A 144,179-nucleotide genomic window follows, 5' to 3' on the forward strand; every position below is an offset into this window, starting at 1 on the left:
GATGGCCCGCGATTATAAGAGCAGCTTCTTCCGACATCGTACGAAAGGCGGAGCATACTCTGAGTGCGCAAATGGCTAGGTGGAAAAGAGGCCACGTCAGTAAGATTTTATCTCTAGTGCTTTTTTCTAAACTTAAGTACTATATAGAACAACATATTTTAGAACTCCGGCCAGAGGTCTTCTCCTATTTTGCTTTGGTCCACGGGTGTTTAGCATTATTCGGGTTAAAGTTAGACATAGTTTTGAAGCTTTTTCACTGGTTTGACCTAAGTGTTCCTTAAATAAAAGTCTTGCATCAATAACAATTTCTAAGTATTTCAGGATTGGTTGTCTGCACTGGTTGCTGCAACAATATCTTCTATGTGCTTAGCTATCACCACAACAGCAATGTCATCTGCAAATCCAATGATGGGAACATTTTTAGGTACTTTAAGTCGCAGTATTCCATCGTTCATATGTTCTAGAGTAACGGTTTGAGTATAGATCCTTGTGGTACATCACCGGTGAATTTATATTCCTTATATCGGTTGCTTGTGTACTAGCTCTGGATTCTTTCTTAAAGTAACTTACGTTTATGTTGTCAAGATGGAGGCACGGAGAAACTTCAATATGCTATGAAAGTATATTGAGTTAAAAGGATTTTCAACGTCGAGGGTTACAACCATACAATATTGAATTGTGCCGCCCTTCCAACGTTTTCCACTAATAGCCTTTTCGGTCAGTGCCTCTATAAGGGTCACCGCTTCCATGGTGAATCTTGTCTCCCTGAATCTAAATTGATTCTCTTTTGTCCGCGGATTCTAACATGCACAGTGGCCGGAAATGGGACGGGTCTGTCAAAGGCTTATTTGGTTTTGGCAGTAATATTAGAGCTGATTTTTCCATAGCTTAGGGAAGCAGCCTTCCTTAATGCATGTGGCATACATAATTCGGAAAGGGTATGTGTATATAATCTTCGTTTTTCAGCGCTATATTAGGGATTCCATCTGGGCCCGGAGCTTTGGATGGGTTTAACCGGTTGAATGCTTCTCGAACCTCTTTATTCGAAACAGTCGGCTACGTCTATAATCTCTTGATAAAGTTGGGGTCGCGTTGGGAAGTGTACCGATGCTACTCTTTTCAAGGTTGAGGGAAGGTTCGCATTTGCCCACGAGGCCGGAGTTGGTTCATTACCACCTTTATGCGAGCTAACAGGTATTGTCTTCAACATCGTTGCAGAGTTTTAAAAAGCAATCTCGTTTGCTTTTCTTAATGGACTTTAGCTATAGCTTCATTTTATGCTTGAAGCGCCTTTGGAAGGGAACAACTTACAAGAGTCGGTTCACTCCGTCGCTTGTGTGTGGCATTGATTTGAAGTACAATGGCATAATGATCACTTATTTCCCATTGAGATCTGTTTGCTTGGACGAAAGTCAAATCTACCACTGATTGCCGTCCACCTTTGTTGAATATGGGTTGATTGGTGTTTAACAGCTCAAGATCAAGGGAAGCAAAAGCTTCTAGTAAAGTTTTGCCCTTACTATTTGTTCTTTTGTAATAGCCCAGGCGTTAAAGTCGCCCGCTTTCTTGTATACCGCGCATCTAACGCTCCCAGTGAAGTAATCAGTTGCACTAGAATCTGCGTTCAAGCGAAGCAAACATTTTGGGTTATTGATTCTGTTCCTAGCCTGGTGTTCACATCTTCTACAAAGTTTTGATTTATCTTCGTATTGGCAGCTTTTAGCTGTGTGACCATAATCAAGATATCTGAAGCACCGTTGTGGCTGCCTGTATTTTCGGATACGGCATATTACCATCAATTTCTTGGATTGAAGTAACCTGGCCTCCTCGACAGATGATTTATGAGTGCTGTTTAGGTATTCCCGTAGGGCTTTCTTAGGCTCTTAATAGAGAAGATGGTCAGATCGTTGTTAGCCAGTGCTCTCTGTAGCGCATACAGTACTTCTTTCTTGGTTGTAATTCCATCCAAGTCTTTACACTCTACTACTCCTGGGTCAGTACTTTAATGTATGCGTGGTCACCTAGACATTTCTTCATTATTTCCAACGAGTGGGCTAACATTGCTGAACTGCTTAATTGTAGCAGCATTTCATCGCCTTTCGTTTAACGTATTCGGGTGACTTTTTTTTGAATTCGCTAAGGGTAAAGTCGGATTTAATTTTCTCTCAGCATAGGTAAGATTTCCAGTCTTGGAAATTAATATCGCCTGCGGTTTTGTTTTTGGGAGTTTTGCGGTTTGTGATTTAGCTTTTTTAGCTAAAATATGCCACGGCTCTTTTATTGGAGTTTGAGGGTCATTAGAGTCTTTACCTACACCTTTGGTTCGCTATGTTTCCAAGGGGTTGAAAGTGCTTTCAAAAGTGTCAGGCTTTACCAATCAAATTTGTGTTTGCACGGGTTCTTGGCGAATTTATGCAAGTTCCCTTGTTTTGATGATGTGTCTGTTCATTTGCTACTGGTTCATCCGTGTGTAAAGTGCGGCCTCTTTTCGGCTGGATGATGTCTCTTTAAATTCAGCTAGTGCCTGTTTTTGTAGCTGCGATATTCTATGTATGATGTTTCTCATATTCTGATTGAAGTGCCTTTGTTTTTGGCCATATATGAGATCGATTAGCTTATCAATGAGAACTCCCAGTGCAGAGAGCGCGTTCCCTCCTTTGCTAATTTTTTATTATGGCGTCAGTTTTTGTGTCGCTTTGGATCGACGGCAGATTAACTACGATCAAATTATCAGTTGATCGGATTGTTTTATCTGATGGGGTTGTATCATGCGCGGCAGGGTCAACCGCTTGATCGTTGGGTGTTATTACCCGTCGGTCAGGTGACCGAGAAGTTTTATTGATCCGTGTGAATGGGCTAATTCCATTCATTTCGCTTTTTTGTTGGTTTAGGTTATGGTATTTGCTGCTTTCGCTTTGTCTGATATTTTCGCAACCACGCATAGCAATCACCTAGCGTTAGTGGTGGGCAGAGATTCCTCAGGATATGGCTTCTGGAATTTCTCTCAAAGTGTGGGTATGAAGAAGAAATGCCAAAAAGGAGACGCCAATATAAGCAGATGCGAGTGCGCTCTTTTTGTATTCCCTTTCTTGCGGACCTTCGCCCAAAATAAAAAAATGTTTCAAATTACAAATAGCACTTACTTCTATAATTTTGCTGTCGCTTAGCTTCAGGGCAGGTCTGTTAGTTTTTTTTTTTTTTTTTCGTGGGAGGTTGAGAAAAATGCCTTTCGCATCGTCATTGTGTCGTCACAGCAATGGTATGTGCCACTTGCAGGTCACTGAAAAACTCTCCTCTAGGGAACCGTCGCCCACCCTGGAACCGCTTTCGGTTTACTTCAGGGTGGCGTTCCATATTTCTCGTCTTAAGACTTACATGTCATTACCTGCGTCCAGGTCCCGTTTTTTAATCCGTAGTACGTTTTCTATATAATTTTTCACGTTCCTCCAATTTTCCTCGTTTTGGAGCATGACAGTTATGATGTTATCCGCATTCAGGGTGCCGACCAAAGTGTAGAGCCTATTGCCAGCGTGTGCATTTGAAAAATGTATGTTCAGCGTCGTCTTCTATCGCGTCGTTGTATATACAGGACGGCTCTTCGACTTTCCCCATTTTAAATAGATACTTCCAGAAATATCCATGCCCGGATAGCATCTGAGTATTGTAGAAATCCACCTCACCATGTTCCCTGTTAGACCATTCTTTTATGTTTCGGATTAGCCTGGCCGTCCATCTACCGTGGCGTCCTTGCTCCCAGCGAGCTCTTCATTGTTCCAAGGTGTCGCTCTTTATTTCCTCTTTTGTAGCGGCAGCATCTGTTCCTTGTTTCTTCAACATCCATCTTTCGTTCAAATGCTAATAAGTCGATGGGTGTGTTTCCGCTTATAACATATACAGCTTCGCCCGAGATTGTACGGAATGCCGATGCTACTCTTAGAGCAGCTGTACGATACACTTTTTCGAGGGATTTGCGTCGAATATTTTTTCTTAATGTGTCTGCCCATAACTCTGCTCCGTAGAGCAAGACATTTAGTGTTGTCGACATCAAAAGCTTCCGTTTTTCCTGTCTCGGTCCTCCGATATTAGACATCAGCCTGCTCAGTTGGCTAGTTATTATGGATGCTTTTTTCGCAGCGTGTTGAATTTGTGCCCAGTAGGTAAGCCTGGAATCTATTCTTACCCCCAGTTAGTTGACCACCTTTTCTGTCCTTAGTGTTTCTGTCCTCATGTCTACTATAGTCGGAATATGCTTCTTTGTTAGCAGTACCAGCTCGGTTTTTTCAGTGACAAGTTTGAGACTTTTCGCATCAAGCCACATTTGTGCTCTGATCATCACCTGGTTTAACTTCCTGCGCGCATCTTCGGTGTCTCTCGCAATGATTATCGCGGCGATGTCATCTGCGTAACCAACAAGATAAGTATCGTCGGGCATATCGAGGTTTAATATGATGTCGTAACTGACGTTCCAAAGGTCTGGGCCGAGGATTGATTCCTGCGCAGCTCCGGACGTGACCTTCAAGTGTCGTGGTCCTTCAGAGCTTTTATACAGCAAAACCCTGTTTTCCAAATAGCTTCTCACCATTATGCTGAGATATGCGGGTATTTTAAATTTTTCTTCTAATTCTTCAATCATGTTTTCCCATCGAGCGCTGTTGAAGGCGTTCCGAACGTCAAAGGGTGGCGAGTAGAACAACTCGTTTGAGTTTATTGCATCCTCTGTGAGCTTCTTCTATGCTCCTCACGACATTCTCAATAGCCCCCAGTGTTGATTTACCCGGTCTGAAACCGTATTGTTTCGGTGATAAGCCGCCTGCCGTCGTGATTGCTTCTTCTATCCTCGGTTTCAGCATTCTCTCCGTTTTTTACGTCGAGACTGACGTTCTTCTGTTTAGCCATTGCCTGCTTCATTTTTTGAACGATGGCTCTGCACTTTTCGAGGGACTCTTCTTTTACCAGTCGCATTTTGTGCACGAACTCCTGTCTCGGGGACTTTTGTGGGGTAAAGGTTGTTTTTGCCGATGTTGGAGTGTTGTGTTCCGTCATTGGTCTTTCCAGGATTGCAGTTGAAATTGTCGTTGTAGACTCGGTCGGACCAAGTTTTCTTGGCGGGTATTCACGCTCTTTTGGGTCACTGGTGTTAGTTGTGACACTGGCGATCGCAGAACCCTGCTGCTTCTACGAAAAGCATTGTTGTGTTCGTCGTTCCTGTTGTTCTGTTCCTCTTGATCTGATTTCTTTTCGCTGTTGTCGTTTTTCTTGTTTTGATTGTTTTGATTTTGGTTTTGAGTGTTCATGTTCAATTGGGTCTCCGCTTCAAGCCGCTATCGCCGCACGTTGTACAGTCGCCCTGACAAAGGGCCCGTGGTTGTTTACACTTACGGTAGGTCACGCGAGGGTTGACACAAGTCCTCATGGGCGATTGTGTTCAGAGCCAGCCGGACGCTAATGTGGTAGAATATCACTCTCACCAGCCCGAAAACAATTTTGTCCTATCAGTTTTTTTCCAGTATGCCTTTATCAGGCTCTTACTGGTCTCGATCCTGATGGGCGCGAGCCCGGGGTGGTTTTTCCGTGCAGTTGTGCACGTGCATTCATTGGGGATTTTTTTTTTTTTTTTGATGTGGCGTCCAGCGTCGCTCTGTCGCCTCCCTCTCATGGGTAGGTATTCCCTCGAGGCAGCCCCTTATGGGCTGTGAATGCTTATACCGAGGCGGCATCTATTCGCCTGTGGCGTCCAGCGTCGCTCTGTCGCCTCCCTCTCATGGGTAGGTATTCCCTCGAGGCAGCCCCTTAGGGGCTGTGGATGCTTATACCGAGGCGGCATCTATTCGCCTGTGGCGTCCAGCGTCGCTCTGTCGCCTCCCTCTCATGGGTAGGTATTCCTTCGAGGCAGCCTCTTAGGGGCTGTGGATGCTTATACCGAGGCGGCATCTATTCGCCTCGTCACCGGAGACTCGTCGGATGTTTCTGGTCTTTTAAGCCGAACCCTCCTCTCCTGTCGCTCTTGGTCAGGGGCTGCTTATTGGATATTAACAGCTAACCTAAGATCATAGGCCGTCTACAGTTCGCCAAGCTGTAGCCCTTGGTAGCCTGAGCTCAGCCGAAGGCAGGTCTGTTAGTTGCGTGTACACTTTGTGTTTTCGAGCAGTTGAGGACTAAAATCACCTCAACCTTGTTATGTGTTCCATAAATTAGGACATTAGCAAAACACGTCCGTATTTATTAATTTTCACTTATGTAAGTTATTTTTTGTTTAACTTAATTTTTTTTTTCCAATATTCTTATTCAATCAACAGCCGAACTAAGAGTGAAACTTATTTCTTAGCTTATAATAATCAATAACTTATGCTAGTAGCGTCATTAAATCCCTTTAATTGTAGTTTGACATTCTTGTAGTGGGTAGCGGTAAAGGTGGCGTGGTGCATTTTGGCGAATTTTATACCTGCATTCCTGAGCATTATTAAGCATTGCACAGTATACTGTGTAACAAAGTTTTTATTTTGTAAACTCCTCCCTTCTAAGTTTTGAACGTCCGCGTTCGACAGCCAAGTGCGTGGAAAGTGTTATTTGGGAGAGTTCAACGTAAGGAGTACTATGACTAAGCTCTAGACTCTTTCGTACCGCAAGCTTTTAATCATAAAAATATTTCACTGAGCGACATAGTGTCATATTTTATATAAACATTGACGATTGGCTTCATTCTTTAGATTGATGCTAGGTGCTGTTTATTCGCCGCTGCGCAATTAAGTGATGTCGTTTTAAGTGGAGTATTTTTATTTAACTATGTACATAGGTATACATGATTAATTGCTTAAGATACAATACTTAAACTATTAGAAAAAAATTATTTTTGAATTCATTTTAATTTTTACAAGTGGTCCTTACTCTAAATGCGATACAGGTGGGACATTTATTATTGGTGGACGTATAAGGTTGCTTGGGTAAGTCATTTTGAGTATTAAACTGTTAATATTAATATTGTAATGTATTTTATTCAGTTAATTTATAAAGCTTTTATATATTATATATTTTTTTTTTGTTATACATTTCAAGATATTTTTTTAAATTTAATTTATTATAAATTTTCTTATATTTTTTTTGATATGTTTGGTATACTGATCTCTGTGGGGTCCCCCCAAAGGTGGTGAATCGCAGAAAGGTTTCATTTATTATAAGAACCGGAGGGTCGCCCTGACGGTGGTGAATCGTGGCCTGTTGATTGTTCTAAAGTCAGTAAGGGGTAAATGAACCTTGAAAAAGTTAAAATTTCTTTTAATTATATTCTAATTATATCCGTTCTCTGGAGGGGCCCCCTGAAGGTGAATCTCAGCGACATGGTATTTTTATTAAGAACCGGAGAGTAACCCCGACGGTGGTGAATAGCGGTCATTTTAAATATTTTAAGGTTATAGCTGTACAAACCTCTAAAATGGTTATTATTGTTTCAATTTCGAATTATATCGCAGAGATACTTTTTTAAATTGAGGTTCTTTTTTTATTTAAATTTGCTTTTAATTTATATTTAGTTTAAATATAATAATGTTATTTTATTTAATTAAAAGAATTATTTTACAGAATTTTACTATAGTTAGTTAGTTACGTTTGCTTCTATTTTATATAGAATTTAAATATGCATATATACAAGTAATATAATATTTTTAAACTATACGATTTAATTTTATATTTATTAACAATTGTATACTTAATTTACATTATATCATTTGAATGTTTGCTTAAGAACTCAACTAAACTCTCGATAACAACTTCTGCCGTGATTGTTTTTACTCATATCGTATGAGAGCGTATTAGAGATATTTATTATTTGAGTGAGTGTAGCAATGTCACTCCTCCCATCTAAAAATATTCCAATGTCCTCATTGCAGTTTTTTGTTTTTATTATTTACAAAATGTGTAGAATTAAAAAAAATTAACAAATTCATATAATTCTGAATAATATTACTAAATGCTTTAACCCATTGGTTTTTTTTTTTTTTTTTTACAAAATACTTAAAACTATTAATTATAAACATAAATCAATTATACATATTTTTTCTTTCTTTTAAATTGGCTTTTGTATTTTCTTACTTTCCTGTTTTTAAACTTTACTACATGATGTTCCCCATCAGATTATAAGGGTCACTAATCTTATCCAATCTTTTCCTAGAGGTTTCGGCGGTAACAAAATTCGTATCTATTTCTTTTTCTTGTCGGTTTTGATTTATGTTATTTATCCATCTTCTTTTAATTAATTGGGGATTGGTTTTAGGATGTTTTCTATTAAAAAATATATTATACGGACTTTCACCTGTAGTGGAATGAGAAATAATATGGTTGTAGGTAAATAATGCTTGTTCAATTTGAAGGTATTTCAACTCTTTATCCCCAGAACTACAAATAATTCGCAATTTTTCATTCATTGTTTTATGAAACCGCTCAATGTCACCAATACCAGTTTTCCCAGTTGTGACTTAGACTGCTACATTCAATTGTTGACACCACTGCTTTATGCTAACATTATTGATACCTTGGTCCTGGTCTATTTTTAATGTCTTCGGAGGTCCCATAAAATTCAAAATCTTTAGGAGGGCTTTCTTAGTTTCTTACCAATTTAAAGCTGATACTTTTTCAGCTATCGCAAATTTGGAAAACAAATCAATACATGGTAGATAATTTTCATCATCCCATATCCAAAAGTCTACTACAAACACAGGTGGCGTAACTTTAAATGGTAATTTGTTCGAGATGTTGTCGTTTTTGCAATGGTTGCATAACTCACATTCATTAATTATTTTAGTTATCTCTTTAAGGTAATTAGGGTAATAGTATTTTTGCTTGAAACAGTTTGCTACTTTTTCGATTCCTTGATGCAGTCCTTCGTGAATTTCTAATATTTTGGATTTGAAGGCAGAATAATCTTCAATATTTTCTAATTCCTTCATAGTTCGGTAAATTTTAAATCTGTTTGAAGTAATCAGAGTTTTATAAATGTTTTGAAATTGTACAAAGTCGTCGTCATCGGTCATAAGTATTGTTGTATTTTTGTTTAACAAATGAGTTTTAATTAAGTCCTTTATATATTCAGTTGTTAGTTCCGTATAATATATAGTAGTAAGATTGTTAAAAAATATTTTGCATGTGTTAGTACAATTTTGGTTAGATCTTATTAGCTTAATTTGGTTTTTGAATACGTTCAATGGCCTTTCGGCAATTCTAATAAACTCGCCGGAGTCTTCGTCAGCGAAATGGATTGTGGCTACATTCGAAGCAGTTTCTTCATTAACGTTACATTCTTCAATTCTAACCCGAGATAGCGCATCGGCAACATTATTTTCTTTACCTGGAATGTATTTAATATCAAACCACCGTTGCAGTTTTGCATTTGGCTCTTTTAAATTATGTAACCATTGCAGAGGGCGATGATCACTATTTATTAAGAATTTTCTGCCGTATAAAAGTATTTCGTAGCCCATACCATTGCCAAGAGCTCTTTTTCTGTTGCCGAATAATAAAATAATAACGGCTGGCCAAACAGATCTTATGCCCATTTTGGGTTAACACTGCTCCTAATGCTTAGGTCGTTAATGTAAATAACTTCTCGTAATTTGGATACGCTAGGATCGGCTCTTTTGTTATTAATAACTTAATAGTTTCTATGGCTCTGATAAATTCTTAATCTGAACTATTCACCACATTGCCTTTCTTTAAGCAATTCGTTAAAGGTTTTGTTATTTTTGAAAAATTTTGAATAAATTTACGGTAAAATCCCGCTAAACCCAAAAATTGTTTTATTTCCTTTTCCGTTTTGGGAATTGGATAATTTAAAATTTGCACGACTTTATTTGGATTTGGTTTTATGCCAGTAGGGGTAATAACATGGCCAAGAAACTCGGTTTCTTGTTTTAAAAATTCGCTTTTGTCCGACTGTACTTTTAGATTCGCTTCAGCTAATCTTTGAAACACTTTATCGAGCGATTCGATGTGCTCTTGCAGAGATGTACTGAAAACTACTATGTCATCTAAATAAACCATGCAATCTTTCCCAATTAGACCTTCCAAAACTGTATTCATGAGCCTTTGGAAAGTGGCTGGTGCATTTTTTAAACCCAATGGCATTCTCAAAAATTCGAAGTGGCCATTTTGAGTAGAAAAAGCGGTTTTTTGTCTATCTATAGGATCCATTTCTATTTGGTGGAATCCTTGCGCCAAATCAATTGTCGTGAAGTATAGACATTTACCTAACTTGTCAAGTATCTCGTCCATATTTGGAACGGGGTACTTGTCATCCACAGTGATATTATTTAACTTTCGGTAATCTACAACGATTCTCCATTTTTCTTTACCTGAAGCATATAGCTTTTTAGGCACCACCCAAATCGGTGCAGAATAAGGAGAAATACTGTGACAAATTATTTTTTGTTCTAGCATATCTTTTATCTGTTTATTTACTTCCATTTTATGTACTTCTGGGTATCTATAATATTTAACATATATTGGATCTTCATGAATAGTTTTAATTTTGTGAGTGAATGTAAGTTTCTCACCTTCTTTGTAAAATAAAATTTTGTGTTAACCCAGCAATTTATTAAATTTTTGCGATTCTTCATTATTTAAATAGTTGAGTCTAAATTTGGCAGTAAATTTGTCATCATTAACATTCAACTCGGTTAGTAAGTAAGTGTGTGTATAATTTTTAACATTGTTGAAAAATGTGTGTATATGTCCTTGTAAACTAATTGTATTATTTTTTAAATCGATTTTAGAGTTGAGCTGACGAAGTGTATTGTAACCTATTAATCCGTCGTAATTATCGGAAAAATTATAAACGTAAAACATCATTTTGTGGTTATGGCAATTGTCGAAAACTTCTTGAATCTGTTTAAGTAATACTTTTCCTGTAGCTGTTGTTAGTAATATTGGTTCAATTTCAATGATTCTACTACTAAGAACTTGGGGCTTAATTAAACTGACAGAATACCCCGTATCTATCAAGAACTTTATAAATTTACCTTCGATTTTTAATTCGATCGTGGGCAATCCTCCGAGGCTTCTAATTGAAAATTTGAGTTTGAAAATTATTTCTGTTAGGAGAATTTAAAGCTGTATTCATTTCTGGGTAATAATTCCACTCATTTGGATTTGAAAGATAAAAATGATTTAAGTTATTAGGTGATAGGGTATATCCTCGATAGTTATTGCCATGATAATAGTCAAAAAATCGATTTCCACTAGGTGGGGGAAAATGTTGAAACTCGTTACCATTTACTCTATTTGAATTTATGTAAGAAAGGGTGGAAACTCTGGGAAATAGGATGTTTCTTTGGTTATAATTTTGTTTGCTTTTGTTTAGTCTTCTATCATCTTCAAATACATTATTTTCTTTCAAAATTTGTATTGCTGACTGAAGGTCCGTTACTAAATTTGCATTTATTAATGCAGTTAAATAATTTGGCAATTCCCTTTTTAATGTCTTTAAACTAATTTCATCTAGCTCTTTATACAAAAATGTTTTGGTGGAAATATTTTCATTTTTTAATTTGAAACAATCTTTTACTCTACTTCTATGTTAATTTCTTCGCACAATAATTTTACGCTATTCTTAAATTTTATATTACTTATTTCCAAAATAAGGGTAGACACAGGTGTATGTTCGCCAAATTTATCAATGAGCAATTGTCGTAGTGTTGTCCAATCACATGGTTGCTCCCGTCTTACAATATCCAGAGCAGAATCTCTTAGAGTGCAGGTAACGCAGTTGAAATAAAATGCAGCCTCTTCTAAAGAGATTGTTGTGTACCGAGGTACGCTGCCGTCGATGCTGTCGATGTACAACGCTAAGTAGTTTATGTTGCCGTCAAACGGTTGAATCAGCCTAATGGTTTGCATGACGAGATCGCGCTTATCTTTTCCTTCAGTCATTATTGTTTCTTTATTTATACTAAGAGAGCTCAATTTTTTGTCTTCAACTTCTAACTCTTCTTCGACGCTGCTCATTTATAAGAGGAGTGTATAGGTTAAGTTAAATTATTGATTTAAACCGTTTTTTTTTTTGTTTATATCAAATTATCTTAACAAAGTTAAGTAATAGATATCGGCAAAATTGTTATTTAATTTAGTAGTATTTGTTTTAAAACTCTATTTTTATTTATTTGATTTCAAACACTAAGAGGAATGATTGAGCATGTTCTCTTATTTAGTTAATCTTTGTGTAAATCACTGGAACCGTTTTTATTTAATTTCTGTTTTGTTTTGTGGGTCTCTTCCTTTTACATTAATCTGTTCTTTACTTACATTGACATTCGCATGATATTAAACACAATAAGCTGACCTTTACATGACATTGATCGGCCTTACAATGACATTGAACATTATATTGTATTTTATTCAGCGTGAGTTTTTTTTTTTTTTATTAACTTTCCTTTAATTAATATCCTTATTATTAATTTTCAATAGTAGATTCGTTTAAAGGATCTTTTTCGTAAATCCTACCGACTGCGCCAGTAATATTTTTAAACTATACGGTTTAATTTTATATTTATTATCAATTGTATGCTTAATTTACATTATATCATTTGAATGTTTGCTTAAGAACTCAACTAAACTCTCGATAACAACTTCTACCTTGATTGTTTTTACTCATATCGTATGAGAGCGTATTAGAGATATTTATTATTTGAGTGAGTGTAGCAATGTCACTTACAAGTATGTATACTTCTTTGCATGTGTTAGTTTTATCAAAGATAGGAATTCAGTTACAATAGTTCTTTGTGGGTAATTCCCAAAAAAGCAGATACATCCGGAAATAAGAAATTCCTTATTGTTCAATTACAGAAGGTTAAACGAAATTACCTTTAGTGATAAAATTCCGATAACCAACATCGATGATATCATGGATAAATTAGAAAGAGCTCCATATTTTTAATCTATTGACTTCGCTAAAGGTTTTCATAAAATACTGGTGGATGAAAATAACAAGAAGAAAACTGAATTTCCACTCCGTTAGAGCATTATAAATTCGTGACAATGCCATTTGGCTTCAAAAATGCTCCATCGACATTCCAATGCCACAGTAATCCAGTTCTTCGAAATTTTATAAATAAAATATGAGTTGCTTATTTGGATAATATCCTGACCTTTAGTACCTTTTTGTCAGAAAACATAGAAAACATGAATCAAACTTAAAAAGTTAAAACAAGCGAAATTGAAAATAAGACTAGATAAATGCACTTCTCCAAAAAGAAACAGTCTTTCTAGGATTATCCCAACTTACGCGGGAAGGAAACATAACAACCACAACTAAAAACAAGTAAGGAAGTTCTAAGTTGGGGTGTAACCGAAATTTTATACTCTCGCAACCTGCAAGGGAAATTACGTCAGGTGTTGGCAATATTGTATATTACAGGAAGAATTGATTCGATTCAACCCACTTTTGACACAAAAACATACTATTATCGAGAGTTTCATTTATTTATTTTATTATGAATTTAAATTATATAGGTATCTTACACATTGACCGAGATTTTCCGTAAAAAGTCAACTATAGGCATTGGGGTCCACATATTCAATAAATAGGTTCTTTTAGACTCGGCTCGATTTAGACAATTTTTGGTCACAAGGTGGCATACTTTAAACACATTATCACTCAAAGTTTTACCCCGATACAAACATTGTTGCTTGATTTCCATAGTTAAAAGTAAAAGAATCAGATGGAATTTTAAATTGTTATATGGGAAATAAGAGTGGTTGTAAATCGTCCATTTTTGCACTGTAACATAGAAATTTGAGAAGAATGTCACCGAATTTGGTTGAAATCGGTTAAGCAGATCCCAAGATATGGGTTTTTACCTAAAAGTGGGCGGTGCCACTCCCACTGTATAATTTTGAACGCGCTTACTATAAAGTCATCTCATACCATCCCAGAGATAAAATTTAATGTCTCTGGCGTGTTTAGTGGTTGATTTATCGCGCTTTTAGTAGTTTTTAACAGTATCGAACAGTCAAAAACAGTTCCAATTTTAATTTCCATATAATTGGATTTACAGAAACTTGGTTGAAACCTCACATTTTTGATAATGAGATTTTAAACAGCGAATTTCAAATTTTTAGATGTGATCGACTGAACAGAATCGGTGGAGGTGTTCTATTTGCCGTGCATTCCTCTATCCCATCTGAAAATATTCTTGTTCCAGGGACCGACTCATTTGAATTTAAATGTATTAGAGTATACGTTAATAGTTGCTTTATTTATTTAACCCTATCTTATATACCACCCCATTCGGACTTATCTGTATACATGCAGCATGCTTCTTTAATAAATAGTGCTACCTCGATGGCAAATAATGCAGATTCAATAATTGTATTAGGTGATTTCAATTTACCGTGTGCTTCGTGGAAACCTTTCGATGACTATATCGTGCCGATTTGCAATCGGTCATGTTTTAATGAGTTTTTCTAAAAATTTTCGGGTTGGGTCTGAACCAAATTAATTTGATTCCGAATAAATTTGGTAAATGGTTAGATTTAGTATACGTTGATACCTCTGCAAAGTGTTCCGTTATTCAGAGTAATCCTCTTGTTCTACCAGAGGACTCATATCATCCTGCTTTGGAAATATCTGTCGAAATCTCAGGCATTGTACGGGATAATAATCATCAAACTTCGTGCTTCTGTACTCGGTTTAACTTTGCAAAAGCTAATTTTAAAAAGTTAAATACAGAACTTTCTACAATAACATGGCCTAATTATAATAGTGACATTGAATTGAGTGTCTCTCATTTTAATAACATTATTATGAAACTATTTGAAAAGTATGTTCCAATAGTAATTGTTAATAAAAGCAAAAGTATAAGTCCATGGTTTTCGAAAGAGTTGTATAAATTGAAAAACAGAAAAACTCGAGCCTTTAAACATTTTAAAAAAACCGGTTCACTTGTCGACTATTCTAAATATTCTCTATTGTGTCGACAATATTTTGACCTAAACAAAAAATGTTATAATAATTACTTAAATAAAGTAAAAAAAAATATTGTAAGTAATCCAAAATCGTTTTATGATTTCGTCAACTCCAAACGCAGGATTTCCAAATTTCCGTCCGCAATGAAATACAAATCTATCATTTCAAGTGACAATGATATTATATCCAATATGTTTGCAGAATTTTTCAAGTCAAACTACTGTAATAATTCTTCCAAAACTTTTTCTTATCAGCAAGTGCTGTGTTCGAATACTTTAATTAACGCTCCAATTATTTCTGAAGAAGACGTCCTATTTAATTTAAATAAGTTAAAACCATCTTTTAGTTATGGCCCAGACATGATACCCTCATGCTTCCTAAAAAATAGTGCCAAATATATTTACTTGCCTTTGACAAGGATATTTAATTCCTCTCTTAAACACGGTATATTTCCTTCAATATGGAAACAGTCATTTATAATCCCTTTGCATAAAAGTGGATTTAGATCCAACATTGAAAACTATAGAGGTATCGCAAAACTATCAGTTATACCTAAACTTTTTGAAGCTATCATCACTGACCATATATAATTTCGATTTCTCCGATAATTTCCTCATCTCAGCATGGATTTCGTAAAGGGAATTCGACTATAACAAACTTACTTGAATTTGTAAACCATGTATCATTGTGTTTTAGGGAACATAAGCATACGGATGTTATATACACAGACTTTAGCAAAGCTTTCGATAAAGTAAATATCTCGATTCTCATACATAAACTTGATCTGCTGGGCTTTCAGCCAAGATTCCTTCAATGTGTATCTTCCTATCTTTATAATAGAACACAACGAGTGATATTTGAGGATACACCTTCAGATACAATTAATGTTTCTTCAGGTGTTCCGCAGGGTAGTCATCTTGGCCCGATTCTGTTCTTGTTGTTTATTAACGATATCTCTTCAGTAATAGAATTCTCAAAAATTTTATTTACCGCTGACGACGTAAAGCTTTTTAAATCATACACTTCAACTGAGGAAAGGTGTCTGTTGCAAACAGACTTAAACAATTTGGTTGCATGGTGTGATAGAAATGATTTGCCATTGAATCTCAATAAATGTAAGACGATGTGCTTTTCCCGTAGATCTGTGCACCCCTCTTCTTATGTAATAAAACACCATATTCTAGAGCAAGTTTTTAACTATGTTGATTTGGGAGTTAATATGGACCCTAAGCTTAATTTCAGTCTTCATATTGATACCATGGTATTGAAACCAAAAGCTGTCCTCAGTTTTGTTAAACGTTGGTCTAAAGAATTTAGAGATCCGTATATTACTAACACACTTTATACAACTTTGGTTAGACCTATACTGGAATATGGCTCTGTGGTATGGAACCCTAGCAAACAAATCCATTCTGACAAGTTAGAGTCGGTTCAAAAACAATTTTTATTTTTCGCCTTAGCGCATTTCCGATGGGCTGCTAAGGTAAGTCTACCTCCATACACTAGTCGTTTAAAACTTATTAATCTACCTACACTTTCTAGTCGTAGGGAAATGCTTGGCATAATATTTTTAGTGAAACTTTTGAATGGAACTGTTTGCAGTTCTTTTCTCCTGTCTGAAATTAAATTTAATTTAATTTTGGTTTGCCTTTCGAGGCAGTTTAGACCTTTACTGCTAAAATCCTGTAGATCAAATTTTGAACTAAACGAGCCATTCCGCCGTATATGTCATGATTTTAATTCTCATTCCAGCACATTTGACTTATCTGACTCACTTTTCAAAATTAAAAAGACTTTATTGTTTTCTCTTAATAAATGAAAATGTAACAATTTATTATATTGTAACTTTAGATCTTAGCTGTTGAAATTTTTGTTTCTGTAGCTGAGCAGTTTTAGATCTCAACACTTAAAAAACTCTCTTGCCTTTTCTGACTCGGCTAATTCCGCACGTATGCGGATTGCGTCGCTCGCGTCGGTTGGGCGGGAGGAGGGTAATCGTTGGGTTATTATTATTATTATCGTTATATGAGGAGTGGGCGGGGTTTACACCCGATTTCACACTGTCGATAGAGGTACTAAAAAAATTCGTTCTCTGTGAATTTTGTTATTATTTCATAATGATATCCCAATTTATGTTCAAGTTACAGCTTGCACAGACGGACAGACAGACAGTCACCCAGTTTTCAACTCGTCTCTTCATTCTGATCATTTGTGTATAATATATATAACCCTATATCTAACACGATTAGTTTTAGGTGATACCACCATTAGGTGAACAAAACTATTATACTCTGTAGCAACATGTTGCCAAAGAAGGGTTAGAATTTCATACCACAAAACTAAATAGTCATACGGGAAATTATGAAGTAGAAAGAGCAAATAATATACTTACAGAACGAACAAGAATAATAAATTTGGAAGAAAAGCTCCAATCATTACCCAAGTATGTAAAGCCGTAAAGCTCTATAATATCTCGTATCATACTACAACAAAAGCTACACCTTTAGATATCAAGAATAATAAAATCGAGCATAAAATAATTTAAAAACGATTAAAGAAGCAAAGTTAAGGATTATTTCAAAACACAACTTAAAAAGGGAAACCTATTTAAAAACCAGAGGCGAAGGTTTAATTAGGAATTATAGGAGAGTAAAACATAAGGAAGTGCCAAAAGCTTTAAAAACATTCACACATCAAATATATATGTCCTTTAAAATGTGAAAACGCTAATATTAACACTTATACTTGCAATGTCGATTATGACAACAGAAGTCCTAATGACGGTTAACTTAATATCAGAGGAACTTGAACTTTCAACAATAGTACATCTCAAAGTAGTAAAAAAAAACAAAAAAAAAAAGCAATTACCACAGAACTAACATCACTAATAAGTTTATGTTAGTTCTGTGGTAATTGCTTTTTCAATTATTTCCATTACTCCAATTTAAAATCCATTACTCCAAAGAAATTTCATAGAAGTAAAAGAGAATGTGTTTGGCTCGGAGAAAACTCCAATAAAGAATTGGTTATCAATAGTAACTTTAACAAGTCCATAACCACCATAAAAAGATAGTAGAAGACGATACGAAATATAAACATACTGTTTCCAAATATTCTAAATGAAAAATATATAGACTATTTTGCAATTGTTTTTTATACTCTTGCAACATGTTGCTACAGAGTACATATAATAGTTTCGTTCACATAACGGGTGTTTTTATCACCTAAAAATACTCGAGTTAGACATGGTTATATGTATACAAATGATCATGATGACGAGACCAGTTGCAATCCGAGTGATTGTTTGTCTGTCCGTCCGTCCGCGCAAGCGATAATTTGTGAAATTGAGATATCTTGAAGAAACTTAATACACATGCTACCTGTCATCCAAGGAGGGTTGGTATTGCAGATGGGCGGCATCGACCCACAAATCGCCATTAATCGAAATCCTGCTTAATGATAAATAATAATAACCCAACGATTACCCTCCGAACGATTACCGAGAAAAGACAAGAGAGTTTTTTAAGCGTTGAGATTTAAAACTGCTCAGCTACAGAAATAAAAATTTCTACAGTTAAGATTTATAGTTACGATTTTATTTACTAAGAGAAAGCAATATAGTATTATTAAGTTTTAAAAGTTAGTCAGATAAATCAAATGTGCAGGAATGAGAATTAAAAGCATGACACATACGGCGGAATGGTTCGTGTGGTATTTGCTCTACAAGATCTCAACAGTAAGTGTCTAAAGTGCTTCGAAGAGCGAATCGGGATATTAAATTTAATTTCAGACAGGAGAAAAGAACTGTAATCTGTTCCATTCACAATATTATGCCAAGCATTTCCCTACGACTAGTAAATTTAGGTAGATTTTTTAAACTTCCATATTTCAATATAGGTCTACCAAACTTGAAAAAAGTGTTTTAGTAATATACGGATCGCTAAATTCTTTGGACCAACGTCCAACAAAACTGATCACACCTTTTACTTTCAAGACCATAGTTACAATATGAAGACTAAAATTAAGCTTAGGGGCCATACTTGTAGTAACTCCCAAATCAACAAAGTTAAAAACTAGATCTAGACTATTATTTTTTATTACATAAGAAGGGGGGTGCACAGATGTACGGGAAAAGCACATCGTCTTATAATAAAATCGGCGAATAATAAAATGTTTGAGGATTCTATTGCAGAAGAGTTATTGTAATAAAAAACATCACTCGTGGTGTTCTATTATAAAGATAAAATGTTTAAGGTTTCTATTGCAGAAGAGTTATTGTAATAAACAACAAGAATATCACTCGTTGTGTTTTGGAAGAAATCTTGGCTGAAAGCTCAGAAGATCAAGTTTATTTAATAGAGGAAAGAGATTTACTCTATCGAAAGCTTTGCTTAAGTCTGTGTATACAGAGAACGTACAGAGAACGTATATCATAGAGAAGGTTCATGGTGTGCCGATTGTCAAAATGTTCCTCTTGACGGAGGGTTACTCGCCAACATTAGTGCATTTCACCACAAACAAATTATAAGCTGATTTCACCAGAATTTTACCCCTGCGGAGCGCAAAATAGCAGAATTGAGCATTCTGAATGTTAAATGAGAAAAATAAGCTAAATTCAATGTTAAGAAGTGTACGATTACAGATTCGTATATTTACAATGCGCAAACGAATTTACATATAATTTTAAGATATTCTGCATATACAGGGCGGCTCACGAATCGTGCTACAAAAATAAACCGTAATAAGTTTCTTTTTAATCAATGCATTACATTAAGTTTTTTTGTATTGTATAGAAAATCTTATTTTATTTTATACAATTAATTATTCCTCCATGCTCAGCCACGTATATGCGTCTGGGTTTGAATTTGTACTCCTCTTGCTTGACATAACCCAATAAGAAAAGACCAAGCGAAACAAATATGAAAATACCCATTATAATTGTTAATTTGTCTATATGCAACGTATGTATGTAAATATGTACACTCATTGTTTCATGGGATACCAGAACCATACACACTCTTACAAACATACATCTCATATGGCAAGTGCAAAATCAACCCTTATTCATATACAACATGGCATGCGTAAATGGAAACAAAGTCAACAAGTCATGTGCATATATACGGGCAGATGTGTGTACAAAAAATTCGCATATTTACATACGCACATTCTTTGACAAATACAGTCAAACCCGGTTAAGTGCCAAAACCAAAGTTGCAGATTTTTTATGCTTTGTAGTACATAAGCTATTGTGGTACTTAAGAGACTGGTACCAAAGAAATAATTTCTATGTATTTAAAAAAAATTACCGTTTTCCTTAAAAAATTAAGAAAAAAAAACGTGAGATGCAACAAGACACCATCAGATAAGAGGGATTGGAGGAGTGATACTTAACCGGGGCTTACTGTATACATAAATCAGAGGAATATTGAATATTTTCTTTAAAAAGTTTCTTGAATTGTAAATCGACAAATATACTATGTTGTCACTTTTATTCTAAAATATTTTAATACTCATATTTGAGGAGTTGTCACTTTTCCCTTCTAGAGGGAATATCAGAAATTTGTTCGATTTATGATTTTTAGCTTTTGCCATCGTCGTGAAAAGACGCTTGTAGACAAAAGCATGCTCGGGGAGATGTGAGGGTATCTGTTTTTTTGAATGAAGCGAGGTTGCTTGTTAAAACTACGCCTGCGTTCATGAATGAAAATGTTGTTGTTGTGTGATTTACTATAAATTTGGGCTTCGCCTATTTGGCTGACATATTGACTTGTGACGATTGTTGTTTTTGTAGAACAATGTTTGTAGTTTTTGCGAGTGACATATTTACGAATATATGAATGTAGGTTTGTGCATCCATTATTTGTGTAGCAATGTCATAAGCACATAAGTATGTATGTATGTACATATAGAGCAGTGCGCGCAAATGTTATTACTGATAAATGATTTAAGATATTATGTTAGTATGTTATATACTTATGTATGTATGTATATAGTAAAACATAGCAGATACATATACATACATATGTACTTATATGAAAGCATTTCATATTATCAAATGTTATGTGTGTACATATAAATCAATGCGCGCACATATATTGTGTTGATATATAATATGATAAAATTATGATTTGATTTTCTGAATCCGCACATTCAAATGTGCTTGTGCAGATATACATATGATTATATATAAGATTAATATGATAAAAGATGTACATATGTACATATACATATATTGTAATAAATTAAATCTCTATTAGGAAAGTACATATATCATTTAAAAACTAAATAAAATCATTAAATTCCCAAATTGACTATATACATATAATATTTTTAAAATTACATAATTTAATTAGAATGTTATCAGTTTTGCATGTTTTCATAAAAATTCGCAAAATGATATTCATATCAATAAATATGATTGCATATAAACGTATAAAAATATAAGCCAAAAGGCTAACATGCAGCTGTAATATCAAAGCAAGTCTCTGAGAATAATTTTCATTGAATTCTCAGCTCTGTTCACTCGCCACTGTTAAAATTTCTCCTTCCGAGCCGACTGTGGTGAAACACTCTCATCGCATTTTGTTAGGTTTTGACAATTCACACGCTGGTCCGTAGTTGGACCTTCTCTGTATTTTACGTTCTCTGGTGAGTGAACAGAGCTGAGCATTCAATGAAAATTATGCTCAGAGACTTGCTTTGATATTACAGCCACATGTTACTCTTTTGGCTTATATTCTTATACGTTTATATGCAATCATATTTATTCATATGAATATCATTTTGCGAATTTTTATGAATGCTTGCAAAACTGATAAGACTCTAATTAATTAATTAAATCTAAGTAATTTTAAAAATATTATATATAATCAATTTGGGAATTTAATGATTTTATTTAGTTTTAACATAATATACTTTCCTAATAGAGATTAAATTTATTACAATATATGTATATCTACATATCTGTTATCATATTAATCTTATATATAATCATATGTATATCTACACAAGCGCATTTGAATGTGCGGATTCAGAAATTGAAATCATAATTTTATCATATATCAACACAATATATGTGCGCGCATTGATTTATATGTACACGCATATATGTATGTAGACATAAAATTGCCGAACAAATAATGCATACAGAAACAAACATACATACATACGTATATGCGTACACATGTAAATATGTCACCCGCAAAAACTACAAACATTGTTTTACAAAAACAACAATCGTCACAAGTCAATATGTCAGCCAAATAGGCGAAGCCCAAATTTATAGTAAATTGCACAACAATAACATTTTCATTCATGAACGCAGGCGTAGTTTTAACAAGCAACCTCGCTTCATTCAAAAAAACAGATACCCTCACATCTCCCCGAGCATGCTTTTGTCTACAAGCGTCTTTTCACGACGATGGCAAAAGCTAAAAATCATAAATCGAACAAATTTCTGATATTCCCTCTAGAAGGGAAAAGTGACAACTCCTCAAATATGAGTATTAAAATATTTTAGAATAAAAGTGACAACATAGTATATTTGTCGATTTACAATTCAAGAAACTTTTTAAAGAAAATATTCAATATTCCTCTGATTTATGTATACAGTAAGCCCCGGTTAAGTATCACTCCTCCAATCCCTCTTATCTGATGGTGTCTTGTTGCATCTCACGTTTTTTTTTCTTAATTTTTTAAGGAAAACGGTAATTTTTTTTAAATACATAGAAATTATTTCTTTGGTACCAGTCTCTTAAGTACCACAATAGCTTATGTACTACAAAGCATAAAAAATCTGCAACTTTGGTTTTGGCACTTAACCGGGTTTGACTGTATTTGTCAAAGAATGTGCGTATGTAAATATGCGAATTTTTTGTACACACATCTGCCCGTATATATGCACATGACTTGTTGACTTTGTTTCCATTTACGCATGCCATGTTGTATATGAATAAGGGTTGATTTTGCACTTGCCATATGAGATGTATGTTTGTAAGAGTGTGTATGGTTCTGGTATCCCATGAAACAATGAGTGTACATATTTACATACATACGTTGCATATAGACAAATTAACAATTATAATGGGTATTTTCATATTTGTTTCGCTTGGTCTTTTCTTATTGGGTTATGTCAAGCAAGAGGAGTACAAATTCAAACCCAGACGCATATACGTGGCTGAGCATGGAGGAATAATTAATTGTATAAAATAAAATAAGATTTTCTATACAATACAAAAAAACTTAATGTAATGCATTGATTAAAAAGAAACTTATTACGGTTTATTTTTGTAGCACGATTCGTGAGCCGCCCTGTATATGCAGAATATCTTAAAATTATATGTAAATTCGTTTGCGCATTGTAAATATACGAATCTGTAATCGTACACTTCTTAACATTGAATTTAGCTTATTTTTCTCATTTAACATTCAGAATGCTCAATTCTGCTATTTTGCGCTCCGCAGGGGTAAAATTCTGGTGAAATCAGCTTATAATTTGTTTGTGGTGAAATGCACTAATGTTGGCGAGTAACCCTCCGTCAAGAGGAACATTTTGACAATCGGCACACCATGAACCTTCTCTATGATATTCGTTCTCTGATATAACATCCCTATGCTTATGTTCCTTAAAACCCAATGATACATGGTTTACAAAGTCAAGTAAATTTGTTAGCGTCGATTTCCCTTTACGAAATTCATGCTGATATGAGAAAATTAACGGCAAAGGCAAGTAAATATATTTGGCACTATTTTTTAGGAAGCATGGGGGTATCATATCATAAATAAAGTACGACGTCTTCTTCAGAAATAATTGGAGCATTAATTAAAGTATTCGGACACAGCACGTGCTGATAAGAAAAAGTCTGAGGAGAATTATTAGAGTAGTTTGACTTGAAAAATTCTGCAAACATATTGGATATAATGTGATTGTCACATGACATGATATATTTGTATTTCATCGCGGAAATTTGGAAATCCTGTTTGGAGTTAACGAAATCATAAAACGATTTTAAAGTACGTACAATATTCTTTTTTACTTAAGTAAATATTAAAACATTTTTTGATAAGGTCTAAATACTGCTGACTCAATACACAATATTTAGAATACAAGTGAACCAGTTTTTTTTAAATTTAATGTTAAATACTCGAGTTTTTCTGTTTTTCAATTTATATAACTCTTTCGAAAACCACGGACTTATACTTTTGCTTTTATTAACAATTACTATTGGAACATACTTTTCAAATAATTTCGTAATAATAACGGGTCTTCCAAGTAGAGGTACTTTTTTCAATAGTATTTTTTGACAAATCACGCGGGATTCGTGGCAAGCTGTCATTTTTGTTCAGTATTGTTTGGCATTTCATCATCGAAAGACGTTTACAAATCGTTTAACTTTGTTACGAAAATTAACGTTCTGTAAAGGATGTGTTTCGCGCGCTTCGTTCAACTTATGGTCAATATAATCGGCCTACTGAGCGTATTATTCGCAACATCAACACCCATCTTGAGACCCAGCATTAATTATTGGAAAATATTCGACCGAATAGACCACATTCAGCACTCGTATCGTAATGAAACTTTGTACACGTATTTCTTGGCAAAAAAGAATCGACCCCACAAAACGCCATTAATTGAAAACCTACGAAATATCATAGCTGAGCACTAAATGAAGATATAAAACTGTAATTTGCTATAGGGGATTGTAGTAGCAAGATCCACCCGTGGTAAACTTTTTTTTTTGTAAAAATGGGCGTGGTCCGCCTTTTAATAGGTTTAATGAACATATCTCCTGAAGAGCCCCTACCGACAGAGCGAAAATTTATGGAATCTGATTATGACCCTGTCCTCTTCCCACATAACGGTGTTGTTAAAAACAACTAAAAGCGCAATAAATCAATAACTAAATGCTTCAGAGACATACAACTTTACACCCGAGATGGTACACAAGGACTTTGTAGGAGACGGTGTCGAATTTCGGCAAAGGGCGTGGCTAAGCCCACAATTAAGTGAAAATCCATATTTCGGGACTTATTCGACCGATTTCAACCGAATCCGGTGTGTAATATTACCCTGACACTCCTGCAGAGTGAAAATGGGCGAAATCAGACAAAAACCACGCCTACTTCCGGATAAAACTTTGCACAAATAGTGCCTTTAAGGTATGTACTCTTACACACATAATTTTTTAAGAATTCAGAGTTATAACGATGTTCGAACTTCCTGTTGGCTTTATACCACATATCGGCCAACGTGGGAGCGTGAAATTGAGAGGGCGTTGGGAGAAAATGGCCGTAGCTCCATATAACTGATATTCACGATTTTGAAACGTCTGTCTGACTTTAGTATATGTTTATATTTGTATATTTTTAAATTTGCTTGAAAATAAGTTCTCAATGATTTTAGTATAATTTACGCTGACGGAAGTAAAATATAGTAATAAAACTAAAAATACCAAAAAGCTATGTTATTGCAGAATTGAACTTAATAACTGCAGTACCAAACAAAACATAAATATGTAGTATTTGACAAACCAAATTAACTCATAGTTAATATACCTTAATAATAAATACTAAGGAATTATAATTAAACAATAATTGTGTCTTTTCTAACTCATGTCGATACAGAATAACGAATAAAACTGAAATCGTAGCAATAAAAGATGATTATCTACTCATTCATATAGTTATAAATGAACACGTCTATGAAAACTGCTCAGAAAGAAATATTACACTCACTTAGGGACTGGCGCTGTAAAGCTATTGCATAGCATTTTTTTTTATCAAATATGCAATTATAATTATTTACTTAGTATTTATGCAGTATTAAGCTATTGCATAGCTTCTCTTGCGGGCTTTGAGCGAGCCGACGGAATCAAGAAATTCCGTAACGGAAATAAACCTAACACGATCACAAAGAATGCGCAAAATGTTTGCATACTTTTAAGCGTATTTTCGCCTATCTCAAGCTGAACAAATCAATTGAAAAGCAGGGTGATAAAAAAATAATATACAATTACAATTTTTTTAATAGCAAATAAAAATATGGAATTTAATAAAAATTTAATTAATAAACAATAAATTATTCAATATTCGGAGCCATAATATTAGTAACATTATTAATATCTTGGTAAATGGCTATCCCACCTTTTGGAACAGTATCTCGTTTGAATTGAACAATATAATTGAAAATAGTTTTTCAATCGGATTATCATTGGTAATAAATTTCCACTTATCTTGTCTGGCGATTTCAACTTCGCTGATAAAAAATAAGAGCGGTTGACAACTTTTCGTTAGGAAAAATTTAATTTGAAAATGAATAATGATCCATAAGAACTCACAAAAAAATATGGGACCACCCTCGACGCGGTATTTTCCAGATATTTAGAGAATATCAAGTCTCAAACTTATGTTTCTTATTTCAGTTACCATAAACCTATAGTTTCAATCAAAGATAAAGAGATGCCGAGCTCATCTCTCACTATATAGTGTTGTGGATTCTTGTGGATCATTATTCATTTTCAAATTCAATTTTTCCGACAGAAAAGTTGAAATCGCCATCCAAGATAAGTGGAAATTTATTACCATTGATAATCCGATTGAAATACCTAATTTCAATTGTGTTGTTCAATTCAAACGAGATACTTCCAAAAGGTGGGATAGCTATTTACCAAAATAATAATAGTGTTACTAACATTATGGTTCCAAATATTGTATAAAATATTTTTTATTAAATCAATTTTTATTTAATTCCATTGTATTATTTGCCATTAAAAAATTGTATCTTAAATATTATTAATTTTGATTCACCCTGCTCTTCGATTGATTTGTTCAGCTTGAGACATGCGAAAATACGCGTAAAAGTATGCAAACATCTTGCACATTCTTTGTCATCGTATTAGGTTTATTTCCGTTACGGAATTTCTTGAATTTCGCTCAAAGCCCGCGATGAAAGCTATGCAATAGCTTTATAAAAAATAGTCCCAGGAAATATTTCAAATCAGGTGGACTACAAATTGGAACAGAAAGAACTAAAATTAAATGAGAAAAGTTTGAAAATATAAAAGAGAAGGAAAGGAAAAACTTTAATTTCAAAATAAGTTTCTTATAGCAGTATAAGCATTATACTTAGTATAATAAAGCTACAGTAATTAGTTATATATTTTTATTTTTTATTCTTCTATTTAAGAAAATAAGAAAATATATTAAAATTCTTAATAAAGATACAATACATTAAAAAGTAAGGAAGCACTAAGTTCGTGTATAAATAAACATTTTATACTCTTGCAACTTGCAAGGATCAAAGCCGGCGAAATACTCATAAGTGTTGGCAAAACTTTATATAATATTAAGATATGTTGCGAAAGAATTCAACTTCAATCCTCGACAAGATCGTGAATGGATAACAATCAAATTTGGCTTATTATCTTATGTATATTGAAGGTCGTGTACTCACTTAGTTTTATGAATATATTTTAATGGCGTCAACGAAAGTTATATTAAAATCATCCTTAAATGAAAAATGTATAATATAAACTTAAACGAAGAGGCTAAATTTAGTATATTGAGTTGACTTGAGAACATATTTTCAAGCAATTTTATAAATATATAACTCACACACTGAACTACATAATCATTATATTTAAGGGACTGGGGTAATTCGTATATGCGGGTCTAAAGGTTGTATAAACGGGTTTATAAATTTTTGGCAATACCAAATATTACTAACATGCCACGTACTAATAATATACTCCCTTAGTTTCATTAAGGTACTCTTACCATCTCCCAATATATTATATATGGAGTAAAGGCAGTCAGATGTTCAAAAATCACGATATTAATTATATAAGGGCGCAAAGATACATTGTTATTAGTAAAACATGCTCTCTGATTTTCACTAAGATAACTCACATATTGGCCGATATATGGGGTATAAAGTAAACTGGAAATTCGCAAATCTTTCTATTAGCAAAATGACGGCTGAGAGAAAGCTTCATCCGATTAAACCCTTTTTGCCATACCGTTATGATGAAAGGATTTGCTCCGAATTTCAATAACATATCTCACAGATTGACCGATATTTTCGATAAATTGTTCGCTTTAGGAACTGCGGTCCACATATTCGGTATCTGGAGGCTTAAACAGTTCTAGTCCAATTTTGACAATTTTCGGCCATAAGGTGGCCTACTTTAAGCGCACTATTCAGGCAAAGTTTCATCCTGATACATTCATTGTTGCTTGATTTGCATAATTGAAAGGTGAAAAAATCAGTTGGAATTTAAAATTGTGTTATATTGGAAGTAGGCGTGCTTGCAGTCCGATTTCGCTAAATTTTGCACTGAACATATATATATATTTTTATTTATATATATATTATAATATATTATAAATATATATATATTTTTTTCTTTTAGTGAAAAAAGTGGACTCGCGAAAAAAAGCTCCTGCTCCTGGAAGAAAATATGTTCTCATCCCTTGACGACTCTATTAATAACTGTGGCATGACCGACGAAGCGTCTGTATCAAGTGCGGAAACGGTAGCATTCCAATCAGAAAGTCCAATACCACAACCAAAACGCGCTAACTCTACGTCGTGAGGTATTGAAAAGTGAATCTGCAGAAGATAGGCTACTAGTGAAAGAATTAGTTGAGGTAGAAAAGAAAGTAGAGTTGAAGTGGAAAGGCAAAAGGTTGAGGAGATTCAAAAATTGAGATTATTTCTTTTGTCAAACTTCCAAGACCATTGATAATTTCCTGAAACCAAATAAATAAATACTACTTTGTTTTTAATGCAGTTTAACAAATAAACAGAGTTTTATATATTTTAAGCTGGAAAATAAGTCGGAAAGTCTGTCGCTTACACTTTACTTCATTGATTTCAATTGACACAGAATGACGTGAAGCATTTGCTTCTGGATTATTACTGAAGACATATTGTAATATTTCTTAATCATCACTATGTATTCCATAATTATTTATAATTATTTATCACCATGCAAGACATTATTATATATTTAGCTAGATGAAGCCTTTGAATTTCTATATAATTTAGTATGCGAAAATCTTTTTTAAGGATACCGAAAGCTTGGTTTATCTTAACCCTCGTTGAACGCAAAATTGTGTTGAATTTTTTCTGCTTTAATGTTGCCGTTGTCCTTGTAGGGCACCATAAGAAATGATTCGAATGCATAGGCTCCATCTCCAAGCAAATTAAAGTCTAATGGTAGTCTAATATTGTTGTTACCTATTGCTTTCCTCAAAGGACTGTTTCGCCAAACATCAGCATCGTGACATAGTCCCGGATATTTAATAAAAGCATTATTGAAACGGATTTTACTATCAGCTACTGCCTTTAAGACAAAACCAAATTTTATTATAGACACAATATTTTACGTTAGAATAAACTTACCTGCACATTAACAGAGTAAAATCCTTTTCGATTATAATAACTAATGGAATCGCTTGTAGGTTGGGAAATGCATTCCATAAATGCATTCTAATACAAATGGGAATGGATGAGAGCAGCTTTTTTCTTAAAGTGAAAAGTTCATGGTTTTCCTTTGAGTATTTCCGTCGGATGACAATTTTGGGTTGGTGTTTCAATGATGCGATATATTTTATAGTTTTCAGAAATATTCGACATCCAGTAGATTGTCCAATGTTAAATCTGCCACAGATTTCCGAAAGCTGTTCACATTACATAACGTCCAAAGATTTCTTTAAAGACACTGTGTTAGGCAATAAGCTGGCCAGTAATTTTTAAAATCCCAACGACTCTAACATTTGATATAATTTCTAAACTTGGAAATGTAACTTTAAGCATAAGCTTGAAAACAAATTACTCGAATCGTTAGAAAGTGACTATAAAACACATCGTCAGGATAGTTATAAATGATTTTGAAAAAATTCAAGTTCTTGGGAATCTTCTTTCGCGAGAAAATGCTTTTTGGTTCGCACAAAACCAAAGCCCACATTGTTTTTTGCCTCTTTCAACAAGTATTTTGTTGTTTGGATCACGGCGTCGCTATTTATTTCTACACCTTCTGCGATTAATTCCAGCCATTGGTTCAATGAAGTTTGTCTGATTGTATTAGCTTCCATTTCAACTTTAGCGTGCTTCAAAATGTAACAAGTAAGGAAGTTCTAAGTTCGGGTGTAAGCGAACATTTTATACTCTCGCAACTTGCAAGGATCAATGCCCGGGAAATGACTTCAGGTGTTGGCAAAGTTTTATATTAAAGGAAGTATTGATCTGATTCAACTCATTTTTGACGCAAAAACATACTATTATCAAGAGTTTCATTTATTTATTTTATTATACAAGTATGAATTTTAATTATATATCTTCCACATTGACCGATATTTTCGGTAAAAAGTCAACTATAGGCACTGGGGTCCACATATTCAGTACATATTGGCTTAAACAGTTTTGGTTCGATTAAGATAATTTTTGGTCACAAGCTGGCATACTTTAAATGCATTATTCCCGCGAAGGCTTACCCCGATACAATCCTTGTTTCTTAAATTGCATAGTGGAAAGTGAAAGAATCAGGTGGGAATAAAATGGTGTTATATGGGAAATAGAAGTGGTTGTAATTATTATTTACTGAGTTTTGTTGAAATCGGTTAAGCAGATCCCAAGATATGGGCTTTCACCTGAAAGTCGGCGGGGCCACACCCGCTATCTAATTTTGAAGGCGGTTTCTATAAAGTCATCTGATACCATGTCAGAGATGAAATTAAATGTCTCTGGCGTGTTTAGTGCTTGATTTATGACGCTTTTAGTAGTTTTTAACAGTACCGTTATATGGGGAGTGGGCAGCCTTGTCAAACTATTTCACCCATCTTCACACTGTCAATAGAGGTGCTAAAAACATTTGTGCTTAGGAGATATGCACATTAAACCTTTAAGGAAGCCGGACCACGCCCACTTTAAACAAAATTTAAACTGCAAATCCCCCTCCCTAATGTCATCCTGTATACCAAATAACAGTCTTGTATCTTATTGTGGAGCTTATGGCAATTTATTTGTTTTTGATTAATGGCGTTTTGTGGGTGTGGCAGTGGTCCGATTACGCCCATCTGCAATATCAACCATCTTACGGTACCAAGAAATATGTTTTCTAAGATTTATAAAGATATCTCAATTTTTACTCAAGTTACAGCTTGCACTAACGGACGGACAGACAGTCAACCAGATTTCAACTCGTCTCTTCATCCTGATCATTTATATATACATATATAACCCTATATCTAACTTGATTAGTTTTACGTGATACAAACAACCGTTAGGCACAGGAAAGTTCCGCAAACCGAGCCAAAGGTAATAACGGCGAAAATAAAAAAATGATTAAAAATAGAAAATATATTAAAAATAAGGAAGAGGGAGTTTCCACAAATCGAGCTGAAGGTAATAACGGAAAAAAATTAAAAAATATATATTTAAATAAATAAAATAAAAAAATCTTATGTAAAAAACTTTGACAAAAATGACGGATGCTATACCAACTGAGTCACACAACAATAGATCAGATAAAATTATTAAAAATCTTAAAATGTTGTAGTAGAAACATGACAAGATAAGGATCATATAGAAAGAAAAAGCCACAATTGAAGATTATCAAAAAAGGAATAAAATTTAAAACATACGAAAACTAAAATATTAAAAATGGCTCTAAATATATAGTGAAAACGAGAATCTTGTTGCAACAAATGCTTCTCTTAGATTAGAAGTAGAATAGTTGCGAAGACAACTACAGGATTTAACACAGTCAACTACAGTCGTTGATTATAAAATAGAAGTGATCGATCCACCTATCAATTGTGATAAGTCACTTGAGGTGGTCAAGTCACTACCAGAATTTAATGGAAAACAAACTAAATGCGTTAGCTGGAGGGAATCAGCCAATAACGCAATGAGCTCATATGTAAGAGGCAGCCGTAGATATTTTGCTGCATTAACTATCCTAAGAAATAAAATTACAAACGATGCTAACGACATTTTATCCAATCACGGAACGGTTCTTAATTTCGATGCCATTTTGGCACGACTCGATTTTGCTTACGCGGACAAGCGACCAGCTCATATTATCGAACAGGAGATGAGCATTTTTCGACAGGGCACTTATTCAATTATTGAATACTATAATAAGGTTAATGAAAAATTAGCTTTACTAATTAATAAAGCGATAATTACTTACGGATCGGATAGTACCGTAACTAAAAATAAAAAATATATTGTTGGAAAAAAAAGTTCGACAACGCCAGCCGATGTAATACCGGCACGAAAAATAAGAAATATAATATATTGTGGAATGAAAAAGTTCTACAACGTCAGTCGATGTACTTACCGACAATAAAGAAAATTATCTTAACGAAATTACTTTGGAGAAAGAGTTCTCTGCATAAATAGTTCATTCATTCATAAATGAAAAAATAATTGAATATTTGAGGAAAAAAAATATGAAATAAAATAAATCATATACCTACATTCTCCGATAAACGAGAATTTACCGATTCGAACGCATATAAAGACAAAAATCAGGACAATTGTTGAAACTCCTATATGGAATAAACAATACCCATATTCGTTTCGCTAGATGAGTACCACAAAGTAATATTTTTAAAAGAAAGTAATAGGGGAGAAATATAAATTAAAGCCTAAATGCAAGAAACAAGTAATATAAGAAGATTTAGGGAATAAGGTTAGAATTAACCACAGAAATAGAATAGTACATAAAGACAAGTAAGGAAGGGCTAAGTTCGGATGTAACCGAACATTTTATACTCTCGCAAAGTCAAATGGTATACTCGTTTTAGATTTCTTTGTGGATCTTGCCGCCTTGATCTACAAGTATGTTGACCGATATTTTCGGTAAAAAGTCAACTATAGGCACTGGGGTTCACATATTCAGTACCTAGGGGCTGGAACAGTTTTGATTCAATTTAGATAATTTTTGGTCACAAGGTGACATACTTTAAACGTATTATTTACGCTTAGTTTTACGCCGATATAATCATTGTTGCTTGATTTGCATACTGGAAAGTGAAAAAATCAGATGGAATTTAAAATGATGTTATATGGGAAATAGGCGTGGTTGTAATCCGATCCGTAGAAAGTATCTTCACAGGCGATCTGGCTAGACGCGAAGCTTAAGAAGGCGGCCTACTTCTGAGAAAGCGCTCGTGCTTGCAGTTCTATCTGCGCCATTTATCAGCTGCTCCAGAGGAGGATCATTCGGTATCAATGTTTTTCGAAAAGAGCTGCTAAGGATACCACTGCTTTTGTTACTGCTATTGCTGTTTTTATTGTTTGTTTTTTCTATTATTGTGTCCATTAATCAGTTTTACCAGCACATCGTGTACAGGGGAGCGGGCTTCTAACAGGAACGGGTATACCCTAGGGGACGATGCCTCAACCCCAGTTCCCTGCGGCCTGTCCTTCACTTTACCAGTTTCGAACTACACGAACGAACTGGCGCTCGCCCGGAGCAACACAGTCTACTAGTTCTGCGCCCAATGTACACTTCAGAGCAAGCTAACATCACCCCTCAGCGAGATACAGCTGATGATATTGAGTGGGACTCCCAGTCCCCGGTATGGACCGGTTGTAGATATAGCCGCACATTACATGGTGAACAGACGCTGACCAGGAAGCCGCTCATTGTTAGTCTGTCGCGCGTGAATTTTTGTATTATTCACCATGCCCGTGCATGGGTCAAGACCAACGGGAATGCATGTAGGCAATGTCATACGCACATATGTATATATAGAGCAGTAAGCCCATATGTTATTACTGATATGTGATAATTTAGTGATTTGAATGCGTGAATATAGGTATACATACATAGATATGTGCATGATACATGCGTATATAAGTTTTAAATATATATATTATGATAGTATGTTATGCATACAAGTATATTTAATACATAGTACATATGGTATACATATTTATACTTATATGAAAGTATATTATAATATCAAACATAATAAAGTGATATTCATATCAATAAATATGTTTACATATAAGCGTATAAAAATATAAGCCAAAAGACTAATATGCTAGTCTCTAAGCAAATTTTTTATTCAACGTTCAGCTCATGTTCACACGCTACTGTTAAAATTTCTCTTTTCGAGCTAAATGTGGTGAAGCACACTCATCGCATTTTGTTATATGTCCATAATTTACATTCTCTGGTAAAACTATCAATAGTCGGAGCACTCGATAGTTTCATTAGTTTTAAAAAATACTGTTGATAATATCGATAGTTTTTCCCCTTGAAATCTACCTTGTTTTCACTAATAAAAAAAATATAATAAACTTTGGATTTATTTATAAAACAATACATGAACAATAACGGAAAAACAAAAAAATTAATAAAGTTACATATACAAGTTTTCATGTTACTATATAAACTAATCTGCTCTCAGACAAGTTATAAAAAGGTAAATTTTTTTATACACTTACTCAATGTAATACGAGATCAAGAAGTTTATACTTATAACACGTTTCGGTAAAGTATTTTATTCTTCAATAATTCACTACTTTAATTCCTATTAAAATACAGGACGTCAAAAATTCTGATTCAGTATGAATAGGTGGGGTTATGTGAAGCTGGCATTTCAGAATATTAGAAATTCTTATCTAATTGTAAATATTTCCGTAACATTTCTTCCAACTCATCCAACACCTAATTAAACTGTAAAAAATAGTTAAATTTAATAATTTATATATTATTTTAAAAATTTAAAACCACATGCGCGCAACCAAGCTAACAAGTAAGGAAGGATTAAGTTCGGCTTTAACGGAACAAGTCATACTCTTGCAACTTACAAGGATAAAAGACGTGGATATACCTTCAGGTGTTGGCAAAACTTCATATTAAAAAATGTTGCGAAAGAATTCAACATTCATTGTTCAACAAAGTCGAAGGTGAATTACAATCAAATTTGGCATTTTATTAAGTTATATTATAGGTCATAGACTCAATTAGTTTATAACTATATTTTACTTCCCGTCAGCGAAAATTTTATAAAAATCATCCTAAAAAGAGATATATCTGACATAAAGTTAATCGAAGGGGCTAAATTTAAGATATTGAAATGTTGTGAAAAACGTCAACCAGAAGATCGGATATGATGATATTAGGTATATGAGCCTAAGACCAACTCCAGTCATGTACAGCGCTAAACCAATAATATACGATTTTTAGAATATCGGAAATTATATGAAGTGGAATAATTTCTCGGCATAATACATCGGCATTAAACTAAAGTATATCCAATATTATACGTTCAGTTAATTTTGCTAAGATATTTTACATATTGATCGATGTACATACATATATGGTATAAGGTCAACCGAAGTCCGATTTGGAACATTTGGCACTGTAACATGAGAATTTCAAAATAATCCTATATACCAAATTTGGTTGAATTTGGTCGAGTAGGCCCGGAGATATATATTTCACCTAAATGTGGGCGAGGCTATACCCATTGTCCAATATTGACATTGGCTCCTATAAAGCCCTTTATTGATTTATCGCACTTTTAGTAGTTTTTAACAAAACCGTTGTATGGGGAGTGGGCTTGGTTTTCATCCAATTTCACCTATTTTCACGATGTCGCAGGAGGTGTCGAATGATTTGTGCTGTGCAAGTGTGGGTCATATGGCTTGAATGGTTTGGGAGATATATAGAGTAAAACTATTAGGGTGCGAGTCCACGCCCACTTTTTAATATTTTCAAGCCACAGGTGCTCCTCGTTAATCCGATTCGTTGACAACCCTGCTTTGTAAGAGAGCAATCAGCTGACTCGTTTCCACGGGAAAAATCCAATTCTGGAGGAGATCCATGTTAGGGATGCTAGAAGCGGTGGTGAGTATTTATTTACATTGCGTTCTCACAATATAGGTTGTTGTTGTAGCGGAAGAATTTTGTCGAGTTGAAAGGAATTTTTTTTTTAAAGACAAAAACCGCTGCGGCAGTGACATACCTCCATCCATGATATGGGACGATCGGTCGGCTGACTCCGGGCCTGAAATTGGCAACCTTTTTGTTTAATTTTTCCACAGCACTTATGTACCAAACAACTGCTACCTACGTCGCAGATGCAGCTATCTTCAACCCGGGATCGCAATGCACGCATATAAACGATCTGATAGTATCTATTGACGAAGTACTTAAACAGCTTCTTGCACTCGACCCCAGAAAGGGTGCTGAATCTAATGGTCTACCCAATATATATTCAGTGAATCCCTTAGCCGTGGTATCTTTCCATCATACTGGAAATTATCATACATAACCCCAATACACAAGGACGGATCAAAAGCGATGGTCACCAATTATCGTCGTATCTATTTGAGAAATTGGTGCTATCACAGCTTCTACAATCTTTTAAACACATCATAACCACCAAACCACATGGAAATTGGTGCTATCACAGCTTCTACAATCTTTTAAACACATCATAACCACCAAACCACATGGGTTCACTGGGGGCAGATCCACTACAACAAATTTGTTTCTATAAATTAACAAAATGCTTAATACTAAGGACCCCGGCATGTGTATTCATAGCATTTACACTGATTTTAGCAAGGCGTTTGGTCGTTTTGACCACGAAATTCTTATGCGCAAGTTGAGTAGCTACATAGTCCTAGTAGCTAGGAGGTAGTGCATTGCCCTGGATACATTCATACCTTATAGCAAGACGTCTTCAAGTCAGAGCCGATAGCTATCTATCTTATAAATATGAAGTGATATCTGGTGAACCACAAGGGTCTCATTTAGGCAAGGTACTCTTCAATATTTTCATCAACGACATTGGTAATAATATTGTCGCAGACCATCTGCTGTATGCAGATGATCTCAAAATGTTCAGACCCATTGCCTGTATGACTGACCTCTTAACGCTACAGCAAGATATTGATACTGAACAAATGCGCTGCTATATCTTTCACTCGCTCGCACTCACCAATCCATGCAAACTGCAAGATCAACGGCCTGTAGATTATGGATGTTCTCTACACATACACCCTGACTAGACTTTTCCAATCTTTGGTTCAATCTGTCCATGAATATGGGCAGTTATCTGGTGCCCTTTCTCAAATGTAATGATAGACAAAGTAGAGAAGGTCCAACGCAAATGTTGCAAGTCACTGGCCTATAATTTGTCATCATCAAGTCACACCTACTCCAGACTTAATGGTGCCTATGTTTACTTCTTCTTACACTAAAATCCCGTTATCACAAAAAATTAAAATAGGAGTATACATTTTTGTTTTTGCATTTTGAACTTAAAAATATAAAGAAGAAATACATGTAGAAAATTTGAACTGAATTACCTATTTACATTGTGTTTTTACTTCACTTGAAAAATAGTGTCGGGTGAACGCAGACTTTATTGACTATGTGTATATTCAGCTAGGGTGGAACTAAGATACTTAAATTAAATGAACACTTTTGTTCTTGTGTTTATGGCACATCGTTCGTTTAAATTTTAGTACTTAATATGCTTGACCTTAGCTTTAAAATTTAGATTCATTATTTGAGGAAAATTTACAAATCAATTATTTAAAATTTGTGAGCTTTAATTTAAACAATCTTCAGTGACGGCCGCAACATTTTCAAGGACTAAGTTTCGAACTATTCTTTTCCTTAATATATTCTACAAATTTTCCAATTTATGTCAGGTGACTGCCCCAGCCAATCCATACATATGGATTTCCTGTTCTGAGCCATTTCAGTGTTATTTTTGACTTGTGTTTAGGGTCATTATTTGGCATAAATAGAGTGACCCCTGGTTCACAGACAATTTGTTTTTTGACTTACTTGTAATACCCCCATAGCACAAGATAACCACCACCAAATTTTACCGTTTATTGAATATGGTATGAAGTTATACCAACCATTAGATCTCAAATAATTTTTTTTTGTTCTGATCAGACCATTAAACCAGTTACATATCTTAGCTCTAAGCAATCGTTTATTTATATATTATTTAGTTTTCGCTTTCATCCCGGTTTCTTTGAGGCTTCTTCGAATATTTTCGTCACATACAGTAATATTTAATGTCTTCAAAATAACTTTATTGGCTTCTACCGCATTTTATACGGCTTAACGGATAAATTTTTTAGTCCCATATTCTTATTTTACTTACCTAAGCTACAATTTCGGTGCAAACAATTTTCGGCATTTTGTTCTATCAAAAATTTCATTAATAATTCATTTAAAAGCGAATATGTGTGATATAAATTACTTAATCTGACTCCGCAACACAGGTGCTTAAGAAACTCGAACTTTCAAGTACCGTTAATTATTACTGCGAGACAGTATAATGCAAGCCAAACCAGCAGGCGTACCTGCTATACAAAATTTGAACAGAATCGCAAATTTCTCATTAAAAGCATATAATGTAAATCAAGTAAGGAAGTTTTAAGTTCGGGTGTAACCAAACATTTTATACTCTCGCAACTTGCAATCCATTTTTGACACAAAAATATACTATTATCGAGAGTATCATTTATTTTTTTTATTATGTGAATTTTAATTACATATATTACACATTGACCTATATTTTCGGTAAAAAGTCAACTATACGCACTGGGGTCCACATATTCAGTACCTAGGAGCTTAAACAGTTTTGGTTCGATTTAGACAATTTTTAGTCACAAGGTGGTATACTTTAAGCGCACTATTCAGGCAAAGTTTTATCCTGATACATTCATTGTTGCTTGATTTTCATAGTGGAAAGTGAAAAAATCCGATAGAATCTGAAATTGGTGGTCACCTGATTTCACTCATTTTCACATAGTTGTTGTTGTTGTTGTTGTAACGATTATCTAATCCCCGTTTGGGTGATAAATTCTAGATTCGTTGTCGTCGAGGTCATCTAACGGAAGGCCCAGGAAACGAGCTGTTTCGACGGGGTCGGACCATAGGGAGAGGGGTGTTAGATGAGTGGGGTTTGTTGGGCATGCAAAGAGGTGGTTAGTGTCATGCGGAGACTCATTGCATGCAGGACATGTGTTTGGTATGTCAGGGTCTACTCTGGATAGGTAGGAGTTTAACCTGCTACAATATCCAGAACTAAGTTGCGCGAGGGTCACTCTAGATTCGCGAGGCAACTCGAGCTCTGTGTCTGCAATGGGTGCTGGTTTGACTCGTATTACGCCATTCACTGAGAGGGAGTCGGTGAAGGTGTTAATGGCTCCACTGTGAATGGCGGTCAGTGCCTGTCTGAAGTTAGTTGCGTCCGAAGTCTGGTCGGCGTACTGTCTAATGTCGTCGACGTAGTCAAGGAAGGACCTCTTGATGTTCCTAGGAGGCTGTCCAAAGCTTACTCACACCGGTGGAGAGGTTGCAGGACTTCAGGTGCTCTATCCATTTTGTCCGCTTATGATGATTTACCATTTGCCGAATCTTCAAATTGAGATCCCTTATTCGGGGATCACAGGGATCGGCATGGCGTAAGGTGTCGCGCTCATTTGCTAATACAGCTGCTTCGGCTGGGAAATTGGGGCGGAGTTCCGCGATTCTTCCAGCCGGTATGAAGCGAGCAGTAGCAGCAGCGATCACCTTGCGGAATTGACGCTCGCCAACGATGACGTCCGTAGGAATGGATAGTCTCAGTAAATTCTGTGAAGCCGACCCAGTTAGCTTTGTTAAAGTTAACATAAGTAAGGTTGTCCACAGAAATAAAGTCGGGAGGTTTCTCGATCGAGATAATTATGGGCAGATGGTCTGAAGCAAGAGTTAGCATAGGTCGCCCGGTTATACCATTTATCAGACCACCGCTAGCGATGGTAATATCTGGCGAACTATTACAGGTGTTCCGGTAGCTCCACCCCCCTACGATCGTTTGACAGGCAGGAATGCCAAAGATCGTGATGCGCGTTAAAGTCGCCTAGCACCAGACGGTTTTCACCACGAAGTAGCGCATCTATATTCGGGTGATATCCTGTTGGGCAACATGTAACTGGGGGGATGTATATATTAAATATTTCAAGCTCGACATCGCCTGACCGGACAGCTATACCCTGACATTCTAGGGTGGTGTCCCTGCGGTCGATGTCAACATCGATTAGACGATATTGCACGGTGTTGTGCAATATGAAGGCTAGGCCTCCACCATTATCCCGCTCGCGATCCTTACGTAAAACGTTGAAACCTGCACAACTCAGAAGATCTGAGCGGCTGTTTAACTTGGTTTCTTGGACCGCAGCTATCGTTACGCGCTCCCGGCTCATAAGTGCAACTATCTCCTCGATCTTGCTCTGGAGTCCGTTGCAGTTAAATTGTAAGAGTCGCGTTTGTCGCGGGTGTCCAGTCGTGATCCTAGGGGTGAGTGGGGTGCGCGTAGGTGGTGGTTGTTGCAGCTGTGCTATCCGCATGGGCGGTTGTCGCACTGTGGTGTTAGTTGGCGACGCCACTGTATGTGATTGCGGGGGCAGACTCCTACAGCATGGGGCAACATACGACGCACTCCACTCTCGTGTGGTGCGCAGGCCAGAACACGACAGAAAGTGACACCAGCCAGTACAAGAATTGCACTTGACTGATGTGACATTCCGGCGTATTATGGTCTGACACACGGAACAGACTGTGCGAGGAACCAGGAGTTGCTGTGTGGTTCTCGCACGAGGATTGGAGCTGGATGAAGGTTGGGGGGGGGAGGTTGGTCAGATTGTGAGTTATGCTGTCTGTGTGAGCTCCTTGGGACCGTGGAGGTCCTATCTTGGCCACTCGACTGGAGTGGCAGCGCAGTGCGCGAACATGGTGCAGGTTGCACAGCTGTTGAGGCAGATGTCGCATTATTGCGTTGACAGCATGGGGCCACGTAACTCGTGGTCCACTCCCTGTGTGTCTTAAGGCCCGAGCAGGTCTTAAGATGGCTCCATCCATTGCATGTATTGCACCTAAGCGAGGTGGAATTTGGATGGAGCCTTTTTGCGCATACGCAGCAGTTGAATACCTCGGGGCCCGGGTTGGACTCGATGCCAGCACGGGTCAGGAGGATACGGAGCAACCCTGCTGCTAGGCGTTGCTCCAATGACGACAAACTTAATCTAGAACTTACCGATCCAAACAGGGTTAGATCGTCGAAATAACAGCCCTTGGCCGGATAAAATCCGGGTCAATTCCGGTATCGCAGAACCGGCTGTTGTGGGAATCGACATAGTCGATAGGGGTGCTAAAAGTATTTGTTCCGAGTGAATTTTCTTAGTATAGCTTTAACGGTGTAGGAGATATGCACATTAAACCTATTAGGGGGCGGGACCACGCCCACCTTTAAAAAATATTTTTAACTGCAGATGGCCCTCCCTAATGTGATCTTGTATACCAAATAACAAACTTGTATCTTATTGTGGAGCTTAGTTATTGCAATTAATTTGTTTTTTTTAATGGCGCTTTGTGGGCGTGGCAGTACCAACCGTTTTACGGTACCAAAAAACATGTATACCAAGTTTCATAAAGATATCTCAATTTTTACTCAAGTTTCAGCTTGCACGGACGGACGGCCGGACAGACAGTCACCCGGATTTTAACTCGTCTCTTCAACCTGATCATTTATATATATAATCCTATATCCAACTCGATTAGTTTCAGGTGGTACGAACAACCGTTAGGTGAACAAAACTATTATACTTTGTAGCAACAGGTTGCGAGAGTAGAAAAGGTAAACATTATACAAAGCATCAGACTTGTGTTGTGGTTGTGTGTTCGATTCAACCCAAAACCATTCAGAGCTGTCACAACCGCTTCTGCCAAGACGTTGATGAATGCCACCTCAATATGTTGGAAGCTCCCAACTGCGGAATTCTTTAAACCTTATAGCTTTACGTATTTACAATAGCGCGAATATAGCTGCCGTTTGACATAAGTATACCAAAAATTTACATATTTGGGGATATCGACTACGTACTGGAGGCAATTGAGCCTTCTCTTAACATATTGTAAGTAATTCCAATTATTACTATTAACCCATGTTATAGTGTGTAGAAATTCAAAATCAGGAAACTGTTCGTGAGCAATTTTTTACAATATTTTCGGAATTTTGGAGTTTGAATGCATTGAATATCTGAAGGAAGACATTACTCGTATACAATATTTTTTATTTATTTATAACTACTATAACTTAATAATTTACCAAATATGATCTTCTAAATATTCGTTGCTCTTTATATGCTTTATGAATTTCTCAAGTAATATTTTTGTAGGAATTTATATTTTCTATAGATGCATTATAAGCAAACTATATAAATATAATAATCAAACTAATATAATAATTAAACATTATTATAAATTGATAACTAGTAAATAAATTTTCCGATCTTTTAAAAATGCCAGTATTAACTTGAACAACTGAGTCAACGCACATAAATTTAGTAATGTAAGTATTATTTACAAAGTTCATAAAGCACTTAAAAATTAAGGATTTTCTTAGATAAATTTTGGTAATTTATTAAATTGGAAAAAATGCGTTCAATTTCCAAAATTCATAAAATACTGGACAAAATAATTGATCAGGAGCTTATACTCTATTTTCACGTTTTTGTATATAGTGTATGCAATTTTTATCATGATACATGTGTAAAATTGGCACATTGATTTCATTATTGCTATTTTTATTTTTCTTCTTCTGAATTAATATGTAGATCTTGTTTTATATTTTATTATAATTTTTTATTAAATAAGTTATGTATAATTTCATGGTTTATTAAAAATTTTTTATATTCCTCTTCTGTTTTGGAGTCGATTCGTACTAAACTAATTTTTTCGTGGTATTCATTAAGTTACTCATCCATGAAGTTACTTTAATTCTCCATTCGGACAACGTATTACTCCGATGTTTACAATTGTATATTCTTTTATTGCTGACTGGTAGATTTTATTTGCCCGTTCACAATTGGTAAAAAGTAGGGATGAGCCATTGCTTCACGTGCAGTCAACCTTTCAACGTGATCATAACGCAAAAGCTTATCAAGAAAATCGAGGGCCTCTGGTGAAACAAGATGTTGATTATCCGAGTGGACAAATCTTTCCCATCTCTTTCGAGAATGCCTTTGCAAAATGTCATGGAAACGAGGATCTAGCTCAATATTGTATTTATCTAAATATGCATACAATTCTTCAGTGCCAAGCACTTTGGCAATACGGACGAGTTGGTCATAATTATCATGCCCATGAAAAAAGGGTTCTTTCCGAAAAATCATTGAAGCTAACATACAGCCCAAGGACCACATGTCTAACGAGTAATCATACATTTGGTAATCAACAAGCAACTCCGGTCCTTTGAAATATCGAGACGCTACTCGAACATTGTACTCCTGGCCAGGATGATAAAATTCTGCCAAACCCCAATCAATCAGGCGTAGTTTACGATTTTCGTGGTCAATCATAACGTTATGAGGTTTTACATCCCTGTGCATAATACCCATACTATGACAATAGTCCAGAGCCTTTAGTAATTCAAATAAGTAATAACGGATCTCATAGTCCGTTAAAGTTTGATATAATTGTTTAAAATCGGTGTTATTGACGTGCTCAAATATTAATGCGGGGGTACGTGAAACGGGATCTTTTACAACCGCTAATAGAGTAATTATATTAGTTCCACCACGCAAATTTTCTAAAATTTTTATTTCACGCTTAATTTTCTTCTTCTTTACTGGTTTGAGGATTTTAACCACACACTTCTCCGTCGTTGTAATATTTATAGCTTCAAATACTTCCGAGTATTTTCCACGGCCCAATTTGCGAACCAACTGGTAATCATCCTGATTAGCCCATTCAACTACATAATTCTCGTAGTCCCAATATTCATCCGGTTTGTGTGCGTTCACATCTGTATAAACTCGGGCAGCACTTGGGAGTGTCATCTTTCCAAAACAGATTCTACTTTTTCTCAAAAAGTTTGTTATGACAGAAAAATCCTGATTTCGAACGACCCCTCTTACATTTATTAATGAGTCGCTAGAATCTGTAGGACAGCTTCACCGAAGACGGTTTTGACACAGACCACTGAAAAATTAAAAAAAATATAGACAACATAACATTAAATTACTTGTTTTTTTTAAATTTGGTTAGAGTCAGTAGGGTAAAGTAAAGTAACTTAAGTTCAAACGGAAACCGCATTTTAATCCTTAAAAAATCCTTAATACGATATAAACTACTTATCTAATCTTCTTTTTTAACGTCCCTGGCACTGTTTACAATTTAAGATAGTAGTTAAGCATATAGTAGTAGTTATAGAAATCGGAAAGTGGCTGAATGAATTCTTAGTGAAATGTAAAAAAAAAAATTAACTAACCATTTTGTACAAATCAAGGTTACAACAAAACAGTTTAAAAGCCTTTTGCAATCATGGAACCGGGATCTGAATGAGGCATGTCGAAATTTGGAAGCAACTATATTTCAAAATAAAAGGAACAGCATCTCCTAGTACATTTTTGCAGAATTGACCCTTTCTGTGTCACGTTTAATAAGAAGCAAAAACGACTCTTTATTGAAACGAAAATTACTTTCGAATATGCTTCAAAAAATATTAAAAGGCCATTTAATCCATGGAATATTCAATGAATTTAAAGTGATGCTTTTTCGTATATAAATCAATATAATATAATTATTGTTTTATAAAATAATTTAGATAAACTACTTGCAACTTATTTATTTAGTGCCAGCCTTGGTACTAACAACGAGTTTGACTAATTTATATCAGTCTGCATTTCGCAATTAGTGTGAGTTGAAAGTTTACTGTGGTAAAGCTTAAGCAGCGATACCGCTCAAAAGTATCACTTACAAAAACCCAAAATGTCAACATAAGTTTGCAATCAGTATTATTTTATGTTCTAGAATATATAAGGCGTGTTTTATTTGACCGTCATAAGCTAATAGCTAAATCGCTGAGAACTAAAACGCACTTATCTTATTTCATATTTTCGCTAAAAAACGAATTTTGTTGGTAATGTGGACAAGAACAGTCAGCTGGTATTCAGATTATTTCATAGTGTTTGACATGGAAAAAAAGTTTTTTTTTTTTTAAATTTGTAAACGGAATATTGCAACAGCTTTATCGATAAATCGTCTATCTTGTAACTAAATCTCGAGTTCGAGCACTAGATTGTTAAATAAAAGTCGCAATTTAATGGCTAGACACTTATTTTTATTTATACTCACTACCGAATTTACAACTTCTTTCTTATATCTCAATTGCTAATTACACAACAGCACTCTAACTAGAACTGTGTCTCCTACACAATCCGGCAGCCCTTATATAATATTCGCTAACAAAATTTCGCCACTTGAATTCTGGCAACTACGAATTTAGCTGCTTGGTTAATTTACAAATACATTTATTTTGTTCATCTAAGGTCTAGAATACAAAAAACTGAAAACAAATGTTTCTATTTTGTCTTACTTTAAATTCAATACCCATCCACAAAAATATGTAATTTTGGTTTGTTTATATAAAATTTTTAGCTGTCAAAATAAGGTTTATCGTTATTACTCAATACTTTTTTCTGCAAAAATTTAACAATTGTGAATGAAATAAAATACGATAAACGTCCAATGCCTTCAGTTCAATATTCAAGCTAAGATAGGTTTTGAAATGCTAATATAAATGTTAGTTAAATTTTCAATACAAAATAAGCTAATAGCAGATCAATCGAAAAACGCCTACAAAACAGAGAAGCGCAAACAGATGAAATATTCTCTAAACTGCAACGGTCTACTAGTTATTTCAACTATAACATATATATTTTGTTTTGAGTAGGAATACTAATCTTAGTATATATGGAAGCGCAAATAACAAGCTTGATCCCCATTTTTGAGAAGCGTACTTTAAAGTAATTGACAGTTTTGTTCCAATTCAAATGTGTCCAAAAATTCGTAATATGAAATCGCAAGAAATAGAAAACAATGACGTTTTTTGAAATTTATAATCAGTTTGTTTAGTAGATTAATTAAGACGTATGTGCGTCGCGAAATTATTAGATATCTGCGTATTAATGTAATCAGTTGTTTACTCAAACCAGCTTTTTAATAACATTTTTTGCATATTCTATAATTTTTTTTTTTAATTAGGTATTTTGAATTTCATTAAACGAGAAGAATGAATGTCAACAACATTCACTCCGATTGGGAGAAGCTCAATTGCGTACTTGTCTCAGCAAAACATGACTCCATAATTTCTCTCTGAAGTTAAAGTGGAACTAAAGCGAGTAGATGGATCGATACTACCGCCTTCTTCCGGATATACCCCTTTTGATTAAATGCTATTTATGAGACATGTTGTTCTACTTCAGTCATTCGAGGTGTAATCTACTTCACAGAAACATGTTGTTTCATAATATTTAAAACCCCATTAACAGCTACAGATATTGAAGGTTTTTTTTCAGAAAGGAATCGAAGAGCTGCGCATTACTTAAATATAGAAGTTCATCCTAGGGAGCGGCCTGCCACCAATACACCGCAATACGGACTATCACACGATGTTCCTCCATAGTGATCCCAAATTTTTCCGGAGCGGAACCACATCTTTGGAACAACAAAAGAACATTCGATTAACTTCAGATGTGTATTGAAAGCTATTCACAGCGGAATTATTAACACCTTCATCGTCTCCCTCCCAGCGAATGTCGTCCTTGGAGTCGAAGAACCACCCATTGCAGACCGTGAGCTTGAGTTGTCTCGTGAGAAACTTGAGCAACTTTGTTCTGGATACTGTTGCAGTTAAGCTCCTACCAATTCAGAGTAGACCCCAAAATAAGAAATATCCTGCGTGCAAAGACATGACACTAACCACATTTTTGCATACACCGCTAAACCCACCCACTTAACAACTCTCTCCCATTGGTCAGACCACGCCGAGCCAGCCTGTTTCCCGGATCTATCGCTAAGTGATTTTGATGACAATTAACTTTTGCACTTTTCGCTAAACAGGGCTTAGGTACTCGTTACAACAACAACAACAGCAAGGAAATCACTCAGATGACCATCAGACTCGACATATCAGCAACTGTTTTATCTACAGTATGGTATATTCCTGAAAAGTAACCAAACGAAAATGGGTAGCGGCACATAGACTGGGCAAAGCTATTCGGTTTTTCCTTAGCACTCCTTAGACGGACTGCAAGAGGTCATGTTTGCGCGATGACCAAAAATCCTCCTAATCTATAGTGATATGCAACGCCCGGACCAATTGAATGATTTGTAGGCAGAAGCAAATTCTTCTTTTTACCAAACGGAGGCTTCCTAGCATCGGGCCGCCCTTGGATTAACGGTAGCCTAACAGCGCCAAGGTGCTCTGGCGCAAGAGATCTTGTCGTTCCCTTAGAACACATAGACCTGACCTGAACTGTTTAAGCCAAAAACCGTACAACTACACGCTAAGAGTTGTTGGAGGAGGATGTTAAGGACGATGACATGCCTTCAGGAAGTGGCACCCTCAAGATGGCAACCAGTGGTGCATGCTCAAAATTGTACCTTAGACACATTATAAACCAATTAAAAAAAAAAAAAAGCCTCGGTCTGGCGGGTGATGGACGTCGGCATCGGGGATTGATAATGAGTCTTACAGCACATCCGGAAAGTAGGTTTCCGTCTAAACTATAGGTTTAGTGAAATAGTAATGAGGCGTAGGAAACCAAAAACTATGGCAAAGAAAACAGGAACAGATGACAAGATGGTGGTTCCGACCTACTCCGGAACTGGTACAACCATGGTTGCTGGCAACGAGGGAGATCTGTTCCTCATGGAGCCAATACTGTGACAGTCGTCCACATAAGATAGCTAGAAGTTACCCAGATGATCTTGCACCGCGCGTCTGTGTACCGAGGAGAAGTCAGGGAGCTCATGACAAAAACACACAAGGTAATCTTTGATCTCTCTGGCAGAACGATTGCAGTGCAGGCCAATGAAAATGAAGGTTCTGACTCTGTCCATGCGGCGGCTAATTTTCCGGGAGATATGTCCCCGACGCCTCCTGCCAACCTGGTGGACTACTGCAAACGAAATAAACCAAACTACTGCAAATATATACTGCACTGAAAGTACTGAAATCGGTTGGTAGGCTATTAAACAAAGCCAAGCATAACGCTTCGTTCAAGTTAACCGCCGAAATCCAAGGTTCGTTCAATAGAGCAGAAGTGGCAATCTACGCCTTCTAATATATCGAATGTGTTTTTGCATAACGTCGGCAAGTGTAATAAAAGTACTAGAGACGATAAACGTGGCACCTCTAGTACCAGATGGATACAAACTGTACTGTGCATTATAAAAGCTGAGACCACTGTAGGTAATCAAAAGATTCGCGTAGGTACGACGACCTCTTTAGGGCGTAGTACTGACCCACTTGTTATGGAGCTGCTAACCAACAAGGGGATTCGACAACGTTCTCTGCGATATTGTGCAAAGAGATGGTGCAGTACGGTTGGGGTAAACATCAACGAAACCGATTATTGTCCCTTCACCAGTAGGTCAATTTCGGACCCAAGGGTGCTAATGCTTCGCGACAGAGAGTTAGAAATTACTAATGTGGTCAAATAGACCTTCACACTAGATTCCACCCATCTGTGGAACTAACTCCAGATAAATCGTTAGGCCGATAGTTACATATGGAGCGGTTGCACCGATTGCATCGAAGACTTTGGTAGTACTTAAATTGTTAAAACAGCAACGACTCACTTGTGTCTGCCCATCGGAGGCAATACGTAGGTGTCTAACGGCATGACTTGAAGTTATGCTAAAGCTCATAACGCTTCACATTGAAATCAATCAAATAACAAAACATACCATACTACACATGACAATGTAGGGGTATGATAGAGGTAAGACAATTCCGACGCTAAAAAAGAATTCCATGGTTAAAAGCCACCATTGGCTCTTCTCCCGAGACGACATTACCAAATGTGAAAGTTTCACAAAGAAATTTAAAATTGTCCAATAGAATTCCGTCGGCTCGAAATAGTCGAAAAGCATCAGTACAGAAATCCTAGGTCCGCGCACTAAACTTTCCGTACCCATGGAATGCTTTCAGAGAAGTCATTGTTATAATTCGCTGTGTAGAAATAAACGTCCCACGCAACGAATTTCTATAATCAGAGATAGTTAAGCAGCCCTCGAAGCGATCTTACAAGATTAAATCGCTAATGGCGCGGGTGAACATCCCATAAGTCTGCAAACGAGTTCACCTTATCTGTGTGCCGGGTCACTAAGAAGTCGCTGGGAACAAAATGGCTGACGAACTTGCCCATTCTGCAGCTGTTTATAGAATGGTTCGACCGGAACATCGCGAAGCTTGCGGTGGGTGCTATCACCATAAAGGAGTTATTCCACAAGGAGAAGAAAGTGGACAGGTAAAGACATTAGAGGGTGGATTTTGGTAACAATCTGCAAACATGTACCAGGCGTAGCTATCAATAAGAGGTTACAACTTCCCCAGGCTCAAACATATAATAACTCTCCCCAGAGACAAATGCCGGTTACAAGTGGCATTCTACACTCGTCATTGCAGACTCAAAAAATATGTCAAATCCTATGATCAACATACATATATTCGAAGATAGCACATTGCCTCAATAACTCCCATGAGGATCCTGGAATTCATCAGTGTTGGCTGTTTTTGAGAACAATAGACCTCAGGTCGCAGTGGAAGTCTTATGGAAAATCTCATTCATTTAATTCAATTCCATTCCCACAAAGAAACAAGACTTCAAAAATTGTCAGAAATAATCTCAATCAAACTTAGAACATTTTATGACAGAATTAAGCACGATATGTGAAAGTAAATATTACTTCAAAAATTACAATGTTCAAACATTCTTTAACTTCACTAATCCATGTCCAAACGGCTAATATACTAATTGTTTGCTAAAAATTTGAGGTAATGCATATTTTGTTTGTTTGTTTTTTCGTTTATATTTTGAATTTATTTTTTGTGTTTGGTTAAGTTAATACATTCACCTATATTATGAAAAAAAACATTTTCCTAAAAATGAATTGACAAACTGGGGATGAGACAGTGTAAACTACTTTTTAAATGTTTAAGCAAATGATTGATCTCTCCATTCTATTAATTATATCTCTCTCCAGATCAAAGAAGAAACATACAAGCTACTGCAGAATTAGGACCCATCTGTACAACACGAGCATATATTCAACAGACTGCTGTCGTTACTGAGACTGGAGAAGCAGAGCAATATCCTTCTTGAATGCCCAGCACTAAATACAAATAGTAAAATTACCGAATTAAATAATTCGACACGCAAACACATTGCTTCTCCAGCATGAGTGTGGGATTTAGAATTGCAACCGGGGGTCTGGTTTTCCAGGATATATACATACACTTGCGGTCAATAAAAACGCACCACCAAATATAATTGAAATAAGATGGATCGGAAATGTTTTTTATAAGGTATAAAAAATAACAAAAATGTGCATTCCATGATATTCAGAATTATTAAAAAAAAAAACAATGTGAGTGAATTTAAAGCGATTAAATCACTTTCCCCACGAACTATAGACTACACAATACAAGTAAGATAATAGGCTCTTCTAATAACAAGTCGTTCCTCAATTGATTTTCTTATAACGGGACCATACCAAACCAGTTCTTAAATCTTTATCAATTGACTTTTATTTATTGGCTTCTGTTTAGTAACTTCACATTCACTTCATTATGTGCCATAAGTCCTCAATAGGGAATAAATCGGGCCAATTCAAGCGTTGTATCCCTAGATCGTTAAATGTATTAGCTAACTAAATAGAATAAATGTTTTATACACTATATGTTTCCAATCAAGTAAGCCATTATGCCGATGGCATGGCGCTGAGACCCCAAAACATGGTATGAAAAGCAGCGCCAAATCATTTAACTTTAAGGAAACTTAACCTTCTTTACTTCAGAATTATCCTGGAACCTCTCACCACCTGAAAGGCGCGCGTAAAGCAAATTTTGTGAACTTAGCTAATTAAGTTTCCTTTCGTCAGACCAAATAATCCGTTGCCAATAATTTTGATCCCAACTTTGGTAGTTTTTAGCCCAATAAAGTCGTGCCGTCTTCATTTTTTGTGTGCTTTTTTGACAGGGCGTCTTCCATATAAACCCACATCTCTAAGACGTCGGCTTTTAGTTTCGACACTTAAATCCATTTGGTGAAAATTTTGCACCTCCACCCTTAAAGAAAGTGAACATTTGAAGCGTTCGCTTAAGCTTATCTGCCGCAGTACGTTGTCTGTTCTCTCAGTTAACTTTCGAGGTCGTTCTGATCCCTATTTACGCTCCAACACATCACTATTCTCCTTTTTTTTTGTAAAGAAGAACAATAGTTGTATGGCTACAACCAATACTAGCTGATATTTGCCGAGAAGATAACTTTTCTTCGTCTAATGCCAATATGCGAATTTTTTGGTCACGCATTAGTTTCTTCTGAAATGCCACATTTTGCAACTGCTCAAATACACAACCAAACACGACCATAACTGAACAGTGTGCAACCTAATTTCATTAAAAATAATTTATTTCTTAGTAGCTACCAGATCTAGGAGCAATATGTTAAATTTACAGTTATATAGCTGTCGTATGCATAGTGAAGGAGGACCAGCTGTCAAGTGTAACGCGTAAAATTTTAGCGTGTTTGACAGTCTGAATATTAATGCCATCGATGGTGATATTAAAGTCTATACTCCTTCGTCCAGTTTGTTGTTGTTGTTTTAACGGTTACCTAGTCCTTACTAGGGTGATAAGTTATAAATAGTTTGATTGTCGTCGAGGTCATCTAACGGGAGCCCCAGGAAACGAGCTGTTTCGACGGGGTCGGACCATAGGGAAATGGGTGTTAGATGAGTGGGGTTCGTTGGGCATAGAAAGAGGTGGTTAGTGTCATGCGGAGACTTATTGCACGCAGGCCATATATTTGTTATGTCGGGGTCTATTATGGATAACCTGAAGTTGCGCGATGGTCCATTCACGAGGCAACTCGAACTCTACGTCTGCTATGGGTGGCGGTTTGACTACTAGTACGCCATTCACTGAGAGGGAGTCAGTGAAGGTTTTGATGGCTCCACAGTGAATGGCGATCAGCACTTGTCTAAAGTTGGTTGCGTCCGAAGTCAAATGGTATACTCGTTTTAGATTTCTTTGTGGATCTTGCCGCCTTGATCTACAAGTATGTTGACCGATATTTTCGGTAAAAAGTCAACTATAGGCACTGGGGTTCACATATTCAGTACCTAGGGGCTGGAACAGTTTTGATTCAATTTAGATAATTTTTGGTCACAAGGTGACATACTTTAAACGTATTATTTACGCTTAGTTTTACGCCGATATAATCATTGTTGCTTGATTTGCATACTGGAAAGTGAAAAAATCAGATGGAATTTAAAATGATGTTATATGGGAAATAGGCGTGGTTGTAATCCGATCCGTAGAAAGTATCTTCACAGGCGATCTGGCTAGACGCGAAGCTTAAGAAGGCGGCCTACTTCTGAGAAAGCGCTCGTGCTTGCAGTTCTATCTGCGCCATTTATCAGCTGCTCCAGAGGAGGATCATTCGGTATCAATGTTTTTCGAAAAGAGCTGCTAAGGATACCACTGCTTTTGTTACTGCTATTGCTGTTTTTATTGTTTGTTTTTTCTATTATTGTGTCCATTAATCAGTTTTACCAGCACATCGTGTACAGGGGAGCGGGCTTCTAACAGGAACGGGTATACCCTAGGGGACGATGCCTCAACCCCAGTTCCCTGCGGCCTGTCCTTCGCTTTACCAGTTTCGAACTACACGAACGAACTGGCGCTCGCCCGGAGCAACACAGTCTACTAGTTCTGCGCCCAATGTACACTTCAGAGCAAGCTAACATCACCCCTCAGCGAGATACAGCTGATGATATTGAGTGGGACTCCCAGTCCCCGGTATGGACCGGTTGTAGATATAGCCGCACATTACATGGTGAACAGACGCTGACCAGGAAGCCGCTCATTGTTAGTCTGTCGCGCGTGAATTTTTGTATTATTCACCATGCCCGTGCATGGGTCAAGACCAACGGGAATGCATGTAGGCAATGTCATACGCACATATGTATATATAGAGCAGTAAGCCCATATGTTATTACTGATATGTGATAATTTAGTGATTTGAATGCGTGAATATAGGTATACATACATAGATATGTGCATGATACATGCGTATATAAGTTTTAAATATATATATTATGATAGTATGTTATGCATACAAGTATATTTAATACATAGTACATATGGTATACATATTTATACTTATATGAAAGTATATTATAATATCAAACATAATAAAGTGATATTCATATCAATAAATATGTTTACATATAAGCGTATAAAAATATAAGCCAAAAGACTAATATGCTAGTCTCTAAGCAAATTTTTTATTCAACGTTCAGCTCATGTTCACACGCTACTGTTAAAATTTCTCTTTTCGAGCTAAATGTGGTGAAGCACACTCATCGCATTTTGTTATATGTCCATAATTTACATTCTCTGGTAAAACTATCAATAGTCGGAGCACTCGATAGTTTCATTAGTTTTAAAAAATACTGTTGATAATATCGATAGTTTTTCCCCTTGAAATCTACCTTGTTTTCACTAATAAAAAAAATATAATAAACTTTGGATTTATTTATAAAACAATACATGAACAATAACGGAAAAACAAAAAAATTAATAAAGTTACATATACAAGTTTTCATGTTACTATATAAACTAATCTGCTCTCAGACAAGTTATAAAAAGGTAAATTTTTTTATACACTTACTCAATGTAATACGAGATCAAGAAGTTTATACTTATAACACGTTTCGGTAAAGTATTTTATTCTTCAATAATTCACTACTTTAATTCCTATTAAAATACAGGACGTCAAAAATTCTGATTCAGTATGAATAGGTGGGGTTATGTGAAGCTGGCATTTCAGAATATTAGAAATTCTTATCTAATTGTAAATATTTCCGTAACATTTCTTCCAACTCATCCAACACCTAATTAAACTGTAAAAAATAGTTAAATTTAATAATTTATATATTATTTTAAAAATTTAAAACCACATGCGCGCAACCAAGCTAACAAGTAAGGAAGGATTAAGTTCGGCTTTAACGGAACAAGTCATACTCTTGCAACTTACAAGGATAAAAGACGTGGATATACCTTCAGGTGTTGGCAAAACTTCATATTAAAAAATGTTGCGAAAGAATTCAACATTCATTGTTCAACAAAGTCGAAGGTGAATTACAATCAAATTTGGCATTTTATTAAGTTATATTATAGGTCATAGACTCAATTAGTTTATAACTATATTTTACTTCCCGTCAGCGAAAATTTTATAAAAATCATCCTAAAAAGAGATATATCTGACATAAAGTTAATCGAAGGGGCTAAATTTAAGATATTGAAATGTTGTGAAAAACGTCAACCAGAAGATCGGATATGATGATATTAGGTATATGAGCCTAAGACCAACTCCAGTCATGTACAGCGCTAAACCAATAATATACGATTTTTAGAATATCGGAAATTATATGAAGTGGAATAATTTCTCGGCATAATACATCGGCATTAAACTAAAGTATATCCAATATTATACGTTCAGTTAATTTTGCTAAGATATTTTACATATTGATCGATGTACATACATATATGGTATAAGGTCAACCGAAGTCCGATTTGGAACATTTGGCACTGTAACATGAGAATTTCAAAATAATCCTATATACCAAATTTGGTTGAATTTGGTCGAGTAGGCCCGGAGATATATATTTCACCTAAATGTGGGCGAGGCTATACCCATTGTCCAATATTGACATTGGCTCCTATAAAGCCCTTTATTGATTTATCGCACTTTTAGTAGTTTTTAACAAAACCGTTGTATGGGGAGTGGGCTTGGTTTTCATCCAATTTCACCTATTTTCACGATGTCGCAGGAGGTGTCGAATGATTTGTGCTGTGCAAGTGTGGGTCATATGGCTTGAATGGTTTGGGAGATATATAGAGTAAAACTATTAGGGTGCGAGTCCACGCCCACTTTTTAATATTTTCAAGCCACAGGTGCTCCTCGTTAATCCGATTCGTTGACAACCCTGCTTTGTAAGAGAGCAATCAGCTGACTCGTTTCCACGGGAAAAATCCAATTCTGGAGGAGATCCATGTTAGGGATGCTAGAAGCGGTGGTGAGTATTTATTTACATTGCGTTCTCACAATATAGGTTGTTGTTGTAGCGGAAGAATTTTGTCGAGTTGAAAGGAATTTTTTTTTTAAAGACAAAAACCGCTGCGGCAGTGACATACCTCCATCCATGATATGGGACGATCGGTCGGCTGACTCCGGGCCTGAAATTGGCAACCTTTTTGTTTAATTTTTCCACAGCACTTATGTACCAAACAACTGCTACCTACGTCGCAGATGCAGCTATCTTCAACCCGGGATCGCAATGCACGCATATAAACGATCTGATAGTATCTATTGACGAAGTACTTAAACAGCTTCTTGCACTCGACCCCAGAAAGGGTGCTGAATCTAATGGTCTACCCAATATATATTCAGTGAATCCCTTAGCCGTGGTATCTTTCCATCATACTGGAAATTATCATACATAACCCCAATACACAAGGACGGATCAAAAGCGATGGTCACCAATTATCGTCGTATCTATTTGAGAAATTGGTGCTATCACAGCTTCTACAATCTTTTAAACACATCATAACCACCAAACCACATGGAAATTGGTGCTATCACAGCTTCTACAATCTTTTAAACACATCATAACCACCAAACCACATGGGTTCACTGGGGGCAGATCCACTACAACAAATTTGTTTCTATAAATTAACAAAATGCTTAATACTAAGGACCCCGGCATGTGTATTCATAGCATTTACACTGATTTTAGCAAGGCGTTTGGTCGTTTTGACCACGAAATTCTTATGCGCAAGTTGAGTAGCTACATAGTCCTAGTAGCTAGGAGGTAGTGCATTGTCCTGGATACATTCATACCTTACAGGAAGACGTCTTCAAGTCAGAGCCGATGGCTATCTATCTTATAAATATGAAGTGATATCTGGTGTACCACAAGGATTTCATTTAGGCAAGGTACTCTTCAATATTTTCATGTTGTTGTTGTTGTTGTTGTTGTAACGGTTACCTAGTCCCCATTTGGGTGATAAGTTCCAGATTCGTTGTCGTCGAGGTCATCTAACGGGAGCCCCAGGAAACGAGCTGTTTCGACGGGGTCGGACCATAGGGAAATGGGTGTTAGATGAGTGGGGTTCGTTGGGCATAGAAAGAGGTGGTTAGTGTCATGCGGAGACTTATTGCACGCAGGCCATATATTTGTTATGTCGGGGTCTATTATGGATAACCTGAAGTTGCGCGATGGTCCATTCACGAGGCAACTCGAACTCTACGTCTGCTATGGGTGGCGGTTTGACTACTAGTACGCCATTCACTGAGAGGGAGTCAGTGAAGGTTTTGATGGCTCCACAGTGAATGGCGATCAGCACTTGTCTAAAGTTGGTTGCGTCCGAAGTCCGGTCGGCGTACTGTCTAATGTCGGGATGTAGAGCAGGTTCGCCTCCGCGTGGTGCATCCTGGGTAACGCCAAATGACCTGCGGCCTTTACGGCCTTTTTCTTGAACTCCTGATCTGACCTTTGCTCGACCTGGACATAGCATGGACAATTAGATGGATTCGGTTGAACCCTGGGCTGGTGGTCTTGGTATTCTGTCACCTGAGTATGCAGGGGTGATACCCTGCAGAAATGGCTGATAGGCTAATACCAAGGTCGCCTCCGTCCCGTTAAAACCATGGCAGGCCTCGGAGTACGTTCCCCTCCCGTCATCATTAAGTTGGTGTGGTAGGTGTTTGTTGAGATGACTCCTTCTTTGCGCTGGTCGGCTCTGAACGCATTGCCTCATAAGGGCGTGCGTCAACCCTCGCCTTGGCCTCGTAACTGAGACAACCTTGGGACCATAAAAGGCGACTACCTTTCCGGGAGACGGATATAGAAACCGACCTCCGCTGTAGTGGACGGTTCCCTGGGGGGGGACACTTTCACCGAGGGGGACGAAAACGTCCCCGGTTAAGGGTGAGAAAGGTAATCCAGGGGGTGCCTGGCGTACCGTCACGGGGGGCGGTAAGGCAGGGTGGGTCGGCAGGAGTCTGCCGACGGCAACCTTGGGTAGGGCGGAAGTGCGAGGCGGAAACGCCAGCACTAGCAGAGGAACCTCTGCTAAGTTCATGGGGGTCACGGGGTCCTCGGCGAAAGCTAAGGGCCCGGTGGGGAAGTGAGTGACTTCAGCTAAAAAGCTGAAGTCTGATCGTCGACTGGCTGCCAAGATTTTGGAGCGCTACGGTGGCAAGCAGGCTGATCAGAAATCTGACCAGCATGCTAGCACACTGGAGTGGGCCAAAAAGGTGCTGAGCGACGTGGGCGACGGGAAAGTGGGGCCGAGCGGCCCCCATACCTCAATAAAGCGGCAGAGATCGCAGGAGGGGGAATCCTCCCTCGGCAAAAAACCTCGGGTCGGACCCGCACCTATGTTTAGCGAAATCGCTAAACTCGCAAGCTCAGTGAAGCTTGGGGTGTACGACCAAAGCAGGGGAGATGGAGCCATCTCTCATGACGAGTGGAAGCGGGTAGCAGCTGCTATCTCCGCTGTTTTTATGAAGGTGGTCAGGGGAAGCCCTGGACCACCCCTAGATGTGAAAGTGCCGGGTGGAACCTCGGCATTCACAAACTGATTAGGTGTGCCGACGAACGGTCGGCTCTCCTTTATAAAGAGGCGGTAGCCAGGGTAGGGGAGGTGTGGAAAGGAACAAGGCTCGAGGCGGTGGCCAAATCGGATCTCCCGATGCGGCCTCGGGCTCGGGTCTGGCTTCCGGCCGAACCTTCCACCCCGGCCGAAATTGAAGATTGCGGTACTGCAACCCATCTCTCCCCACCCAAGACTGGAGGGTGATCAGGCTGGAGAGGACCGAGGCACCATATCGGCAAGCGCTGATACTCCTAAACAAGGAGTCCCTCGCTCCTCTCAGTGTCACAAAGGGGGCCATAAGCTATGGCTTCGAGAGGGTCGTTCTCAAGACGCTCCCAACAGAAGCCAGGGCGGATGGCCCGCTGCCTCCTGCGGGGGCGGAAGAGAGTGACGATCCGCCCCCTCTCGAAAATGGATGTCGACCCTGTCCTCTCGGACGCGGTGAGCACGGGGGGCGGATCGTCAGGTGATGATGGATCCGTCTTCAGTCTCGAGCATCTGTTCGAGGAGGCTGGCGTCGATGTTATGGACGATGGTGCGGAACTCGCACTGCTGGAGAGGAGTTTGGAGGATGAAGATCCTCCAAATTAACCTCCAGCACTCAAAGGCGGCCTCCGCCGATCTAGTGCTTCGTCTAGGAAGGGACGAAGCCGACGTTGTCCTTATCCAGGAACCGCTAGCTATGGGATATCTGGACTAAGGACAAATAGCCATAAGCTCCTGGCGGCAAGCAGCACAGGTAGAACCAGAGCCTGCCTGTTGGTCAGAAATGAACTTAACGTTTTTCTTTTACCTAATTTCAGCAACGAGGACGTCGTCACCGCTAGGCTGGAGGACAGGGAAATCTGGCTTGTCTCAGCCTACATGCCGCACGACGACGAGGTGGAACCACCTCCGAACTTGCTGAGGATGGCTCTGGCAGAGGCCAGGCGCAAAGGAGCCGAGGTTATAATAGGCTCGGATGCCAACTCAAGGCACACCGTCTGGGGGAGCTCGGACACAAACGCAAGAGGTGAGTCACTTTTTGATTTTATTTGTGATGTAGACCTTTTTATCTGTAATTGGGGAAACTGCCCTACTTTTGTGACAGCTAGCAGGGCGGAAGTCCTTGATGTCACGCTAGCCTCTAGGGAAATTGCTGCCTTGATCTCGAAATGGAGAGTTCTAGACGACCACTCGTTTTCTGATCATAAATATATTGGGTTCAGCCTCGCGCCCGAAGCATAGAACCTACAGAAACTTCAGGAATACCAATTGGGTCCTGTATTGCAGGAAGCTTCGATCAGCTCTTCCAACCGCGCCTGACAGGGATTCGATCCTATATGCGGACGCGATTGAGGAGCTCGTCGAGGTTTTCAGCTCTGTTAGCAGATCTACTCTTGAAAGCTCCTGTCCTCTGAAAACTCAGAAAAGTAAAGGGAAACCCCCTTGGTGGACTTCGGAGCTAACAGAGATCAGATCTTCGAGTAGAAGACTCTTCAACAAAGCCCGTAAAAGTGGCTCTGCGACGACTGGGCGTTGTACAAGGCCGGATTGGCCATTTACAAGTCCGACTTGAAGAAAGCCAAGAGGGCTTCGTGGAAAGCCTTCTGCGGCAGTGTAGAGGGCTGTCACGAGTCCTCAAGGTTTAGACGCATTCTTGCAAAAAATCCTAGTCCGGTGGGGTATCTAAGAAATGCAGATAGCGGGTGGACTACGAGTAGCGAGGAGTCGCTGAGGCTACTCCTAGATGCTCATTTTCCACTGAATCGCTTTGCTGAAGAAGTGCCACTGGGGAAGCTTCAGGAAGGCTGTACAGCCTTCTTGGACCTTCTGGATGAGCGTCACCTTACCTGGGCGCTGAAATCTTTTAAGCCCTTCAAGTCCCCGGGTCCTGATGGCATCATACCGGCGCAACTACAGCGAACGGTTAAGATGTCATGTAGCTGGCTGGCCCCTATCTACGCGAACTGTGTTAGATTAGGCCACGTCCCGAAGGCCTGGAGACAGGTTAAGGTTGCATGCATTCCGAAGGCCGGTAAAAGCTGTCATGTCGGTGCAAAAGATTTCAGACCCATCAGCCTATCCTCGTTTCTGTTGAATACCGAGGGGTAAACTGTTACGGGCGCAGCATGCCTATATCAAGGGCAGGTCGGTCGACACTGTTTTGCATGATGTAGTGTCGTGGCTAGAGATAGCGCTGATGCACAAGGAATTTGCAGTGGGCACCTTTCTCGACATCGAGGGGGCCTTCAATAACGTGCGGCCAGAGGCAGTGGTTAAAGCCCTCGAAAAGTTTGAGGTGGAATCGAACCTTAAACACATCATTTTCAGTCTTCTTTGCGACAGAACTGTCGTAGCGGAGTGGGGTAGTGCCAAGTCAACCAGAAATGTTAATAGGGGAACTCCGCAGGGTGGAGTACTCTCACCACTGCTCTGGATCTTGGTGGTAAACGACCTACTTATAGAACTCGAGGAGCAAGGCTGTCGAGTGATAGCCTATGCTGATGATGTGGTTCTTATGGTTAAAGGTAAATTCCTGAATACCGTCTATGAGCTCACCGAAGGGTACCTAAACGTGGTATCCAACTGGGCAAACAGAAGCGGCCTAGCCGTCAACCCAAGTAAACCCGAAATGGTTTTATTCACTAAGAGGTATAAGATCCCAAATGTGCCTCTCCCCTCTTTCGGGGGTTCACGTCTTCAACCTGTTGATAAGGTGAAATACCTAGGGCTCATCCTGGATAGAAAGCTTTCTTGGAGGCCGAACATCGAGGAGAGAGTCAAGAAGGCATCGGTCGCCTTATACTGCTGCAGGGGAGCTATAGGGAAAAGGTGGGGACTCTCTGGGGTTCTGGCTCTACGAAACCGTAGTCAAGCCAATACTGTTCCAGGTTAAGGTTGCATGCATTCCGAAGGCCGGTAAAAGCTCTCATGTCGGTGCAAAAGATTTCAGACCCATCAGCCTATCCTCGTTTCTGTTGAATACCGAGGGGTAAACTGTTACGGGCGCAGCATGCCTATATCAAGGGCAGGTCGGTCGACACTGTTTTGCATGATGTAGTGTCGTGGCTAGAGATAGCGCTGATGCACAAGGAATTTGCAGTGGGCACCTTTCTCGACATCGAGGGGGCCTTCAATAACGTGCGGCCAGAGGCAGTGGTTAAAGCCCTCGAAAAGTTTGAGGTGGAATCGAACCTTAAACACATCATTTTCAGTCTTCTTTGCGACAGAACTGTCGTAGCGGAGTGGGGTAGTGCCAAGTCAACCAGAAAGGTTAATAGGGGAACTCCGCAGGGTGGAGTACTCTCACCACTGCTCTGGATCTTGGTGGTAAACGACCTACTTATAGAACTCGAGGAGCAAGGCTGTCGAGTGATAGCCTATGCTGATGATGTGGTTCTTATGGTTAAAGGTAAATTCCTGAATACCGTCTATGAGCTCACCGAAGGGTACCTAAACGTGGTATCCAACTGGGCAAACAGAAGCGGCCTAGCCGTCAACCCAAGTAAACCCGAAATGGTTTTATTCACTAAGAGGTATAAGATCCCAAATGTGCCTCTCCCCTCTTTCGGGGGTTCACGTCTTCAACCTGTTGATAAGGTGAAATACCTAGGGCTCATCCTGGATAGAAAGCTTTCTTGGAGGCCGAACATCGAGGAGAGAGTCAAGAAGGCATCGGTCGCCTTATACTGCTGCAGGGGAGCTATAGGGAAAAGGTGGGGACTCTCTGGGGTTCTGGCTCTACGAAACCGTAGTCAAGCCAATACTGTTCTATGGTGTGTTCGTCTGGTGGAAGGCGCTCGAAAAGACTACCTTGGCTAAAAAGCTTGAGCGAGTTCAAAGAGCGGCGCTCATCGGAATCTCCGGTGCACTGCGAACCACACCAACGATAGCTCTCAACGCTATATTAAATATAGCACCTGTGGACATTGCCGGTAGGTGCATTGCTGCGAGGTGTGCTATTAGGCTCAGAGAAGCTGGGCTTGTGAAGAGGTCCGAACAAGGACACGCCGCAATTCTCTACTCCTTCACCTGCATTCCTGAAAATTTGGATCACTGCGTCACAGCGGCCACTCGAGGCGGCTTTTTCTCTGCTCATATCCCGACGAGGGAGATGTGGAGGGGAAGAAGCCGCTGGAGAAGAGGCGCGGTGAGTTTTTTCACGGATGGATCGAAGCTAGGAGGGAAAGTTGGAGGGGCGGTTTTCTGTAAAGAGCTCTCCGTCAATCTTTACTTCAGGCTACCGGACCACTGTAGCTTTTTTCAGGCGGAAGTGGCCGCGATCAAGGTGGCAGTAGAAGTACTGTTACGTAGTGTAGCTTCGTTTAGAGAGGTGAGCATTCACTCCGACAGCAGAGCGGCAATACAAGCCCTGAGTGCGCGAACCGTGCATTCAAAGCTAGTCAAGGAGTGTCTGTCCTCGCTAGAATTAGCATCAGGCTACTTCAATATCAGGCTCGTTTGGGTGCCTGGTCACAGCGGAATCGCTGGGAATTGCAAGGCCGATGAGCTGGCCAGGGGGGGTACCCTTGCCCCGCTCACATCGGAATGGGATCGAGTTGGTTCTCCACTAACGTCTTGCATTCTGGCTCTGGACCAATGGACCTCGCATGCGCTCAGCAGACGCTGGTCGACGACCAGCTCCTGCGCGACTGCGCAATCCTTCTGGCCGAGAGTGGATCGCAGGAGGTCGGGGGATCTTCTCGCCTTGAACAAAGTTCATTTCGCCGCCATGGAAGGAGTTCTCACTGGGCACTGTCCAATGGGAACTCATGCGGTGCGGCTCAGAATACTACCTGATGGAAGTTGTCAAAGCTGTATGGAGGAGGGTGAAGTGAAAACATCCCGGCACTTTCTCCTCCATTGTCCGGCTTTTGCTAGGTTGAGATTGAAACATCTCGGCAATCACACTTTTGGCGGACCAGAAGATTTGGCCGAAACAGATATTGGCCGTTTTAACAAGTTTGTCATAGGCACAAAGCGCTTTGTCGACATGTAAGGGTCTATTGATCCGGCTCATAGGAGTTTTGGGTACCAGAACGGACCGGCGTTTAAGCTGTCCAAGTGTGATCCTTCTTAGGATCGACCCTCTAACCTAACCTAACTGTCTAATGTCGTCAACGTAATCAAAGAAGGACCACTGGATGTTCCTAAGGAGGCGGTTCCGCTTCAAGCAGACGACTGCAGAAGAGAGGTCTACGAAAACATCATAGCAGAAACTGCTTGGAGAGGAGCTCGTTGTGTTCCTTAACCGGAAGCCTCACTATGCAGGTGTTCTATTGGGAACATCAAGAAGGATCCCGTGATAGTTCGGAGTGCAGTGTTCTGACAAGTCTGAAGCTTCTTCGTCTGCGTTGCACTACATCCAGGCGAACATATTGGAGCAGCATAGTTGAGGACCGGCCGGTCCATTGCCTTGTATGTTGCCAACAACGTTTATTTGTCTTTTCCCCAAGAGCTGCCGGCAAGCGACTTGAGGATTTTGTTGCGGCTCTGTACTTTGGAAGTTATCGCGATCGTGTGCACAGACTGTTCAATGTGACGCGTAAAATTTTTGGGTTATTTACTGTCGTAATTTTTGTGCCATCGACTGAAATGTTCAGGTCCAGTCTGTACTCCTTCGTCCAATTTGTGAACATGGTCGCTGTGGATTTAGTGGGGGAGAGTGTCAGACACCTTGCAGAGAAGAAGCGGGAAAGGCCGGAGAGGTAGCTGTATACTTTTGAGCACATGCCATCGATTCCATTGCCCGACGTCAATATCGTACAGTCATCAGCGTACGAGGTCACGGAAATTCCCACTGGTGGTTGGGGGAGTTTCGAAATGAAGAAATTAAACAGTAGTAGGGAGAGGACACCGCCCTGCGGAACCCCCTGTTTATTTCTTCCAAGTTTGGAGTTTTGACCTCGAAACAGTACGGATGAATGCCGACCGCTCAGGTAGTTCATAGTCCACCGCTTCAGCCCTGGAGGGAGCGTTGATTGTTCTAGGTCCTCAAGTAGCATTGTGTGATTGACTGTGTCAAAAGCTTTTGACAAGTCCAACGCGACGAGCATCGTCTTCTCGCAGGGTAGCTTCTGGTTTAGGCTATGAACTATCTGGGCGTTTATGACGCTAAGTGCTGTGGTGGTGCTGTGCACTCTTCGGACGCTATGTCGGGAGTAGCAAGGCCTGAAGTGTCTTCACTACTGGGGAAAGGAGAGTTATCGGACGATAAGACTCCCCTTTGTTGGAGGGTTTCCCAGGTTTCAGTTGTGGGTTCACTCTTCTGACTTTCCATACATCGGGTATTTGAAGAGTGGTCATCGACAAGTTGAGGACCTTGGTGAGGTAGCTTACTCTCATCGAGCCTAGGTGTTTTAGCATCAGCATGCTTATTTCATCAGGGCCAATAAATTTGGACGATTTCGCCTTGTTGATGGCACTCTGAACTTCCCCATCGGTGAAAGTAAGTGGCGCGCGGTCTTTAGGCATTTTTTCGCAGCCGTCGGGTAACACGTCGTTTGGCCTTGTCAACCAAAGGGTGCAGTGTAAATTGCCGGCTAAAATAGCTCGCGAACTTCTTCGGGTCCGAGGAGCCATGGCCATCGAATTGAATTTCAACCCGGTCGTCATGTTTCCTCGGATTAGACAAGGCCTTGACAGTAGTCCAAAGCGTACTCACACCGGTGGAGAGGTTGCAGGACTTCAGATGCTCTATACATGCGGGTGTCCACAGAAAGTCGGGAGGTTTTTCGATCGAAATAATTATGGGCAGATGGTCCGATGCGAGAGTTAGCATAGAACGCCAAGTTATGTTATTTATCAGACCACCGCTAGCGATGGTAATATCTGGCGAGCTATTACAGGCGTCCATAATTCTGGTGGTGGCTTCGTCATTCATTGTGCAGAATGTCGAATCGTCTATCTGTTCCGCCAGCTCCATCCCCCTACGATCGTTTGACAGGCAGGAGCGCCAAAGATCGTGATGCGCGTTAAAGTCGCCTAGCACCAAACTGTTTTCACCACGAAGTAGCGCACCTATATTCTTGTGATATCCTGTTGGGCAACATGTAACTGGGGGGGATGTCAACATCGATAAGACGATATTGCACGGTTCTCGCTCGCGATCCTTACGTAAAACGTTGAAACCTGCATAGCTCAGAAGATCTGAGCGGCGGTTCTTGAACCGCAGCCATCGGTACGCGTTCCCGGCTCATAAATGAAACTAGCTCCTCGATCTTACTCTGTAATCCGTCGCCGGTAAATTATAGAAGTCGCGTTTGTCTCGGCTGTCCGGTGGTGAAAATTTCTCGAGGTCCGGGTTGGACTCGATGCCAGCACGGGTCAGAAGGATACGGAGCAACCCTGCTGCTAGGTGTTGCTCTAATGACGACAAACTTAAACTAAAACTTACCGATCCAAACAGGGTTAGATCGCCGAATAATCCGGGTCAATTCCGGGCTGTTGTGGAAATTGTTCTTCCAGTTCGTCAATATGATCGCTGTGGCTTTAGTAGGGGACAGTGTCAGGCTCGTGCAGAGAACCAGCGAGAAAGATCGATGAGATAGCAGTTTATTTTTGAATGCATGTCATCGATTCCATTGTCTGATCACAATATTGTACAATCATCTGCGTATGAGGTGATGAAAACTTCTCTGGTGGTTGATGGAGTTTCAAAATATATAAGTTAAACAGTATCGAAGGGAGGACACCACCCTGCGCACCCCTTGTTTAATTATTCTTAGCTTTGAATTCTGTCATCGAAATACTTGTAGTACGGATGATTGCCGACCGTTCAAATAATTCATGGTCCACCTCTTTAGCCCTGGGGGGGAGCGTAGATAGTTCGATTTCCTCTAATAAAGTTGAGTGATTGACTGTGTAAAAAGCTTTTGACAAATCCAACATTTACTAGGGTAGTCCTCTCACAGGGTGGTTTCACGTTTTAGGTTTGATATCAGAGATCATATGTGTTATCTATCTAAGAGGTTGTAAGTCTGCAGTTTTTTTAATGAACAATTTATATTTGAATACTGAATTGAGGTTTCGGTAATGTGGTTTCAACCTGTATTCAGTTGCTTGCAGCCAATTGGAACTTTAGAAACAGCCAGAAGCTACGAAATCAGTCGATGTATGTGTTAAATATTAAAACTAGCTTGACAAAGTTGCAATCAATACCTTCTTACAGTGCAACGCATTATCTGAGTTAACCCACTCGTGAAGCTTGTAAAGAGCCTAGCCAGAGAAAGTTTTTCGAAACCTGGTACGAGGGCGTCCAATTGACATTTTATTTCATCGATTATGTTTTACTGTCGATTCCTTCACTCTGAACAGACCTTTTTAAAATTAACAGAACACAAGAGACTATTAAACTAATTGATATAAATATAGTTATATACATATATCAATTTAATAATCATCATTAAGAGTCGGGGCGAATTCCGGATGCCTGTCTGTCCGTACATATACGTATAGATAGGTGGAATTAGACCATTGCCACGTCCAAAAATACCATTAATTTTATTTTAATTGTGAGCTCGGCGCCCCCCTGTAAAAGGTTTAGTGTATGGTACATATCTCACAAGCCACTAAAGATACATCAACCAATCTTGCTGAGGAAAAATATTTCCAGAACCTTATATTGTGTGAAAATAAAGCATGAAATATGAACAATTCGGATTATAACCAACCCAAGCCCCTAGCTAAAGGTACAATTACCCACTAGAAAAAACTGGCAGCAACATTGAATTTTACAGTAAAGATAGTACACAACGGTTTCATAGAAGCCAGATCCAGTGTAATATTAGGAAATGGGCGTGGTTTAAAAAAACTTACTCCAGCCGATAAACCTATTATAATGATTTTTAAACCTCCTCAATCAGTCAAGACCTCCACTAGATGCAATTAAATTGTTTATGTTGTCATATTTTAATGAACTTGAGTGGAAATGTTTTTACAAACATTTGTGGTAAATGAAATCGTTCTCATATATCTCCAAATATAATTAAAAAGATACCAAATACGATTGTAATTTATTCGTAGGTTCGGCGAATAATTAATGCATTGGCAACAATGTTTGACGTAAAGATTAGTTAACTGAATATGTTTACTCCGCTCTTAAGACTAATAAATATAGAAAGTGAGCTTTAGAATATCATCCCCCGAATTCGGTTTTAAAACGGGTATCAACGGATAGAGAAGGTTCTTCAGATTAAGAATATATACTTATAAATAGTGTTAACATACTTATGGTTTTTGATATGTTCGCATTTAAAGTCCAAAAATGTATCAAATAAAGTATACAATTTTTCGAATTATACGGAATTTTTTACTTATTTTGTTCACTTTTATATTTAGTAACACTTCACTAAATCGTTACTACAAGTTAAATTTATATTAAGTAATGCACAACTAACTTTAAACATAATTAGAGTATTTCTTAAACTTGACAAAGGTTTTGGGACAGCGGGTTTTGGTATTTGATTTCTCTGTAGGTCCGTTAATATAAAAGATAGGTTCAAATAATGTTCTAGTCATATACTCTCCTGTGTTCTATCACTATGCTTAATTTTATTTATGTAATGTCTGTGGTTGTTTTGTTATAATAATTTAAATAAAAAACGAATATATTTCAGTGGACAAAAGTTTTGGCACAGTTAGAATTTATATTTAAAAAGAAAATGTTAATTTAATAACCGGTATATAAACCTTTCATTTTAATAGCGTCATTTAAACGATTTGGCATGGAATGCACCAATTTACTTGTCACCTCAGATCCAATATAGGCCCATTCATGCTGCAGTACCTCTTTTAATTGGCTTTTACTTGTTACATTGTGCTTTTCAACCCTTCGTCCAAGTTCATCCCACAAGTGCTCAATCCGATTTAAGTCCGGTGATGGAGGAGGAGTTGCAAAAACGTTGGGAACGTGATGAATGATCCACATACGAACGTCATAAGCCGTTATGTTTGGATCATTACCTTGCTGAAAATAGAACTGATTCCCAAGATTCAGCTTTTCTTTCAATATGTTCATATATAAAGTTTTGTCCATTATAAATACTAAGTTCCCAACGCCTGACGCCGCCATACATTCCCAAACCATGACTCCACCACCTCCATGCTTTACGGTATTACTAACATTGTTTTTGTCAAATTCAGTAATTGCCTTTCTCCAGACCAGTATTCGACCGTCGCTTTGGTAAATGTTAAATTTGCTTTCGTCTGTGAACAATACTTTGTCCCAGAAATTCATAGCTTTATTTTTATACTCTTCTTAGGAAATTCAAAACACTTTTTTCGTTGGCCTGGCTGATAAGAGGTTTTTTTCGAGCTATTCTGGAATTGTACCCGTTACGAACAAGCACACGCCGCACTGTTTTTGAATGCACATGTTTATTTAATTCTTCCTTAAGGTCCGCAGCAATCTTTGTTAAAGTCAGCTTTGGACTTTTTTTTATTTTACTTACCACGTACGCCTCCTCTCTAGAACTAAATTTACGCGAACGGCCCGAACGTTCGCAACTCTGGAGACAACGCACATCTTTAAAACGCTTGATTATGCTTCGAATGGTAAAACGACTTAACGTCATTATTTCACTAATTTCCGCATAACATTTGTTGACGGAATGTAGACTTAAAACAATTTTTCGCTCCTTTGCTGTCGTTTCCGCTCTCCTTCGACCCATTTTACTGAATTGTAGTAATTAATGCACGCTGTGCAAGACTATATTTCGCTTTAAAAGTTAATGGTGTTCTATTATGTGGTACAGTATCATGCAGTTACTTGTCATTGTTAGTTTTTTCATTTTTAAGCAGAATCAAAGGAATTATTTCAGATAATTTTAACTGTGCCAAAACTTTTGCCCACCCAAATATATACATTTTTTTTATTTAAACCCTTGAAATGAAATACCCAAAGACCTTACATAAATGAAATTAAATACACTGGAACATTATTTGAACCTATCTTTTATACTAACCGATCTACAGAGAACTCAAGGAACCAAAACCTTCTGTGCCAAAACTTTTGTACGTCAGTGTATGTATAATAAAGTGTTCAATAAAAGTGATATTTATACTCTCGCTAAATGTTGCTACAGAGTATAATAGTTTTGTTCACCTAACGGTTGTTCGTATTACCTGAAACTAATCGAGTTAGATATAGGGTTATATATATATAAATGATCAGGATGAAGAGATGAGTTAAAATCCGGGTGACTGTCTGTCCGTCTGTTGTCCGTGCAAGCTGCAACTTGAGTAAAAATTGAGATATCTTTATGAAACTTGGTACCGTAAGACGGCTGGTACTGCCACGCCCACAAAGCGCCATTAAAAAAACACAAATAAATTGCCATAACTAAGCTACAAGTCTGTTATTTGGTATACAAGATCACATTAGGGAGAGGCATCTGCAGTTTAAAATATTTTTTAAAGGTGAGCGTGGTCCCTCCCCCTAATAGGTTTAATGTGCATATCTCCTACACCGTTAAAGCTATACTAAGAAAATTCACTGGGAACAAATGTTTTTAGCACCCCTATCGACTATGTGAAAATGGGTGAAATCAGGTGACCACCCCGACCACTCCCCATATAACGGTACTGTTAAAAACTACTAAAAGCGCGATAAATCAAGCACTAAACACGCCAGAGACATTAGTACACCAGTGTTGTGGAGTCAGATTAAGTAATTTATATCACAAATATTCGCTTTTAAATGAATTATTAATGAAATTTTTGATAGAACAAAATGCCGAAAATTGTTTGCACCGAAATTGTAGCTTAGGTAAGTAAAAAAAGAATATTGGACTGAAAAAGTTATCCGTTAAGCCGTATAAAATGCGGTAGAAGCCAATAAAGTTATTTTGAAGACATTAAATATTACTGTATGTGACGAAAATATTCGAAGAAGCCTCAAAGAAACCGGGATGAAAGCGAAAACTAAATAATATATAAATAAACGATTGCTTAGAGCTAAGATATGTAACTGGTTTAATGGTCTGATCAGAACAAAAAAAAATTATTTGAGATCTAATGGTTGGTATAACTTCATACCATATTCAATAAACGGTAAAATTTGGTGGTGGTTATCTTGTGCTATGGGGGTATTACAAGTAAGTCAAAAAACAAATTGTCTGTGAACCAGGGGTCACTCTATTTATGCCAAATAATGACCCTAAACACAAGTCAAAAATAACACTGAAATGGCTCAGAACAGGAAATCCATATGTATGGATTGGCTGGGGCAGTCACCTGACATAAATTGGAAAGTTTGTAGAATATATTAAGGAAAAGAATAGTTCGAAACTTAGTCCTTGAAAATGTTGCGGCCGTCACTGAAGATTGTTTAAATTAAAGCTCACAAATTTTAAATAATTGATTTGTAAATTTTCCTCAAATAATGAATCTAAATTTTAAAGCTAAGGTCAAGCATATTAAGTACTAAAATTTAAACGAACGATGTGCCATAAACACAAGAACAAAAGTGTTCATTTAATTTAAGTATCATAGTTCCACCCTAGCTGAATATACACATAGTCAATAAAGTCTGCGTTCACCCGACACTATTTTTCAAGTGAAGTAAAAACACAATGTAAATAGGTAATTCAGTTCAAATTTTCTACATGTATTTCTTCTTTATATTTTTAAGTTCAAAATGCAAAAACAAAAATGTATACTCCTATTTTAATTTTTTGTGATAACGGGATTTTAGTGTAAGAAGAAGTAAACATAGGCACCATTAAGTCTGGAGTAGGTGTGACTTGATGATGACAAATTATAGGCCAGTGACTTGCAACATTTGCGTTGGACCTTCTCTACTTTGTCTATCATTACATTTGAGAAAGGGCAACAGATAACTGCCCATATTCATGGACAGATAGAACCAAAGATTGGAAAAGTCTAGTCAGGGTGTATGTGTAGAGAACCTCCATAATCTACAGGCCGTTGATCTTGCAGTTTGCATGGATTGGTGAGTGCGAGCGAGTGAAAGATATAGCAGCGCATTTGTTCAGTATCAATATCTTGCTGTAGCGTTAAGAGGTCAGTCATACAGGCAATGGGTCTGAACATTTTGAGATGATCTGCATACAGCAGATGGTCTGCGACAATATTATTACCAATGTCGTTGATGAAAATATTGACGCGCAACTTCGTTCCGGATACTGTAGCAGGTTAAACTCCTACTTATCCAGAATTGACCCCGACATACTAAACACATGTCCTGCGTGCAATGAGTCTCCGCATGACACTAACCACCTCTTTGCATGCCCAACAAACCCCACCCATCTAACACCCTTCTCCCTATGGTCCGACCCCGTCGAAACAGCTCGTTTCCTGGGCCTCCCGTTAGATGACCTCGACGACAACGAATCTGGAACTTATCACCCAAATGGGGACTAGGTAACCGTTACAACAACAACAACAACAACAACATGAAAATATTGAAGAGTACCTTGCCTAAATGAAATCCTTGTGGTACACCAGATATCACTTCATATTTATAAGATAGATAGCCATCGGCTCTGACTTGAAGACGTCTTCCTGTAAGGTATGAATGTATCCAGGACAATGCACTACCTCTTAGCTACTAGGACTATGTAGCTACTCAACTTGTGCAGAAGAATTTAGTGGTCAAAACGACCAAACGCCTTGCTAAAATCAGTGTAAATGCTATGAATACACATGCCGGGGTCCTTAGTATTAAGCATTTTGTTAATTTATAGAAACAAATTTGTTGTAGTGGATCTGCCCCCAGTGAACCCATGTGGTTTGGTGGTTATGATGTGTTTAAAAGATTGTAGAACCTGTGATAGCACCAATTTCTCAAATAGATACGACGATAATTGGTGACCATCGCTTTTGATCCGTCCTTGTGTATTGGGGTTATGTATGATAATTTCCAGTATGATGGAAAGATACCACGGCTAAGGGATTCACTGAATATATATTGGGTAGACCATTAGGTTCAGCACACTTTCTGGGGTCGAGTGCAAGAAGCTGTTTAAGTACTTCGTCAATAGATACTATCAGATCGTTTATATGCGTGCATTGCGATCCCGGGTTGAAGATAGCTGCATCTGCGACGTAGGTAGCAGTTGTTTGGTACATAAATGCTGTGGAAAAATTAAACAAAAAGGTTGCAAATTTCAGGCCCGGCCACTGTAACTGCCGCAGCGGTTTTTGTCTTTAAAAAAAATTCCATCTAATATGCGATTTAAGTTTACTTTCAACATTGTCTACGTAGCTCTTGTAGCACTCAGAACGCAGCCTTTTACAATCAAGTCTCAGTTTGCTGAACCGAGAATAATTTGACTAAGTTTTTCTTATCTTATACAACACGTGCCCCGATTTCTTCATGGAAGTTGAGCGTGCTATCCAGGGCAGGATGATATTTATCTTTTGGGACCAGAGCAATTGAGTGCTCTAGAGTTGAATCAATATCATTGAAACATAAGTCGTTCTCACAACAGTCTGGTCTATGTAACCGGAACGGACCCGGATTTTATCCGGTCTAGGACTGTTAACTCGGCAGAATTCTGCCGCTACAACAACAACTAAAACATAAGTCAAGGGAAGAGTTACGAGTGTTGTGAATATAATTGCGTTGAGCACAGTTGAGGAAGTCGTATCCATCGTAAAGTGGCTTTTTACAGTTCACAGGAGGTGAGTTGCTTGGGAGGTTAAAATCATCGATTATTAGAATGTTGGATGCCTTGTATTTGTCCATAATGAATGAAATGGTGGCTAGGGGTATATCAAAGATCTCGTAAGGTGATTGACAGCCGATGTTTATGTTACGTGAGGCACCCTTGCCACGCATAACAATTTGCTCTAAGTCATTGTTTGCAATTGAGATCGGCTCAGTATGGAGATAACGTTTACAGGCAATGAAAACACCACCACCACGCATTTGTTCGCTAGCTTGAGATATACGGTCTTTACGGTAAATGTTATAAGTTAAATCAATGACCTCACCATCACTTATAAATGAGTGAAGCCAAGACTTAGAGATGCAAACAATGTCGAACTGGTTAGCTGCCGTAGCGGTCTGAAAGGCCCAGACCTCGTGTGTTCTGATAGTACAGCTGGACGTAGGATACTTTCTTCTTGCTCGTTGAACGAGCGAAATTCTTTTTCACGAGTTTGGGCACACCATGAATATATTTAATTGTCATGCTGTGAATTGAATAATGCAACACGTAGTCCGCCAGGAGTTCTATATTACCCGACTTAAGCCCCAAATAATAAAATACATTTTCAAGTGCTTGATCTGCACTATGCATAAGCAGAAGTTGCGAATGCAGATTGTGGCAGCACTTTCACCCGAACGCAGCACTACCCCTTCGCTCTGCCTTTCACAATTACAGGTGTCGATTTTGCTGGCCCTTTCAGATAAATGTGTCCATGCTAAGATCTCCCACCATAATTGAAGGATATGTGTCTGTCTTTCTCTGTTTTACGACGAAAGCAGTGCACCTCGAGCTATATACGAATCTGACAAAGGAGGCTTTTTTTGTTTCATTTGCTCGCTTCGTCGGACAACGCGGTTTTCCATCAAAACCCATGAGCGATGATGGCAAAACATTTATCCGAGGTCAAAGAGGCACGGAAAATCTGTTTGGCGATTTTATTAAATAAGTCTCACCTGAGATTGTACAAAATACGCTTCCCAAGGCATTATTCGGCAGTTTATCCCTCCAAGCGCTACTCATATAGGTGGTTTATGGGGATCAGCTGTAAAAAACCTTCAAATCCCACTTAAAAAAGTAGCTGGAAATTAAAAATTTAATTATGAAGAATTCACGACATTGTTAATTCGAATTGGAGCCGTTCTCAATTCCCTCCGATTTCACCGCCCTAACTCCTGGGCATTTTCTCCAAGGAGCACCTATTCTGGCCATACCTGAGCCAGGAGTCGCTATCCTTATTTAACCGATGGTCATCGTATTTTGTTAGGTTTTGACAATTCCCACGCTCTTCCGTAATTGGACCTTCTCTATAATTTACATTCTCTGTATAATGTGGTCCTCTTTTTTGCAGGAACGTTACTACGTACCAATATTTATTAAAATTTGGTAACATAAATTACAATAGGACTTAGAATTTAAACTTAAATTATCTCGTTGTTTTTGTTAATTGAGAAGCTTTTAAGCTACGACTAGCCAACGAACAGTCCTTGGCCGGATAAAAATCCGCGTCCGTTCCGGTTACGTTGACCCAACTGTCGTGGAAACGGACGCAAAACGGTATATTTATCTGATTGCTTTCTTACAACGCAAGGTTGCCAGTTTCGATATTTTGTAGTAATTAAAAACTAAACTTGAATATATTTAAAATATTCCTAAACTAACTCAACATCACAGTCGAATACAATTATTTATAAATTGGTATTAGTTGGATTTTAGTTTTGATATTTTACAGTATATAAATTATAACTGAAAAGCTAGATGTATGCAAAACCACAATACAAATTAAGCAATGGGCACATTCCACTAAAACAAAATACATTATTGATTAGATTATTGAACGTAAACCGTACGCCGTATCAGTTGAAACGACCGTTCCCATAACAGTCGGGTCTACGTAACTGGAATGGACCCGGATTTTTTCCGACCAAGGACTGTCAACTCGACAAAATTCTTCCGCTACAACAACAACCGATCTTGTGAGAACGCAATGTAAATGAATACTCACCACCGCTTCTAGCATCCCTAACATGGATCTCTTCCAGAATTGGATTTTTCCCGTGGAAACGAGTCAACTGATTGCTCTCTTACAAAGCAGGGTTGTCAACGAATCGGATTAACGAGGAGCACCTGTGGCTTGAAAATATTAAAAAGTGGGCGTGGACTCGCACCCTAATAGTTTTACTCTATATATCTCCCAAACCATTCAAGCCATATAACCCACATTTGCACAGCAGAAATCATTCGACATCTCCTGCGACATCGAGAAAATAGGTTAAATTGGATGAAAACCAAGCCCACTCCCCATTCAACGGTTTTGTTAAAAACTACTAAAAGTGCGATAAATCAATAAAGGGCTTTATAGGAGCCAATGTCAATATTAGACAATGGGTATAGCCTCGCAGACATTTAGGTGAAATATATATCTCCGGGCCTACTCGACCAAATTCAACCAAATTTGGTATATTGGATTATTTTGAAATTCTCATGTTATAATGCCAAATGTTCCAAAACGGTTGACCTTATACCATTAATGTATGTACATCGATCAATATGTAAAATATCTTAGCAAAATTAACTGAACGTATAATATTGGATATACTTTAGTTTAATGCCGATGTATGAGAAATTATTCTACTTCATATAATTTCCGATATTCTAAAAATCGTATATTAATGGTTTAGCGCTGAACATGAATGGAGTTGGTCTTAGGCTCATATCCCTAATATCATCATATCCGATCTTCTGGTTGACGTTTTTCACAACAATATCTTAATATCTCAATATCTTAAAAATAGCCCCTTCGCTTAAATTTATGTCAGATATATCTCATTTTAGGATGATTTTTATAAAATTTTCGCTGACGGGAAGTAAAATATAGTTATAAAACTAATTGAGTCTATGACCTATAATATAACTTAATAAAATACCAAATTTGATTGTAATTCACCTTCGACTTTGTTGAACAATGAATGTTAAATTCTTTCGCAACATTTTTAATATGAAGTTTTGCCAACACCTGAAGGTATTATATGTAACCATATTTATTGATATGATTGGTTGTTGGTTCTGATCCATGCACGGGCATGGTGAGTAATACAAAAATTCACGCGCGACAGACTCACAATGAGCGGCTTCCTGGTCAGCGTCTGTTCACCATGTAATGTGCGGCTATATCTACAACCGGTCCATATCGGGGACTGGGAGTCCCACTCAATATCATCAGCTGTATCTCGCTGAGGGGTGATGTTAGCTTGCTCTGAAGTGTACATTGGGCGCAGAACTAGTAGACTGCGTTGCTCCGGGCGAGCGCCGGTTCGTTCGTGTAGTTCGAAACTGGTAAAGCGAAGGACAGGCCGCAGGGAACTGGGGTAGAGGCATCGTCCCCTAGGGTATACCCGTTCCTGTCAGAAGCCCGCTCCCCTGCACACGATGTGCTGGTAAAACTGATTAATGGACACAATAATAGAAAAAACAAACAATAAAAACAACAATAGCAGTAACAAAAGCAGTGGTTTCCTTAGCAGCTCTTTTCGAAATACATTGATACCGAATGATCCTCCTGTGGAGCAGCTGATAAATGGCGCAGATAGAACTGCAAGCACGAGCGCTTTGTCAGAAGTAGACCGCCTTCTTAAGCTTCGCGTCTAGCCAGATCGCCTGTGAAGATACTTTCTACGGATAGACCCGCGCGACATAGGTCGAATGTACCGGCGGGAACAAAAAAAAACAATTATTCGTTTGTTGCTAATGGTTATACTTTATTTTACATTCTCCCGTTTTGTTATAACATCAATTCGTTTATATTCTACAATAATGCTTACTTAGCTAAATATGCGATTGGTAATGCAAATGAATTTGAAAGTTGAGAATACATATATTGAGGTTGTGTCAGCGACATTAAGATTAAGGGTCGCTGACACTTTGTGTTTACGTTGCCAAAAATGCATTTGTAGTCATTCTGACGAAAACGAAATTATTGGTGCAATTGGGTCATTGGCTTTATGATGCCAAACAAACTTGTGTCATCATTACTCGTTTTGGTTTTGGAACGTTGCGGTGACGTAACCCCTCCCCCTCTTGATTGGAGACTCCCCTGAGTTTCCACAAGTATATTAATGTCTGAAACTTTGCAATTTTTAAAAATGTAAAAGTAAATTATTACGGAAAGAATTATTGCAACGATGATGATAGTATTCTATTTATTTTACTTATATTTTCAATTTGTTGCACCATTAATTCTTCGAATGTCAGTTTGGTTTTTACGTATTTACTTTGAAATTAGTAAGTATTATAAAATGTTCTTCTAATTGAATTCTCGTATTTTCAAAACTATTTTCATTAATTTTTACATTGCAATTGTTAAATATCATTAAATTGTGGCCTGATATATGTAGTTCTTTAGTCACATGTACTAATAATAAATGTTTTTCCATAATTTTTTAATAACAATAATCCTTATTTTATTACAATTAACTCTGTTTTATTATTTCTTATACTTTCACAATTGTTCCTTAGCATACATAGGTTTGTTTCTTTTGATTTCTTTACGTTTTCTTGAAATGAATAGTATGTATTATTTATTTTTACCACTTCTTCTGTACTGAACACTTTTATTATTAGGAAGTGGTGTAAACATTGATTTAACATTTCATTAGTTATTTGAATAACAAAAATTATTTTACTATTTTTATACTGCGCTGTATATAACTTTATATTAGGTCAAGTAAAAAGTTCGTTCGGTTTTTATCATAGTACCAGTGTTACGTGTCGCATCATGTCATACTATTCGGCGCTGAAAACGTGTTTATTCGCGCTAAAAGTTTGTCTTTGACAGTTTTTCGATTGATTGTGAGCGCTCGTCAAAGATGGACACCAGCAAAGAGAAAATTTGCTATATTTTACAATTTTTCTTCGGTCAAGGCGAAAAAGAAGCCAAAGCGGTTGAAAAAATTAATTTAGTTTATGGGCCCGGTACTGTAAACGAACGTGTAGCACAAAAGTGATTTGCTAGGTTCCGTTCCGGTAATTTCGATGTCAAAGATGCACCACGCATCGGGAGGCCTGTCGTCGAAAATTGCGATAAAATCATGGAAATAGTGGAAACAGACCGTCACGTGAGCACTTATTTAATTGCTGAGGAACTAAAGATAAGCCATAAAACCGTTTGGAACCATTTGTATAACCTTGGATTCAAAAAGGAGCTCGATGTTTGGGTGTCACACGAATTAACGCAAAACACATGATGGACCGAATTTCCATCTGCAAATCGCTGCAGAATCGCAACAAAATCGACCTGTTTCTGATGCGGATTTTGACTGGCGATGAAAAATGGGTCACTTATGACAACATCGAGCGCAAACGGTCGTGGTCAAAGCTCGGGGAAGCGGCCCAGATGGTGGCCAGGAAGGTTTTGCTGTGTGTTTGGTGGGATGGGCAAGGAATCATCTACTACGAGCTGCTCCCCTATGGCCAAACGCTCAATTCGGCCCTCTACTGCCAACAACTGGACCGCTTGAAGGCAGCACTCATCCAGAAGAGGCCATCTTTGATCAATAGAGGCCGAATTGTGTTCCATCAGGACAACGCCAGGCCACACACGTCTTTGGTGACTCGCCAGAAGCTCCTGGAGCTCGGATGGGAGGTTCTAATGCACCCACCTTATAGTCCGGACCTGGCACCAAGTGATTGATCTTTTCCTGTCCATGGCAAACGCGCTTAATGGTGAGAAGTTGGCCTCAAGAGAAGCCTGTGAAAATTGGCTCTCCGAGTTTTTTGGCAATAGGGACGCAGTCTTCTACGAGAGGGGTATAATGAAGTTGGCATCTCATTGGCAACAAGTTTACGAACAAAACGGCGGATATTTGACTTAAATCGGACAAATGTACACAAAGTTATCATCTTTTGAAAAATCAATAAAAAACCGAACGAACTTTTTACTTTACCTAATATTTTGTAATTTGAACATGTCTATATCGTATTTTATAATTTCTTCTTTTGTTAGAATATTTTCGTTGATTATATGGAGCCGGGATGATGCAATATTATTTTGCAATTGATCAATTACTTACTTACGCTTACTTTTAACAGTAAATCGAAATAAATGAGTTGTTTCTCCAAGCGTCTATTTTCTACGCCTAGTATGTATATCCTTCGTTGTTTTCGATTTTTTCTACGATGAGAGTAGCCTTAATTGTCTGTGGTGATGTCGTTAGTATGAAGAGCATTAGTGTCCAGAGTGCCTGAAAATTTAGTTGGTCTTTTTATATTTGTTGGATGTATATTATCTATCTATCTATCTGTAGTTCTTAACATATCCTTCTTCATTTGTTCGATTGTAGTGTTCTCTTTTTTTGTTTCTATTATCAATTATACGTTTTTTTTGTTTTCTATAAGTTTTGAATTTTTTATTTGCTTACTTTTCAATCTGCATTCTGGTTTGCATTTTATAGTTGAATGAAAGGAATTGTTGTACCATTATAAGCTTTTGTCAAGTCTGGGTTCTTCCATTTCTAAAAGTCTCATCTTTTCGCCTAAAGAACTGTGAAACCTTTCAATATCGACGTGCCCTGTATGGCTGTTTGGTTCTGTGTAGTGTACCTCGACTGATTGTTCGTTTAAAAAATCTTTAATGTTTACTGAATTGAATTCGTTGTCCATTATAAACTTTCACGGCTTTCCCTTTAGTGAAAAGTATAGAAGTAGTTTTTCTATTATGGTGATATGACTTCGATCATCCAAGTACAGTATTACAGCGTGTTTAAAAAATTTGTCAATGAACGTTAGGAAACTGTGTTTTTTGTTAATATAAATGTCTACGTGAACTATCTGATTACATCACTTTTGGTTTAATCGGCGTTCTGTCATATTTTGCCCTACTACACATGTCACAGTTGTTAATATATTTTTGAATCAGTTTCTCCAGATCCTTATAGTATATTGCTATCTTCAGCCCTGCATAGTTTTCTACTATTCCGACGTGTCCTGTTTCTTTCTTGTGGTAGTGCGCTATCCACTTATAGGTTTCCTTTTCGGTTTCTAAGTATAAAGCGTGATACGAACTTTTGTAAAATTTTATACTTGCTGGGAAGAGTTCTAGTCATTTCCGCTGAACCTTGTTGTACTCGCTATCCTGTAGTTCTGAAGAAATGCCTACTTTTACATTTTTTAGAAATCTTCTAAATATGTTTGCCATATTATTTCCATATATAATATATCTTCTTGATTTAAGAAAATTTTGCGTTTTAAATTTATGATTATTTCCTGACTTTTGTGTTGCTTAAGTATTATTTGTGCGTGGAAACGGTTTACTACTGTGCTAGGATGGGAAAATGGTCGTTTTGTTCCTCGGCTTGCGAATGTATAGTGGCATTGGTACTGATGTTGTCTTCTTCTATTGAGACACCCTGATTGGTATTGTTATGAGTTGTGTTATAAGATATTGTATTGATTTCGCCAGTACTTACATCTATTGTACTCAAAAAGTCTGCTACTTTATTATTTTTTCTGTTGACATAACTTATATTAGTCATACTCCCCCAATTTTAGAATCCATCTCTGGAGTCTCGGATTTATGTCTTTGCCATTGTATTTGAACTTAAGCCAAACTAGCGGCTGATGATCTGTTTCCAATTCGAATTTTCTGCTATAAACGAATGGCCTAAAGTAATTTAATGCCAGAACTATTGCTAGGAGTTCTTTTTCTATGGTGGCATATCTTTCTTCATGCTCATTCTGCGTTCTACAGCAACTTCTGCAGACAGCTCCGATAGCACGATTAGTTGCGTCCGAAGTGTTTTTCATTTTTCAAATGAGTCAATGTTTTGTGGATCTTTCAAATTTATTCTGATGTCTTTCTTTAGATATCTAGTCAAGCCGTAGGCAATTTTTGAATAGTTCTTCACGAATTTCCTAAAATATCCCGTGATACCTGGAAAAGATTTTATTTGCCTCTGTTGTTTTGGTAATTGGAGTTTTTGAATGGTCTGTATTTTTGCTGTACCTAGTTTAACTCCCTCTGTAGTCAATACGTGCCCTAATACTCTGTTGTTTTAACGAAGAAGTTACATTTATCTATTTGTAATTTTAAATTATGTTTTCTCAACCTTTCGAAAATTTTATTTATGCTTGTTACATGCTCTTCTATAGAAGTGTTAAATATTAGGACATTGTCTAGGTATACGACGCATATTAAATCTCTTCGCATCCTTTTGAATTCATAATGCCGAAATGTGTGGAAAATGTTTTCTTTCGGTCATTTATATTTATTATAATTTGGTGAACCCCTTTTGCTAAGTCGAAAGTCGTGAAGTACTGAGCTCTGCCCAAATTTTCAAGAATACTTTCTTTGTTTGGCATTGAAAATTTATCGTCTACTGTAACTTCGTTCAGTTTCCTGTAATCAATAACGATGCGCCATTTTTTTTGTGCTGAATTATCTAATTTTTTGGGCACAATCCACAAGTGTGAATTGTAAGGTGAGTTACTCTCTGTAATTATACCGCGATCAAGCATTTCGGCTATTTGCCTTTTTATTTCCTGGTCGTGTATTTGGGGGTACCTGTATATTTTGAAATATATGGATTTATCGATTGTTGTAACAATTTCGTGCTGTATTGTGTGGGCATGGGATAGGTTTTGCCCTTCCTGAAAGAATAAATCGCTTTTTTTTGATACGATAATTTCTGCTTCCTCGGAATTCGTATCCTCTCTAATTATCTTTTTATAAAGTTTTTCATCGGTATTAGTTGTTTCTAGTGCATGTACTTCGTTAATATTAAATGGGCATGTACCAACGATTTCGTTCGTACGTTATTAATTTCGAGGTATTCGTCCTCAAGGTTTATATGTGCCTTTAAGGGTGTAAGGATATTATTACCTCCCTTCAAAATTTTTTTGTTTTGAGATCTGCGAGCTTCCAGCTCATTTGGTTTTCGTCATTAAATTCTTTCGGTAATTTCGTATTTAACTTGAGTTTACCCGCTTAAGGTATTAAATGTAAAAATATTTTCTAGCATTATTCGCATATATTGTGGTAAACAGAATTTGTTTAATAATGATGTCGTTGCACCAGTGTTTAGTAAACACCTGATTTTATCTTTGCCTATAGTGAGTTCTACTATCGGTAAACACGTCGATGGGTGGCTAAGTGAAAATTTGTCTACCTCCATCTGCTCTGGTGCGGTGTAATTGTGTCCCATTTGTCTGGATAAACGATCGGGTTGCCTATATTGCCTGGAGAAGCGATCATGTTGTCCCGATTTATGATAATTTTGCCTGTATTGTCCCGAGAAACGGTCCTGTTGTCCTGAATTATAGTAGTGTTTGCTGTTTTGCCTTTGGGATTGATCTGATGGCCTGAAGTTCTAAAATTCTGTCTAAATTGTATTGAGTTACGTGACTGTCCATCGTAATTATTATCGTATCGTGAAAGTAAACCTGTTTCTTCGAGTGTATATTAGGTTTCCCTCCGACTATTTATATTCCTACTATGAATGATGCTACTCAATGTGGAGTCTATACCGTTCAGAAATGTTTTTAAAAATAATGATTCATTGACGCTAGGAGAACTCTACAGGTCTTGTTTGATTGAATTCATACTTGTTATTTAATTTATCTAAAATACTTGTAGACTTTAAAGTATTGTAGTAATTTCTTACGTTGGTATATTTTATACGAGTGGATTGGTTATAAAGGCTGTCTCCTCAACTCCGAAGTGTTTTATTAATTCCGCTTTGATTTCGTTCCATGTTTCAGAGCGACCCAGTGTCCTAATAACTTGAAACGCTGCTCCCTGAATTTTGGTCCAGATGTGTCTCTCGAAGATGAACTGCTTAAGTGCCGAGTTATCGTCGAATAGAGGAAGAATAATTTCGACTTCTCTCAAGAAGGATGAGAGGTCATATTCCTTATTGATGCCATAATAAGGTTTAATTCTTGCGGCTTCCTTTATAAGCTCTATAAGGATATGTTATACTTCACTTATTTGGTTTTATCTAAATTTTATTTTTATTTTTTTTTGGCACTAGGACGTAATTTTGGTTATTGTCCTTTCTTATGTTTTTTTCACTCGGACTAAATTTTGATTGTAGTCCTTTTGTATATCTTAGGATATATTTACCGCACTAAGACATAACTTTGGTTATTGTCCTTTCTTATGTTTTTTCACTCGGACTAAATTTTGATTGTAGTCCTTTTGTATATCTTAAGATATATAAAGAAAGGGCAAGCCTAACGGGGAGAAATTATCCAATACAATACCATGAGAGAATTGCTGAGCTCTATCTCAAAGTTCCACGCATGTGTATTAGACAAAGGGAGTCTAATCGAAGCGTAACAAGCCAGCAAACGGTTGTTGAAGTAACGTCTAAAAAGCCACGTGATACCAACCAAATGAGTAGAAAGACGTCAAAATATCTATTGCAGGCGCAAAACATAGAGAACGGCTGGGCATAATGCAGAATAAGAGAGAAGACACAACTGAGGAAATGTTTTAGATGCTTGGAATATGGACACGTGACGAAAGCATGCAACAATACGGAAGACAGGAGTCAGTGCTGTATTAAATGCGCAGAAGCGGGCCACCTTGCAAAAACTTGTACTAATAAACCGTTTTGCACTGTTCGCTATATGGGCATGTGGAGTTAAAGTTAAAAAAATGCAAAATGCCTATTTCACACGAGGTAATGTCGGATTTATTTTTACAGCTAGATACCGCCAATTATATCGCAGGCTGATTATGAAAAAAAAGCTGGACGGAGTTGTGAAAGAAGCAATAACAATCACACCTAACATAATTACTGGGGACTTTAATGTCTGAGCTCTAGAATGGGGAAGGAAAGCCACCAACCAGAAAAGCAGTACGCTGCTTAATGCCTTCGCTGTGCTTGACGTTGTACTGTTGAACACAGTGACACAAAATAGTTTTGAGAATAATGGGCGTGGCTACATTACTAATATATATTTTGCCAGCATAGCCTTATTTCGATTAACAGACTGGCGGGTGTGCGATACATATACCCAGAGTGATAACCTGGATATAATTATAAATATCAATAGGGACATGGAACGACCAAGAAGAAGCGTCTGCCACCAAAAAGTGCAGGCCAAAGAGTGGAAGATCGAAACACTGAACGAGGAGCTCCATTTTATGCTTGACGAAAACCTCAACGAATCGAATGATGTAGACCAGCCAAACTTTTGGTTCATCACATTACTAAAGCCTGCGATGCCGATATAATCAAAAAGGAACATACTGCTCGGAGAAAGCCAGCATATTGGTGGAACAGTGAAATCGAAATACTGAAAAGCGATTGTCACAAAGCACGGCGCCTATTTCAACGGGCATAAGAAATGGGGAATTTACGGTACTTCATGATATTTGCAAGGAAAAACGAAGCGAGCTCAAAAAGTGGATAAAACAAAGTAAAAATTTCTGCTTCAAAACTTTATGTGACAAAGTAGGCGAGAGTCCCTAGGGTGAAGCATATGAGATCGTAATGTCATTGGAGGATGGCAAAGGAGAAGCACCTATCTGTCCCTCATTACTCCAAAAGGTAGTTGAAACGCTGTTTCCTAAACAAAGCCAAGAATGTGGAATTCTACGCCTTGAAGAGCTAGAAGCCACAGATGCACCAGAGGTCAATGATATGGAAGTATTACAAGCTGTGGAGCGGTTCGGAAATTTTAAAGCACCAGGATTGGATGGTATTCCGAACTGGGCTTTGAAACTCGCAATAAAACTGAACACAAAGCCATTCGCGGTGTTATATTCACGATGCTAGCGAGAAGATGTGTTTCCAAATGAACGGCTCGTACTACTGCAGAAGGCGAACAAACCGGATTAGGACATAAAAAGTAGAAAGTGGCCTTTGCCTAAAAAAGTACAGTGGATAAAGCAGTGGCTTGCAAGCTCGAAACTTCAACTTGCTGAACAAAAAACTGAAGCAGTGCTTATTTCAAGCAGGAAAAAACTGGAGACGATTTCTCTTAGCATAGATGGGCATAACATCACGACACAAACATCGTTGAAGTACCTGGGTGTAATAATAGACGCGAGACTAAGTTTCAAAGTACATATCGAGAAAGTTTGCGAAAAAGCCGCCCGTGTGAATGCGGCCTTAAACAGAATAATGGCCTATCCAAAAATCATACGCCAGAATGGCAAAATCAGTATACCGGCTGAATGCCATCAGAATCGTCAACATTATATCTGGAATAATGCCACCAGATATATTGGCTCATTAACTGAAGCGAATTTACGAAAAAGCAACAGTGCGGGCAGGAAGTTCACATTGGCAGAACGCATCAGTCAAGGGGAAATAGACACACCGGTTAATTGGCAATGTGCAAACACGGGTGGAAAGAAAACACGGAGAAACTGACTTCTATATGACGCAGTTCTTGACGGGGCTGTTTCCGAGAATACTTGCATAAGTACGAACAAGACGATAGAAAGCTACAAATTATAAATTGCACAAGTTTCTGATGTTCCCTCTAGAATGGGAGTGGCAACTCCGCAAAACACAGAAAAAAGTGACAAGAGTGGCCACATAACTTTTGTTGATTTAAAATATTTGTCAATTCTAAAATACTTTTCCGTGGCTCGCAAAAATCTACGTCGATATGATGACAAGCAGATTATCTATAAATTAAATACATATATGCAGAGTCGTTTGCGCATTATAAATTAACGAATCTGCAAGCGTACATTTTTAACATTGGAATGAGCATTTTGTTTTCAATTAACACTGAAAATGCTCAATTCTGCTATTTTTAAGTCCCCTAATAATAAAACTGAGAACAAAATAGTGGACAGTTGTGTTAAAATAGCAAAAAGTGATTGTTGGCTTTGAATTTGCAATTTACTTTCGTGCCAAGATTATTGAATCTGTGCAAGCGTCACAATCCTACAATGGAAATATTGTAGTACAGCGAAATTCACGCAATGTGAAATGTTTTCCCTTCTACAGTATCTAGGCGACTTAACAGTCTTTAAGTTTCATCTACACGACTGTTGGAGCACTACGTATAGCAAATTGATTGTGTTGGTATATGAGTATTATTTGCTAAAATTCCCTCTTTTCATTTAATTTTTGTTCATTGACTTTCAGGAAAGCACACCACATCTGATGCAAATCATGCAATTAATGTTGCTTTTGCTGCCGCTGGTTAGTTCTGTAATTGAATCTTCTCTGATATGCTGGAGTTTTCAAAGAATATCTTGGATATACGACTTTTATATACACGAATGAATATGCAACTTATTTCAAGGATAGAGTAATACTCCTATTTTAAGTTTATAAACTTACTAAATTATTGTTAAGCTTGCAGAAATATGTGTAACATAAATGTACATACATAAGTATGTATTAACTTAGATATAGTGCAATGAATGCTCGCAACCTGTTGCTACAGAGTATAATAGTTTATTTCACCTAACGGTTGTTTGTATCACCTAAAACTAATAGAGTTAGATATAGGGTTATATATAATATATATAAATGATCAGGATGAAGAGACAAGTTGAAATCCGGGTGACTGTCTGTCCGTCCGTCCGTACAAGCTCTAACTTGAGTAAAAATTGAGATATCTTTATGAAACTTGGTAGACATGTTTCTTGGTACCGGGAGATGGGCGTAATCAAAACACTGTCAAGCCCACAAAACGCCATTACTCAAAAACAAATAAATTGCCATAACTAAGCTCCGCAATAAGATACAAGACTGTTATTTGGTACACGATCATATTAGGGAGGGGCATCTGCAGTTAAATTTTTTTTTTAAGTGGGTGTGGTCCCGCCCCTAATAGGTTTAATGTGCATATCTCCTAAACCGCTAAAGCTATAATAACAAAATTCACTGGAAGCAAATGTTTTTAGAACCTCTACCTACAGTGTGAAAATAGTTGAAATCGGGTGGCAACTCCGCCCACTCCCCATATAACGGTACTGTTAAAAACTACTAAAAGCGCGATAAATCAAGCACGAAACACGCCAGAGACATTAAATTTTATCTCTGGGATGGTATGAGATAACTTTATAGGAACCGCGTTCAAAATTAGGCAGTGGGTGTGGCACTTTAGGTGAAAACCCATATCTTGGGATTTCAATCAAATTCGGTGTATAACGTGTTTTTATATTTCTATGTCATAGTGCGAAAATGGGCGAAATCGGACTACAATCACGCCTATTTCCCGTATAACACCATTTTCAATTCCATCTGATTCTTTCACTTTCCACCATGCATATCAAGCAACAATGATTATATCGGAGTAAAATAAAGTAAAATACGTTTAAAGTATTCCACCTTCTGACTAAAAATTGTCTAAATCGAACCAAAACTGTTCAAGCCCCTAAGTACTAAATATGTGAACCCCAGTGCCTATAGTTGACCTTCTACCGAAAATATCAGTCAAGGTCAAAATTGTGGTAATTGCTGCGAAGCTAAACTGAAAGTGTACACGTAATTTTGTTTTCGTCTAACCGATTTATACGGTAGCTGTCTCAGTTATTTAACCGGTGAATTCACCAAGAGTATTACCCTTATTGATGCATATACAGGTACTGAAAATAAAATTTAATCAATTTTTATTCACAACTATTTGCAATAAATAGCAAATAATACCATACTTAATGGTAACCAAATTTCAAGTTTTAACAAATATCATAAAGATTATATACTTGCAACATAATTTTCTAAAACCTTTGATTCTATTTTTTTGTCACGACAACAAATACACACTTCAGTTTAATTTGAACACAAAGATAACAGTAAAATGAGATAAATATTTAATAAATAATAATATATAAAAAAAAATAATTTAAGAGATAAATATTGTAGGAATCGATTACAGGCAAAACGCATCCGAATTTTGTCGGACAAATAATATAGATTGTTAATTGTTTCGGAACCATCTATTTGATTCTATTTTATTGTCACTAACTGTAAACATTGCCAAATCCTGAAAGCTATGCGTAAGATGAGCGATCACACGTATACAAGAATTTCGATCAAAATTGTCAATTGTGACTTTAGAAACTCATAGAAGCTTTAACGGAAATGCCTGGCAGCGCAGTTAGGTAATAACCAGTAGGATGCTTGTAGGGAGTTCAGAAAAAGTATAATTATGATTTAAAGCTATTTTGGGCCAATCTGCGTTTCCCGTCAGATGGGCGTGTGGAGGAGAGAGAATACAGCTATAAATGAAAAAGCATATTCAGACAACTGTTACGCATGGTGATGGTGTAGGGTTGTATGTCGTCTGCTGTAGTCGGGGAACTCATGTTTATAGAAAGTACAATGGACAAATATGTGTATCGGGACATATTGAAAGAAGTTTTGTGCACAGAAACTGCGTATAAAATCCGATGATTACTTTCAGCGGAATAACGATGTTAAACATACTACCGAAATTTTTCGCTATTTAGATTTTAGATCTAAACCCCACATCTTTAAAACACAATTTCCGAATGTCAACCCAAAAAATCGATAAAAGGTTTTAATGGAAGAATAGAAAAAAAAAATTGGGGCCGATGTTACAAAAAAAAGTTAGTATACTCAATGCCAAACATGTTGAAAGAAATATTAAAGGCAAAAGGGAAACAAACTGTATATTGACAAGTGATAAATTATGTTAGTTGTGTTGGAAAAACTTTAGTATAGCATCCCCTAAATTCGGAGATGGGTATGTGGGAATAGAGGAGGTTTTCCGAATACATAATATCCGCAGGAGATTTATCGTTTTCAAGCAATCTACGTTTGAAGTCCAAAAATTCACAAATTAAAGAATACGATTTTTTTTTGTAAAGGGTGTTTTTTTAAACATGTGGTTTTCAAGAAGTAATAAAACGCATATATTTTATTGTTATGGCCAAAAATTCTTATTAAGATAAGCAAATTTGCCATTATGTTTTAAAGAGGATTTTGCCCCGACTGGCTCTAATAAATTCCAGCCGAGTGTCCTAAGTTTCGAGCACTTTTTGCAGCAATAGGGACCATATGTCAGCAATAACGCGCGGAATATCCTCGTCCAAGGCGTAAATCGTCTCGAGCTTATATGTGTAGAAAAACGACTTCACTTACCCATATCACACAAAAAATAGTACAACGATTGGGCCACAGGACCACGACGCGAGATATAATGCGTTCACTACAAGTTTCCTTCAATAAATTGGACCGCCTTCATTTTTTTCTTTTAAATATGGATCAACAATTCCCTCTGCCTATAGATCACACCAAACAGTGACGGTTTGAGGATGTAACGGTGTCTTAACAATGGCTTGTGGATAATCATCACTCCAAAAACGACATTTTTGTTTATTAACGTATCCGTTCTACCAAAAGTGAGCTTCATCGCTGAAAATTGTTTTTTTCTGACCCATTATTACATTCATTCAGTATCAAATGTCTACGTATATATGTATGCATATTTTAATTAAAATTCCTCACAAATGTTTTTTAAACGTTTACTTCCGAATAAGGTTCTTGTTTAGGTTGTTTTAAATATGCAAATGTTTTGAAATATTACATAAGTTTGTTATATTAGCTTCTAAAACTAATGTATTTTTCGGTTTCCATTATGAATATGATTATGCATATTTTTCTGTGGTATGGAAACCGAAAATAACCCAAGAAATACAATAGAAGTCTCAAAACTTATTCCTTCACACAGTGGCACTACTATTAAATGTTATAACTCTTCTCTCTCACTCTTTTTTTGGTTAGGTAGCTGTAAACATGTGCAGTGTGCATAGTGAAACGTGCTCCGTAATATCTGAAAATATTACATCAATCGTATATATAAAAGTGAAATAATATTAAATAAATGCCTCATATAAGTTTCCTTTTAAAGGAAATAATAATTCTTATAAGAAAATATAAAGGATGTACAAAGAAAAGTTCGATTAAATTTTGATATTGAACCATAATTGAATTTCGTACAACAAAGAAAGGTGTGTGCGACGTAATATTGTGAGGTGTAATAATAAAAAGCATAACAAACATTATATCTTTTTTTCCTGTATCGTGTACTTACAAACGATGAGTTTAAATCCATCGCCAACAGCATTAAGAAAAAAGAAACAGTTTGGAACTGTGACTCATGTGCAAGTCCCTCCCTCTTAACAACTTCATCTGAAAAATTTGCGTCAAGAGCTTGATTCAATCGTGAAGAGTGGTGATGACAGTAACACAATTAAATATATCCATGGTGTCCCAAGAATCAATAAAAGAAATTTTCGTTCGCTCAACGAGCAAGAAGAAAGTATCTTACGTCCACCTGTGCTACTAGAACGTCAGAGGTCTGCGTACAAAACTCTCAACATTTCAAATAGCATTAGCGGCTAACCAGTACGACGTTGTATGTATTTCGGAATCCTGGCTTCACTCCCTACACTAACACGACAATCGATAAAGTTGAAAAGGTGCAGCGTAAATTCTGTCGCTGACCTCTGCTTTTTCTACAAATTAGTCAATAACATCACTGATGCTCATGAGATCCTAAACAGTTTTGAACTCGCCCCTGCTGGTCTTACCCTGAGGCGAAATAGATTACTAAAAACATCGAAATCCAAGAAAAATTATGTTATCCATGGTCCTCAGAATAGACTGGCTAAATTAGTAAATTCACTTCAAGGTGAAATTGATTTCTATGGAGGAACATACGCTGCTTTTACCGAAACACCAAGAGACACCTGCTCGTCTGAAACACATCTAAATCAAGTCTGAATTACATATTAACTTACAATTATGTGAATATTTTCCAGATATTACACTAATATACTCTAGCTACTTTTGTATAATACTTGAATTCTTTATTATATCTATGTATATTGCCGATTGGCGTTTAAATAAATAAATAAATAAATAATAAAATACGGATTTTAGCCCCGCTCTCTCGAATCAAAGCGATCGGACCAAAATTGGTATTTCATTTCTTTGGTAGCAGATATGAAGAGATGCCCAACTCTGCTGTCATTGGAAATGAGAGAGCAACTCACCCACCCGACTTTGACAGTTGACTGGATCGGGTAGGTGTTGACGTTTAAATACCACAATGTGTACTAGAATAAAAGCTCAGGAAACCATGTACCAGAATAAGGACGCTACCATGTATGTGTTTAACCCATAACAGCGATGAGTTGAACACTCAGCAGCTGATGCAAAAAAACTTAAATCAGCTAAAAGATAATAAATATAAAGTAGGAAAATGAAGTCAAGTTTCTTATTACAGCAAAGAATCTAAAAATATTTTATTACCTATGGAGGGAAAGAAAAAATTTTAGTCTATCTCTACGGACATTAAAGACCAAGAACCAAGTAATATAAAATATCGATTTCCAGAAATGGGCTTAGCAACATTTCAATTGTTTTGTTTACTTTAAATCTTAATTTTTTTACTTGGCGCTATTGTAGTACAGAGCTCCGTTTGATTTTGAACAAAAATTTAAAATACGGTCGACACACACAGAGGTCCGAGTGTTTTAATCGCATCATCGGGATTAAAAATTAAATTTTCATTTTTTAATCCAAGGTGTTTGGGATTAAAAATTTAAATTTGAAAGTATTACTTATAATAATAATAATAAATAAATTCATAAAAAAATATCTTAATGTGTTTCTATATATTAAACGAACAATTATTAATAATTTTAACCGTAATAAATGTTAGGTGTTTCAATTTAAATGCCTAAAAATTATTATTTTGTCCGATCTGTCTACAATGGAAAATGTTATAAAAATACTAATTTTGAGGCGCTCTCACACTGGAATAAGTTAGATTTTAGATTTGCAAAACTATCGATAGTCGAACCACTCGATAGTTTAAAAAAAAATTATATAATAAATAAAATGGTATTGATATCCCTGAAATCTACTTCACTTCGCTGGTTTAAATTAAGAGGCCTGGTTTTGTACACTTCATTTTTATGAAATATTCTTTGGATTTATTTAGAAAAAAAAAACATGAACAATAACGGAAAACCAAATATGAATTAAAATGATATTTGATTATATGCACTGTGGGCATTAGGTCTCTGTGTGTATGTATGAGTATATGCCATATATGCATACATACATACCACCTGGAAAATTCAATCACATCAGAATGTATGTTTCAATTGCATAACTTTATTCTTCAAAATCATTAGTATTAAATACAAGTAAGGAAGGGCTAAGTTCGGATGTAACCCAACATTTTATACTGTATTGTAAAATTCAATCACATCAGAATGTATGTTTCAATTTCATAACTTTATTCTTCAAAATCATTAGTATTAAATACAAGTAAGGAAGGGCTAAGTTCGGATGTAACCCAACATCCCATCCCATTCGGATGTATACTCTCGCAAAGTCAAATGATATACTCGTTTGAGATTTCTTTGTGGATTGGCTGATATTTTCGCTAGAAGGTCAACTATAGGCACTGGGGTCCACATATTTAGTACTTAGGGGCTTGAACAGTTTTGGTTCGATTTAGACAATTTTTGGTCACAAGGTGGCATACATTAAACGTATTATTCACGCAAAGTTTTACCCCGATATAATCATTGTTGCTTGATATGCATAGTGGAAAGTGAAAGAATCAGATGGAATTGAAAATGGTGTTATATGGAAAATAGGTTGTAGTCCGATTTAGCCCATTTTCGCAATATAACATAGAAATATGAAAAGAACGTTATGCACCGAATTTGGTTGAAATCGGTTAGGCAGATCCCAAGATATGGGTTTTCACCTAAAAGTGAGCTGTGCCCGCCCTCTCTGGCGTGTTTAGTGCTTGATTTATCGCGCTTTTAGTAGTTTTTAACAGTACCGTTATATGGGAAGTAGGCGGAGTTGCCACCCGATTTCAACTATTTTTCCACTGTAGGTAGAGGTTCTAAAAACATTTGCTTCCAGTGAATTTTGTTATTATAGCTTTAGCGGTTTAGGAGATATGCACATTAAACCTACTAGGGGCGGAACCACGCCCACTTAGAAAAAAAATTTAACTGCAGATGCCCCTCCCTAATGTGATCCTGTGTACCAAATAACAGTCTTGTATGTTATTGCGGAGCTTAGTTATGGCAATTTATTTGATTAATGGCGTTTTGTGGGCGTGGCAGTATTCCGATTACGCCCATCTGCAATACCGTCTCACGGTACCAGGAAACAAGCCTACCAAGTTTCATAAAGATATCTCAATTTTTACTCAAGTTACAGCTTGCACGGACGGACAGACGGACAGACAGTCACCCGGATTTCAACTCGTCTCTTCATCCTGATCATTTATATATATATAACCCTATATCTAACTCGATTAGTTTTAGGTGATACAAACAACCGTTAGGTGAACAAAACTATTATATTCTGTAGCAACAGGTTGCGAGTATAAAAATGTAGGATTCTTTCTTTTCAATTTTTGCTCTTCCACGGTTCTGAGTTCTTATTAAAATATTGGAAAACCGTGGCGACAAAAATTCTGAATTGCCGCTGCATGAATAAGTGCAGAAATAAAACTTCGATTGTTTTGCAACTCTATTGGACTTTCTTTTTTTCCCTTTTTGGTTGGTAGGCAAAAAGTTTTGGTAGAAAACATTTTTTATCAGTATTTACAATAAAAGTGAATCTTAAGATTTATTTCAGTATAACAATAAACCTTCGCAGTAAACGAACAGAATGATATTGATGTCACGGTGGACGTTACCGGAATTGACCCGGATTTTATTCGGCCAAGGGCTGTTATTTTTGCGATCTAACCCTGTTTGGATCGGTAACTGTCAAATTAAGTTTGTCGTCATTAGAGCAACACCTAGCAGCAGGATTGCTCCGTATCCTCTTGACCCTTTCTGGCATCGATTCCAACCCGGGCCTCGAGGAATTTTTTTGCTGCATATGCGCCAAAAGGCTCTACCCAAACTCCACCTCGGTTATGTGCAATACATGCAATGGATGAATCCATCTTAAGACCTGATCCGACCTTAAAACCCATAGGGCGTGGGCCACGCGTTACGTGGCCCCATGCTGCTAACGCAATACTGCTACACCAGCCTTAACGGCTGTGCAAACTGCACCATGTTCGCGCACTGCGCCGCCACTCCAGTCGAGTGGCCAAGAAAGGACCTATACGGATTTAAGGAGCTCTAGGCAGCATGACTCCAAGTCTGACCAACCCGATCAGATGTCGAGCTCGAGATATTTAATATATACATCGCCCCCGTTACATGTTGCCCAACAGTCGACTTTAACGCGCACCACGATCTTTGCCACCCCTGCCTATAAAACGATCGCAGGGGGATGGAGCTGGCGGAACAGATTGACGATTTGACATTCTGCACAATGAATGGCGAAGCCCTAGAGCCAGAGCATCTGAAGTCCTGCAACCTCTCCACCGGTGTGAGCTTAGGAATGCTGTCAAGGCCTTGTCTAATCCGAGGAAACATGACGACCGGGTTGAAATTCAATTCGATGACCATGCCTCCTCGGACCCGAAGAAGTGCGCGAGCTATTTTAGCCGGCAATTTACGCTGCACCCTTCGGCTGACAAGGCCAAACGCTGTGCTACCCGACGGTCGCGTAAAATGCCTAAAGACTGCGCACCACTTACTTTCACCGATGGGGAGGTTCAGAGTGTCATCAAAAAGGCGAAATCGTCTAAATCCATTGGCTCTGACGGAATAAGCATGCTGATGCTAAAACACATAGGCTCGATGAGAGTAAGCTACCTCACCAAGGTCCTCAACTTGTCGATGACCACTCTTCAAATGCCCGATGTATGGAAAGTCAGAAGAGTGAACACACAACTGAAACCTGGGAAACCCGCCAACAAAGGGGAGTCTTATCGTCCGATAACTCTCCTTTCCCCAGTAGTGAAGACACTTCATGCCTTGCTACTCCCGACATAGCGTCCGAAGAGTGCACAGCACCACCACAGCACTTAGCGTCATAACCGCCCGGATAGTTCATAGCCTAAACCAGAAGCTACCCTGCGAGAAGACGACCCTCGTCGCGTTGGACTTGTCAAAAGCTTTTGACACAATCAACCACACAACGCTACTTGAGGACATAGAAAAATCCACGCTCTCTCGAAGGATGAAGCGACGGACTATGAACGACCTGAGCGGTCGGCATTCATCCGTACTGTTCCGAGGTCAAAACTCCAAACTTAAAAGAATTAAACAGGGGGTTCCGCAGGGCGGTGTCCTCTCCCCACTACTGTTTAATTTTTATATTTCGAAACTCCCCCAGCCACCAGCGGGAATTTCAGTGACCTCGTACGCTGATGACTGTACGATATTGACGTCGGGAAATGGAATCGATGGCATGTGTTCAAAAGTAAACAGCTACCTCTCCGATCTTTCCCGCTTCTTCTCTGCAAGGAGCCTAACACTCTCTCCCACTAAATCCACAGCGGCCATCTTCACAAATTAGACGAAGGAGTACAGACTGGACCTGAATATTTCAGTCGATGGCACGAAAATTCCGACAGTAAATAATCCTAAAATTTTAGGCGTTACTTTGGACAGTCTGTGCTCTTTCACTCCTGACACGACCGCGATAACTGCCAAAGTACAGAGCCGCAACAAAATCCTCAAGTCGCTTGCCGGCAGCTCTTGGGGAAAAGACAAAGAAACGTTGTTGGCAACATACAAGGCAATCGGCCGGCCGGTCCTAAATTACGCAGCCCCAATATGGTCGCCTGGATGCAGTGACACGCAGAAAAAGAAGCCACAGACCTGTCAGAACACTGCACTCCGAACTATCACGGGATGCCTCTTGATGTCTCCAATCGAACACCTACATAGTGAGGCCCATATGCTTCCGGTTAAGGAATACAACGAACTCCTCTCCAAGCTGTTTCTACTGGGGTGTTTTCGTAGAAACCACCCCTGTAGTCGCCTGACTGTAGCGGAGCCGCCTCCTAGGAACATCAATCAATCAAGAGGTCTTTCCTTGACTACGTCGTCGACATTAGACAGTACGACGACCGGACTTCGAACGCAACGAACTTCAGACAGGCACTGACCGCCATTCACAGTGGTGCCATCAACACCTTCACAGACTCCCTTTCAGTGAATAGCGTAATAGGAGTCAAACCACCACCCATAGCATACATAGAGCTCGAGTTGCTCGCGAAACCAGAGTGACCCTCGCGCAACTTCGTTCCGGATACTGTAGCAGGTTAAACTCCTAGTTATCCAGAATTGACCCCGACATACTAAACACATGTCCTGCGTGCAATGAGTCTCCGCATGACACTAACCACCTTTTTGCATGCCCAACAAACCCCACCCATCTAACACCCTTCTCCCTATGGTCCGACCCCGTCGAAACAGCTCGTTTCCTGGGCCTCCCGTTAGATGACCTCGACGACAACGAATCTGGAACTTATCACCCAAACGGGGACTAGGTAACCGTTACAACAACAACAACAGGAACTAGAGGCAAACCATCCAAATAAGGCTAAACAACTCCTTCTCAGATACTTATCCATATTTGATAAAGACGATGCCAAACCAGAAAGAACTTAAGTTGTGTAACATTTAATTAATACAGGTGATGTAAGACTAATCCGCGAGGCTCCTCGAAGCGTTATTTAAGCAAAACGCGAAGTTGTAAGCCAGGCCATACGTGAAATGAGCGAAAGCGGCGTAATTGAACCATCAGCAGGTCCATGAAGTTCACCTATAGTACTTGTGAAGAAGAATTCTGGAAACATGAAGTTCTGTGTGGCCAATAAAAGTTGAATGTTGCAACGAACAAAGACAGTTATCCCCTACCTAGAATCAGTGACACGCTGGGCTCGTTATCAGGCACAAAATGGTTCTTACCACTTGATTTGAAATGTGGTTATTTGCAAGGAGAGGTAAACGAAGAAGACAAAGAAAAGACGGCTTACTGTGTTGGAGATGGTCTATGGCAATTTAATGTAATGCTCCTTGAATTATGTAACGTTCCTGCTACCTTTGAGAGATTTATGGAGCACTCCCAAAAATTTACATGAATTGTGGGGTTTCCTTGGACTGTGCACTTATTATCGATGATTCGTTCCAAATATTGCCATCGTAGCCTCCATGAACTCACGAAAAAGAACAGAGTTTTTTAATAGGCTAAAGAACAGGAAGTGGCTTTCCAAACTCTGAAAGGGTTGAAGGGCTCGGCTTTAGTATAACGTCCAAGGCTTTCGGGGATAAAATGGGTATGGGCGGATAGAGGAGATCCTCCAGATCAAGAATATATATAGATATAGCCGCGGGAAACTTATAGTTTTCGGGATATTTACGTTTAAAATTTCAACTATTTAAAGTATGTATTATTGCGGTTTAAATTGAGTTATACACTTATATTTTTCACTTTTACATCCACTAACACTTGACTAATTCGTTTTTAGAATTTTTTTTTATATTAGATGCTGCAAAAATAGCTTTATTTCAATATTTAAATCATTCTTGAATTTTACTAATTTTGACAATAACATAATGGGTGTGAATGTCAAAACACTAGTGTTGCCAATCATATATATTTTGTAAACGAAGAAAAATAAAATAAACAGAGATTATACCCTAGATACAGGAAACAACTCAAAAAGAGGTTCTGCGCGAAAAATATTTTAATACACCTCGGTTTTGGACCGACCAGGGCTATTTTTTTTGAAGCGCGGCCGAAGCCCGCCTACGCAAAAAGAAGTTCTGCGCAAAAAAACCTTGATACACCCCGGTGTTGGATAGAGCAGGGTTATTTTTTTGAAGCGCGGCCGAAGCCCGCCAACGCCAAGAAGAGTTCTACGCGAAAAGACTTGTTACATCCCGATGTTAGACCGACCAGGATTATTATTTTTGAAGCGCGGCCGAAGGCCGCCAACGCAAAAAGAAGTTCTAAAAGAAAAAGTAATATTGTCATAGAGGGTATAACGTAATACTTAACATCAATGCTCTGTAATAGTTTATTTCTCTAGGTTTCGAATTCCTGTATTTGGGGTATTATCTGTTTTAATTTCTTTCAGTTCAATTACAAAAGATGTCGATAAGGTAACACTGGTTATTTGACATTTTGCAACCCTTTTGTTATTGCTAGAATTTAAAGCATTTAGCAATAATTTAATTATTGAATTAAACTATTTTTGCACTATATAATATGAAATAAATGTGTACAAACGAATTAGTGAAGTGTTAGTGGATATAAAAGTGGAAAATATAAGTGTATAATTCATTTGAAATCAAAAAAATGCGTACTTTAAATAGTTGAAATTTTCAACTTTAAACGTAAATATCTCGAAGAATATGAAATTCCCGCGGCTATATCTATATATATTCTTGATCTGGAGGATCTCCTCTATCCGCCCATACCCATTTTATCCCCGGTAGCCTGGGACGTTATACTAAAGTTTTCCCGGTCCCAGAATCAACGATTATTTTGGATACGGATGCTAATTTGTTTGCAGTAGGAGGCGTTCTATCACAAGTCACCAGTGCGCAGATGGATTGAAGCCGTACTGCGCACTAGGGTGGCGGAAGCCGCAGTAGGCGAAACTAAAATTCGTCTGGGTACAACAAGAGGTTGCCCACAGGGCGGAGTGCTATCCCCCCTACTTTGGAGCCTAGTTGTAGACTTGTAGACGACCTCCTTGAGCGGCTGACTAGCAATGGAATCCGCTGTCAGGGATATGCGGATGACATTGTTATCTTAGCTAGGGGAAAATTTGAAGACACACTCTGCGATATCGTTCAGAGGGGATTGGGACTGGCAAAGGGGTGGTGTAGGGGGGTTGGCTTAAACATCAACCCCGCTAAAACTACAATCATTCCCTTCACCAGACGGAGGTCACTGTCGGGCCTCAGGAATATATCCCTGGACGGCAGAGTGGTTGAGATGTCCAGCACGGTCAAGTATCTGGGACTCACGCTGGATTCCACACTGCGATGGAATCAGCACGTGGACCAGACCCTAACCAAAGCTACAAAAGCACTCATGGTGTGCAACCGACTTGCTGGAAAATCCTGGGGGTGCTCCCCAAGGACTATCAGGTGGATGTACACCATGATTGTGAGACCGATTATGTAGGACTTAAACTGTCGAAGCTGCAAAGACTTGCCTGCATCTGCGCGTCGGGAGCAATGCGAACGTGTCCGACCGCAGCACTAGAGGTCATGCTAGAACTTTCACCGCTACACCTGGTAATAAAACAGACAGCCAAACGAACTCTGCTCCAAATGACAGCAGAGGGAGCTGGCAAAGGGAAGGTAATCTCATCCCAGCAGATGAAAGAGCTAAGTGAGGAAATACCACTAGCCCTTCTCCCAAGGGATAGCATTACCAAAGTAGTAAACTTCAGCAGGAAGTTCCAAGTAACCCTTGGCAGCAAATCTGAGTGGAAGGACTCTGCACTAGACCTGCTGCTAAAGGGTTGCACCATCAAGTGGTACACCGACGGGTCGAAAACGGAGGAGGGGATTGGTGCAGGGGTCGCTGGGCCACCAAACTCTCCATTCCCATGGGAAGTTTCCCTAGCATATTCCAAGCCGAGGTCTATGCTATAAGTCGGTGTGTAGGAATAAATCTCCAGCGCAACTATCGCAATAAAAGTATCGCTATACTCAGCGATAGTCAGTCGGCACTAAGAGCGATCAATGCCTATGAGGTCAGATCTCTCCTAGTGATGGAGTGTATAGAACGGCTGAACAGCCTATCTGAGCACAACCGAGTGCACCTTATTTGGGTGCCTGGCCATAGGGGTATAGCTGGGAACGAACTAGCCGACGAGTTAGCTCGCTCTGCAGCCTCTACAAGAATGGTAGGGCCGGAACCATACTTAGCGGTTGGTCCACATACCATCAAAGAGTTCCTCCGCAGGGAGGAAAGATCAGACAGGGAGATACACTGGCAACAACTCCAGGGCATGCACCATGCCAGACTGCTAATGGGGGGTTACGACCTCAAGCGGTTCAATGCCATAATTAATCTCCCAAGAAACAAATTCCGGCTACTGGTAGCGTTCTACACCGGCCACTGCAGGCTCAAGAAGCATCTCTTTAACATGGGCATAGCCTCTTCTGCAAACTGCCGGTTCTGCGACATAGAGCCGGAAACCCCCGAACATCCGCTGATGAACTGCACAGCAGTCTGCAGACGCAGAATCAAGGCCCTGGGATCCATGTTTCCACACAGGGATTGTATCGCCTTTTTGGAATTTGGAATTTATCAATATGCTGGGCCTAGATGACACGATATGACTTAGGGGAGGGCACAATAGACCGTAGGTCGCGGTGCATACCTCAAAACTAATCAATCAATCAATCAATCATCACAAGTCATTGGTGGGCATGAGAAAGTGGTTGCGTATTACAGACAGATGATAAGCAAAGGACAAGAAAGAACTTTTATTTTTCTTCCAACAAACCTTTTGTTATTGTCAAATTTGAAGAATGATATAAATATTGAAATAAAGCTATTTTTGCATCATATAATATAAAATAAATGTCTAAAAACGAATTAGTGTAGTTTTAGTGGATATGAAAGAAACAAATATAAGTGTATAATTCATTCTAAAAAGCAAAAATAAATACCTTAAATAAGTGACACTTTCAACTTTAAACGTAAATATCTCGAAAACTATAAGTTTCCCTCGGCTATATCTATATAGATTCTTGATTTTGATCCGCCCATACCCATTTTATTCCCGAAAGCCTGGGACGGTATACTAAAGTATTCCCTACATAAGTATGTAAAACAGCGCAAGTATCTATTTTCACATATTTACTGAAACATACACGAATATATTCGGAAATGCATCGGATATTTCTTTAAACTCGGATTACTTTAGATAGGCATTCTTACTTTCTCACTATAATGATATAAAGGATAATATACCTTAAAAGTATTTGTTTACTTTGAATTATATATACATAATTTTTTTATTAGCAAGTGTATAAAAACGTTTACATACCTTACGCTTATTCGAATAAGTCTACCGATACAGTTTATTTTTCTTGATAAGTATGATAGTAAACGAAGCTAATTGGACTCAAATAACAGCACTTTTTCCACCTTAACACAAACGAAAATAAGAGCGATTCCTTTTATACGATTTGTATTAATTATTGCTTCCAAAAGTAAAACTTCCGATTTCAAAAGGACTGAGTTTGTATATGCATGTAAGGTTTTTTAGAAAATACTGCGATTTCTGAAAAGAATACATTCATTCTCTATATACAATTGTTTTGTCACTCACTCTACTGAATTAATATAAGTAGAAGTATAGGTCTCTGTTACACTTTTTACAAAGTTAATATGATTCCAGCACATGGAAAACAAAATAGGTTATACACTGAATGACTTCTTACAAACTGTTTCCAACACCTCCAAAACTTTTAACCCAGTTTAGTGTACTTAGTTATATAAAACATATTTTAATATCCTTAACCTTATAAATTTTGAAACACGCAAATGCATTTAGATCAGGCAAGATTAAAATGAACGCGTCATCATTAATGTATTCTATTTAGTGTGTGTATGCACTATGCAATTTTTATTTTCAATATCAAAATCGCCAATATGTCGCGATTTTTAAAACATGTAACTAGCAATGGAGATTCTATACCCACTTGCCAGTACGACTGATCAATCAGATCCCATGTCATCTGGTTTTACTATACCGGTATAGAACCCATTCATGGTCTGTCATCTCGACGATATAACCCAAAAAGGGATCGGTGGTAAATTTTAGAATGGCATTCCTCATATTCGGGTTGAAAGGGGTATGGACGGCTCGAGGAGGTTCGCAGATTAAAAATGGGAAAACTTTAGTATACCGTCCCAGGCTACCGGGGATAAAATTGGTATGGGCGAATAGAGGAGATCCTCCAGATCAAGAAGATATATAGATATAGCCGCGGGAAACTTATAGTTTTCTAGATATTTACGTTTAATGTGGAAAATTTCAACTATTTAAAGTACGTATTTTTTCGATTTCAAATAAATTATACACTTATATTTTCCACTTTTATATCCACTAACACTTCACTAATTCGTTTGTACACATTTATTTTACATTATATAGTGCAAAGATAGTTTAATTGAATAATTAAATTATTGTTAAATTCTATTAATTCTGACAATAACAAAACCGTTGCAAAATGTCATATAACCAGTTATACCTTATCGACATCTTTTGTAATTGAACTGAAAGAAATGAAAACAGATAATACCCCAAATACAGGAATCCAAAACCTAGAGAAATAAACTGTTAGCATTGATGTTAAGTATTATGTTATACCCTCTATGACGATATTACTTTTTCTTGTAGAACTTCTTTTGGCGTTGGCGGCTTTCGGCCGCGCTTCAAAAAAATAACCCTGGTCGATCCAACACCAGAGTGTATCAAGTTTTTTTGCGCAGAACTTCTTTTCGCGTAGGCGGCCTTCGGCCGCGCTTAAAAAAAAATAACCCTGGTCGGTCCAACACCGGGGTGTATCAAGGTTTTTTTGCGCAGAACTTCTTTTTGCGTTGTCGGCCTTCGGCCGCATTTCAAAAAAATAACCCTGGTCGGTCCAGCACCGGGGTGTACCAAGGTTTTTTGCGCAGAAATTATTTTTGTGTTTGTTCCTGTATCTAGGGTATAATCTCTGTGTTTATTTTATTTTTCTTCGTTTACAAAATATATTAGTATGGCAACACTGGTGTTTTGACCTTCACAACCATTTTGTGATTGTCAAAATTAATAAAATTAAAGAATGATTTAAATATTGAAATAAAGCTATTTTGCAGCTTCTAATATAAAAAAAAAAATGTCTAAAAACGAGTTAGTCAAGTGTTAGTGGATATAAAAGTGAAAAATATAAGTGTATAATTCATTTCAAATCGCAAAAATACGTACTTTAAATACTTGAAATTTTCAACTCTCGAAAACTATAAGTTTCCCGCGGCTATATCTATATATATTCTTGATCTGGAGGATCTCCTCCCATACCCACTCGACTGCCTCTATGGGGTTATTTGTTTGGTACATTTGTTACCACTGCCTAAGATATCTGTTATCTTTTTCCGTATAAATAAACCAATTGAAATTCTCACATAGTATTGTATTTTTAATAATTTACAATTTTATACATTACAGTTAAATTTTTTCTTTCTATTTGTACAAACTTATATATGTATATACGTCACAAACAAAATTTGCTTTCTAACAATAATTAAAAAAAAAAATTAGTAATTATTTCAGAATAGAGTTCTAATATCTGAACTTTATACATTAATACATTACAAACTTAATTTTACATTATCATTCTTTTTTGTTAAAAGCATCATATATATGATTTATAGATAGTTAATTTTGATTGTTAAACTTTCATAGTTTACAATAATAGTTACATTAATTTACTTATTACAAACAAAGAATTAAAAATTATTTTCTTTTGTATTTGTTAAAGTATCTACTTATCTTATCTTATTTTAAAAATAAATGCATGTACGTTTGTACACAAATCATATAAAAAGGTGAGAGCTACAATATTTAACATAGTGATTAACATAGATATGTTATTTACGGTGGTTACCTTGATTACACGTTAAGAAAAATCTAAAATTGTACTGAAATTTTAACGTTGTCTTCTAACCGTAACATTTTGTCTGGTTATCTTAACATTGTTTTGGTAACCAAGCAGACGATGAATAGGGGTTACCTATATTAAGGTAACCAAACAAAATGTTAAATTCTCAGCTGATGACATTTTCTACCAAACACAAGATTTAAGCTATATATGAAGAAATCATCCACTCTCAGTTTTGTGTTAAAATGAATCAAACAAAACAATTTTTAATAACAATTAAAATAAATAGAGTATATACGTATTCAACAGAGAAATATACAATATTGGCAAGTTATTATTAAATTATTCATACTTGTATATTACAATATTATAATATATAATATATATGGCCTCAATTATATATAATATAACAACTAGAATAGTTATATAATTTAATTGTAACATTACCTCACACAAGGACAAAGCGCAGCAAACATGGCGAGATACGTATGGGATGGAAACCGGGCATCTCATAGTAGACATTTACGAATTCTTGATCGTCCCCTCTTACTAGACATTTACGTATTCTAGATCTTCCTCTGCGTTTAAATGGCAGCGTTGACTGTTACCTTCCGAAAGGTGGTATGCTCCAAACGACACAGCATATTTTTAACCTGCGTACCTCCCGCGCCGAACCACCAGTTGAATTAGAATTAGAATTTGTATGAGGTTTACACCGCGATCTAGGATCTATTTTGCCCCCTCCTCTATCACATGTATTCCCAAAGGCCCAGCCCTCTGATGAATTCCAGAAACTTGCTTGACGCCACTGAGGTAATGTGATCCCTGTCCAGATAAACGTAACCGAGGTCCTTAAGTCTGCGTCTACAATCTGCTGTGCAATCTAGAATTAGCTGTCTTGGTGTTTCCGGCTCATTGTCGCAGAACCGGCAGTTTCCAAAGAAGCTATGCCAATGTTTGACCGGTGTTTCTTGAGCCGGAATTTGTCTCTGGAGAGGATGATCATAGCCTAAATTTTAGCTAGGTTGTACCCTCGCAACAACAGCTTAGCATGGCGCATACCTGTTGCTTGCTGCCAGGGAATTTCCCTACTCATGCTCTCCTCCGTGCGGAGCAGCTCCTTTATTGTATGGGACTCCACCACGATGCATGGTTCTGGCCCTATCAACTTAGAAGTCGCAGCAGTGCCGGCTACCTACCTCCAATGCCCTCCGGTTTTTCGAGCCGTCAGTGTACCACTTAATAGGGCTGCCTCTAAACAGTAGATCGAGTGTGCAATAACTCCAGTCCACGTTGCTGCCGAGAGTAACTTTAAACTTCTTTGGTTAAGTTTACCCTTTTTGTAACGCCGTTTTTTGGAAGAAGGGCCAGTGGTGCATTTTCTTCTAAAGCCTGTTGAGACGAGATTAACTTCCTTTCTCATACCCCTCTGCTGACATGAGCAGCATAGTATGCTTCGCAATCTGTTTAATCAATAGGTGGAGCGGTGTGAGCTCCAGCATGACTTCAAGTGCTGCGGTGGGGCAAGTGCGCCTTTCCCCAGAGGCGCAGACGTAGTCAAGTTTTTATAGCTGCGATAGTCAAAGAACTATCGAAGTCTGCGACGCTTACGATGCCCAGACCACCGCTCCATATATAATGATAGCCCTCACGATTATGGTAAACAGCCACCTGATGATACTTGGCTTGCAGCACCAAGATCAGTCGGCCAGGCGTCTGCACACCATAAGTGCCTTTGTGGCATTAGACAGTGGTATCTCTAATGTGAGACCTAAGTACCCTTGACACCGAACCTCATTGTTCGTAAGCATCTCCAGGAGTTCATTTACTACGAGGCTCCATAGAAGGGAGGAAAGTACGAGGCCCTGAGGGCAACCCACTCGTAGTACCAAGACGTATCGTGCTCTCTCCCACAGTGGTGGGGTTCGAAACTCACATTGTCAATGCTAAAATTACTACTTATAATAAATACAAAAAAAGACTTACTTCTCGCGTTGCAGTCCGGGCTGCCCCACTCTGTGTGCGTTGGCGTCGCAGCCCAGTATAAGGGGGGCTTATTGCTCCTGCAGTATACCAATAGATGGTGAATCGATAGGGGGGTTGTATGCTGTAATTGTCTCCCCTGAGAAGTAGGCCGCTGCAATGACGAAGTCTAAACAGGGGGGCTTATTGCTCCTGCAGTATTCCAATAGATGGTGAATCGATAGGGGGGTTGTATGCTGTAATTGTCTCCCCTGAGAAGTAGGCCGCTGCAATGACGAAGTCTAAACATTCCTTGTCCTTACCCGCACCGCGACCAGATCCTGCGTTAGAAACTCTGAAATACAAAAGAAATCAAGATCATTCCTAACCACTATATAAGAGATCGCAGATTATCTTGCTTGTTCTTGTATTGAGATCCATGACGTCTCCTAAGAGGAACCTATTCGCGATAACAGCCGAGGCTGCCCTCGAGTGGTGTTGGTTCACCTAGGCAACTTCTATAAGGGCATTGGCGGTCACAGGATTGGTTCCAAGAAGGACACGCCCGATCGAAGCTCCACAAATTGTTCTTCGCAATGTCCACAAATTTGCTTATTTGGCAACGGAGATATGGGGGTGAGGCAAAAGTTTTCCAATTTGATCAATCAAAATGCTTGTATCGTCTTGATACCTGCAACAGAATTGTGTGGGAATTGCTCTATTAGTTGTTTTTATATTAAAATTATAATATATATTAATATTATCAGTTATGATTATTCATAATTGTATATAATAATATTGCCGATTTATGGACTCAATTACATATAACATCTAGATGAGTTACACAATTTACTTACTTGTATTCATTAAGCTGTCATTACCTCACATAACAACCATGGCGAACGGCGTGTAGGATTGAAATCGGCCTTCTCATAGTAGACATTTACGAATTCTTGATCCTCACCTCATAGTTGATATTTACCTATTCTTGATCTTCAGAGATGACAGTCCTCTGTGTATAAATAACAGTGTTGGCCGTTAAATTCCGCAAGACGGTGTGCTTCTACCGACACAGCACATTCTTGGCCTTCTCGACGGCACACCCAATGTTGCGTTATTCGACGGTACACCAACAAAATGGGAAGTGTTGAGTGTCATCCAAAAACACTTAACGGGTAAATTTTAGAATAGCATCCCCCGAATTTTGGGTTAAAATAGGTATGTGCGGAAAGAGGAGGTTATCCAGAATAAGAAAATTACAATATATATCTATAGTTGCCGCTAACTTATTGTTTTTAAGATATTTGCATGTAAAGTTTAAAAATTCAACAATTTAAAGCGCGTTTCTCTGATTTATAATGATTTTACACATATATTTTTAACTTTTATATTTACCAACACGTCACTAATTCGTTTCCACACATTTATTTTATATTAAATAGTATAAAAATAACTTTAATTCAATATTTAAATTTTGCTCCATTCTACTTATTTATTTACATTATAAAAAAAGGGTTACATTCTAACAAATAATCAGTGTTACCTTATAGGTATAATACCCCAATGGCAGGAAATAAATACACGTTAGTAGTTTTTCGTGGATAATTCCTTCCTTCAAAATAACCCTCGGCCGTCCAACACAATGGGGTGTCTTCAGTTAATTCGCGTAGAACTTCTTTTTGCGTTAGCCGTTTGTTATTGTTCACTTTTGCATACATTAAACTATTTGTTACTTTTGTTCAGTGGGAAAACAGTAACACTTCGCCTTTTGATGTTCAATGGGTTTCTTGCTCTATCCAATTGTAATTATGGCATGCTTCTCGTTCTAAGTTACCTCTTATATCCGTACCTTTTTTTTTTTTTTTTTTAGGCCGTAAGGAGGGTTTAAAATGCCTTCCCAGCATATAGGGATCGTCATCCTACGTGAGTGGTCTACCCACTAACACACTCCCCCCTTCTCTCATGAATTTTTCCCTTGCCCCAGGACCGCTTTCGCATTATTTTAGAGCAAGGTTTACAAGATGGACCCATTGCGGGTTGGTGCATGCTGGGTTTTGTATCCAGCACCAGGCTGTCTATCTTCTATTGAGTGGAATTGGTCGAAAGGTCCGCGTCCATGTCCCTTTTCCCAACTTTCGCCGCTAACTATCATTTTAGCTATAAGGTTTTTCGTATTTAGTTCTCTAAAGTTCTCCGAGCTTCATTCCAACGATGGCACTTAATGAAGTTAGTTCACCCGGGGAGTTTCTACCGTGCCATATCTCTATATGGCGGTTCATCTTTCTTTGTGCTCCCTTGGCCACCGTGTTTGCTTCCTTGCTTGTTGTCTTGTTTGCATGTGTATTTCCGTTCCATTTTTCTTCCATAACCAGAGTTGTCTTCTTTCCGTTGCGAGTAGACCTATTGGGATGACACCGCTTATCACTAGCACTGCGGATTCGGATACAGTGCGGTAAGCCGAGACGACTCTCTGGGCTGCTGTCCTCTGCACCTTAGAAAGCACTTTCCGTCTATTTAATGTATCGGCCCACAGTTCACTACCATATAAAAGCACTGACTGTGTTGTGTCCATGAGCAGTTTCCTTCTGCTTGCAAGCGGACCTTCGATGTTTGCCATAAGTCTTGAAAGCGACATGGTTATATTGGCTGACTTTTTATCAGTGTGGTTTGGGAGTCGAGGTCTTGGATCTCTATGCGGCTTCTTGCTACAGCTCGCTTACAGAAGCTATACCACGTAGGTTGTTCTTTTTCTCCTGTTTCTCCTTGATGTTGGTTTTTCTGCTTTCTTCAGTTGGAGGCGCAGGGCGCCTGATTTTGTTTTCCTGTAGGTTTAATTAGCACTGCTTCTGGCCGTACTCTGGTTTCATTTGTCCGTTTTTGCTTCTGAAGCTGTATGTACGTATACTTGTTTACATGCACACATATTTGCTACATTACCGATTGAAACAATATGATTCTCGGAGTTGCCTTCGCTGCTTTTGTTAGCAGATCGTCGCATACTCAGCATAAGTCACCGTTGCGCAGTGTCGTGCTGCTTTGCCCACATTACTCCGCCTACACTGTACCGCTCAGTTGAACATTCATAGCCGGCAATTTGAAATGTTACGCGCTAGACTGCTACACCGTCGTTGCTGTTCTGCCAACGCTACGCCACTATTGCTAAACTGCACTGCTGCTAGCAGTTATTGGCGCTCACCTTATTAGTTATATGTATTCTCTAAATTTTTTTTTGCATAAGCTGCCTGTACTAATTATTAGTGGGCTGTATACAACATCGTTTTTGCCGTCGCTATCGCTGACCGCTGGTAATTATTCTCTTTGTTTTACATTAGGCGTATCCCAAAAAAGGTGAAAAGGATCTTCAACACTCCAAACGCAAACGCGCTAATATAAAACGCAATATATCACGAATTAAATCTATAGTTGAGGTATCAAAGGACTCTGATAAAAACGTTCACATGCGGCGTTACAATATCGACTGGGAATATTAGTGTTATACTTTAAGCAAACACTCTCAGTTCAAGCTGACAATGAAGATTTGGATCCATCAGACACAGGTTGCGCAGATTTAGAGGATAGCTATGTCGCAGCCAAACTTTGCATTCAAGCACAACTTGGGGAGGAAGGGAACCTAACAGTTAGCTATGCCGAGACAACAGTTCCAACTCCTGTTTCCAAGCTATCACCCTTAGCGGGAATTATTCAGAATACAAAAACTTTTTTGCATCTTTCTAAATCTGTATAAATTGTCGAGCAATGGTCACAGAGTAGCTCAGCGTGCGTCGAAACATCGCTGTCGCACCTGTAACAGAACGCATCATACGCTCTTGCATCATGACAACGTAACTCTGCCTACACTTGCGACTCCAACACCTTCTCCCATTTCGCAATCGTTTCAGTAAACTTCATGACTGTTGAATTCGCACAAAGGTTTCACCTTCGTCGAGAAAAGTATCACATTGGCATTTGCAGTATACTACTGGACGCATAATTGCACTTATTGCCTTATTCGACATCGCTCGTTGCCGATTCCTTGAAATCGGACCCCGTCATTTGCATTCGCCAGACACTTATTCCCAGTACGTCGAGTTCATGGAAGAGTACGAACAGCTTGGTCACATGCGCGTAGTAAAGACGCCGAACTTAGATGAACCACACTATTACATTCCACATGCGTACTGAAACCTACAAGCCCATCAACAAAGTGACGATAGTGTTCGACGCCTCTTGCCGAACTCCGACACAAACATCGCTAAACGACTTACTTTTGGTTGGACCAAGATAGCTGTACATAGCGTCTGTATCGTAACGCTATCACCTCAGATGTTACTAAAATCTATAAGTAAGTATCCTTGAATATAAATGATCGTAAATTTCATTATATTCTCTGGCGAGCTTCTCCAGATGCAGATCTTCTCACATACCAGCTCAACACTGTGACATATGACACTGCCTCAGCTCCATATATAGGAGTACGAAGCCTTCACTACTTAACGGATAAGCATATTAATGAATATCCAACGAGCGCTACGTCTGTAAAGACTTCGTTTTATATTGATGATCTTCTGTGTGGTGCGGATGATACTGATGCCTTCACACATTAAGTGCAGAAGTTATTGATATACTTAGATTCGATCAGTCTCCTCTATCGAAATGGCATTCCAATAACCTAGATTTCATAGAAAGCCAAACTATAAAAGAGCTAAGTATTACCGATGATTCTATAACAAGTGCACTTGGCGTGACATCGAATCAACGCTGCGACACGTTGTTGTTCACTTTCACATCGAAACAAGTTCACAAGTCTGTTACAAAGCGCGCACACACTGTCCGTCGCTTCATCACTTTTTGATCCACTTGGAATGCTCTTACCACTCGTGATAACCATTATAATTATAATAGAATATAATTATGCAAGAATTGTGGCTGCTAAAACTACGATGGGACGAGTCGGTGCCTCAACATATACATCAAGCCTGTTATAGTTCTTAGCATCTCTTATCTCGCTTCCATCATGCAATCTGCCGCGATTTTGTCTGCTACCAAATGCTTGCGACGTACAGTTACATGGGTTTTGCGACGCATCAATTCGTGCATACGGATCGGCGATTTACATACGCACAGAAGATTCCGACGGACAGGTTGCAGTACATTTACTCACGTCGAAATCAAGGGTCGCATCAGTAAAAAGACAGTCTCTTTCAAACCTCGAACTTTACGGTGCCTACCTTCTCGCTCGCCTGTTTGCTAACAGTCGTAATTAGTTCTCATTGGTTAAAACAACACTCTGTTACACTGTCAACATTCGTGCCTTCCACGGGGAATCCAGCCGACCTAGTATCAAGAGGCTGCGCTGCATCTGAGCTGAAATTTTCGATATGGTTTTCTGGCCCTGAGTTTTTACTGGAAAATACTGAAATAGCCGAAGCACACATGCGATATTGAGCTTGACATGGACATTGATGGCATAAGCTCTTATCTCCATTGTTTGCGCCTCATCGCATGGCTTTTTCGGTTCAGTGGTAAATGCAACCACTATATCGCCATCTCTTGACGAATTACGACGCGCATCAGGTTGCATTAACTTTAATATTCACCAAAAATATTATTCAAACGACGTTCAATGGCTTGGCAAAAACCAAGCTATAAATAGGAACTTGAAGTTTCTCACTCCATTCCTTGATAACGTTAACGGTTTTGAACTCATGAAGGTTGGTGGACGCCTGGATTATGCAGACTTACCTCACTCTTAGAAGCACCCGATTCTATTTCACAGCGATTATCATTTTGTACTTAAGTACGTTCGATACCTATGCCTTTATCAGATTAGACACAGAACTTAAAACAACGAGAAGGTGCAGGTTCGACAGCGAACAATTTGTAGGATTTTATCAAGGAGTTCACCCAGAGAACTTAAACAACTTTTAAGTTCTCTGGTTCACCTCACCTCACCTCACATGCACGATAAACAAATAACATTTCTCGCTTATAAAACAGCCGTGAATCTGTAAACATACGCTCTCTTTACATAACCAACCGACGAATATTGAAGAGAATATAATACTATTTTTGCACCGACACAAAATTCGTGCTTTCATAGACAAAAGAGGTTTTCACGCGAAAACTTGTGTTTTCATCCATACAAAATCTGTCAAACGAAAACACAGTTTTCGCTAAAAACCCCTTGAAAACTTACATTGCACTCATTATAATCGGTGCCTGCTCTAGTTTAATCGATATTATTAGAAGACATATTTTGCCAACCCTAAATGTCAGTTGGCAATTTGTTTACATTTCATAATTGGGCTAAACGTACCCTACAAGAAACTGCTGATGGGTTCTCCAATACACTCACATTTGATATGTCAGTACTGTGAATTTCCATTTGCATTTTTAAATTCAGAACTATCCACTGATTGGAGAAAGACGTACGCAGAGCTATTGAGAGGAGGAGATGGCATTAAGTGAAAATTTATTTTTATATTTTCATATTTTATTATATTTTTTGTTGCATTCCTTTTTATATATAAGTATATTATTATAACTAATTTTGATTAAAAGTTTGAAATTTATTAAAGAAATAAAAATTATATTATCTACTGCGCAACAGAATTTTTCACTTCTGATAGCGTTTCAGTCATAACTGACAATTTTCAGCTATCACGGATTTGTGGTCAGCAATGACTCAGAAAAAGACATGAGAGTGAGCAGTATAGATATATAGTGAATTAATTCCGAATGCCCATGTGTTAAAGAGAGATGCAAACTCATACACATACGTTTGTTACATCAGTTTTTGCACAAGGCTCTTAAGAAAACGATAAAAGCTTTTTCTGCACGCTGACACAATTTTTTCAGCTATGACTATCATATTACCCATCAGATGACCGTCACTGTTCTGGTAGGGTACATAACAAATGTAAACAAATAGCTGTGTGAACTGTCAATGAAAACTCATCGAAAACACACAATGTCGGTCAGAAAGACTTTGGTTCTACAATCCACAAATTGTGTTTTCAAGAGGATTTCAATTCGGTGCGAACATAGTATAATATGTAAGCAAAACTTGGAATATTGATATGCAATTTGAAATACATTCCCTTTTACTGAACTATTATTTATTATTTCTTAAATTATTTTATGTTAATTCATTTTTACTTTATTGTGAGTTATTAATAATAATTTTAACATATTTTGATATATTGATATATTTTATATTTTTACTTTATTGTGAGTTATTAATAATAATTTAAACATATTTTGATATATTTCTTACAATAATTCATTTACTTGACACCATTATGGAGTCACAAAAGTACAGAATTGTGTTTTGCCGTCGGCATTTCACATTCATGCTTCAATTTTTTTTTTCAAATGCATGTGTGAAAGTAATTATGTACGTAAATATGTATTTATTTTTCGTTTTGGCCCATTTTACATATTTATTAAAGAAAGTGTAAATAATTTCGCCAAAATCAAAGAAATACACATTTACATATCACATACGTACCAGAGAGAGCTTGTAACAATTTTCTTCTCGTATGTTCTATGTAAATATGTATTGTAAGTGTCTAGCTTTCTTTGTTCTGCATAGGTAAAATTGTCAAGTGTCGATAATTGCGCCAAAATCAACATTATGTGTTCATTTACATATGTTTTAAGCTTATATAAAATTGAGAAGTTTCTTTTTATTTTTAATTCCAGATTTTTTATAAATTTAAATTAATTAAAAAAGCTCAAAAAGGTATTTTATTTCAATATTAATTTCAGTTGATTTTCCTATAGAAATTTGACTGGCGTAGAAGCAAATGTGCAACAGGACATACATATATTACGTCGTTTGCACATTTGTATGTATATATGTACACTCATGACTTCATGTGAAATATCCGTTGACACGTTTTTTGCTTTTATGTCAAAGAGTCAATCTGTCGAAGGACTGACGCGACGACAAAGCGTCACAACATTGTGTTGTTGGTAGAAAATCCGAGATGTGCCGAAAAATAAACGAACGCTCGCCGATTGTCACCGCTTCCCTTGCCGCTCTAACAGCTTTGCCTACAAATCATTGTAGGTATGTATGTTTTTATATGAACATGCATACATTTGCAGGGTTGTCACTTTTCCCTTCTAGAGGAAACACAGCCCACTTTTAGGTGAAAACCCATATCTTGGGATCTGCTTAACCGATTTCAACCAAATTGCATAATATTCTTTTCATATTTCTATGTTATAGTGCGAAAATGGGCGAAACCGGACTACAACCACGCCTATTTCTCATATAACACCATTTTCAATTCCATCTGATTCTTTCACTTTCCACTATGCATATCAAGCAACAATGATTATATCGGGGTAAAACTTTGCGTGAATAATACGTTTAAAGCATGCCACCTTGTGACCAAAAATTGTTTAAATCGAACCAAAACTGTTCAAGCCCCCAAGTACTAAATATGTGGACCCCAGTGCCTATAGTTGACCTTCTACCGAAAATATCAGCTAATCCACAAAGAAATCTCAAACAAGTATACCATTTGACTTTGCGAGAGTATAAAATGTTCGGTTACATCCGAACTTAGTCCTTCCTTACTTGTTTAATTTGGGGTGGTTCTGGAAAATTTTCAAAAGGTTTATATGTCAGGTTTTTTCTTTTGGGGTTGGGGCTAGAGACAAGCAAAGCAAAGTTATTTTCCCCGAGGTTAGGAGGCCCTGTTGCCATAATAAATCAAAAGTACGTGCACTTATATGCAAGGTGAATTACGAAAACAAAGCGAAAGACACAAAAGGAAACCGTAGTCAAGAAAACACGTCCGCTAAATAAGAGAGATAGTCGAAGACTGAGGTACGCAATAAAATAGCAGTATATCTAGATGTTCTTATCATTGCCAGTTGATGTAAGTCCGAACTATTATATATCAAAGCGAATATTTCAAAGAAGGTCCGAGTAGTTGATGTTGGTCAACCAACGCATTTACTTGGTATGGAGATAGAACGGCACGGTAAAACAGGCTCTGCAACATACAGTAAACCGACGTGTAAGAAAGTCGATAAGACAGTGATACTCCATCGTTAGAGTGTTAATTTACCTGGCAATATCAACACGTCCTGATATATTACATTCCGTATGTGAATTATCACAGCGCAATACGGATCCACATGCAGAACATGAAGCAACAGTTAAGCATGTACTCCGTTACTTAAAGAAGACATCAGACTACAAGTTACATTTTTATAGCACTAGTAAGCCAGTTGAGTGTTTCGTCGATGCTGATTGGGCTGGCGACGTCAATGATCGTAAGTCATATTCCGAAGATGCAGAGTGTGGTAGCACTTAGCAGCACAGGAGCTTAGTATATAGCGCTGTCTACAGCAGCGAAAGAAGCAGACTACATCAAAAAATACTGAGCAACGATAACTTGAGCGCTCAACAGCGCGTAGAAAACATATTGATATCAGATATAATTTTATTCGACAAATGTATAGTAACAATGAAATCGATGTCAACTAAGTATCCCCAAATAATATGATGTGAGATATTTTAACAAAGAATTTAACTAAGAAATTAATTTATTTTGAATGTATATCAAAATGTATAGTTTGAGGAGTGTTAGAAATATGAATTATTAATCGTGTAGCAACAATTTCCTTCGTCATTGTGAATCATTTTGTTACCTCTCTTCTTTTGTGTCTTTATCCTTTATCATTTATTTTGATTTAAAATTTCAATAAAGACGGTGTAAAACCCATAAATCGATTTTTGATATTTCATTATTTTTCTAGATGATGATAAATTTTGACTAAATGATGTTTTCAAACTTTTTTTTGAAAATTCCAATGTTAAAATAATACAATATATTATATATCAATGCATAAGCTTCAAAAGACTTTTATTTAAATTTAGAGCACAGAAGAGAGAGAGAAGTTTCACATGAAACAAAATACACAATACTTTCGAATATAATAGGTTTTATATCTTGCTATGCTTTTATGCAATTTCATATCCTATATTGTACATAAACAGTATCCTCAAGACATTTTATATAGAAAATATGTGAAGTTGGATTTTTTAGCTCCTCGCCCCATCTCTTTCCATTCGATACAGCGCGGCAGGTGTGGCAGCACTGAAGCAAAAGCTTGTTTGCATAGTGACAGTTGAAAGATGAACAAGTCGTGGACAAAAAAAAATTATTATAATAATACTCTATAAATCTTTATATTACAAATCGAACAAATACGTAATTTAAATATTTTAGTTTTCAAATTTTAAATTTAAATTTCTTAAAACAGCGGCAGCTACATATATATACATATATATTAGAGCGGGTTGATTTTTTTCTATAAAATCTCATATGCGACAAATGTTCTACGGATAGTTCTGAACAACTTTGCCCAAGAAACAGTGAATCAAAACTGGTTTCGAGCCAGCAATTTTTAAAGCAAAGTTCAGTCAAAGTATCCGAATACAGCAAGAATAACAAACAGAAGAGTGATTAGTGCTGTTATTTGTGCCTTATGAGATCTATTAGGTTATGTTAAGAAGTCGATCATAACAGGGATCTAACTTGGACAGATTAGAATGCCGGTTCGTGTTACCCAAAACTCTTTTCTTATAGATCATAAGATGCTTAACAAACGACCAAGTACTATGAGCTTATCCCAAAACTGTTGACACGGCTAATGTCAGTTTCTGCTACGTCTCCTGGTTCGCCGAAGGTAAGACTGCCGAGATGTTTCAACTTCAGTCTTGCAAATTCTGGAAAATGGAAGAGATAGTGCATGTATGTTTCCACCTCACCATCCTTCATACGTCCTTGACAACTAGCGTCCGTCAAGATTTGAAACCTTACCGCATGAATGTTTATTAGACAATGTCCTGTAAGAACCCCTACGATTTCGGCAAGATGAAATTTGCTAAGGGAAAGTAGTTCAGAAGATCTTCTGCGGATATTGCAGTCGAACAGATACGGGTCGTCGACCAACACCTGCTAAGCGCACGCGAGGTCCATTGATCCAGTGATAGAACGCAAGATGTCAAAGGAGATTCAACTCGGTCCAATTCCAATGAGGGCGGGGGTAGGGTACCAGCTCGGGATAGCTCGTCTTCTTTGCAGTTGTCAGCGATTCCGGTATGACCAGGCACCCAATAGTGTTTGAAGATGAAGTAGCTTGATGCTATTTCTAGTGAGGACAGATACTTTTTTTGACTAGCTTTGAGCGCACACTAAGAGAGCTCAGCGCTAGTATTGCCTCTCTGCTGTGGGAGTAAATGCTCACCTACCTGAAAGAGGCTGCACTTCGTAGCAGTATTTGTGAAAAAACTCACTGTGCTTCTTCTCCAGCGACTCTTTTCTATCCAAAGCCGCCACGTGTAGCCTCTGCGATGCAATGATCCAAGTTTTCAGAAATGCAGTTGAAGGAGAAAATTTTTGTGTGTCCTTGTTCGGATCTACATCGCACTGTCCACGAATGCTAGGCAACCGTTGGATACCACGTTGAGGTACCCTAGTGTTAGAAAATTTTCTTTAACTATGAGAACAACTCATCAACGCAGGCAGTCACCCGACAGCCTCGTTCCACAACATCTTTGAGAAGCTCGTTAACCACCAATATCCAAAATAGAGGAAAAGTATCCTGTTAACCTTACAGGATGACTTTACACTACCCCACTCCACCATAATAGTTCTGTCGCAGAGAAGACTATTTCGAGCGCGTATTGCAGAAGGCCCCTCGATGCCGAGAAAAGTGCCTACAGCAAATCGCTTGGCTGTAAGTGCTGCACTCCGCTAAACTCCGTCTAACCAGTCTTCAGGTCTTCGGAACATGGCTTTATCTCACTCAGCTCACCTATATGGTGTCCAGCCACCCTCTTTTGTGTTTCCGTTCCCACCACAGTCGGGTCTAAGTAACCGGAACGGATCCGGATTTTTATCCGGCTAAGGACTGTCAATTCAACACCAATCTTAGAAATTATTACAGGAATGTTTTCTGTTGCTACAACAACCAAAACCCCATTTGCGACACTGAGAGGAGCGAGGACTCCTTGTTTAAGAGTACCAGCGCTTACCGATATGGCTCCTCGGTCCTCTCCAGTCAAATCACCTTCCAGTTTTGGGTGGGAACAGAAGTCCTGCAATAACGCAACTTCTCTTTTTGATTTCTTCCGGGGTGAATGGTTGGGCTGGAAGCCAGACACGAGCCCGGGGCCGCCTAATTATAAAAGGATGCCGACCGTTTGTCGATACATCTTTTTAGTTTGTGCCTACCGAGGTGCCACCCTGCACTCTCGCTCCTAGGCGGTGGCTCGGAATTTTCTTTGACCACTTTCATAAAAACAACGGAAACCGCAGCCGCTACTCGCTTCCATTCTTCCACTGAGCTGGCAAACTAAGCGATAAGCGAGTTAAGCGATTTCACTAAACATTGGTGCCGCATCCACTCGTCGCTTCTTTCCGAGGGAGAATTCCCTCTCTGGCGACCTCTGCCGCTTGATCGAGGATTGGGGCTCGTTTGATCCCACTTTTCCACGCGTCGCTTAGCACCGTTGTGGCCCACTCAAGTGTGCTAGCGTACTGCTCCAAAATCTTGACTGCCAACCGACGACCTCACTTCAGCTTTCTAGCTGATGACACATGCTTTCTAACGGGGCTCTTAGCATTCGCTGGGATCCCGTGAATCTATGAATTTAGCAGAGAGAAGTAGTAGGTGGTTCTGGCGATTTCGCTTCGCACTTCAGCCTTACTTTTATTTTCTGTCAGCAGATTCCTACCGACTTCCACCTCTAGGAGAGGTAAGCCTTGTTCCCCCGGTTTTGCCATCATCCGGGGACGGTTTCTTCGCCCTGGGTGATGAAGTCCCTGCCGCCAGACTGTCCATTGGGATCGGACCTTTCCGCTCCCTCGTGCTTTTTTTAATTTACTTGGTCATTACTATTCATGTTGCAAAGGTCCTCACCCATAGCTGCTGTTCACATCCCGAAAAGAGACCTTATATAACCTTATGGGGCTTAAGTTACAAGGTTTTTTCGGTACATCTCAAACGATAAAGGGGTTACGCTTGGCACTCCTTAAGTTGGTTGCTTTAGGCCGCATGTGTGTGAAAACTAAGAGCTACAACCTCCTAATTCTGGGTGATATGCGACTCACGTGCCCATTGGATGATTTGCCGCCAGGAGGTTAATTTAGCTGTACTCGAACGGAGCCTTCCCCCGCCTTGGGAAGTAACGGTGGCCTTACCGCGTCATGGGGCTCTGGCATGGCGGACCATTGTGTTCCCTTTACAAGCATATACCCAAGCCAAGGGTCATAAGACACAGATGGACAAATCAACAACAACAACATAAAACCGACAACAATTCCGGTGCATGAAAAGGCGGCCCAGGAACCAAACGTAAGTTTAACTTTCTGGACGCTCTATCGCCAGACGAGCGAGCGCTGTTTGGGGAACATGCCAGAGATGATTTTTGATTGCCACCTCAACCTGCAGATGGTTGACATATCGGCCCAGCCGAATCGCGTAGGATATGTATGAGTGGTGCCAGTCTAAAATAGTATTTGAGCCTCCAAAAGAAGAGACAGTGCCCCTGACAAAGCAAGCAGGACAAACCGTGAAGCGCGTGAGTGGACAAACAACGCATCAGGAGCCACCGAGCTCCAAACAGCAGAGAAGTAACCAATCGCCGGTGACCGGAGAAGTGCTGCACCAAATAATATATAATACCCTAAAAACCTTCATTTTATTGTAAGTAACGTAAAACACAAACTGTTATTCATAATAGCAAAAAATTTTCGAAGGGCACATTTCCCTTAGCTACACGACCACGCGACATGTTGTTTCGTCGCTGACTCTACAACGACTGAATGATAGAGCGTAAGCGTACTTGTGAAGTCAGCTAGCACAATTGTTCCATGAAATGACGACAATTTTTTTAGAGCAACTTAGGGTCATGGAGGATTACAACGGGGGAGACGGTGAGGATGGGACCAGTTCCTCATGGAACCCATCCTATAATGGTTGCTAACATAGAAGTTGTACAGGTGAACCTGCACCACACGTCATTGGCCTCGGTTGTCATCGCGTGCAGGTTCATATCGGATAACCTGGACAACTTATCGATACAGGAACTATGGATTTACAGAGAGCCTCAAGATGGATGCAAACAAGATAATCTGAGATCTCTAGTAAACACTGGACCTGGTTGCGATATAGGCCAAGGATAGAGGAGGGTCTGACTTCATCCTCGTAGCGGCCTATTTACCCGAGCAGCCGTCCACAGCGCCATAAATAGCCTAGTGTAGTACACCAGGGAGCGATGCGTATGCACACCACATGGAATAGAGTAGAACGGAGTGCAACATGAGGGATGAGTCTTTCCTTGAATACATTATTAATAGCAACCTAAGTATAAAGAATGTGGGCTGTGAATGCTCCTTGGTTACGAGAAATAGGAGGGATGTTCTTGATATCAGTTTGAGTAACGAACGTATAATTGGGCTGGTCTCAGAGTGGAAGATGTCTTCAGAGCCCTTCATGCCATGTCACAGAAGCGTAAGATTCGGACTAAAGGTAGAGCTTAAACAGCTCCCTTCCAAACGTATTCCAAGCAACAAAAACTGGGATCTCTTTTGGGATATGCTAGCGCTGAATATAAGTAGAGTTGGTCAGCTAGACAGCAAAGCTACGGCTTCAGGACTGGAGAGAAGACTATCTGCATTGAACTACTTCATCACGGATGTGTGTCATTGCGACTGCATCCTAAAGGCAATCACCAAAAAGCGTAGCTGTTTTAGATGGTTCAGCAAACTCTCAGTATAATCTAGCTATCTACAACAATAATCTCTTTGCCTGCGAAACAGCACAGCTAAAGGAAATTCTGTGAAAACGCCTCATCAGCGCCGGAAGCAGCCAGGTTGTCAGAGATAAGACTGAAACAGTGTAAGCTATCAAGAGATGTGATGGAATCTATACTACCCATGGTCGTACAAATATCAGATCGGTCGGATTGGGTAGGCGCAAGACAATTATTTACTGCGGACTCAATCAAGTGCGCCATGGTTCCTGAACCATGGTGGACTGCAAAGGTAATCTTCATATCTAAAGAAGGAAGGAAGTGAAACTAAAACATTTTCCCAGTGAATAGTCCTTCCTTCCTGAAGAGTATGGAAGAGATCATAGATAAGCAAACAAGATCGAATGCAATGAAGGTAGCTCCGCTACATGCGAATCAGAAAGCTTACAGAGCAGGTACGTTAATTAATACTGCTTTGCACCAGTTAACCGCAGAAATACAAAGTTCACTGGACAATAGGATGATGATATGCCTCTTCTTAGACATCGAAGGTGTAACGAAAGCAATAGAGAATAGGAATGTAATACCACCAGTACGCAGATGTATAGAAGCCGTACTGCACACAAGGATATCTGAGACCACTGCTGGGGACACTAAGATTCGTTTCGGCACGACAAGAGGCTGTCCGCAAGGTGAAGCATTGTCCCCTTTAGCATGGAGCATAGTCGTGGACGAGGTTCTTGATTTGCTAACCAATAATGGAATCCCTTGTCAAGACTACGCGGACGACATTGTCATGTTATATTAGAAAAAGGCCAATTTGAGAACACTCTCTGGGATATCGTGCAAAGGAGATTAGGCCTGGCAAAGGGTTGATATAGTACGGTTAGACTGAACATACCAGGAGAAGGTCCTTGCCGGGCCTTAGAAGCTCAACCCTTGGCGGCAGGGAGTAAGAGATAACTAATGAGGTCGAATATCTGTGTGAATCATGGTCAAAGCCACAAGAGACCTCATGGTGTGCAAACAGATAAACATACAATGCTTCAAATTACAGCAGAAGCGAAACTATTGAGGAGGAAAGGTAATCTCGTCCCAGCAAATGAAGGACTTATGTGATGAAACACCACTAGCTCTTCTCCCGAGGGCAGCATTACCAAAAGTGTAAGGTTGATTGAAGTAGCTCCACGCTTGACCTACTGCTAAGCGACAGCACTAATAAGTGGTAGGCATTGGTGCAGGCGTAGCAGGACTGCGTACGAAACTTTCTCTACCTATGAGACGTTTTCCGAGCATTTTTCAAGCAGAAGTCTTTGCTATTTGTCGGTGTGTAGAGATAAACTTCCGTCGCAAATATCGCAATGAAAGTATCACCATACTCAGCAATAGTCAAGCGGCATTTAAGGCGATCTCAGCTTACGAGATTAAATCGCTTTTGGTGCAGGAGTGTAAAACACGGATGAATAGCCTATCAGTTCTCAACCAAGTGCACCTCATCTGGGTGCCTGGTCATAAGGGTACAGCCGGAAATGTACTGGTTGACGAACTTGCCCGCTCCGCAGCTGCCTCCAGGATAGTAGGACTGGAAAACTGTGTTGCAGTTGGTCTCCATACCATAAAGGAGATACTTTGCAAAGCAAAGTTGGCAACAACTCATAGGCATGCGCAAGGCAGAGATGCCAATGAGTGGCTGCAACCTCACTAGGATTAAAAGTGTAATCAACCTCCCGATTGACGATTTCCGGTTATTTGTTGCATTTTACATTGGGCACTGTAGTCTCAAGAAGCACCTATTCCACATTGGTATATCCTTTGGTGTTAACTGCCGATTCTCCAGAGCACCTGTTGCTAGACTAAAGAACTTAGAAGAACGAAAAGGTGCAAATTGAATTTTGCATGATGCCCGATTGGACGGCTAACAGAGCCGAAAAATTGAGATCAAGGAGTTCATCAACTGCAAACAGTTTCATTCAAAAGTTTCACTAAGAATATTATGCCAATCATTTCCCTACGACTAGAAAGTGTAGGTAGATTAATAAGTTTTAAACGACTAGTGTATGGAGTTAGACTTACCCTAGCATCCCATCGGAAAGGCGAAAAGTAAAAATTGTTTTTGAACCAACTCTAACTTGTCAGAATGGATTTGGTAGCTAGGGTTCCATACCACAGAGCCATATTCCAATATAGGTCTAACCAAAGTTGTATAAAGTGTTTTAGTAATATACGGATCTCTAAATTCTTTAGACCAACGTTTAACAAAACTGAGGACAGCTTTTGCTTTCAAGACCATGGTATCAATATGAAGACTGAAATTAAGCTTAGGGTCAATATTAACTCCCAAATCAACATAGTTTAAAACTTGCTCTAGCATATGGTGTTTTATTACATAAGAATAGGGGTGCACAGATCTACGGGAAAAGCACATCGTCTTACATTTATTGAGATTCAATGGCAAATCATTTCTATCACACCATGCAACCAAATTGTTTAAGTCTGTTTGCAACAGACACCTTTCCTCAGTTGAAGTGCATGATTTAAAAAACTTTACGTCGTCAGCGCATAATACAATTTTTGAGAATTCAATTACTGAAGAGATATCGTTAATAAACAACAAGAACAGAATCGGGCCAAGATGACTACCTTGCGGGACACCTGAAGAAACATTAATTGTATCTGAAGGTGTATCCTCAAATACAAAATACACTCGTTGTGTTCTATTATAAAGATAGGAAGCTACCCATTGAAAAAATCTTGGCTGAAAGCCCAGCAGATCAAGTTTATGTATGAGAATCGAGATATTTACTTTATCGAAAGCTTTGCTAAAGTCTGTGTATAACATCCGTATGCTTAGTTCCCTAAAACCCAATGATACATGGTTTACAAATTCAAGTAAGTTTGTTATAGTCGAATTCCCTTTACGAAATCCATGCTGAGATGAGGAAATTAACGGAGAAATCGAAAAGGTTATATGGTCAGTGATGATAGCTTCAAAAAGTTTAGGTATAACTGATAGTTTTGCGATACCTCTATAGTTTTCAATGTTGGATCTAAATCCACTTTTATGCAAAGGGATTTTAAATGACTGTTTCCATATTGCAGGAAATATACCGTGTTTAAGAGAGGAATTAAATATCCTTGTCAAAGGCAGGTAAATATATTTGGCATTAGCTTTTAGGAAGCATGAGGGTATCATGTCTATCCCATAACTAAAAGATGGTTTTAACTTATTTAAATTAAATAGGACGTCTTCTTCAGAAATAATTGGAGCGTTAATTAAAGTATTCGAACACAGCACTTGCTGATAAGAAAAAGTTTTGGAAGAATTATTACAGTAGTTTGACTTGAAAAATTCTGCAAACATATTGGATATAACATCATTGTCACTTGAAATGATAGATTTGTATTTCATTGCGGACGGAAATTTGGAAATCCTGCGTTTGGAGTTGACGAAATCATAAAACGATTTTGGATTACTTACAATATTTTTTTTAACTTTATTTAAGTAATTATTATAACATTTTTTGTTTAGGTCAAAATATTGTCGACGCAATAGAGAATATTTAGAATAGTCGACAAGTGAACCGGTTTTTTTAAAATGTTTAAAGGCTCGAGTTTTTCTGTTTTTCAATTTATATAACTCTTTCGAAAACCACGGACTTATACTTTTGCTTTTATTAACAATTACTATTGGAACATACTTTTCAAAGTCTCACTTTATTAAAATGAGAGACACTCAATTCAATGTCACCATTATAATTAGGCCATGTTATTGTAGAAAGTTCTGTATTTAACTTTTTAAAATTAGCTTTTGCAAAGTTAAACCGAGTACAGAAGCACGAAGTTTGATGATTATTATCCCGTACAATGCCTGAGATTTCGACAGATATTTCCAAAGCAGGATGATATGAGTCCTCTGGTAGAACAAGAGGATTACTCTGAATAACGGAACACTTTGCAGAGGTATCAACGTATACTAAATCTAACCATTTACTAAATTTATTCGGAATCAAATTAATTTGGTTCAGACCCAACCCGAAAATTTTTAGAAAAACTCATTAAAACATGACCGATTGCAAATCGGCACGATATAGTCATCGAAAGGTTTCCACGAAGCACACGGTAAATTGAAATCACCTAATACAACTATTGAATCTGCATTATTTGCCATCGAGGTAGCACTATTTATTAAAGAAGCATGCTGCATGTATACAGATAAGACCGAATGGGGTGGTATATAAGATAGGGTTAAATAAATAAAGCAATTATTAAAGTATACTCTAATACATTTAAATTCAAATGAGTCGGTCCCTGGAACAAGAATATTTTCAGATGGGATAGAGGAATGCACGGCAAATAGAACACCTCCACCTAATCTGTTCAGTCGATCACATCTAAAAATTTGAAATTCGCTGTTTAAAATCTCATTATCAAAAATGTGAGGTTTTAACCAAGTTTCTGTAAATCCAATTATATGAAAATTAAAATTGGAACTGTTCAAATAAAAGTCGGCTAATTTTGTATTAAGACCTCTAACATTTTGATAATAAATGCTTAGCGAATTTCTACCAATCAGTTTTTTTTATCGGTGGTTGCATTTGGTAATTTAATTTTTCTAAGTTTAGGTTTAAATTCGCGTACAAAAGCCCCAGGTGGCCAGAATGAACTATCTAGGATCTTTTTGAATGTTTCAAGAGATACGTCAATTTTAAACGATGATATACTTTTATCCACCAAGGTGTCTTTGGCAAGTCTCGAAATAAATATAGACTTTTTAGGTGGAATAACTATCAAATTATTAACTGATGCTACTATGTTATTAGGGGGTGCCTCTGGAATTGTGAGACACTTATTATTATTAGATAGAGCTTCGAGGGAATTGAGCTCTTTGGAAGTTGACAGCTTATCACCTTGAGGGCAAGGAAAGAGAGATTTATTAGATCATTGGGAGAAGACGTTTTTTTCTGTACAGAAGAACTAAGTGTTACTTCATCGGAAGTACGTTTACGCTTAGGAGCAGGTTTAGAGGATTCGTGAGAATCATTCAGGCACTTAAAAGATTTGAACAATTTTTCATAGTGCTTAAAGATCAGGACCGATATCGTTAAAGCCATTGCGTGTCTCCCTATAAACTTTAAATAGATCGATTTCAATAGATCTACAATTTAAACAGGACCAACGCAATCCCTTATAGTCGGGAATAGAATCTAAGATTCTACCAGTCAGTCCAGCGCATTTAATATGGGCAAGCCCATCACAAAGCCAGCATGAAACGTAGCGATCTGACTCGCCTTTAATGTTACAATTGGGGAAGTTACAAGTCATAATAAATAACAAGAATAAAGATCAAATAAGAGAGTAAGTAGAACAAAATTTACTAGATATATAATAAATTAGCGCAAAAATAATAGCAATTTTTTTTTTATTTTTTTTTTTTTATCAAAGTTTAAAACCAGTTTGACAGTTTGAGAAAGCAATATAGCGAGCAGTTTTAGAAGCACTGTAACAAATAAAAAGCTAAACGCAACACAGCTGTGAATAAAGACGTAAATGAGATAAATAAAGAAAGACAATAGAATGAAATAAAACAAAATGAAACAAAAAGCTTACTCGGCACCAAAAATTCGTAAGTTTAAACTTTTTAATGCTGCCCAAAACTGAAGAACATTTAATACTTATCTTGCAGCTCCGAGTTAAAATCACTAAATATTGAACTGAATCACTAAAAAATCAATTAAAGTTTAAGAAATTTTGCAAAATTACACATAATAGCTCAGAGCAAAAAAAGTACAGCTTTACAGCTTGAAGTGTTGCCAAATTGGAACCAGATGTTGCAAAGATCAGCTTCATTTCGAAAGAAGCACGGTCCGATGAATCCACCAGACCAAAAACCACACCACACTGTCAATTTAAGTGAATGTAATGGTTATACATGAATAATTTGTGGATTTCCTGCGCACCCGAATCGACAGTTTTATTTATTTACCGCAATACTCAGATGAAATTGAGCCTCATGGGAGAAGATGATTTTTTTAAAAAATCGTTATCGCTTTTTAGTTGTTTGTTCCAAGGCATAATCACGACGTTTACGGTAGTCCCATGACTTCGGTGCTTGAGTGAGAGCAATTTTATACGGATGGAAGTCCAAATCCTTTCTCAAAATCCGCCAGGTTGTGGTTTGAGGCAGACCCAATTCTTGAGAACGTCTTGGAACCGACAAATTGCGGTCGTCAGCAACACTTGCTTGAACGGTAGCAATATTTTCATTACTTCGAGCGGTTCTTTGCCTTATTGGCACTTGAACATTATTATTAAACAAAATGTATGCTCGAAATTTTCAACAATTCGACGAATACCGAGCACACGACGATTACTACTACCATAAAATGGAAAAAACGCATGAAAAGTTGCAATTGGAGAACAATAATTTTAATAACAAAATTGAATATTTTAAACGTTGTTCTTGCGTATATCTTTCCATGGTGAAATTGTTAATATTACAATGAAAAAAAATTACAGATCATGACATATTAATAATATTAACAAGTAAGGAAGGGCTAAGTTCGGATGTAACCGAACATTTTATACTCTCGCAAAGTCAAATGGTATACTCGTTTGAGATTTCTTTGTGGATTGGCTGATGTTTTCGGTAGAAGGTCAACTATAGGCACTGGGGTCCACATATTTAGTACTTAGCGGCTTGAACAGTTTTGGTTCGATTTAGACAATTTTTGGTCACAAGGTGGCATACTTTAAACGTATTATTCACGCAAAGTTTTACCCCGAAATAATCATTGTTGCTTGATATGCATAGTGGAAAGTGAAAGAATCAGATGGAATTGAAAATGGTATTATATAGGAAATAGGCGTGGTTGTAGTCCGATTTCGCCCATTTTCGCACTATAACATTATGCACTGAAAAGAACGTTATGCACTGAATTTGGTTGAAATCGGTTAAGTAGATCCCAAGATATCTGTTTTCACCTAAAAGTGGGCTGTGCCACGCCCACTGTGTAATTTTGAACGCGGTTCCGATAAAGTAATATCATACCATACCAGAGATAAAATTTAATGTCTCTGGCGTGTTTAGTGCTTGATTTATCGCGCTTTTAGTAGTTTTTAACAGTACCGTTATATGGGGAGTGGGCGGAGTTGCCACCCGATTTGAACTATTTTCACACCGTCAATAGAAGTGCTAAAAACATTTGCTTCCAGTGAATTTTGTTATTATAACATTAGCGGGACCACTTCTAAAAAAAAAGCGATGCTGTGGTGTGTTGGGTTGTCCCGTGTGCTGTTGTATGAGAGTTGTATTGTAGTGGGTTATACAAGCAGAGAACGTAAAATACAGAGAAGGTCCAACTACGGACCAGCGTGTGAATTGTCAAAACCTAACAAAATGCGATGAGAGTGTTTCACCACAGTCGGCTCGGAAGGAGAAATTTTGACAGTGGCGAGTGAACAGAGCTGAGAATTCAATGAAAATTATTCTCAGAGACTTGCTTTGATATTACAGCTGCATGTTAGCCTTTTGGCTTATATTTTTATACGTTTATATGCAATCATATTTATTGATATGAATATCATTTTGCGAATTTTTATGAAAACATGCAAAACTGATAACATTCTAATTAAATTATGTAATTTTAAAAATATTATATGTATATAGTCAATTTGGGAATTTAATGATTTTATTTAGTTTTTAAATGATATATGTACTTTCCTAATAGAGATTTAATTTATTACAATATATGTATATGTACATATGTACATCTTTTATCATATTAATCTTATATATAATCATATGTATATCTGCACAAGCACATATGAATGTGCGGATTCAGAAAATCAAATCATAATTTTATCATATTATATATCAACACAACATATGTGCGCGCATTGATTTATATGTACACACATAACATTTGATAATATGAAATGCTTTCATATAAGTACATATGTATGTATATGTATCTGCTATGTTTTACTATATACATACATACATAAGTATATAACATACTAACATAATATCTTAAATCATTTATCAGTAAAAACATTTGCGCGCACTGCTCTATATGTACATACATACATACTTATGTGCTTATGACATTGCTACACAAATAATGGATGCACAAACCTACATTCATATATTCGTAAATATGTCACTCGCAAAAACTACAAACATTGTTCTACAAAAACAACAATCGTCACAAGTCAATATGTCAGCCAAATAGGCGAAGCCCAAATTTATAGTAAATTACACAACAACAATATTTTCATTCATGAACGCAGGCGTACTTTCAACAAGCAACCTCGCTTCATTCATAAAAACAGATACCCTCTCATCTCCCCGAGCATGCGCTTGCCAACAAGCATCTTTTCGCGACGATGGCAAAAGCTAAAAATCATAAATTGAACAAATTTCTGATATTCCCTCTAGCAGGGAAAAGTTGCAACCACGCACGCCCACAAAACACAGAAAAAATTGACAAAACTGGCAACAAAGCTTTTGTCGATTTAAAACATTTTACAACTTAAATTTACAATTTTAAAATATTTTTCCGTGTCTCACAAAAATCTGCGTCAATATATATGCATGCTCATATATAAACACACATATTTACGATGATTTGTGGGCAAAGCTGTTAGAGCGGCAAGGGAAGCGGTAACAATCGGCGGCCGTTCGTTAATATTTTTTCGGCACAGCTCGGATTTTCTACCAACAAAACAATGTTGTGACGCTTTGTCGTCGCGTCAGTCCTTCGACACAGTGACTCTTTGACAAGAAAACAAAAAACGTGAGCTTCGGCCATTGGTTGTCCAGGGCAACGGAGATTTCCCATGAAACAATGAGTGTACATATTTACATACATATGTTGCATGTAGACAAATTAATAATTATAATGGGTACTTTCATATTTGTTTACATGCACACATAATTATACATATATAATGTATACGAATATTTGCGACCGCTTGGTCTTTTCTTATGGGGTTATATCAAGCAAGAGGTGTACAAAATCAAACCCAGAAATCTGACTGAACTGAAGCAGTCCATTAAATAGATAATTGAGGCAATCCCGAATTATGTGTCGCATATGCGTGGTTGAGTACGGAAGAATAATTAATTGTTTAAATAAAATAAAATTTTCTATACAATAACAGAATTGAATGTAATGCATTGACTAAAAAGAAACTTATTACGGTTTAATTTTTTAGCACGATTCGTTAGCCACCCTGTATAGGAAGAATATCTTCAAATTATATCCAATGTCGTTTGCGCATTGAAGATATACGAATCTGTAAGCGTACATTTCTTAACATTGAAATTAGCATTATTTTTCTAAATTAACATTGAAAATGCTCAATTCTGCTATTTTTCAGTCCCCTGATGTTAATTGTGGACATTTGGTGAAACACGCTCATCGTTTTCAGTACCCCTTCCAAATGTGGTGAAACACGCTCATCTTTTTCAGTTCCCCTGCGAAACGTGAAATATTTTAATAATGGCCGCACTGTGAACCTTCTCTATGATATACGTTCTCTGATACAAGGGTGCGCCAGTTTTTAACGAGTAGAGTGGTATGTATGGGTAGGGGAAGCTTATCTCATTTAAACAAATATTAACAACTTAAATTGCATTTATTGAAAAAAAAACAAAAAAACATGTGCAGTGACAAAGTGAACAAAAAGAAAAAAAATATATATATATACATATGCTTTTGGTGCAGTGACCACAACAACAAAAAAAATATATAATATATAATATATACACATTTTGGTGCATAAAAAAGTGCAGTGACCACAATAACAAAAAAATATATATACATATGCTTTTGGGGCATAATTAACAGTGCAGTGACCCAAAAAACAAAAAAAAAACGGGCGCGGAAAAACAAAATACAATCAAATGAAAACGGGCGCGAATTAAAACCCACATATATGTATATATACATATTACCATATAAAACGGGCGCGAAAGTAATACAACAAAAAAACCTCAAGGAACATCCCAGGAAAGGATTGGATACACCTACAGGCAAATACAGGCTATAGTCCCCAAAATCCCTTGACGGATATTCAAGTGAGTTGTATCGATTCCGTTTTGTACCTCATTACTGCAAGGTATATGTATATTTATTACGGTTTTCAAAAACGGTTTCTAAACTATTGTATTTGCGGTATTACGGGTTTTACCGAAAAAATTTATACACATAATATACATATATATATTATATATATATATATACATATAATTTATATATATATATATCTAAATATATATATATTTTTATTGCCTAGGAAAGCTTACCTTCGTGTTTAACACAAATATATGATATATACATATATATGAAATTCAAGTACTCTACTTCCAAAAATATCCGGCAATACCCCTTATGCTTGATCAAGTAATAAGCAGGATTGCCTAAAACAAGTAAGCAAAGGCAGATAAAAAAAAACACATATACATATACCCACATAGCAACATATACGAATAAAAAGATATATAAGAACAATATTCTCAAAAAACAAAAAAAATTAAAGAATTTCTTACCTATATGCCAAATCTCTCATTACATACATATTTACATATTTTGCACAATATATACCAAAATTTTTAACAACTTATATTCTGAGCGCATGCAAATATATATTCGTAATATTATTAACATATTTTACCTACAAAAATAAGAGAAGAGAGAGAAAGGTAAAGAAAATAAAAAATGTTTAAACATATCAACTATACGTACATTATTTTACTCTTATACATACGTACATATTTACATTCATTTAAAGAGAGTGCATATTTACGAATCGTAGTGCACATACGATTACTTTGTTGCTAATAACGTTTATGCGCTCTTTCTTAACTGAGAAACAACGTCCGCTCGTTTACATACGTACTTAAACAAGTACGGGACATATTATTATACCCTACTAGGGTATCACTGAAAGTTAAAGAACTTCAACAAGCGCAAACGAAAAAAAAAACATTTTAAACGGTTCGGTAAAGAAAAAACCAATTCTTAACAAAAAAACAAAAGAAAAATTATTATTTATATTCCTATAAATAAATAAATAACAATAATAAACAAGTAAGGAAGCAATAAGTTCGGATGTAACCGAACCTTTTATACTCTCGCAAAGTCAAATGGTATATTCGTTTGAGATTTCTTTGTGGATTGGCTGATATTTTCGGTACAAGGTCAACTATAGGCACTGGGGTCCACATATTTAGTTCTTAGGGGCTTGGGTTTTGGTTCGATTAAGACAATTTTTGGTCACAAGGTGGCATACTTTAAACGTATTATTCACGCAAAGTTTTACCCCGATATAATCATTGTTGCTTGATATGCATAGTGGAAAGTGAAAGAATCAGATGGAATTGAAAATGGTGTTATATGGGAAATAGGCGTGGTTGTAGTCCCATTTCGCCCATTTTCGCACTATAACATAGAAATATGAAAAGAACGTTATGCACCGAATTTGGTTGAAATCGGTTAAGCAGCTCCCAAGATATGTGTTTTCACCTAAAAGTGGGCTGTGCCACGCCTACTGTCTAATTTTAAACGCGGTGTGTATAAAGTCATCTCATACCATCCCAGAATTAAAATTTAATGTCTCTGGCGTGTTTAGTGCTTGCTTTATCGCGCTTTTAGTAGTTTTTAACAATACCGTTATATGGGGAGTGGGCGGAGTTGCCACCCGATTTCAACTTTTTTACACTATCAATAGAAGTGCTAAAAACATTTGCTTCTAGTGAATTTTGTTATTATAGCATTAGCGGTTTAGGAGTTATGCACATGAAACCTATTAGAGGTGGGGCCACGTCCACTTTAAATTTTAACTGCAGATGCCTCTCCCTAATGTGAACCTGTGTACCAAGTAACAGTCTTGTATCTTATTGCGGAGCTTAGTTATGGCAATTTATTTTTTTTTGATTAATGGCGTTTTGTGGGCGTGGCAGTGGTCCGATTACGCCCATCTGCAATACCAACCGTCTCACGGTACCAAGAAACAACACTACCAAGTTTTATAAAGATATCTCAATTTTTACTCAAGTTACAGCTTGCACGGACGGACAGACGGACAGACGGACGGACGGACAGACAGTCACCCGGATTTCAACTCGTCTCTTCATCCTGATCATTTATATATATATAACCCTATATCTAACTCGATTAGTTTAAGGAGATACAAACAATGATGAACAAAACTATTATAGTCTGTAGCAACAGGTTGCGAGAGTATAATTAAAAAAATTGGTAACGTAAGGTGAAAATTCTTGTATGTTCTCTAGTTTGTGTGTGTGTTTTTTTCTATGCTTGTGGGGGTCCATGTAATTTTGTGTGCATGTTTATACTTTGCTTGTGGGTGCCCATTTAATTGTGTTTATCAGACATTAGGGATGAAATAAAATTAAATAAAGTTCGGGTGTAACCGAGCATTTTATACTCTCACAAATTTTTAATACTTTTTTATATAGTTATGTATGTATATTATTGCTATATATTTTTATGTGATTAATTAATCTTTTTTAGATGAGGCCCCTACCCATTTATTTCAACCGGCACCTGTGTCAAAAAGTTGCTGTGCTGGTTGGGAGAGCAGGAAGCTCTTCCGTTTTCCTCAAACGGAAGTTGCTCGAAATAATTGGGCAAGGGCCTGTAATCTACAGTTGCCCATTGTAAAAAATTTATATATATGTGAAAGACACTTTCACAAAGATGACGTTTCATCTAATAGAATTCTAAATGAAGCTCTTCCGGTTTTGCATATAAAAACCGAGGATGACGGAGACAGTGTGTCATCGCAGTGGAGTTTGCTGGCGGTTAAAAAAACTTATGGTGGGCAGATAGAAAATGCGCCACTTAATGATATCTCATTGGAAGAGTTTGAAAGATATTCACGCCTTCATGAGATAGAAATGAAATGCAAAAACAGTGAAGAGATCACTGTTAGTGGTCATAAGCATTACGCTCGGGTAGCTAAAGGGTACCAAAGGAATGCTTTGAAGCAATCGAAAAATATTAAAGAGCTGAAAGGAAAATTTTCCGATTGACCAAGAAGTGTCAAGCTCTAGAAAAAAATGTCATAATAACAGGCGATGCAAGCGCACATGCGATAACATTCGCAAGAATGATTTTAAATAAAAAAACTCCTATACTGAAGAGGAGAAAGTAATGGCTCTAAACATAAATTATATGTCGACTAAAGCCTATAATTTTATGCGTGAGGATCTTGAATTCGCATTGCCTCACAAAAAAACGCTTTTGCTTTGGCGTCCGATCTGGTATGTCTAGAACAGCCGTATTTTTTTCATAATGAAAAAAAAATATATTTTATGTTCGATTATTGCCATTTGATTAAATGCATACGCAATACGATAATAAAAAATGACATAGAAACACGTGATGGCATAACAACTTTTGAAGTTGTTAGAAAAATATATACCATCGACCAAGCGAATGTTAATTTTAAAATGTGCCCAAAATTCACTTATTCGCATGTGTACCCGGGGCTTTTGATAAAATGTCTGTCTCGAAAGCTACCCAACTGCTCAGTAATTCGGTCGCCGCAGCAATCGGAATGGCGATTAAGGAAAACATGTAAAACACTTTACAATCCAAATCCGTTAAGGCGGCCAATACCGAGAAATTGTATTGCTAAAATCAATCGATTGAGAGATCACATCGATTTTATTAAAGCCATAAAAAAGCCAAATAATCTGATATCATGCATCGATTCATCTGTGCAAACAATAAATGCAATGATTGCTTTGAGCCGCGATATATTTAATGAATATTTGAATATATCATTTATACTCTTAGGGAAGATGAACCAGGATGCCTTAGAAAACTTTTTTTATAAAATACGGGCAAACTTGGGATGCAATAATCATCCCTACGCACTTGAAATGCAATATATTGTTGCAAGGCTAATTTCTATGCACATATTGCGTCGAAAATTCTCACAAACTGGCAGCAATTGTGAAGAACACGACGATATTAACCTGGAATAGAATATTGGCCAAGAAGACGACCTGGGAGATAATTTAAAGCCAGCTGAGCAACTTGCCGTGGAACAAATAGATATTACAGATGAGCACTTTGCGAATACTGAGAAAACAGCTGAGATACAGGTACGTCAATACTATACTGGATATGCCATACACCAGAAGGTCTTGTGTAGATTGAAGTGCCCAAAAAGGTGTGAGTATAATGAAGAATAGTGATAACTCTCTAGAAGACTCATCGGAAGCCCTAATACGATTTAAAAATTATAAAAGTCCCGATGATCTAAGGCTGGTCAATCCCGAGGATAGAGTATTTGAAATAAGCCGCCTTCAAATGAGCTATTACAGAGAGCTCTTCTTGAAGAATGCATGCAGAGTGGGTATAAAAAGATTTATAATAACCCTGCAAAACCACAGGAAGAATACCCAGAGTGGTACAACGAAGCAGGTGATTACCTAGGGCACAGGCATCAATTTTTAGATTTTTTGATAACAGTTTTGTTATACAAAAATTCAAAGTGGCTGGCTCAGCACACGGAAAAGCTTCATCAAAGAATAATAAAGACGCGATATTTTAAAAATAAAGAAAAACAAGTAAGGAAGGGTTAAGTTCGGTTGTAACCGAACATTTTATACTCTCGCAAAGTCAAATGGTATACTCGTTTGAGATTTCATTGTGGATTGGCTGATATTTTCGGTACAAGGTCAACTATAGGCACTGGGGTCCACATATTTAGTACTTAGGGGCTTGAATAGTTTTGGTTCGATTTATACAATTTTTGGTCACAAGGTGGCATACTTTAAACGTATTATTCACGCAAAATTTTAGCCAGTATATTATCATTGTTGCTTGATATGCATAGTGGAAAGTGAAAGAATCAGATAGAATTGAAAATGATGTTCTATGGGAAATAGGCGTGGTTGTAGTCTGATTTCGCCAATTTTCGCACTATAACATAGAAATATGAAAAGAACGTTATGCACCGAAGTTGGTTGAAATCGGTTAAGCAGATCCCAAGATATGGGTATTCACCTAATAGTGGGCTGTGCCACGCCCACTGTCTAATTTTGAACGCGGTTCCTATAAAGTCATCTCATACCATCCCAGAGATAAAATTTAATGTCTCTGGCGTGTTTTGTGCTTGATTTATCCCGCTTTTAGCAGTTTTTACCAGTACCGTTATATGGGGAGTGGGCGGAGTTGTGACCCGATTTCACCCATTTTCACAATGTAGGTAGAGGTTCTAAAAACATTTGCTTCCAGTGAATTTTGTTATTATTGCTTTAGCGGTTTAGGAGATATGCACATTAAACCTATTAGGGGCGGAACCACGCCCACTTAAAAAAAATTTAACTGCAGATGCCCCTCCCTAATGTGATCCGGTGTACCAAATAACAGTCTTGTATCTTATTGCGAAGCTTAGTTATGGCAATTTATTTGTTTTTTATTAATGACGTTTTGTGGGCGTGGCAGTGGTCCGATTACGCCCATCTGCAATACCAACCGTCTCACGGTACCAAGAAACATGTCTACCAAGTTTCATAAAGATATCTCAATTTTTACTCAAGTTACGGCTTGCACGGACGGACGGACGGACAGTCACCCGGATTTCAACTCGTCTCTTCATCCTGATCATTTATATATACATAACCCTATATCTAGCTCGATTAGTTTTAGGTGATACAAACAACCGTTAGGTGAATAAAACTATTATACTCTGTAGCAACAGGTTGCGAGAGTATAAAAAAAATAAATATAGCAATTTTGGAATAATTGTTGAAATAAACAATACAATCGAGATAAATAATAAATAAATACCGTAATAACGAAACACGCTATCTTATTTAATCCGATTACAAAAAAAAAAAAAAATAAACCGATTTACTAATTCTCATATTTAGATAAAAGAGATTACGCGTTACAATTACAAATTTCGCTTAAATTTAATCACATTACACTGAGAGAAATCATTTGATTAATTGAATTTTTTTTAAATGAACGCAGATTCTTTAGATTCAAAATCGACACAGTTATTAAAAGTACCAAAAAATGATTTCGGACGAAAAAAGTCCATGTACACCTGCAGAAGCTACACGCTCAAAGCAAGGTGCTACAAAACAAAAAAGGCGGAAAGACATTACATACAGTAAATTCATTGCTGAGAGTGACAGTTTAATAAGATACTGCACTCGATTTTCATCTGCTCCGATTCAAGACAATTCTGAATCGGCATTAGAAATCAAAAAAGAAAATCTCGACAATTTTTGAATACGTCTCCAAGCTTCATATGACGCCATGGTAGAATCAGATCTACCAGAAAGTTTTAAGTCCTCGGCTTACGCCAAATATGAAAACAGTTTAGACCAGTTCGAAGACACTAAAGCTATGATTTCCGATCAGCTGAAGCTAATAAAAGCAATTGCACCTACTCCACATCAGCGAGTAGAGCTGCCACAAGTACAAAGTCAAGAGGCAAGTTCAGACATCCATCTCAAGGTGCCCGCATGTGACACAGAAATATTTCATGGTGGTTATGAACAATTCCCGTCCTTCCGGGACATGTTTACAGCCGTTTACATGAACCACCCAAAATTATCAAATGCACAAAAATTGTATCACCTTCGATACAAAACAAAAGGTCAAGCAGGCGTAATAGTAAAACAGTTCGCACTAAATGACGATAATTTCAATTTGGCTTGGGAAGCTCTTAAATCTAGATATGAAAATGAGAGTATATTGGTCGATAAGCAAGTAACGATACTAATGAACTTGCCAAAAATTCAAAAGGAAACAAGTGAAGAGTTTATAAAACTGCAATCCACTGTTTCTAATTGCTTGTCGGTTCTATCGACACAAAATATTCCCACAGGCAGCTGGGACCTAATACTGGTAAATATATGCACCGCAGCTTTACCAGAAAAATCGTTACTTTTGTGGGAGCAATCGCTCTCATCTCGAAAAAAATGCCCAACGTGGCAACAGATGAAAGACTTTTTAATAACCCAATACGAAATAGCAGAAAGGGTAGATAAAAAAATGGTCAGAACGAAAACCGTTCAACACGACCTAAATAGAAGCTTCCACAGTCTCCAAGCCAGTAGCAACAACAATTTAAATAGAAGCTTCTTCAGAAATCAAACGTTCACATCCGCACAGTACAAACAAACGTCATGCGAACTATGTACAGGGGGGCATAAGCTCAAATCTTGCGAGAGATTCAAAAAATTGAATATTATCGACCGAAACAATTTTGTAAAAACAAAAAGACTTTGTACAAACTGCTTGTCACATGCGCATACGCTTAAAGAGTGCGAAAGCAAATTTAATTACGTTTATTGTCATAAACGACATCATTCTATGCTTCCTTATGACAATTTTTCCAGATCACCCCCAAACAGCAAATATGAAAAGAGCCACGGGTTTAGTTGCAACAGCAAATCCCGAAGTGCGAAATCACGAAAATTGCCAAGAAGCACCATGCTCATCAAAGGCAATAAAAACCCAAACGCTACACAGCGAAAATCAAACTAGAGTACTACTACCTATAGCAGTCGTCTCCATCGAACACCAAGGAGAACTGTTGGAGAACTGTTTAAACTTAGGGCCTTAATAGACCAAGGATCACAACGATCTTTTATAGCGTCTAGGGCTCAAAATAGGCTACAACTGCCAACAAAACTAGCCAATTTTGAAATGCCGGGAATGGGCGGAAGAGTAGTCCAAAACTCAAATAAAATCTGCCCTATTTCCTTAATTTCCCCCCAAGCGGATAAGCACATACAAGCAGAAGCTATAGTCTTACCGCAACTTACAAATATGCTTCCAAGCTATCACATAAATAGCAAGCATTGGCAAAAGGTTTCACACCTAAAGTTAGCAGATCCCAACTGCAACACTCCTGCTCAAAAAGATCTTCTATTAGGCAGCGATCTCATACCACAGATAATACTCGAAGGTATTGAGAAAATTTCAAATACCCTATTGGCACAAAATACCATTTTCGGTTGGATCCTAAGTGGACTAGTTACGGAACCAGTTACCACTATGACCACTCAAGTTGAGGAAATCTCAAACGAATACCTCAATTCACATTTAAACAAATTTTGGGAGTTAGAAGAACTCCCCCCATTTCAATTACAACCCCAGAAGATCAGTATTGTGTAGACTTTAACAAAGCCACAAAAACTAGATCAGATAATGGTCAGTACGTCGTACGACTACCACTAAAACAACAATTTCCCAACACAATCGCCTTAGGTCACTCTCGCACCTCTGCAATACAGCAGTTTCAAAGTATGGAAAAAAACCTACTTAAAAAAGGCGAACTCAAACCAGAATATGATGGTGTGTTGGAAGAATGCCTCCATTTAGACTACATGGAGGATATAAGCCCATTTTACTTGTCGCACCATGCAGTAGTAAAGCCAGACAAAAAACAACTAAAGTAAGAGTTGTCTTTAATGCATCAAGATCCACTAGCTCGGGGAATTCCCTAAATGATATTCTATTTACGGGACCCAGGCTCCAACCAGATTTAATGCTCCTCATATTAAATTGGCGTATATTCAAATACGTATTTAACGGAGACGTCGAAAAAATGTATAGACAAATAGTCGTACATAAAGACGATCAAGATTTTCAGCGAATTATTTTCCGAAAATCTCCCAGTAGTCCACTCCGCATTGATACCGCGATAACGGCGAACCACCCTAATATTTTAAAAAATATATCACATGAAAATTTGTTAGATACTAATTTCCTTAAATTCGAAAAGGAAAGTACAACAAAAACTCTGGGGATCCAATGGAATGCGATATCTGACCAGTTTTCATACACTACAGAGTCAATATCTGCGTTATCCGCAATAACGAAGCGACAAATTCTGTCCTCTGTGGCGAAACTTTTCGACCCCGCAGGATGGCTTTCGCCAGTTATGATACAAGCCAAAATCCTAATACAAGAATTATGGCTAGATGGAACCGACTGGAACGATCAAGTAAAACCACTTCGTTTAGAAAAATGGTCCCCGTTTGCGAGCAATCTAAATGATATCTCACAGATATAAATCCCACGATGGGTAATTTATGCCCCAGAGCGCAAAGTCGAACTACACGGCTTCTGTGACGCTTCTGAAAAGGCATATTGCGCAACTATATATGTTCGCACACAAAGCGACACTGCGACCACATGCCACTTACTAGTAGCAAAAGCAAAAGTGGCTCCTTTAAAAACAATAAGCCTACCACGACTTGAATTATATGGAGCGCTACTACTAGCCAAACTCGTGTCCATCGTACAAACGCATTTAAACATGGCACAATATAAATTATATCTATGGTCCGATTCCGAAATTGTACTAGCCTGGCTAGAAAAACCACCACATGCATGAAAGACGTATATTTCCAACCGAACGTCTCAAATACTTGACCTAGAGGGTGCAAACCCCTGCACCTTGTCACCACCATCCTCTGGTGGAATGGCCCCCGATGATTAACAGAATCTCCTGATTCTTGGCCACAATCATCCATGCGCAATATATTTGCCAAAAATCCAAAAATCGACTCCTTTCACGCAACATTGCAGGATAATGACATCCTTTAGCGATTTTCCTCGTATCCTCGAAACCTCAGGGTAATCGCTTACATGCTCAAGTTCATAGAGCGACTTAAAATTGAACTTAAGGGAGTGTCTTCATTATACTCCCAATGCGATACAGCGACGCACCTAGACTTACAAAAAGCAAAGGTCGGTCTTATCGCATCTACGCAAGCGCGTTACTTCAGCCGAGAAATATCATTACTAAGATAATCGAAGACGATAGTTAAAAAGAGCTTACTCTTAGTCTTAAATCCATTCATTGACACGAAAGGAGTACTCCGTGCGAATTGTCGGCTTGCCAATTCAAGCCTGACGTATAACGGACGTCAACCCATAGTTATCCCAGAGAAATCGCAACTTGCCACCTTATACCTTAACTATGTCCACGTGCTATTGCTACACGCAGACCATCGCCTCATGTACAAATAGTCCGTCAAGAGTTTTATATTCCAAGACTCAAGCCCAAAATAAAGAAATGCATTTTCATGTGCAAGATCTGCACTATGCATAAGCAGAAGATGCAGTATTGAGTACGACTTGCCCCAAGTATTTGGAGATGGTAAAGTCGGTTGGAAAATGAGGATACTACAGCTTAATTTAAACCACTGTGCTGCAGAACAAGATCTGCTTACACAGACATTATTTGAGGAAAACATTGATGTCGACTAAGCGAGCAATACTCCCAGCGTTCGGAAAGCACCTGGATCACAGACATACCTCTTAAGGCTGCAATATGGTCATGTAAAGGCCAGCCTTTTATATCCTGCTCCAAAGACAATAATTGTTTCACATGGGCAAATATATGTGGCATATACTTTGTTAGCTGCTATGCTCCTCCCAGCTCCTCAATAATAGAATTTGAAAACTTCTTCCTGGAGCTTGCTCTAGAAACCAGAGGGAAATCGCCGGTCATAATCGCGGGCAACTTTAATGCGTGGTCAACTGCCTGGGGTAGAAGACGCACAAGCCATCGTGGACGTCTGTTACTAAAAGGAAACAAAGGCTCCATAATCGATCTAATGTTTGCAAACAACGCTCTAAGTAGGCACATAAAGTGGAAGGTGTCGGATATATTTACAAATAGTGACCACATGGCTATTATTGCTGATGTTTCGTTTTCCGGAGAGACGGAACCCTGCAGCAATAGCACTTGCCAAAAACGTAGCTGGAAACAAAAGGAGTTTGATGCCGACCTTTTTGGGATAGTTTGGAGCTCAGCAAATGCACAAGGTGAGGAAGCCACCCACTTGGTATCCGCAGTGCGGAAAGAACTGGTCACAGCAAGCGATGCAACTATGCGTAAAATAGTACACCACAATAAACGAAAGCCAGCCTATTGGTGGAATGAAGAAATAGCTACGCTCAGAAAGCTCTGTAATGCAGCTAGACGTCGTCTGCAACGTAATCAATGTGGAGAAAATGCAAACAGCCTCAGAGAAATGTTTAAAACACAAAAGAAGCTTCTAAAGTCAGCCATTGCCCGCAGCAAAAGGGACCATTTTGAAAAGCTCTGTAAGGAAGCAAATGTATATCCTTGGGGTACGGCGTACAAAATATGCATGTCAAAGTTCAAAAACAAGACACAGCAAGCCAAAAGCGCATCTTTTATGAAGAATATTGTAGAAACATTATTCCCAAAACACCATCTGATTTCTTATGCTACACCACGAACAGAAGTGATAGAGCCACTGCTACTAGTTAGTGAGGATGAGATATTGGCTATAGCGGGAAAAATTAAAAGCAGCAAAGCGCCTGGTATAGATGGTATACCAAACAGGGCCTTAAAATAAGCCATGAATTTAAAACCACATATATTCGCAAAAATGTACAATGCGTGCTTAAAGGAAGGTATATTCCCCGACCCATGGAAAGTACAGCGATTGGTTCTACTTCCCAAACCAAATCAGCCTCCGGAGGAAGCCTCATCATATCGACCTCTGTGCATGCTTGACACGATTGGCAAAGTGTACGAAAGCATAGTAAGAAACCGCTTGGAGTTAGCAATCCAGAAAGCCGGGGATTATCAGAAAGACAATACGGCTTTATGAAAAAGAGGTCCACTATTGACGCACTAAACATTGTCGTTGACACTGCGAAATGCGCAGTAAGTGGAAAAAGGTGGAGAAGCGGGACTAAAAAATATTGCGCGCTGATCACCCTGGATGTGAAGAATGCCTTCAACTCGGCAAAATGGGCAAACATAATCGAGGCTCTATATGAAATACACGCTCCTCAATATCTTATAAACATTATTATAAGTTATTTTGAAAACAGACGACTAATATTCGACACCGATGAAGGCACCAAGAGCTACTCTATTTCGAGTGGGGTAACGCAAGGCTCGGTTTTAGGACCCATTCTATGGAACGCGATGTATGATGGGGTGCTAAGTATAAAGCAACCAGAAGCCGTGAAATTAATCGCATACGCGGATGACCTTATTGTGGTAGCAGTGGCTAAACACCTAGATGACCTCCGGAGCAAATGCAATGAATGTGTAAACAGTCTGCGACAATGGTTCTCCTCAAGGAGCCTAGTACTGGCTAAGCACAAGACAGAAGTTCTTCTAATAAGTACGAGGAAAGTGGAGGAAAGGATATCTCTCACCATAGGGGAGTGTGAGATACAATCACAGCCACAACTAAAGTACCTGAGAGTAATAATAGACTCAAGGCTTAAATTTAAGGAGCACCTAGAATACACCTCGGGTAAAGCATATAAAATCCTCAACGCCTTATCAAGAATGATGGCAAATAAGGGCTGCGTGCGTTCCAGCCGGCGAATTTTACTCGCAAAGGTAATAAGATCGGTTATGTTATATGCGGTACCAATATGGATCCAGGCGCTTAACATTAAAGCATATGCCAAACCATTATACACAGTGCACCGGCTGTCGGCACTAAGAATAATCAGTGCTTTCCGAACAATATCCAGCGAGGCTGCTGAAGTAATAGCCAGTATGATGCCCATTGACATCCAGGGTGAAGAATTCGCGAGACTATACAAGTTGTCAGCAGAGAAAACTAAAGAATCCAAAAAAAGAAGAGAGAAACAAAAGCATGACAATGTGGCCTCACCCAACGGACGGTGGACACACAGACTCATACCGGACATCCGTCCGTGGATAGACAGACGACATGGGGACCTGGATTTCCACCTTACCCAAATATTAAGTGGTCATGGGTGCTTTAGAAGCTACCTGTACAGATTCCTTCGCGACACTAGTCCGAACTGTCCGACGTGTACAGAGTGCTTAGAGGACTCTGAACATGTATTATTTTACTGCCCTCGCTTTGTAAGCATAAGAGAAAAACTAAAAACTATACTTGGAAAATTTGACGACACTCATGTGTCAGTCCACTGAGAACTGGAACGCTGTCAGCGAAGCGGCAGCCTCAATCATGACAAAACTGAGACATATAGAACAGATTAGGCGTTCGTCAGTCCGTACAATAGAGGAGACTTAAATGTCTTATCATCCCCACGAAGTAATACTTAATCAGGTGGTTCCGTGGGAGGGATATGCGGCGGGAGTAGGTTAGGTTTAGCGGATTAATGTTCCGCACTTCGGCTTTCGATGCTTCCCCCTACTTAAAAAAAAAAAAAAAAAACTAGGATCTCTACACAACACACAGTACAAAAATATCTGTCCTCTAAGCGGACGGCCCTTCTCTCAGCGACTTTCGAGCAACAAGCAACGGACTTTCTTTTGGCGCGCGAGTCACTTCGTTTTCTTTCATCGATTTTTTATATAAATTTACACCGTCTCCACTGATCAGGGAGTGAGTGCGTTGAAATGATCCCTTTGTAATTATTAAAAAAGAAATAAATTGAAAAAACAAAAACCATTTATTCCGGATATTAATTTAATCTCAGTGGTGAAAGTGTCAAGTAAGTGCTGGTATTAACAACAACTTTAAAAACTATATTATTATATTAATTTGTAAATAATATTTATTTCTAAATTATATTTCTTTTCTCCTTATACTATTTAATTTCCATCATATATTTCTACAGTAATGTCTTTTATAATAATAAATATACATATAATTTAAATTTTCTTAAATATATTATTTACATATTTTTCTTAAATTCTCTTAAACACTACTGTCAAATTGCTATACTATTCTAATTCGATTATATTTGAAAAAAAAAAATGAAGAACTATTGAACTAAGTCTGAAATCTTTTAGCTGTGTACTGTATCAAAAGTAGTTGCGAAAATGTCGAATCAATTTGTGCACCGGCAGGTGTAGTTGAATATTCTACACCAAGCAGGGAACTAAAGTTTTTTTTTGGAGCAGATTTCCTATTGTAGTCCCTGTAGACATTGAACAATTGTTAAAATCTCCAACAATTAACACAATTTGATTGCATAATTCAGAAGTAAGGACTCTCTGAAGTTCTACAAATAAATGCAGAAAAAGCGGAATTTTTATATAGAACCAGAATATTAATATTGAAACATTTAAACAAAACCGCTCCTAAAACTTTGCGACCTGAGTACATATTTTTTACAGCCTTTAATTATATAGAGCTAGTATTAATGCTTTGCATATATTTTAATGCCCCGTTTATTTCTGTTGCTTGCTTCCCTGCTATCTATCCTCAGCTCGTTAATTGGAGTAAATCCTGGTATATCAAAATTTTCGCACGGATAACTCCAAGTTTCTACAAAACATAAAATATTTGAAGATAGCATCAAACAGTCGCTTTTTATACCATTAATGTGAGCGTGAAGACTCTGAACATTATGGAATAAAATTTGATGTCCTGATGTTCGGGAAATCATAAAATTGAAACTTGTTTTCAGAGCTTTATTTGTGTTCAATTCCCTCAGTTACCTAAATACAAGATCCGATTCAGAAAATTTGTTAGAAGGAATAAAATTTCCCATCATGAACAGACCTTCTGCAGTA

At 38.0% G+C, this 144,179-nt stretch overlaps 1 protein-coding gene and 2 long non-coding RNA genes across 8 annotated transcripts in view; 1 reads left to right on the top strand and 2 right to left on the bottom strand.

The window, feature by feature from the left end:
- The window catches only part of LOC118680288 (uncharacterized), a 17,156-nt gene extending 4,160 nt beyond the window's left edge, over positions 1 to 12,996 (bottom strand). Inside the window, exon 1 of one of the 3 annotated variants that reach the window (XR_004975798.2) lies at positions 1 to 12,996. This exon is cut by the window's left edge and continues 1,531 nt beyond it. This is a non-coding gene — a long non-coding RNA (uncharacterized lncRNA). The other 2 variants (XR_011397933.1, XR_011397934.1) reach the window with 2 other exon arrangements.
- A 29,615-nt stretch (positions 12,997 to 42,611) lies between these two features.
- Positions 42,612 to 100,868, bottom strand: CkIIalpha (casein kinase II subunit alpha). 4 transcript variants are annotated; one of them, XM_070112954.1, is made up of 3 exons: positions 100,777 to 100,868; positions 100,300 to 100,536; positions 42,612 to 43,974 (listed from the first exon to the last, which is right to left on the bottom strand). In XM_070112954.1, exon 3 carries the CDS (start codon positions 43,830 to 43,832, stop codon positions 42,822 to 42,824), a length of 1,011 nt encoding a protein of 336 aa, XP_069969055.1. In that variant the 5' UTR covers positions 43,833 to 43,974; positions 100,300 to 100,536; positions 100,777 to 100,868; the 3' UTR covers positions 42,612 to 42,821. The 4 variants fall into 4 exon arrangements, with proteins under 4 accessions (XP_069969055.1, XP_069969054.1, XP_069969053.1 ...); XM_070112953.1 differs by having other exon boundaries at positions 100,697 to 100,854; XM_070112952.1 differs by having other exon boundaries at positions 100,585 to 100,846.
- Positions 82,650 to 85,811, top strand: LOC118680286 (uncharacterized). The gene is made up of 2 exons (XR_004975797.2): positions 82,650 to 85,426; positions 85,494 to 85,811. It is a non-coding gene; the product is annotated as an uncharacterized lncRNA (long non-coding RNA).
- Positions 100,869 to 144,179: the final 43,311 nt, after the last annotated feature.

The sequence above is a fragment of the Bactrocera oleae genome, chromosome 2 (assembly GCF_042242935.1).
Source record: "Bactrocera oleae isolate idBacOlea1 chromosome 2, idBacOlea1, whole genome shotgun sequence".
Lineage (NCBI taxonomy): Eukaryota > Metazoa > Arthropoda > Insecta > Diptera > Tephritidae > Bactrocera > Bactrocera oleae.

What these genes read in the sequence shown, in the direction of transcription:
- CkIIalpha (XM_070112954.1), bottom strand. Translation starts at nt 43,832, where the DNA reads ATGACACTCCCAAGTGCTGCCCGAGTTTATACAGATGTGAACGCACAC.